This window comes from Tamandua tetradactyla, chromosome 4 (genome assembly GCF_023851605.1).
Source record: "Tamandua tetradactyla isolate mTamTet1 chromosome 4, mTamTet1.pri, whole genome shotgun sequence".
Classification (NCBI taxonomy): domain Eukaryota; kingdom Metazoa; phylum Chordata; class Mammalia; order Pilosa; family Myrmecophagidae; genus Tamandua; species Tamandua tetradactyla.
The window spans coordinates 122,783,743-122,927,921 of NC_135330.1; the positions used below are offsets into that span (position 1 = coordinate 122,783,743).

Below are 144,179 nucleotides of genomic sequence, written 5' to 3' on the forward strand. Positions count from 1 at the left end.
TACTGTTATTGACAGCATTAAATCAAAAATATATCTGACCTGTAAGAAGAATAATGCCAGTTAATAATATGCTCATAAAAGGAGAAATCATAAACAGCTGCAGTGAACATTTAGGTAGCATATAAGAATGGATGGATATTTTATTTTTTGAAACGTTGAAGTAATTTTTAAAGGAGTAGAAAACTATAATTGTAAAATATAAGCTAGGGATATCTTAGGTACCCATATTATATTATAAAAGACACTGATATGAATATTTATATTCCACTTAGTAGAACTGATACAAGTAGTTCTTAGAAACGTGGAAATATTTCAGCATAAAAACACTACTAGTGACTCTTAAATGTGCAACTTTTTGTACTATGTTTTATGAGATTTAATTTTGTCATTAGAAAAGAATGACAGGAAAAACTTTTCTAGATGAGCTGTCAAAAAAAAACCCTGTTTATATGTCTCTACATCTCTATTTCCTTTGACATAAAACAATTTCCCCTGATTTCTAAAAGGAGTGACACCACTGAAGGGCATGAAATCTGTTTAGCATCAAGCAGGTACAGAAATCAAACCAAGATTTCTTGTTAGCCCCTTTAATCCTGCTCAGTTCACTTACTGTGCTTGTGGTATTTTCCTAAACCAAATTGTCTAATTCCCCTACACAGATTTGTCTGTTGGTAGTATAAGAGATATTTGGGGGGAAATATATTGTGCACAAGCTGACACGTTCTGTGATGGAAATATGTGATTATCCCATATGAAAATGAATTTGATTGTCTAAATTTGTGGTACTATCTGGCATTTTAATTATTCTTTGCTAAGAAAGGGAAAATGGTATACTTTTCGTTTAACTCATAAACATTATTTACGCTAAATATACTTCAAACACTATTGAAATTCCATGGAGATTACAGAAGTATACAATTTGTTTCTGTACTGAAATAGTTTCATATTTTGTTGGACACCCAATGGTCTTTATAATAAAATGGGAATTTTATTATCTTATAGTTAGTCTTCCTGTACTAACATGACACAGATAAGTTTTCCTTAACTGGGGAAATTTCTAGAATTGCATTGTTTCATTAAATCAGGTAAGGTTGAGGAAATTTATATCATGCAGAAGCCTTACAAAGCCAAGATTATGATATTAATTAGACTGGATGAGCACAATAAACACAGTGAAGCAGGGATTACTAGAAAGACACAGTGAACAAAATGAGTGTGGATATGTGAATGTATGAGTGTGGATGTACTTATCAACTTTTGACGAGTAGATAATTTAGAGAGCCACATTAGAAAAAAAGAATAATCAGTCAAGTAAGGAAAGTATACTTACAAAGGCCCTCATAAGGAATAGGTACTATGCATCAACTGGACGATTATGACACTTTCTAACTGTAACGGAGACTATGGATTGATAGAGGAGGAAATACATTTGCATGGGAAGGGTAATGTCTTAAAATTAAGTGCAATTTTCCCGATATGATTAAGTGGATATTAGAGCTCTAATAAATTTTAAAATAGAAGAGTGACCCTTGGAAGGTGTCTGATGCTAAGCCAAGCAGCATGGAAAAAGAGATATTGCAGATAGGAGAACCAATTAAATAAACAACCTTTGCAGCAATTCAGCTTTAGTATGATTAAGGGCTAGAATAAATTGCTAATCTGAATAAAGGTCCCCAATAGATATCTTCTTCTATAATCCCTGGAACCTGTGACTGTTATCTTCTATTGGCTACAAAGTAAGTTATAGATACAATTGAGGATCTTGAGATAGGGAGAGTGTACTGGTTTATTAAATTATTACATTACTTATTATATTAGGTTAGCATTAGATTGTTATCTGTGTCCTAAATGCAGTTATGAGAATCATTCTAAGGAGCAGGTAGAGAGAGATATGACAGACAGAAAAGGAGAATGTCATGTGTATGCTCTAATCACAAGAAATTAGAGTGATGTTTCGCTAGCCACAGAATGTTGGCACCTCTAGAAACTATAAAACATGGGAAGCTGATTCACCCCTAAAGCCTCCAGAAGGAGCACTGCCTTTGGCCCAGTGAAACTCATTTCAGACTTCGGTCTCCATTTTTTGAGGTTTTAGTAATTTGTTATCAATTTGTTACCAAATTACCAAAGTAGCCTGAGGAAACTGAAACAAATAGGGTGATATTTAATTCCTTATTCAGAGTCAATATTCAGACTATCTTATAGCAAGCGCGGCGCTAAAGCAATATTGAAGCATTTGTAACCAGGTACTTTAAAATTAATCAGATATTTTAAAAGTGTAGCATAGAACCTTGCTTTGGAATGTGGGACAGATTATCCAACTTCTCTAAATATCAGTTTTCTCTCTTGTAAAATAGAAACATGCCTTCTTAGCTCATAAAATTATCATAAATATTATGTAAGAACATATGTAAAATGCTTTATAGAGTATAAACATTCCCCAAATGGTAATGTTACTGTTGTATTATGATTATTTATATAGATGTCTTCATCTCTAGATTTTTAACTTTGTCTAGACAAAGCTTTGCTATGTTTATCTTTTTATTCCATGAGCTTATCACCCTGCGGATGTACAATAAATTGAATTTGAATAGGTAGATGGATGGATGCATAAATGTCATTTGTTTTTTCAGAATTTGGCTACTAAACTAACGTCAGGTGAAAAAAAATATTTAATTCCACCTTCCCCATTTCGTTTTACTTTAAAGCATCATATTCTAATAGTGATGTATTTGAAAAGAGCTTTAATATTCTACTTACATTGCCCATTGGGAATTGTGAAATTAGTCCTTGAGGTTCACTTTGCTAACTTTAGGAATGACAAAAACCCAAGATGAGGAGGAATTATACCTAAGTAGAAGGTCTGATACCAAATTTAAATAGAACAATTTTGTTCATTTAGGAAATATAAGAAAAAATAGTAAATATGTGCAGCAAAATAATGTTGCCTTTAATACCATTTCAAATGACATTTTGCTGTATTCATAATTATTAGATTTGCTTTTCAAAAACAAGTCTTAGATGCTTAGAATATGAAGGACTGTTTGATATTCATTCTTTGTTGAGAAATCCATGCCTCAACTCCAATTCCCTATATTCTTTCATTAAGCATTGCTTGAACTTGATAAAATCTCCATCTACTATTAGATTTCTAATTGGAAAATGTTTTGCCAACACCATACAAAGCATGCTATCATGCAGTTAAAACTCCCTAATGACTGTCTTAAGAATATTCCCTCCATATAATACCACATGATACTGCAGGCTCCATGCATATGTGTGCTCCCATACTTGCTTGTTCAGATTACATCATTTTAGATTTTTTCAGATAATGTTATGAAGTTCAGCCTTGTTTTTTTTTCTATTCCTGTCCATGTAGTGGTATTTTTTCAACCGGTTCAAAAAGTTGTTAAGATAAATTGCAACAGTTTCTAGGTGTGTTAGAAGCAGCAACTAATATCTCACAGTGGCCAAAGGGAAGTAGATGAAGAAGATGGCATAACAATTATATTTAAACAATTCCAGAGGGTTATTTGGTAACGATCTTCATCATTACCATTTTTCTTTGCTTTATCCCCAGACCCAATTTTTCACATGCACTAGGATATTTTCCTACTTTGAAGGAACCAGCATGAATAAAAACGAATAACTGCAAACAGAATGTTTTATTTTTTCATTAGTTGCATTATACCCAAGTATCACACACTGAAATTATTTCTAAATTAGATTAGCCTTCCTAATGAAAGGATGATTATATTCAATTTTGTAATATATCTAAATCTATACAAAAGTTTACAGTCCATAAAAATGTAATGGTAAGTTATGAATTATATAAAAAGTAAAACAAAAATCTCTATAATAAAAATTCATTGCAGCTTTACTGAAAGTTTTTGGATTCTTGCCAAATGAAATTCAAACTATTCATTAATATTTGGTTATTATCAGAAGAAAAATAGTTAGCAACCTGATTGCCAGTTACCAACTGTTTGATTCATAAATCATCTGTTGCATTTGTTAGAGTGTTTATGACATATTTCTAGTAGAACAATTACATATGAAATCACTCCTCCCAATCAAAATGGACACTTTGGTAGCACCAAGATAAACTCTTTAATAGATAAACTCATTTTAAAATCCATTTGAGTCATCAGTTGCAATAAAAACTGAACTTATTTCAAAGGAATGTTGTCACAGCATCAGTATCTTTGAAACTATGCTTTGACTAGAACTGAATCTTTTTGAAGAATCAAAGCTCATTATCCAGTGGTAGGGTTCCAGATCTGTTAATATTACCTTTTGCTTTAAGCATCACTTTCATAATTACTGCTATTGTTGTTCATTAAATATTTCATTAATAGTTTTGATATTTGAAGAATTAATATATCTCCATAGAGTTATTTATAAGAATATGTATCTTTGGTATTATTTTCCTGTTGAACTCCATTCAATTGCATGCATTAAACTCTTTAATTAATAATAAGATAGGACAATCATCAACATCAAGTGTTTATTGAGCTACGATTACATGCAGAGTTCATAATCTAGAAGAGGAAAAGGAGTGTGGGCACTTGAATTCTTGATATTACTGTCTGGAAACCAGAAGATGAATCTGATGTGACTCTTAGCCATGCATCTTTATCCTCAAATCTACTTTGTCACTCAGTGTTTTATCGGTCTGACTCTGCTTGGATGTATTCATGGGGACACCAATGGCATGAGTCTGGACACCTCTATAGACAGACTATATATGTAGCCGGCAATCCTCAGCACAGCTCTTGTCTTGAACAGAAATGGCAATGGTGTGGGGTTGCTGATATTTGGGCACTGTGCAATCCCCTTACATCTCACTTTTCTCAATTCCCAAATTTTTACACATTTCCCTTGGCAGGTTCTTCTAGAGCAGGTTCTACCTTCTCCCTTATGCTCTTGCTTCTTCTGCATCATTTGGAACTTCCATGGCATTAGAAACAATTTCCCATTCTACTGCTCACAAAAATATCCCACTCCTTCTGGTTTATTTATACCATCACTTTCTCCTGCCTTTGTTTTCCTGCAGCCTTGTCAATGAGAACTTTGCTGTCTCTCACATTCACCTTACTGAGGGTCCCATAAGTGGTGTTCATTAACAACTATTTCAAGACCACTTCTCCACTTGCACCGAGAAAGGTCTCCTCCTTTGAGATTTTATGAAATTCTATTCCATCACTTCTATTATGTGTTGTCTTTGGTATTTTTTAGCTACCTAGGTCAATTCTGTAAATTCACTGAGAAGATAAGATCAAAAGGGATTACAGTTTTTCTTCCTAGCACTAAGAAGGTGATCACCCAAGGATATTTTAAAATCCATCTTGACTACTAATTTAAATACAAAAGTAAAAGTACCTGGGCTTCATTAAATCCAATTGTTTTTACCTATGTTCTAAAGCAACGAATAAACTCTGTATCTTTTCATCACAAATAAATATACCATTTAAAGCTACTAAGATCCATTATTCAGGCCTTTAATATAATTTCTTATTCTTTAATATTTAATTCCATCCTTCACTGTGACAACAACTGTTATTTGACCTCAAAGCCTTCATTCCCTTAAATTATTTTTTATCAGTATCTAATAACCTCTTCTTAATCTTATATAAGACGTAAATATCATGGACTCAATATTCAAACACATGATTAAGTTTAAATAAGCATTATTAAACACCATGGACTATTTATATTTTATTTTTACTCCACTAGACTTAATATATCACAATCTTTGACCTTCTCCAGAATTCAACATGTCAACATCTCATTCTACAAGTAGGTTAACAGACCCAGTGGGAGAAAATATGCATTACAATTTGGCACCACTAAAAATCTAAAGGCATTAATTAAGTTGTACCTTTACAATTTTTCTTTGAACCTTTGCCATTTTAATCCAGCATCTCTTCTCTTTCCTCTTAATTTCTATCTCATTTTCCCTATACTACTCAATTTCCATCCTTGTTCCCACTCTGAACACATGATTTTACTTCCAATTTGTCAAATAAGATAGATGCCATCAGACAGCGAATTGCTCAAACTTCTACCTACTCTGTTTTGTTTATTTACTTTTTTTATCATCACATTTCTACATCATTTTTGCTCCATTATTGGGAAAAAGAGAACAATCACTTATGTTCCTCCAAGTCATTCTTCTGCTTAGATAAAAATGCTATTCATTTTTAATTCCTTGTAAGACTTCCTTCATTTGTTCCTCTTTTCCTATATATTCAACAGCCCCCTCTTTCCTTGTCTCTCACCCTCATCTTTTAAATGATCTCCTATTCTTAACATGCATGCATATAAGTGCGTCTCTCACTAGCTAAAGCACTCCCAACTTCTCTTCAACGGAAAGTTTATGGTCACCACTCTTTCAAAGTCTTTTTACTCTACAATCTACTGGAAATTAGGGACAGAACTTCTCAATTCTCAATAAATCAGAAGGAATAAATGCACCAAAAATGCTTCAATCAACGTATGTTCCATAAAAAGGAAGACAATAATGCCTTAATATCCTTTTGTAGTTTAAATAGTCTCATGTTCCCTGTCTACTCATTAGGTGCACCATTGAACATGTACATAATCTTTACGTAGTATGAGGACATAGACAAACCATTATTATATTCCAAATAAGTAATGCTGAAAATTAGATCCAGCAGTGTCCAGAAGAAAAGCTACCACCTTGCCATGAGAAAGTTAAGTATATTAAGTTTTGAAGGCTGAAATATTAAGATAGAGGAGATGGTAGGAAAAGAGCATTTTAGCAATGAAAAAAGAAGAAGGAAGAACTTTAACATTCATGGAATGATGGGCTCTTTGAGGAAAATATTTTGTTGAGCAGTAAGTTTTTAAATATAAGGGCATTTGTGTTATACTAGGTACTGTAAGAAAAACAGAAACAAACATTTCATATATGGGGTTTAATAGGCAGAAATGTTTTAAAAAATTTAGAAGCATTAAAATAACAAAAATTTGATGGTGGATGCTAAAGGAGTATACAAAAAAGTACCAGATTTATGTTGTCAGGCAGAAGGCTACATGAGCCTTTGGGGTGAAGCACAGCAGAATGATTATAGTCATTAGGGACGATGACTCAGTACTTGAACCATTTAGCATGTGCTGTTGCTGTCTGAGCTACTGAAATCCAGTCATTTTGCCTCTGCTACTATTCCTATGGTCTTCAAAGACTGCTTGTCGCCACCTTTACTTTGTAGATGAGAATAAAGGAACTTTTCTCTCTCTCTCTCCAGACTTCTGATCTCCCACTAGAACCTCATATCAGTAGAAACCAATATGAATCATTCAAGCAATGGAGTCTGAAAAATACAGTTTACAGATTTTCAGCCCCAGCATGAGAAGGTTTAATAAAGAAGGACTTCTGTGGGGCTAAGTAGATAGATAAGTAAATAGCATAGGACATTATTATGAAAACTAATACAAACCAAATAAAAGAGTTAGCAATTGATTTGTAACTCCTGCAAAGATTTTTAGAATTTATTAATATTTTTCTCTGTTTTTCCAAATTTTAGAACATAATCATTTTTGCTGTAGGTGGTACTTCCTCTTGCGTAGGCTGCATTTATCACTTTTTCCTCAGTGGAATTATGATTGGCAATTGGTATTGTTTCATAGCAGGGCACCTTAAGTACTTTACACTTTAAGATACATGGCAAATACGACATCGAGGGTACAATATCTGCCTGAGATAAACAAATTTGTATAAAGCAATCCAATTTTACTGAAAATTTCTCCTGGTAAATCATATTGCTATGTGTGGGTGAATAACTTTACAACAGCATTAGAGATCATATTAAGAAAATAGTTCCTGGTACATTTCATTTAATGCCACATATGAGAAAATATTTATCTTGGCATCAATTGTTCTTGAACCAAATTTATTTTTATACTCTCTTTTCATGTCATTGACATGAAAGAATAGTCATAAAACTATCCTTAGTTTAATTTAGTCCTTATATTTTCTAAAACAGATTTATCAAATTACTGAAACTAAAACAGATATCTCTCCTCATTCTTCCATCTTTTAATTCACTATAAATATTTCTCCATTTTTTTATTCTTAATATTTAATAAGCCTTTATTTCATATTTTCATTAAATAGCAACAATATCAAAATACCAATTATTTCCAATAATATAATATAAATTAATTATATAATCTTTAATTTAAAAAACTGCTTGTTTTAATTTCCTGAATTTAATAGGCAAAAGAGTTAAATATATTTATATATGCACACGATGCCTAGCATATATATTCAGATTGTTTTTCAAGTAGAAATAATAGATTTACATGTATTAATCTAATCTCTAGTTTTTTATCATTAAGAGAAGACTTTTTTTCCCTGAAAACATTGGCTTATTTACATAAAACAATTAAAGAATGTGAGGAAACATCAAAAATAGCTTCAGTCATAACCTTTCCCTAGAGACACCTTGAGGCCCCAGGGTTCTCACTGACACATGTTATCTTGTTCATTTACTCTTGAATTCATGATTCCAAGAATTCTTCTGAGAGAAGTCCCAAAACCCAATGAGAAATATTTGTATTGCATGACATTTTAAAAATACCACTCAAGATATTAGAACTTTATTATTCAATATGTTTACCCTAGCCACATGTAGCAGTCTAATTAATCAAAATTAAATAAAATGCAAACTTCAGTTGCATAACTTAAATTTCCAGGGATCAATAGCCCACGTGGTTAATATTGACTCTATTGGACAGCACAAATTATATGAACAATTTCATCATTACAAAATTGGGCAGTGCTGGTCTAGAACAAAATAAATAAAAACATATTAGTTTTGCAATTATGATCTCTGGTATTCATTATATATTGTTTTCTAAATTTTAGTCAATAAATATAATATGGAGAATACTTAATATATCTGTTTGAAGATAAGCTTATCCTGGGTACAGAAAAGGGTAGAAATCAGGAGTTAATATCAACATCAAAATTTAGTGTAATAATCTTTTACCTTTTTAGTAAAACATCAGCACTGCCGCTTTTTGAGGTTATTCTGTTAAAAAGTGAAAGCCCATAGCTAACACCTATAAGAAGTATGAATTGGAATCCTGGTGGAAGAAATGTCATACAAGGGGCATTCACCTAACATTTACTTCCATAGTGTTTTGTTTTTTAAACATAACCTAGTCCCACTGAAACATAACCACCATTTTACCATATCGGCAGGGTAGATTAGAAGCAAAAAGTAGTCGAATTGAAGCATGTTAACTCTGACAAAAAGTTGAGCCTTATGTGAAGATCAAATATTCATTTGAAAGGTAATTCAAGACTCCAAATTATTTTGTTTCTCTAAAGCTTTATTATAACCAATAATATTCAAGGAGATTCTCTTATTTTCATAATTAATTTTGACTTTGTTTTTGCCTTTTATTCAGTTGCCTTTCACTATAATGAAGTGTCAATACTTAATCCATGACTCACTCACATACCTGGCAAACTCTTTCATGTGACTGCTTTTGCATCTAAAAGGGTTAAAGAGAACCTTAGGATTTTGATATTCTAAAGGAATTTTTCCTGAGATTTTCAATATTCAACAACTTGGTTATCACTCTTAAAAAGTAATCGTTTCAGTTCTGAAATATGGAAAAGGGTGGTGATATGTTCTCCATGTAATTATTTGGGGTGTGAAATCAATGCTCTACTAATTAAAACCAAAGCAATGCATGTGCTAACCCCATTCTCTCACTAATTATCTCATTTTAATCCAAGATCCTAAAAATATCAATCATATATCATAGACCCTAAAGGACATTTTTGAAAAATGGCAAAAGTAAAATCTATAAATTTGAAAGGCCTAAATTTCAGAAATATGAATTTCTTGTATACTCTTATCATATAAACCAATATAAAACCAGAATATAAACATTTGTCAATTGTACAGTGGGAAGAAGGCAGAATAAGAGACATAAAAGTTTACCCCAGCTCCAGGGAACAGCTAGAGAAAGGACGAAAGGGGACTGAGATGGCAATCCCAGGGTGTAAGTGACCTGAGAGGGTCTTCTGCACCACATAGGGAGGTCCTGGTTGCAAAAGCAGAGGAGCTGAGAAGCCCAGAACCAGAAACCACCTGTCTGGTGCAAACAGCCTAAAGCAGAAGCCCGGAGCCCTCAGGAGGGCAAAAATAGGGAGACAGGGACTAGAAAGTAGATCAAGTCATGTTCCTTGAACGGGCTACCCACCAGCACAGCCTTTCCACCTGCAACTTACCCCACACCCAACTCACCTGAACCCCATCACTTGCCCCCTTCCTTGTGCTCCAAGCACCCCCACCCTACTGATACCTTGTGCATGTACCTGCCACACACACCCACCCCAAGACTGCACATGCCTGCCCCAGCCCAACTCACCTCTACTGTGCAAGTGCAGTCTCTCCCCAACCGACCTTCCCTTCCTTGCCCCCTGCAGAAGGTCACCAGCTCATAAAGGCTATGGTGCATACCTCCGTACCCAGGCTACACTAGCTCCCACCCCATACAGTTGTGCAACTGCACCCTGCCTCCCCCATCTCTGCGTACATGTACATCAGTTTGCAGCACTCCCAGATCTGTGCATGTACAGGGCCACCAGTCACGAGCCCCAGCTCCAGGCAAGCATTGACTTGCACAGCTGGGCCACATCCACCCCCATCTCACATAGGCACAATGCCAACCCACTGCCCTGAGCTCTGCAAATGTATATAAAGGGCCCTGCACCCTAGACCAGCAGAAATTGAGGCCTTAATTGCTCACCAGGAGGAACTTGAGAAAGAACAGCAAACTAACCCCAAAGCAAATAGAAGAGAAGAAATAGCAAAGATTAAAGCAGAGTTAAATGAACAAAAGAACAACAGAAAGAACCAATAAAATCAAAAGTTGGCTCCTTTGAAAATCAATTAAATTGATGGGCTACTAGCAAGACTGACAAAGACAAAAAGAGAAAAGATGCAAATAAACAAAATCAGAAATGAGAAGGGGTGCATTACCACAGACCCTGAAGAAACAAAATAAATCATAAGCCAGTACTATGAACAACTATATGCCAACAAACTAGACAATTTAGATGAAATGGACAAATTCCTGGAAACACAAACAAACAAGCTATACTGACTCAGGAAATAGAAGATTTCAACAAACCCCAATCACAAATAAAGAGATTCAATCTGATATGAAAAATCTTCTTACAAAGAAAAGCCCAGGGCCAGATGGCTTCACAGGGAAATTTTGTCAAACATTCCAAAAAGAAATAGCACCAACTCTCCTCAAACTTTTCCAAAAAATAAATGGATGAAAAAGGAACATTACCTAATTCATTTTATGAAGCTGCTTTCATTCTAATATCAAAACCAGGTAAAGATGCTATAACAAAGGAAAATCACAGGCCAATCTCCTTAATGAACATAGATGCAAAAATTCTCAGCAAAACACTAACAAATCAAATCCAATAACACGTTAACAGAATTATACACCGTGACCACATGGGATTTAACCAGGAATGCCAGGATGGTTCAACACAAGAAAATCAATTAATGTAATATGGCACATTAACAAATTGAAAGAGAAAAACCTCATGATCATCTCGATTGATGCTGACAAAGCATTTCAAAATATTCAACATCATTTTCTGATAAAATCACTTCAAAAGATAGGAATCAAAGGTAACTACCTCAATATGATAAAGGGCATATATGAAAAACTGACAGCCATCATAATAATTAGAGAAAAACTGGAAGTTTTCTCCCTAAGATTGGGAATGAGATAAGGATGCCCTCTGTCACTACTATTATTCAACATTGTACTAGAAGTTCTAGCTAGAGCAATCAGCAGAAAAAAAGAAAAATAAAAGGCAGTCACATTGGAAAGAAAGAAGTAAAACTTTAATTATTTGCAGATAACATGGTACTATACTTAGAAAATCCTGAGATATCTACAGCAAAGTTATTTGAGCTAATAAACAAATTCAGCAAGGTGGCAAGATATAAAATTAATGTGCACAAATAAATATTCTATACACAAGCAATGACCTAACTGAGGAGTCAGTTAAGGAAAAAATTCCATTCAAAATAACAACTAAAAGAATCAAGTGCCTAGGAATACAACTAGGGATGCAAAATATTCGTACACAGAAAACTATATAACATTGCTAAAAGAAATCAATGAAGATCTAAATAGATGAAAAGACATCCCATGCTCTTGGATAAGAGGTTAAATATAATTAAGATGTCAATTCCATCCAAGTTGATCTGCAGACTCAACACAGTGCCAATCAAAATTCTGACAACCTACAGCAAAGAGTTGGAAAAGCCAGTTACCAAATTCATCTGGAAGGGAAAGGACCCTGAGTAGCTAAAAACATCCTAAACAAGAAGAGTGGAGTGCGAAGAGTAACACCACCTGACTGTAAAGCTTCTTATAAAGCCACAGTGGTCGAAACAACTAGTACTGGCACAAAGAAAGAAGTATCGATTAATGGAATTGAATTGAGAGTGCAGAAATAGACCACCAAATCTGTGATCAACTGATTTTTGACAGGGTCCCCAAATCCACTGAACCAGGATAAAATAGTCTTTTCAATAAATGGGCATAGGAGAACTGGATATCAATAGCCAAAAGAATGAAAGAGGACCCTAATCTTACATCCTATACAAAAATTAACTCAAAGTGGATCAAGCCTCTAAATATAAGAACTAGCACCATAAAGCTTCTAGAAAAAAATGTAAGGAAATATCTTCAAGATCTAATGATAGGAGGTAGCTTTCTAAACTTTACACCCAGAGCATAAACAACAAAAGAGAAACTAGATAAATGGGAACCTCCCAAAATACTTCTGCATCTCCAAAGACTTTGTCAAAAATGTGAAGAGGCAGCCAACTCAATGGGAGAAAATATTTGGAAATCACACATCAGACAAAAGATTGATATCCTGTATACACAAAGAAACCATACAACTCAACAACAACAACAAAAAACAACCCAATTATAAAATGGGCTAAAGATATGGATAAGCATTTTTCTGAAGAGCAAATACAGATGGCTCAAAAGCATGTGAAGAGCTGCTCATTTTCATTAGCTATAAGGGAAATGCAGATCAAGACTACAATAAGATACCACCTCATACCTATATGAATAGCTACTATTAAACAAGCGGGAAACTACAAATGTTGGAGAAGATGTGGAGAAATTAGGACACTTATGCACTGCTGGTATAATGGTGTAATGTATAACTGTATAATGGTACAGCTGCTATGGAGGACAGTTTGGCAGTTCCTTAGGAAACTATGACCCAACAGTAGCACTACTTGGTATATACACAGAAGAGCTAAAAGCAGTGACACAAACAGACATTTTCCCACTGATATTCATAGCAGCATTATTTATAATTGGTAAAAGATGGAAACAATCCAAATACCCATCAATAGATGAGTCAATTAACAACAAAATGTAGTATATACGTATGATGGAATATGATGCAGCATTAAGACAAAATGATGTCCTGAAGCACATGACGAGATGGATGAGACTTGAAGACATAATGCTGAGTGAAATAAGGCAGACACAAAAGGATAGATACTGTATGATGCCGCTTTTATGACCATGGTAAAGGTGAAATTAGAGGCCTATAATACAGAATATAAGGATCTTAGAGATGCATAGAAGCTAGAGATCGGTGGACAGTTAGGTAATGAGAGCAAATGTAGATAGAAGTTAAGGCAGTTCACTAGTATGTCTGTAAGTAATATTACCATATTGAAGATGAACATGATTGAAAGGGGTTGTACAGATCATTGACCCACTGATTAACACTAGAAATATAAATAGGTACTTGCAAGAACTGCTTCAAAGATATGATTCATGTACAAAGAGTGGTTAAGTCCAGGATACAGGATGAAACTGCTATTGAAAGCTATGGGCTATGTTTAACTAGAAAACATCAGCAGTACCACAGCAACTCCAGGGTTAAAACATAATGGGGGCGGGACAAGAGTTAAGGGCAAGTTTAGATCTCCTATTTGGTGAGAATGTGTTTGCTGGTTATCTTTCTCTTGGGAGCAATGAACTTATCTAAAATTGAGACTGCTGATGGACTGTGGACTTTTGGCATTATTATATACATTATTACCTAATGTGTACAGGTGGCTGAAGGATGGACTGGTTGAGAAGTAGATTGGTGAGTGATGGTGTATACTTATGATCAAATATTATGTGGCCACAAAAAGAAATGAAGTCCCAAGGCATGCATTGATGTGAACAAACCCGTGGGACATTTGGTGAGGCAAAATAAACCAGAAATTAAAGAACAATTATTGTTTGGTCTCATTTAGAAAATTTTTATAAAGAGCAGGGGCCTAGATTGTAAGCTCCTATAGCAGAGACATTTAGTATGGAGTCATAATTGTTATTTCTGGATTTTGAGAGGCTGTCTTATACATGTATAACTTGGTGTTTAGAGATGAGAATAAAGACAACCAGGTCAGGACTGAGGTAATTCAGAGCACAGGGGGGAAGAAGACATTTTCTATACTTTAGAACTGCACCTTCCTTTTGGTCCATTGAGACCAAAGGAAGAAAGATTTTTTTGTCTGAACCTAAATTTTCTATAGCACATACTCTAACTCAACCTGTCTGAACAGCTCATTTGAACAATCAAAATACAGGGAAGCCCATAATAAGAATGAGGGCCTTTAATCCTGTTCAGCTTAATGTATTGGCTGGATATATCCTAGAATATATTAAGCAGATAATCAAAAAGTGTTGGCAAAGTCTCTTGAAAGATGGGAGAAAAAATATGGGACTATTAAACTTTGCCATCAGGGAAAACCCTGATACTGTGTCAAACATCAGGGACACCCAAATCAACAAGTCAAGCCTTTGATCTTGAGGCTTGCTCTGGGGAAGCTTACGTATGTAACAGAGAAGCTTAGCCTACCTATAGATATGCCTAAGAACCACTTCCGGAGGACCTCTTCTGTTGCCCAGATGTGGCCTCACTCTCTCTAAGCCCAGTTCTGCACGTGAAATCATTGCCCTCCTCCCCTATGTGGGACATGACATCCAGGGGTGGAAATCTCCATGGCGACATGGAAGGTGACTCCCAGGGATGAGTTCAGCCCTGGCACCATGGGATCAACAATTCCATCTTGACCAAAAGGGGTGAAGAAGTTTAACTAATAAAGTATCAGTGGCAGAGAGTTCAAATAGAGTCAAGAGGCGACTCTGGAGGTCACTCTTAGGTAAGCTTCAGTTAGATATCTGCTACCTATCATAACTTGCCAACCCCCAACCAAAACCATTCTAGACAATTCTAAGGAACACCTAGGGCAGCATAACTTTCCAGAAACCTACAACCTCCAGATGGGTCCCTGTACAAGGAAAGTCCTGAAACCTAGAGGGCCCAGCCTCTCCAGAGCATCAGATAGTTCCAATTACCTACCACATATTATTGACAATCCCTTCCAACATGAAAAAGTTAGAATGGCCATAGACCAAATACCCCTACATAATGGGATAGAAAGATCAAAGGTGATGGTGGAGTTATACAGAGAAGATAGGATTTAACAAATTAATATGAATGCTGAATCATTAATTAATATTTCTTTTAGTCTCCAGTATCTTAGAGCAGCTAGTAATAAAAACTTAAACTCGTGGAATGGCAATCCACACCAAACCCTGAAATCTGTTCTACAATTAATTGTGGTGATGTGCTTTGAAATTTATTGCTTTTTTGAATATATGCTACTTTTCACAAAAAGGAAAAATAAATTCGATTGTGATGAGAAAAAATATTTATTCCTTCTAGCCTCCTGGAGCTCCTAGAAGGAATATCTAAGATGATGATGTGGTAGCTCATAGCAAATTCTGGGATCTGTCCTGTAACTGCTTGTTGAAGACTGCTTTATTTGAGACGTATTGCTTTTTTCTTTTTTTTGCTTTGATATGTGCTATAAAATGCAATAAAAAAGTTAAAAAAAGCAAAAACACTTATCAGAAGTTTGGCCACAGTTTTTTTATGCAAGTAAATTTCATGATTAGCAGCTACAGGAGCTCATACAGAGTGGACATGTAAGTAATGTATACTCAGGAAATTGAAAATTTGTCGGAGATATCTATATGAAAATGATAGTGTAGTTTCATTTCCATGCATAGAATTGAGGAATAGAATCTATTGGTGCATAGCTTATATTGGAGAAGACAGACCTGGGATAGTCGTTGGCTAGTCAGGGAATTAAAACAAAACAAAAAACCAAAAAAACTCTCAGTAGTCTACTATGAGTCCAGGTAAAACATGTATAATCATGAGTTCTAAATACCGTCATTACATACCAGAGGAGCCATCTAGAGGTAATGAAATCTCAAGATCACTGCCCTCGATCTGATGTATTAAACATTATGAGAAATAATGAAAAAAAAACAGAAGAAGGAGAAATTTGTTGCTTTTAGTTCAACATTCAATAGATTATATTAGACAGCATTCAAAGCTAGAGTCAGTGGGTCCACAATCTCTGCAGTTATAGAAGCCATAAATGAGAGAAAATGAGAGTGTTTGTGAACAAAATGTTTACTTCTACAAACATGGTAAAGTTTTGTAGTTTTTCAATCCAGAGGAAATAATAGACCTTTTAAATCCATCTCTGTTCTTGTGAGAATTAAGGAATTTTTACAGGTAGGGAAAGAATAATATTCGAATGAAAATGATGAATTCTCTATAATGCACCCTTCCAACTTGTCTGAATCTGATTCTATTAGAGATACTTTACAACTCTGTAAATTATACATAACTGACAGCAATGCAATTTTTTGTCTGTCGACGTGCACATTTTGTTCTGTTTACTAGAGATTCCATTGTTTTTCCTCCACTCTGTGGAAAACTATCAATTTCGACTCCATTTAAATATTAATTTTAATATTCCCAATCTATACATATGTCTGTGGTTTTGATTATCTTTTTAACATCTGCTTGATTTTTTCATGAGTTGAATGAAATCTTTAACACATGCTTAAAGATTTTCCTTTCTTCTGGAAATGATTTTCTCTTCTTCTGAAAATTATCATTTTACAGGTCACTCTTTCTGAATCCTTTTCTGCATGAAGTAGAAAGTAAATACTGATAACTCACTACCTCACAATGCCCATGATAAAAAGTGTTTTACTTTCCTTTGATGTCATAAACAAAGGAATAGGCAGAAAATTTCATATAATCTCTTCTTCCTACCCTTTCTCTATCTGCTGGCAGAAATCAACAACACACTCCTTCATAAAGTATAAATTATAAATTTCCTGTTTGTGCACACAGTGATGTCTTTCATGAAGAATTCAAATAAAAGAGATGAATAAAATTGAATGGTTCTTCTTTGCAGACACCATGTAATTTCTGGACACTATCATGGGTTCGAATTTGATGTGAAGATCCCTACTTCATTTATCAATGGTTTTATTGCTTAAACACCTGGAAAGGGTTTCTTTTTTCTTCTTCTTTCTTTTCCCCCACTCTTTGTTGCTTGATAAGCCTTTCCAAAATAGTGAGACCATCTCCTCCCAGGACCACAGACCAGGCGCCCTAATCACAGTCAATACATCGAACTGAACAATGAACAATCTCATCAAAATAGCAGATTGGTTGTGGAAGTCAAGTATATTTAAACTAATTTGCTACATTCATTATTAGGTACACAAATCAAGTGAAGCTAAATATAGAAAAAAATAAAATTTGTAAGGAATGGCTAGTGTTGTGAGTCTGAAAGGTTAAAATCAGGTAAAACAAGAAATGTGGGTATTAATTCCAATAAAATCCATTGTCTCTAAGTAAGAGATAATTTTAAAAAACCTGAGCTTTTCCTGTCTTTATTAGTCCACATGAGGAGAAAACATATCGCAAAGGACATGAGGGACCACTTTCTAGTGACGTTCCATGATGGCAGTAAGCTGATCCGACTACTAAACTCCCATTGATTTCAAAGGGACTCTCTGCTCAGATCAGCTCTGTAGAGATACAGCAAAATGAGAAATTCACTCACAGATCCTTAACATCAAATATGCTTGAATCATCTTTTCTAACACAGTGTAATATAGAATTCTCTCAGGTTTTTTTTTTTTTTTTTTTAAAGGAGAATTTTCTGTATGGTTCTCTTCAACATGAAGTTGTTTTTGCAAATATTCCCTCTGATCCATTTTCTTATAAATAATTAATTCCTTCTTTTAATAAAATGTTACTGAAATTGTATGTGGGAAATAGAACTCACCATCATATATTTTGAGAAAATAGTTTCATCAACTAAGAAAATAAATCATCGATTTAGTAGCCTAAGCGATATAATTTCCTGTTACTGTGCAGTGCAAAAAATCTATAGGGATACGTAGATGCAGTTTAGAAATTCTTCAGGTTTGTTTTCTGTTTTGTTTTTGTTTTTTCAACTGAATCTGTGTATAGTGACAGGGGTCTGACTGAAAATCTTCACCTACCAGATTACAAAAATATATGATAATTCAAATTTAGCCTCAAAGAATATAAAAACCACTGTGTATGCCCTTCATAAAAAAAAAAGTTTAATACTGACTTTCCATTCTGAGGTATGCTTAGCATCACTGCAGAATGCTTCCTTAAAGAAACTTAGCAACAAGTAAACACATATAGACAGAAATAAAGATAAAATTTCGATGTCTTCTGTGAGCGGTGTAGAACCCTCATGGACGGCAGCTTTTGAAATATGCCAAACCTGGTGCTTCACAGTTTCCTCAGCCATCATCATTATCACACACTATAGGCATTCTCATAAAATTTCCTGGTGTTTATTTATAGTTTTAAACTTCATTTCTGTCTCTATATGTTCATTGTTTATTCTGTTTGTAAATAGTTCTTGAGATCACTGTTCACAATAAGGATTCCCATTGCTTCGAGCCTGGAATATCAAAGACATGCTATCAACCACTTTTTATTCATCACATGATTAGTGGAATAAAACTTAATTGCCATGAACTCAAACTTAAGTCCTAGATGTATAATTGACAACCAAAAGAATTCAAAAACACAAAAACAAGGGGAATCAGTATCATATTCATATTTAAAAAGAATATCCATAAGGGTTAATTGACACACATTATATATACATATGTGTGTGTATATATATATACACACATATGTATGTATGTAAAATAAATTTATTACTTGTTAAACATTCTTGCAATCATATTTTTCATCTTGCCTATGAGAATCCTTTTTTTTTTCCAAGTTCAGTGTACCCCTCCAAAATAATAGTTTATATTTTAAAATATCAACAGGCTGTGTTTACCAAAATATATATATATATATATATATTCTTGCTCAGAAATGATGGGGCTATTTTTTGTCTTGATCTATCTTTTGAACAGAGAAATCGCATTGATTTTATGATAAGCTGCAAGGGGCACAGATCAAGATGAAACAAGCCTAGCACTACTGAGAGCTGCCGGGATGCAGACATGATTTCGTATATCACTGTGATCTCTTAAAAAAGAACAATAATACATAATATTTGGGAAATTAATAGTATGCATTTTCCTTTGTTTATGCACACAGTGATGTCTTTTATGAATCACTTTCATGCTTCTGAAATGTGTTTCATGATGACTTGCAATTTTTCTTTTCTAATGAAACTCACTCTACTGAACTCAGTTAAGAAAGCAACATGGAAAATAGAACAACAATGGTACTTGTTGTTTTATTAATTCAGTACATTATGTAAGATAGTTTTCAATTAGTTTAAAAGTGTATTTTATTCATTTGCTCAACAATCCATTCATTCAATGAACTTTTCTGTAAATATATAAGGTTCTGTTTATTAGACTAAACATTGAGAATATAAAGATTATTAAGACACAGTTTAATGGTTAGGGAAGTTCAAAACCAAAAGACCTTTAAGTAAATGATGAAACTATTCAATATCTGGGCCGTGAATTATGGTAGCTACTAGGATGTGTGGTCACTGACCACTTGAAAATGTCTAGTAAAACTTGAGAAACTGATATTTATTTTTTACTTAATTTTATCTAATGTAAAGTAAATAGTAACATATGGCTAGTGGTTACCATATAAGGGAGTGCAAATATATTTGATACCCTGCTAGAAGACTCTTCCTTGCTCTCTATTAATGACTCTCTAGATGGTAGGAGAAGAGTTCCTAGAGGGCAAGGTAACACAGTAAGGAGACCAGTTAGGTGGCTATTGGAATAATCTAGATGAGAGATGAAGATGGCATGTACCAGAGTGATAGCTATGAAAGTACTGGTAGGTTATAGAATTCTAGATATGTTTGGAAAGTTTGACAGGAATGATTTGCTTTTACTAATGAATTGGATGTGGCTTATGAAAGAAATGATTAAGAATTTTGGTTTTCCCAGTTTGTATGTCAGTTTTTCATTGGAAGTATCAATTTAGGTTTCTATTTATAATATATTTTTCCAAAAATATGTTTTGTTTAATTCAATTGAACCAATACTTTTTAAACATCTACTTTCTGTCAGAATAAAGTAAATGCCTCACCATATGTAAAGATGAACACAAATTGGTCAGGACTGCCAAGACATCTATTATCAATATTAAGTACTTACTTTTTTTGCTTTTCATTGTTTTAATTCACTTATGAACATAAGTTCAGTAGAATTAAGTTGCAAATTAGAGGTGTGTGAACATATCATAATGGTTCATCACTGAGGAAGGAAACAAAAGAAATTAATATGACATTTTATTTGCTTATGAAATTATTACAGATTTTCATATACATTCCAAATTTCTTTATATTCTGCTAAAATATTTAAATTTAGCTTTATATCATTGAAATAAAATAATCACCAAGCAAAAACAAAAGGATAAGAGCCTCATAGTTCATTTTTATTCACAATTTTAAAAATTTTTAAAATCATTCATTCTTAGATATATTAACATAAACAAGCATTTCTGAACTGCATCAACACCAAACTATTTAACATATTTTGGCTTTGTTTTTAACTCCTTTGCATTTTTTTTTTACTTTTCTAATTTCCTCAAAACACAAAATGTCTGTAAAATTTTAAGTAACAGAAAATTGCATCAAGTAATATTTACATTAGAAAATTAAATAAAATAAGTAGTCATTACAAATTAAATAAAACCACATCTGTGTGTGAATACACTCTCACTAAGCTATTTCAATCCAATATTCAAAAAAAACAGATAAACTGCTGCACTATATTACAGGTAATTTGTGAATAGCATTTAGCATAGTAATCACTGTTCTTATCATCATGCAAGAGTTACTTATTTCTTTTATGAGATTTTATCCATACCACTTTGACTTAGTATTTTTCTTTCAAATAATCATTTTTCAATGAATTCTCTATTAAATTTAAAGGCTGTTTTTTATGACCAAAACATGGGTTTTCTTCAAAATACAATATCTATAAAAATCTTTATCTATATATTTATCTATATACCTAGAAAATAAATATATAAATGCATAAATTAACAAACATGCTTTATATATCTATAAAATATCATCATGGCTCAGCCTCATGAATTTACATCTTTACTTTTTAAATGAGTATGCTACATTTTCATCTTAGATATATTTAACACAAAGTTTTTTGACTAACGAATAATTGTTCCATAGTGGTTATTATTTATTTACAAAAATTAAGTGCACTGGAACATCAAGGATAAAATTGCTTGTTCTACAGAATTTGAATGATAGTTGTTCTTGAATAAACTCAGAAATCTAGAAACTCAGAATAATATCTGTATCCATGGTACATCAGAGACCAGTCTATTAATTTGCTTAGGAATGTTATGAGGGTAGATCTCTAAAACCCTTGATTGAATGTATAAGCATATCACCTATTTTTTTTTGGGGGGGGGGGGCTTTATACCATGAGGGGAAAGATACTAGTGTATATATTGCATGAGGTTGCAGTAAGAGGATGAGTTAGGAAAAATCAGAAATGCGCACATACCCTTTGTGGATTAAAAAAGAGAATAGTAGACTAAATTATTTTTAAAGCATCTTGCATGAGAACAAAAATAATTTTGAAAATTTAATGCAATTTTCACAGAAATAATTAAAATTACATCTTTCTAAAATAATTTTTCAATAAAGAGTAATGAAGTATATCTCTATACTTTTCAGGATTTCATAAATATAATGTCCCAGTGGAAATTATTTATCTGATTTTATGTCTTTAGCAACAGATGGGATATTTCCCAATCATTATTGTATGTAGTGTTTTTATCTAGATGTCTTTCCTTTTCATATTTAAATGTGACTGTGCATGATGCTAATAGAAATCAGGAAATACAGATATTCAGTGTAGAACACTAGAACCATTGCTACTTCTCCAGTAATTATCCTATAGAGAAAGAATGTAGACACAGCCATTTACAACACATGTACCACATGGAAACCAGATACGGTTCATATATAATCTCACTTGCAGGTATTAAAATAAAATGAAAGTGTGAATTGGAAGAATGCAATTGACATAAAGTGTATCGATAAAGAAATGATGATGGCTTTAATTGGTTTTTCTCCAAATGTGGTCTACAGAACTTCTGATTTAGAGCCATTTGATGTGGTTGTTTAAAATATAGAATCAAAGTACCTAGCATGTCCACTAATTTATTATCTCTGAGCATGGGATCTGGCCACCTGCTTTTAAACAAAAATGCACCCCTGTTACATACAATAGCTCTTAAGGTGCACTAAACTTCACTATCTAGGAATTTAAAATATTTGTAAAATATATTTTGTAGAATTTTATAATACTTATTTTATAAACTTCCATGTTAATTTTGGTTTTATGATTTACACGAAAGATGGCATTTCATAAATGGGAATTGAGGGAGTCAATATGGATTTACGAAATATACTAGCTTTTACCAGAATACCATGGATCTGAAATACTTAAAATGCATCTTGTTTTGTTATGAAAGTACCTTGTAATTTTAGATAGCGTGTAATCATTACCTCTCTCCATTAAAGTTAAAGAACAGGAAAAAATGTGCTATTTACAACACCCAACCTGATTTCCTTGGATGAAACAGTTGAATCTGACAGTCTTTTGTAACTGAATACTATTCGTCCCTATCAGGAAAACAAAATTCAAATATGCCCTCTATAGAGATGAGTTATCAAATGTTTATTTAGAAGCTAAAACCTTTCTTCATCTAAATCATATTCAAAAGTCTATTGTAAAAAGCACATAAAAGGAGAACAACAATCTCCCTTCTCTCTGCAGCTGCCACTAAAATGTTTTGTGGGGCCCTCCATAGCCCTACACTTCTAAGTATATTTGAAACCCACCCTTCTAAGTATATAAGCAAAGTAAAATTCCTTTAGCATGTATGTAGTTAATGAAAATATATTATATAAGATATGTGTAGAAAATCATCATTATGCTGCTTATACTGCATTAAAGCGTAAAAATGGCTAGGCACGCGGACTTGAAAATATGTACACCTGGAGGCAATTCATGCTTCTGCTACTTATTTTCCTCAACTATTATATAATAACCATTGCTATTGTTAAGCTTCTCACAAACTTCAATCTGAAAATCACATTGATTTTGCCTCTCTAGAATAACACAACTAGATACTGTTATACATTTATTTGCACTTAATTACAGGTAACTTGATTGACCTTCAGCCTACAGAAAAATTGTCTTCCCATGGTGTAATTAGAATATAAAATCATCTAAAGCTCTAATTCTAAAAAAAAAAAAAAACAAACAAAATGGCAGATCTTCAATATCCTTATACACTTTTCTAAAAAAGTTTCAAATATATGTATATATGTATATATATTAACGTGCTACCTGTGTGTTAGTTCCTCTTTGAACTAAATTACTTTGGGAGTAACGAAAAGCGACCTGCCATGCCGTGACCCACCCTCTCCTAATCCTTTTGGTTACTCCCAAATAACTTAGTTCAAAGGGAAACGAAGACACAAGTAGCATATTAATCAATATATAGTGTACATTTTTTGAAACTTTTTTAGAAAAGTGTAAAATTCAAGTTCTAGCCATCAGAATTGAAAAGCTCTAAGTTACTGAATAAAAAACTAATAATCTTTCTTACTCTTAAAAAACATTTTGATAACAAAATTATGATTTAATTTTAAAGGTGTGTATACATAGTGTTATTATGAGTATATAATCATATAAGGATATCAAAAATAACTGATTTTATTTTTCTAATATATAAATGACTAAATATTTTTAGACTTCTACTTTCATAAGAAAAGTGAAAATATAATTGGACATAAAGCTTAGAAAATGTTCTAAAATACTCTCTCTAAGGAAGTAGTTACTATAGGAGGTGGTATCCTCAAATGATAGAAGGATTATTCAATAACCACAAGCATGACTTACATGAGAGCAAAAAAATGAAACAGGAATTATAAACTCAGTAAGAAGCCAGAAAACAGTGTAGACATATGCCACTCACTAATATAATGAACCGAAACTACATATACAAAAGCCTCCAAAAGAGAAAAGGATGTGATTCCCACTTGCCACTCTAATTCCAAAAAAATACAAAAACCATGATTAACAGCTACGAATAATCCCCCCAAATGAAGAGTGTTTAATAAAAAAACATTACTCACTGGACACTGAAACTTTAATTACATCCACAAACAAAAGATGATTTTATCACGGTGAGCTAAAAAAATAAATTGTTTTAATTTTTTCAGCGTCATAAATAATTACCTTAGATGACAGGGTGTATGGTAAATTTCTTCCAGGACACACTATGTAAAATGCTGAAAAAAGGAAATTATGGTATGAAAACTATATATTTATAAAGGAAAAACTGCATTAGACTTAAATTTTCCAGAAGTCTGACATTTTCATGCATTAAGACTAATTGATTTTCAAAGACTTGTTTAGAGAAAGGAGCCAAAATTGGTGACTTTTCCTTTCATCCACATAACAGTTAATATCCAGGAACTAATTTCTATTACATATAGTAGCATGATATTTTGTATATTTATTTAACAGACGCCAGAATATTTTCGTATATTGTGTTTTTCTACTTAAAAGGAATAAACAATAAATTTATGTCAATTGATGACGCTGAACGTTGAACATTGGGGAATTTCATTGCCCTCTGCTTATTCTATTCTCTAATTTATTTAACCATGGGAGGAAATTTTAAAAGATCAGAGGTTGAGTCAAAACACTAAACCCAAGAATCTGTGGTTTAATCCTCAGTGTCCCCATGACTCCTCTCCGTAATGACAATGTTTCCCCATTCATTCTTTATAGATTTTTTTTCTTTTAACTTTTCTTTAAATTCTTTTATTTTCTTGTTGCCTTTTTATTTAATATGACTGAAATAGCAAAGATAATATGGGGGCATGTCGTGTGTTCCATTTACCTAGTTTTCTCCAATGGTTACATTTCATATGAATAGAAAAGAATATCAAAACCAAGAAATGGACATTGGTTGAGTGTGTGTATACAGTTCTACGTATTTTATCACATGTGGATTTGTATAAGCATCACTGCAATCATAGTGCAGAACTATTTTATCACTACAAAAATCTCCCTCTTGTTACCACTTATACATCTGAGCAACCATTATAAGTCCCAGCAGCTACTAATATATTTTCCATCTTTATAAATCTGCCATTTTGAGACTGCTATATAAATGGAATCATACAATGTGTGACCTTTTTAGATTATCTTTTTGCACTCAGCGTAATATCTTTGAGAGCCATTCAAGTTGCAACATCTATCGCTATTAATAGTTCAGTTGTATTTATTGATCAGTAGTATTCTATGGAAAGTGTATGCTGAAGATTGTTTAACTGTTTTAGTTCCCTAGACTGCTAAAGCAAATATTGTGACATGGGCCAGGTTAAACAATGGGAATTTATTTGCTCACTGCTTGAGGCTAGGAAAATCAAGGTGATGTTTTCTTTCTGAAGACTAGTATCCTGGAATTGGTTGCTAGCAATCCGTGTTCCTTAGTTTGTCACATGGAAATGCCCATGGTGGTCTCTATTGACCTCTCTGTTCTCTTCCAGGATCCATTGAATTTCATCTTCTGGCTATTCCCCATGGCTTTTTCTCCACCCAAATTCCATCCTGCTCATAAGGGGCTTGAGTAATAGGATTAAGTCCCATCCTGATTGAGATGCTCCACACCTTAACTAAAGTAACCTCATCAGAAGGTCCTACTTACAATGGAAGCACAGTCACAGGAAGGAATTCCATTTATGAACGTGTTTTTTTTTTTTTTTTTCTGGGATACATAGAGTCTCAAACCACTACACTCCACCCTGGAACCTGAAAAGACATGTTCATTCTATAATTGCTTATTTCCAATAAGCTAACATTCTGAGATACTGGGGGTTTAGACATAAGCATATATTTTGGACGGACATAATTCAACCCACACCAAGCAGCTCATATGTTAGAGTACAGGTTTTTGTCTGGACAAATGTTTATGTTTCTCTGGGCCAGATATCCAGGAGTTTGCTTGTTAGCTGTATATAAGGATATGTTTTAGCATTATATTATTTTATTTTTCCATGAGCAATGTATGCCAGATCTACATTGTTGCCTGCTTTTGTCATCACTTAAAAAAAAATGTTTGGCTGTTCTGATAGCTGTGTAGTGACAGCTCATTGTGATCTCAATTTGCATTTCTCTAATGGCTAATGATGTTGAACAAAGAAAAAAAAATGAAAATATTCATGTGTGTAGTTATCATTTTTATATACCCTTCAGTCTCCCCATGTATTTTCTGTTTTCTAATTGAATTTCCTGTTTTCTACAGTTAAGTTTTGAAAGTCTCTATATTTCTAGATATTAGTCTTTACCCAGCTATGTACTTTGCAAATACTTTCTGTCTGTTGCTTGTATATTAGCCTTCTTAATATGCTATTTTTAGAAGAGTGAAAAATTATTTTGATGAAGCTCAATTTATTTTTTTCTTTTGTGATCATGCTTTTGGTGTCACATCTAAGAACTCTTCACCAAGTCCTAGTTCCCAGTGATTTTTTCCTATATTCTCTCCTAAAAGTTTTATATGTTTATGTTTTATGTTTATATAGGGTGTCTGGGTTAAGTCAATGTTCATTTCTTACTTTGGATATATAATTACTCTACCATCGTTTGTGCAAAGGCTTTCCGTTCATGACTGAATTGCTGTTGAACCTTTGTAAAATCATTTGGGTAATTGCACATTCCATTGATCAAAATATTTATCCTTTGTCAATGCTGTACAATCCTGATTACTATAGCTATATGATAAAATTTGACATCAAGAGAATTTTCCCAGTTTATTCATTATTTTAAAATATTGCTTTTGCTATTATATTTTCTTTGTCTTTCCTTCTACATTTTAAAATAATCTTTATTTCTACAAAATGCTCTGATGGAATTTGATAGGAATTTTGTTAAAAGTGTATATAAAATTGGGGAGACTTGGCATTCTTACTATGTTGAGATTTTCATTTCATGGACCCAGTATATGTCATCATTTATTTAGATCTTCCTAAATTTCTTTCATCAGTATTTTGTAGTTCACAGAATACAAATCCTGTACATGCTATTTAGATATACTCAAAATATTTCATTATTGGGTGATTGTAGATGGTATCACGTTTTTTATTTCAATTCCCTGTATTCATTGCCAGTACGCAGAAATGCTTTTTGTTTTTATTTGTTGGTGTTGTATTTTTTTTTCTTGTTGGTCTGTAACTTGTTGAACTCAATAGTTATAAAAGTTTTTATTTCTATAGATTCCTTGAATTTTTTCATGTAGTCTACATGTCACCTGCAAAAAGATCTGCTGGCTACAAATTCTCTTAGTTTCCTTCATCTGAGAATATCTGATTTCCCCTTTTTTCCTAAAGGATAAGTTAACTGAATATGCAATTCTGGCATGATAATTATTTTCCTTCTTCACTTGATTAATGTTTTATCATTTTTTCTGACCTTCATGTTTCTTATTAGAAATCCATGTCATTCAAACTTGTTTTCTTCTATAGCTAAAGTATCTCTTTTTCTGAATTCTTTCAAAACTTTTCTTTGTCTTCAATCTTAAGAAGGTAATTATGTTATGCCATGGTATGCATTGGGTTTGGATTTATCTTGCTTGCAATTTTCTTAGATCTTGAAACTTTGGTTTAAGTCTTTTACCAAATTTGGGAAAATTTTAGCCATTATTTCATTCTTTAAGAAGCACTGAAAGTTGAATCAGAGGGAAAAGAGGGTCTCCATCCCATATGATTTGTCAGATCTTTTTTTAAACAGAACCATATACAAAATGACCTATAACTTTCAAAATTATCTCTTTTATTTCTGTGTATTTCTGCAAATTAAATGTTTTTATAATGCAACTTTAATACTGTCACAAAAATCAGTCAAGAAAATAGTGCCACAAAAGGAATTTATAATATTCATAACTGAATACACAAAACAATTTTTAGTTGAGTTAATACACTTTATTTTTATTTTATTATTTTTTACATGGGCAGGCACTGGTGAGTTAATCTACTTTATAATATGGCATAATTATTTAAATAAAAATTTGTTATATATTACCCAGAATTTATAAATCTAAGGAAAAATATTTGCTTACACATTTTTTAATACATAGTTTGTAATAATTTACTAGTAATTTAAGTTAAAACTATATTTTAAATTACAGTTTATGGAGTAAATTCCCATGCTGGATATGTAAATGAAGTGTTTTTTTTTCTTGTGTTTATATCCAGAACACATTCAGTTATATTTAGTATGTGCATATATGATATATAAAATAATAGCACCATATTTACTTAAATAATAACTTTCCTTCTGAAGTGGTCTCCACTCTTACCAGTATCTTCAGTTTTTTTCAATCATGAATTTTTATTTCTGTTAGCATAAATTTATGTTGTGACATCCTTGTGAGGCTTTGAAGGTGTATGTAACCCAGAAAAGAACATGTTCATTTAATTCATTCCTGCAGGTATAGACATGTTAGGTGGGATATTTTGAATAGGTTATTTCAGTTGAGGTGGGTCTTAATTTTCTTACTGTAGTCCTTTATAAGAGGATAATATGCAGAAAAAATGCCCCAGAAAAGTTTAGAGTGAAGGACACACAGAAACTAAGAGAGCCAGAAAAGCTAGGAGAGAAACACGCAAACTTAGAGAGCAAGTCCTTGAAGCCAGAAGCTGGAAGCCACTGTGAGAGAAGGTTCAGCAGATGCAGGCATTTGCCTTCCCTTGTGACAGAGGAGTTTCAAATTGCCAGCAGCCTTCCTTTAGGGAGAAGGTATTGTCCTGCTGATACCTTAATTTGGACATTTTCCTATCCTTAGATCTGTAAACTTGTATGTAAATAAATCCACATTGTTCAAAGCCAGTCATTTTCTTTTATATTGCATTTTACCAGTTTTAGCAAACTAAAGTAGTCCTCTATCTTAAAGAAAAAGAAAATCCCCTGAAATAAACTTCTCTTTACTTCCACTCCCTATTTCTATATTCATCAGAGCAATAATTTTTGAAACCACAATCCATAGTTTCTTTCTTGACTCTTCACATTTAATTGTTTCATCAAACAGTATGATTATGTTTTGACTCTCACCACTCCACTGAATTGCATTTATCAGGTTGATTAAAAGCATCCCCGCTACTTCATACAATATTCATTTCCATTTTCTTACCATATTTAACCTCTCATTTGCCATGAAAGGATATGATAAAGTTACCCACATGCTCCTTAATGAAATAATTTTTTCTTGGCTTTCTTGATGCCAAACTTGCCTTGACCTCCCCTTATCCTTTTACTATCTACATTTAATATTATTTGCTAGCTCTTTGGTAATATTCTATTAGTTGGACGTCCAAGGACTTCCTTCTGGTTTCTTTATCTTCTCTATCTGAATGGCGAAATAAATCTTAAGTGAATCTTTGAGGGATGCAGAAAAGCTGATTCTAAAATTTAAATGGATGTAAAAAGGACAAGCACAGTCAAAATAATCTTGAAGCTCTATCGCTAAATTACCTGTAGTCACCATAATAGTGATTTTTGTTCATTTGCGATTTTATATTGTTTTGTTTTATTTTATTTTTGTAAAGAAAAGACAAAAATTGAGGCAGGCAGACTTGTTTGCTTTATAACTTTTGAAGGAGATCTTTCAGACATGCACATAGTTAGGGATGTACAGGATAAAACCTGAGCCTAATCATGTGAGAGAATACTGTGATAACTATTATTCTTATTCAGATCAGGTTTGAAATCCAAGGCCACTTATGACTAATCCATAGAAAAACTGGTGCTTAGAATCACTTGAATGATGATAAAAGAGAAGATAATAACACTTTATAATCAACACTGTGTAATCAACTACATCAATCCAGAAGAGAATCATCTCTGGTCCCAGGGAATATTCTAAAATAGAACAAAGTACATGAGAATAGAGTAATTGGTGACAATAACTCATTTTCAATTCCTACTTTGTCTTCTATAAAAATTACACATGCCATTTTCCTTTTTGTTGCTTCTTACTGTTTGTTTTGTTTGATTTTTAAAAATTTAACCTGGAGTTAAAGTTGCTCCATTCAAGCCATATACATGTGAGTGTATAATTTTTGTAGTTGTTCAGTATGGCATGTTTCCTTGAGAAATTATTTCAGCTGCTTCAAAACAATGTCTTCAAAATACCTGTAACACCATAGTATGCTATTTTTTAAACATAATTACATTGTAGTGTGTGTAATATCCAGAATCATTAAAATCATAAAACATAATTATTTGTCTTTGTCAAAGGTGTACCCCAGAAATAGTAGGCCCCAAATAATTTTGTAAAGGAGCTTACAAATTATATGCTTGCACAAGCTACTCAAGGTGCGCATTACTTCCAGAAGAGCTTAAATTAAGCTTATTTTTATTGGATTGTCCTCATGTTCATGAGCAAAACATGCAATGATAAATTTCCAACATCCCTTAGTATTAAAACTATAATACCCCCAAACTAAATAGTTTATGTATTCATCACTGTCAATAGAAAATAATGGATTTAAATGATTTTCCTGCCTCCTTACATTTATTTCAAACAATAGATAAACTGTAAATTTAATTGTTTATGACAGAGATTTCCAGTTTCAAGTTCAACATGTAAACAGCTGAAAGTCATCATTCCAGTTTTTATAAAAGAAAATATTGTACAATCTGCATATCAATGAATCAAATCAATCAATTTGCAAATCAATGAATTTTCTTGGATTCATCAGAACTGGATTTGCAAGGAAAAATGTCACTCCAAAATGTGGAAAACATTTAATCTGGAAAGCTACAGCCAAGATCTGCTTTCCTGCAAAAGAAGTTTCTAGAATGTACTGGAACATTTAAATAGTAATTTTGCTGAATTTCTGGAGGTTCAGTGTTTTAGTTTATTAAAGCTGCCAGAATGCAATATACCAGAAATGAAACAGCATTTAAAAAGGGGAATTTATTAAGTTGCAAGTTAACAGTTCTAAGGACATGAAAATGTCCAAATTAAGACATTTAAATTAAAGGTTGCCTTCACTCAAGAAAGGCTGATGCTGTCTGGAACACCTCTGTCAGCTGGGCAGGCACCTGGTAACATGTGCTAGCTTTCTCTCCCAGGTTCTTCAGTGGCTTCCTGGGGGCATTTTCTCTCATCTTCAGTTTCCTCTGGCTGTGTGGGCTCTAAAAATTTTTCCGAAGTGGTTCCTTCTTAAACGACTCTGGTAAGCAAACCCACCTTGAATGGGTGGAAACATATTTCCATGGAAGCAACCTAATCAAAAAGTACCACCGTAATTGTGTGGGTCACATCTCCATGGAAACAATAAAAAAGATCCCATCCAGCAATATAGAATGAGGATTAAAGAACATGGCTTTCCTGGGGTGCATAACAGTTTCAAGCAGACACCTTGAGTGGGCTATCTAGGCAGAGAGAAATTTCTGGAGGAGACATCACAGTTCTAGCTGGAACTCAGGCTTTCATGGGTTTTACCTAAAGGAACTCCAACAAGTTCTCACAGTGGATAGCAAATGAAGATCTCTCATAGATAAGGTGGGAAGATGGGAAGAACAGACGTTTTGAAATACACACAGCATGTTCCCCATAACAGAAGCCTATTTTCTAGGAAGAAAGACTTTACCAGAGATTTATCCAACCAGGGGAAGAGCATTTCTCAGACCATAGCATCTCCAGTTTCCTTGTCTCACCTAAATGTGGGGGAGAGGAAGGAGCTAAGAAATACTGAAGATGGTCACATCTCAGAGATGAATGTCTACTAAAAAAACAGATTCCATCAAAGATTATAGAATACTTCCTGTCCCTTACAATTTACCACCACACTAAGAGGCTACAGTGTAGTAGGAGTGGATTATAGATTAATGAGTGCAAGACAAAGACTATTCATCAGGAGTTCTTAAGGAAGGCCAAAGAAAAAGGGGAGACAAAACATCAGAACAGAATTTCACAGCCTTGGGAGCAATCATTAAGGGTAGTCCATCTCCTAGCCAGATTAATATAAGGCTTTATACAAAGACCTCTTTTCCTCTGTTTATATGTTCATATTGCTTATAACATCATTTCAAAACAATTTTACAATGCATGCTCAAAGGCAAACTAAGTAAAACCCAAAAAAAATTAGCAAAAATAAAATAGTTTGAAGTGGTTAGAAACAGACTCAGAAGTGACACAGATGGTGGAGTTATCTTACATGGAATTTAAAATAACTATAATTAATATGTTAGAGGCTCTGATGGAAAAGTAGATAACATATAAGAATCTATGGGTGATGTAAGCAGTAAGATGGAAACTCTATGAAAAAATCAAAAGAGTATGTGAGAAATTAAAAACAAAACACAACAGTGTAACCAGAAAGAGGAATGCCTTTGGTAGGTGCAGTGGTTTGAAGCTGTGTTTGCCCCAGAAAAACATGTTCTTAAATATAATCCATTCCTGTGATTTTAAACTTATTGTAGGTAGAATCTTTTGATGAGACTACTTCAGTTAAAGGGTTAACAACCTTATGCAGGATGGGTCTTAATCCTATTGCTGGTGTCCTTTGTAAAAGGAATGAATACAGAAAGAGATTAAGTAAGAGAAAGAAGGATTGGAAGAGAGGAAGGAAAGAGAGAGAAAGGGAGAGGGAGAGATAAAGAGTGAAAACCATGGGGGGAAAAGCTGAAATCAATAATCAATGAAACACAGAATGGGAGGATGCTTCTGTGTCCTCTGCCATGTACCAGAGGAGCCAAGAATTACTGGCAGCCAGTCTTCAGGAAGAAAGCATCACCTTGGTGATGCTTGATTTGGACATTTTCTCAGCCTGAAACTGTAAGCTAATAAATTTCCATTGTTTAAACCAACACATTTATTGGTGTTTAAACAGCCTAAGAAACTAAAATAGTGGGCTCAACAACTGGATATGGTCAAGGAAATAATTAGTGAGTTTGAAGACAGTTTAATAGAAAATTCCAAAACTGAAAGGCAAAGAGAAAAAAGAAAACAAAACACAACAGATCATTCAAGAAATGTGGAAAAATTTCAAAGGATACAACATACACATATATAGAATTGGAAGAGGTAAAAGCATGTTTCAGAAGAAATATTTGAGGTGGTAATGGCCAAGACTTTCCTAAAATTAATGCTAAACACCAAAACATAAGTTCAGGAAGCTCAGAAAATATTAAGTCTGAGAAATACCAAAAATTTTTCATACAAGAATATTATATTCAAACTGTAGAAAACCAAAGGCAAAGAGATTATCTTAAAGAAGACAAAGGGGAAAAATAGCAAAATACTTTACCTGTAGAGAAATGAGGATAGAAAATTCAGAAGACTTTTCATCAGAAACCACGTAAGCTAGAAGATATTGGAGTGAAATATTTACAGTGTTGACTGAGAAAACAGAACAAAACAAAACACCAACTTAGATTTCTATTTTTCATCAGAGACCAAGGAGGCCAGAAGGCAGTGGGATGATATTTTTACAGCATTGAAGCAAAACAAAAATAAACCTGTCAACCAAGAATTCTACATCTGGCAAAACTATCATTCAAAAATGAAAGAAAAATTAAGACATTTCTAGTTAAATAAATGCTGAGGGAGTTTGTTGCTAGTACACCTTCCTTACAAGAAGTGCTAAATGGAGTCATGCATCATGAAATGAAAGAGCAGAAGAGAGTAACTTAAAGCCATGTAAAGAAACAGCTCCACTAAAAGCAAGTACATAGGTAAATATAAAAGTCAATATTATTTGATTTTGGGTTTTTAACCCCTCCTTTTCTTTCCTACATTATTTAAAAGACAAAGGCATTAAAGAAATAATAATTCTATGTTAATGGCTACACAATGCATAAAGATGTAATTTGTGACAACAATACTGGGAAGGGGATAGTATGGAACTGTAGGGAGCAGAGTTCTTGGATAGTATGGAAGCTAAGTTGGTGTTCTAGTTTGCTATCTGCTGAAATGCAATATACCAGAAATGGAATGGCTTTTAAAAGGGGGAATTTAATAAGTTGCAAGTTTACAGTTCTAAGGCCACAAAAATGTCCCAATTAAAGCAAGTATATTAATATGTTCAAATTAAGGCACGAACAAGAGGTTACCTTCACTCAAGAAAGGCCAAGAAATTCAGAGCTTCTCTGTCAGTTGGAAAAGTACATGACAAACATGGTGGCATCTGCTAGCTTTCTCTCCAAGCTTCTTGTTTCATGAAGCGCTCCAAGGGCATATTTCTTGTTCATTTCCAAAAGTCTCTGACTGCCTGGGCTCTCTGCTTCTCATGCTTCTGTGGGGACTCTCTCATTTTTTCAGAATGCCTCCTCTTTTAAATGATTCCAGTAAACTAATAAAGACCCACCTGGAATGGGTGGAATCACATCTTCATGTAATCAAGGCTAATACCCACAACTGGGTGAGTCCCATATCTGTGGAGATAATCTAATCAAGTTTCCAGCCTATAGTATTGAATAAAGATTAAAAGAAATGGCTGTGTTAATCCATGAGGATTAAAGCATGGCTTTTCTAGTGTACAAAATTCTTTCAAACCGACTCATTCCACCCTCTGGACCCTAAAAAGCATGCTTTTCCCTTATGCAAAATGCATTTATTCCACCACAATATCAGAAATCCTTAAACCATTTCAGTAGAAACACAAATGCAATACAAGGTTAAAACCAGCATAGTCTCATCAAAGTCAGCTACAGTCATGGCCTGTTCTAAGGCAAATTATCCTTTGGCTCTGGGCCTGTAAAACTCAGAACAAATTTTCTGCTGCCAACATGCAAAGAAAGGACATCCCAGTTGTAGAATACAGATTCTTATTTCCATTGGGAGAAATTGGAAGAAAAACAGGGGTCATAAGGCCCAAGCAGTTTCAAAAACCTGCAGGACAAACTCCATTAGATTTTAAAGTCTGAGATTCATTTATCTTCAGGGCTTTAGAAAGCGGCAGTTTACACCCTTTCCAAGGACCTACACAGCAGCCTGCCTCTTTCTGAATGCAACCTTGGGGGACATTGGAGAGACCACCTTTTCTCATTTCCATCCTCTCCAAGCACTGGGTCAACACCAAGGCTTCCTGTCATCTCCAGAGCACATTCTCAACCCATCTATGTGGTAGCCAGGCTCTCCCCAACCCCCAAGGAACTCTCCACCCTCTCCAAGGCCTCAGGAATCACCACTCTTCCACTGCAATGAGGCGTATGGCACATCCTCTGCCTTCAGGGCAAACTCACTCTCTCCACATACTTAGGTGTGTCTAATCTCCTGGTCCGTGGTTTCTTGACTCTACACATTAGTTTCCATAGTTCTGCCTCTGAAGTTATTTTCCCCCAATGTGTCCCTTTCTTGTCCCTCTCAATCCAAACTGGCAGTGGTTCTGTTTACCCAGATCCTGCAACATTCTTGCTGACTTTCTATGTAGTAAGCTTGGATCATGCCAATCAGACATAAGGAGCTTCCATAAGTACTTCTTGGTTAACTCCATATCCAATTCTAGCTTTCTCTGAAATGGCTGACTGGTTCCACATTTGGCTAAGTCCTCAAGTGGGGCACTACTCTCTGGGGTCTCCCCTCTTGGAAGTCCAGAATTTTTCAGAACATTGGTTTCTGGTTTCTTTGTACCAAAGAGTTCAGTTCTGAGCTTATCTCTTTCCTGTTACATTTCACTAGAAGCTATGAGGAAAAACCAGGCTATGCTTTCCTTTGGAAATATCTTCTGCTAAATATCCAAGTTCACGACTTTTAAAATCTGCCTTCCAGCAAAGGCCACCAGTCAATTTTGCTAGATTATCTGCCATTTTAAAACAAGGAGTCCCTGCCTTCCAGTTTGCAATAACACATGCCTCATTTCTGACTAGAGCCTCATCAGAGGTATCTTTATAGAGTCCACATTTCCACTGACTGTCTCTTCAAAGCGTTCTAGGCCTTCTCTATCAAGGTCCTCAGAACTCCACTAGAATCATCCCTTTATCCATTTAAAGAGTTGTTCCAACATGTTTGGTATTTGCAAACTGCAGTAGCACCCCACTGCTTCAGTTCTAAAATCTATTTTAGTTTGTTACCTGCCAGAATGCAATAATACTGGAAATGGAATAGTTTTTAAAAAGGAGATTTAATAAGTTGTAAGTTTATATCTCTGAGGCCAAGAAAATGTCCCAATTAAAGCAAATCTATAAAAATGTCCAAATTAAAGCATAACACGAGATTCCCTTCACTCAAGAAAGATTGATGAAGTTCAGAGATTCCCTGTCAACTAGAAAAGCACGTGGAAACATGGTGATGTCTATGAGCTTTCTCCCCAGGCATTTTGTTTCATGACACTCTCCTGGAGATGTATTCCTTCATCATCTCCAAAGGTCTCTGACTGCCTGGACTCTATGCTTCTCATGGCTCTGTGGAGACTCTCACTTTTTCCAAAATGCTTCCTCTTTTAAAGGAATCCAGTAAACTAATCAAGACCCACTTAAAATGGGTGGAGTCACATCTTCAAATCTCTGTGGAGATAATCTGATCAAGTTTCCAAACTATAGTACTGAGTAGAGGTAAAAGAAATGGCTGCATATCCAAGGTGGATTAGGACATGGCTTTTCTAGGGTACATAATCCTTTCAAGTACAGTTGATATAAACTCACATTGAGTTATCTTAAATTCACACTGTTAATTAACATAGTGACTTCTAAGGAAATATCTAAAAATCTACATAAAAAGAAATGAGAAGGGAAGCAGAAAGATGTACCTTGCTATCACTAAACAAAAGACAATGATTAACTATACTCATTTCAGCTAAAGCAGACTTCAGTAAAAGGAAGATTATTGGAGAAAAGATCAGCACTGCATAAAGATTAAGGTGATGGGGCAAAATGGTAAGATGGTGTAGTGTGGAATTTAGTTTTCCTCCAGAACAGCTAGTTAGTAGCCAGGAACTGCATAGAACAATTCTAGAGAGACATCGGTGTCTGGACACACATCATAAACCAGCCTGAAATGATGGAATGGCTGAGATTCCACACAGAACTGTAAGTTTCCCAAGCTGCAGAGGCCAATGTGCCTCCCACATGGGAATGAAAGGCTGGTTCCCCAAGGGGAGAAGAAACAGGCTTCACTAGTAGGAAGGAGTTACCTCAATCAAACTCCAATTGCAGAGTTAATTAACAAATTCTGAATATTATAAACAGACCCTGAACACAGATAAACTTGGAGTAAGCACTAAGGAAACAAGAGTTTTTGCCCTGGCAGAGAGGGTAGGGCTGATGGGAAAATTGAGGTTTTTTGAGTTGGAAAGCACTAAATACTGGGAAAAGGGCTGGACCCCAAGGAAAGGGGGCACCCAGAATCTGGGGACACACAGAGCTATATAACAACTCAAGTTCAATAAGCAAATTGGCAAAGATGGGAAGCAGGGATCTGGCTCTGAAAAGGTTTTCACTTTTTTTTCTTTTTTTGCTTCTTAACACCTCATTAGATAGAACTGAAAGCACTCGTAGTCTCTAATACTGTTCCAGGCAAAGGCAGATTTAAGGTATATCTGAGAGGCAAAGCAACTAGTCAGGTGAAAGAGGTTAATTCCCTAAAGGGCATATCTTCCAAAGCAAAGGGAAATGAGGCAGCTCAGTTCATGCTCCAGGGGCTGGAAAATAGAAGCAATAAAAGCCCACCAATTACCTCAACCTCTGTCTCAACCACATCACTGTCAGGGAGAGGCTGCTGAAATTAAAGACACTTAATCACTTTATGCTGGTGACTAGCTGCAGGCAGGCAAGAACCACATGCTGGGAAAGAAAGAAAAAGCATAGTGTCTAGAGGCTTCATAAGAAAATCTGACAATCTGCTGGGTGTCACTCTTAGAGAAACTTGATATTGACCACACCCTTCTCCTGACCCGTGGGTCTGTTGTGGTTTGGGAATAACTGACTGTGGTCGATAATATCTGAGGAGACCCTCCTCAAAAACAAAAACAAAAAAACTCCATGTTAGGGCAAGAAGTAGAAAAACAAGGGCTGAAAAATTCTGGTCAGTTAAACAGAACCTATGCTAGAGGTCTAGAATTAGTTGAACTGAATGCCAAAGAACAGATAGAGAACAAGCCATCCAACAAGAAAACCCTAGGTAAAAGAGTGAGACAACCTCTAGAATAAACTAATTAATGAAATTAAATGACTAGATGCCAGAAAAACAATGAGTTCTACTAGGAAAATGGAACACATGGTCTATTCAAAGGGACAAACAAACACTTCAAATGAGATATAGGAGTTGAAACTACTAATTCAGGATACTAGAAACAACATGCAAAATCTCATCAAAATTAATCAATGCATTGAGGGAGGATATAAAGAGGACATTGAGTGAACTAAAGGAGAACTCAAAAAGTTTGAAATGAAAAATTGCAGAACTTACGGTATTGAAAGGCACAATAGAAGAGGTTAAAAAAAAACAATGGAAAAATAAAACGATAAATTTAAAGAGGCAGAAGAAAGGATTAGTGAACTAGAATATAGGCATCTGAAATCTGATGCACTACAGAAAATATAGGGTAAAAAATGGACAAATACAAGCAGGGTCATGGGGAATTGAATGACAGCAAGAGGTACGTGAATATATGTATTTTGGTTATCATAGAAGGAGAAAAGGACTAAAAAGGAGCAGAAGGACTATAGGAAGAAATAATCACTTAAAATTTGCCATCTCTTATGAAAGACACAAAATTATAGATATAAGAAGTGCAGCATACTCCAAACAAGAAAGATCTAAATAGATATACCCCACGAGACTAACTAATCATATTGTCAAATGTCAAACCCAAAGAGAACATTTTGAAAACAGCAAGAGAAAAGCACTGCATCACATACAAGGGAATTGCAGTAAGATTATGAGTGTACTTCTCAGCAGAAACCATAGAGGCAAAAGGTAGTGGTATGATGTATTTAAGATTCTGAAAGAGAAAAACTGTCAACCAAAAATTCCATACCCAGAAAAACTGTTCTTCATAAACTAGGGGGAAATGAAACTATTTTCATGCAGTCAATGAGAGAATTTGTGACTTAGAGACTGGCACTTTAAGACATACTAAAGGGAGCACTACAGACAGGTAGGAATAGACTGGAGAGAGAGTTTTTCAGAAGAGTGTAGAAATGAACACTATCAGCAAAGGTAAAAAGAGAAAAAAAATTACATATGGAATATAAACTCCAAAAGGTAAAATGGTAGAGGACATTACTGCCTTTATATTAATAACATTAAATGTTAATGGATTAAACTCTCCAATCAAAAGACATATACTGGCATAATGAATTAAAAACAGAAACCATCTATTTCTTGTCTACAGGAGATTCTAGATCCAAGGACAAAAATAAGTTGAAAGTGAAAGGTTGGGAAAATATACTGGAAAAGTTCAAGGGTACCCATGTTAATATCTGATAAATTAGACTTCAAATGTAAAATAATTAAAAGAGACAAAGAAGGAAACTATGTATTAATAAAAGGAACAATTCAAGAAGAAGACATAGCAATCATAAATATTCAGGCACTGAGTCAGAGTGCTCCAAAATAAATGAGGCAAACACTGACAACACTGAAGGGAGAAACTGCCATAAAAGTTGGAAACTTCAATTCCCTGCTCTCATCAATATGTACAATATATAGACAGAGGACCAACAGGGAAACAGAGATTTTGAATAATACAATAATAAATAATAAACTATTCTTAACAGACATTTACAGAACATTACACCTCAAAACAGCAGGGCACACATGTTTCTCAAGTACTTATGGATCATTCTCAAGGACAGACCATATACTGAGTCACAAAGTAGGTCTCAATAAAATTAAAAACACTGAAGTTATACAAAACATTTTCTCAGATCATAATGGACTGAAGTTGGAAATCAGTAACAGGCAGAGGGCCAGAACGTTCACAAATACATGGAGACTAAACAACAGTCTCTTAAACAACCAGTGGGTCAAGGATGAAATTGCAAGAGATATTAGTAAGTATCTCAAGGCAAATGAAAATGAAAACACAACATATCAAAATTTATGGAATGAAAAAAATAAAGTGCTGAGAGGAAAATTTATTGCCTTAAAAGCATAAATTTTAAAAAGAAAAAAGAGCAAAAATCAAGGAATTAACAGTTCACTTGGAAGAACTAGAAAAAAAACAGCAAACTAACCCCAAAGCAAACAAAAGGAAAGAAATAACAAAGATTAGAGCAGAAATGAATGAAATTGAGAATGAGAACACAATAGAGAAAGTAACAAAACCAGACATTGGTTCTTTCAATAAAATCTATGGACCCATAGCTAGTCTTGCAAAAAATGGATATCCAAACAAATAAATCAGAAATGGAAGAGAGACATAACCACTGACCTGGCAGAAATGAAGGAAGTAATGATAGGATACTATGAGCAACTGCATGCTAATAAACTAGACAACATAGATGAAAATGTCAACTTTCTCAAAAAGCATGAACAACAAACATTGACTCAAGAAGAAATAGATGACTTCAACAAACCAATCACAAGTAAAGAGATTGCATGTCGTTAAAAGGCTCCCCAAAAGAAAAGTCCAGGACCAGATGGAATGACCTATGAATTCCACCAAGCATTCAAGAAAGAATTACAACCAATCCTGCACAAAATGTTCAAAAAAATTGTAGATGAGGAAATGTTACTTAACTCATTCTGTGAAGTCAACAACACCCTGATAAAGCCAAAGATACTACAAGAAAATAAATTATAGACTAATCTCTTTATTGAATATGGATGCAAATATCTTCAGCAAATTACCTGCAAATTGAACCCAGCAGCACATTTTATGTGCTGGGGTTATTTTAATTATTTTAAAATAATTTAAAAAGTAATTATTTTTAAAAATAATTTTAAAATAAAATAATTAAATAATAATAAATCCCCATGACCAAGCAGGATATATTACAAGTATGCAAGGTTGGTTCAACACAAGAAAATCAATTAATGTAATACAACATATCAATAAATCAAAGTGGAGAAACTACATAATGATTTCATTTGATGCAGAAAATTCATCTGACAAAATTCAACACCCTTTCTTGATGAAAGCACATCAAAGGAAAAGAATAGAAGGGGACTTCTTCACCATGATAAAAGGAACATATGAAAGGAAAAAAAAAACACATCCAACATCATCCTCAAAGGAGAAAGACTGAAAGCTTCCCCTCTAAGATCAGCAACAAGACAAGGATGCCCATTGTCACCACTGGTATTCAACATTGTGCTGGAAATTCTATCCATAGCACTTAGATAAGACAAAGAAATAAAACACATTCAAATCAGAAAAGAAGAAATAAAACTCTTGTTGCTTGCAGATGACATGGTACTATATGTGAAAATCCTTAAAAATTTACAGCAAAGGTACTAGAGCTAATAAATGACGATAGCAAAGTAGTAGGGTACAAAATTAACACCCAAGAATTTGTAAGGTTTCTATACGCTAGTCATGAACAATCTGAAAAGGAAATCAAGAAAAAATTGCATTTATAAAGGTCACCAAAAGAATAAAATATTTAGGAATAAATTTAATGGGGAATACAGAAGACTGATACACAGAAAATTATAAGAAATTGTTGAAGGAAATCACAGGAGATATAAATAAATGGAAGGGCATACTGTGTTCATGGATTGGAAGACTAAATATAGTAAAGATGGCAATTTTACCCAAATTGATTTATAGATTCAATTAAAATCCCAACAACTTGCTTTGCAGAAATAGAAAAACCAAAACCTCATTTATATGGAAGGTCAGGTTGCCCCAAATAGCTAAAAATAACTTGTGAAAGAAAAATGATGTGGGAGATCTCATACTACTTGATTTTAAAGCATATTATGAAGCTGCAAGACTCAAAACAGCATGGTACTGGCATAAAGATATATATACTGAACAATGGAATCTAATTGAATATTGAAAATTAGACCCTCTCATCTATGAACAATTGATCTTTGATAAGGTGGACAAGCCAACCTACCTGGGACAGACCAGGTTTTCAATAAATGGTGTTTGGAGAACAGGGTATCCATATGCAAAAGAATGAAAGAGGGTCCATATCTCACATCCTATACAAAAATTAACTTAAAATGGATAAAAACCCTAAAAATTAGAGTTAAGACCATAAAACTTGTAGAAGAAAATGTAGGGAAATATACTACAAATTTTGTGATAGGAGGTGATTTCTTAGACCTTATACCCAAAGCACGATCACTGAAAAAAGAAACATATAAATGGGTTCTCTTCAAAATTAAACAATTTTGTTCATCACAGAAATTTGTCAGGAAAGTAAAAAGGCAGCCTGTGCAATGGGAGATAATATTTGGAAACCACATATCAGATAAGAGTTTAATATTCAGAATATATAAAAAGATTCTACAACTCAACAAGAAAAAGACAAAAACAGCCTAATTAACATATCAGATAAGAGTTTAATATTCAGAATATATAAAGAGATTCTACAACTCAACAAGAAAAAGACAAAAACAGCCTAATTAAAAAACAAGCAAAAGATATGAACAGAAACTTCTCAGAAGACGAAATACAAATGTCTAAAAGGCACATAAAAAGATGCTCAACTTCACTGAATCTTAGGGAAATGCAAATTGTATCACAATGAAATATCATCTCAAGACCTCTAAAATGGCCATTACCAGAAAAAAAGAAAAAAATGACAAGTCCTTAAGATGATGTGAGGAATGAAGCCACTTATCTTCTGTTGGTGACAGTGTAAAGTGGTACAACTGCTATGGAAGGCAGTTTGGTGATTCCTTAGTGTGCCAGTTTGAAAGGATTATATGCCCTAGAAAAGCCATGTTTTAATCGTGATCCATCTTGTGAAGGTAGCTGTTTCTTTTAACCCCTATTCAATACTGTAGGTTGGAAACTTGATTAAATTACCTCCAGGGAGATACAACACACCCAATTGTGGATATTAACCTTTGATTAGAGGGAGATGTGACTCCATCCATTCCAGGTGGGTCTTGATTAGTCTACTGAAATCTTTTAAAAGAGGAAACATTTTGGAGAGAGCAACAGAGCAACAGAGCAACAAGACTACCATAGCCACAAGAACCATGAAACCCCACACAGCCAGAGACCTTAGGAGATGAAGAAGGAATATGCCCCTGGGGTAGCTTCATGAATCAAGAAGCCTGGAGAGGAAGGAGATGTCACAATGTTAACCATGTGCCTTTCCAGTTAAGAGAGAGACTCTGAACTACATCAGCCTTTCTTGAATGAAGGTAATCTCTTGTTGGTGCTTAATTTGGACATTTTTATAGGCTTGCTTTAATTGGGACATTTTCACATTCTTAGAACTGTAAACTTGCAACTTAATAAATTCCTTTTTTTAAAAGCCATTCTGTTTCTGGTATATCACATTCCATCAGTTAGCAAAGTAGAAAACTCAGGAAGTGAAGCATAGAATTGCCACATAATTGAGCAATCCCATTAATAGGTATATTTTCAGAGAAACTGAAGGCAAGGATACAAATGGACATTTACACACCAATGTTTAGCAGCATTATTTATGATTGGTAAGAGATGGAAACAGCCCAAATGTCCATCAGTGGATGAGTGGCTAAAAATACTGTGGTATATACATATGATGGAATATCATGCAGCTGAAAGAAGGAATAAAATCATGAAACATGTAAAAATGTGGATGAACCTTAAGGACATTATCCTGAGTGAAATTAGCCAGAAACAAAAGGACAAAGACTGTATGATCTCACTAATATGAACTAATGAATTAATGGGTGAACTTTAAGAGTTAAAGTTAAGAAGACAGATTATCAGGACATAGAAAGAGGGTGGAAGTTTTGACATGTGTTGCTAAAGGAATACAGAATATGCAACAGGGCTGATTGTAAAAATTCAGGAATGGGTAGCACATAACTATCTGATGGTAGCACAATATAGAAGTACACTGAATGACACTGAATGTGAGCATGATTGAGGGAGAGGGGCTGGGGGCACTTATGACAAGGAAAGGTAGAGTATAAGGACTGAGAAGATATTACTTAGGAATGCTTAGAGTGAATAATGATGGTGATTAAATGTACAAATATAAGAATGTATTTGCCTGAGGGAGAACAAATGAATGTCAACAATGCAAGGTGTCGAAAATGTATGGTATGTAGAAAAAAGTACAATCAATGCAATCAAGGGTTCAAATTCAACAGTAATATTGTAATAGGTTTCCACTGAATATAACAAAGGCATATGCCAAAACTAAAGGTCAACAAGTGGTGGGGGGAGGTAGCATTGTGGCTCTACAGGAGGCTAGGGGTGGTGTTGTCATATGATCCTGCAGCCCCACTGGTAGGTATATACCTGGAGAAACTGAGAGCAGGACATGAATGAACATTTACATAGTGGTGTTTACGGTGGCAATGTTCATATTTCAAAGAAGGAATGAAGTTGTGAGCCATACAACCAGTTGAATGAACCTTAGGACAGTATATTTAATGAAATGGCAGAAACAAAAAAACAAATATTATCCTGCCTCACTCATATGGACTAACCATGCTATACAAACTCTGATAATTGAAGCTGAAAGTATGGATTATCAGGTTGGGGCATATTGTAAAGGGTCCTTGATTCCAAGTTCTTACAGCAGTCACATATATTCAGGAGTTGTATCTATTATTTTTAAATTCTGAGATACTTAGCCATATGTATACAACCTGGCTATTCCCTGAAACTTTGGATATTTATGTGAAATCTAAGACTCTGAATTAGAGCACTGAATCTATGAAGGTCAGCATTGTCCCATATGGCAACTTTAAAAAGCTGAAAAAGTGATCCTACTTTGACTAGAGATATGAATGAAGCCGATCTGTATAGGACCAATGCAAATCAGAATTCAGGAAAAAGGAGGTTATGGTTTGTATTTTAAAACTTCAACTTCTGTGTGAAACCAGAGAGATATTTAGTTGGTGTAAAATTTATATTTTGGATAGTTCATTATCCAATTTAAATAGTATAGTCAGGTTATTTGAACACCATAATAACATGGAAGCTTGAATAAAGTGTAAGACCTTGTTGGTTTGTACAGGTTAGTGTGATCCACTGGTGTAGCCCAGAGTCATTTGAGCAGAGAATAAAAATGTATTTGAAATGTCCCGTTGGGGCACTGGGGAGAAAGGAGGAAATACTAACTTCCCCACTGGGGAATTCCTGATATTCTCACAAGCAGTGGGGACAACCAAATCAATTGCCTGAGTTCTTGATCTTGGGGTCCACTTATCAAACCTATTGATGCAAAAGAGAAGCTAAGCCTACTTATAATTATGCCTAAGAGTCACCCCCAAAGAACCTCTTTCGTTGCTCAGATGTGGCCTTTCTCTTTCAGCCAGCTCAGCAGTTGAACACACTACCCTCCCCACTACATGAGAGATGACTCAATTATGGGATTGAGAAATCCTTCTTGACCAAAAGGTCAGTTCATTTATTTACCTTATTTCTTTTTAAGTTCTCTTAATGAAAATGGATTTAAATATTTGCTCTTACAGAGGAAAATAGTTTAATACTTAACAATGCACATAATCAAGTTTCTCTTATAAATGCAAGATTATTTCTGATATATTGTACACTTTACAAAAATATACCCCACATTTAGCATAAAATATTTCATATGACTCTTATTACTTTCCCAAGTCAAAGTGATCCTAACCATTTTATTCGGAAAATTCCTCTATAAGATTTTTTTCCCACTTCACTACCAGAAGTGAACTACAGTACTAGAAGATTAGAGGCTTCACCAAAGTGAATAGAAGCTAGAATCCAGAAATTTCCTTGTGATACTGAAGATGCTCCTCTCTCCTCTTGCCACTAGATCTCATAATGGTCTGATACATATGCCATACACCATACCCCAGCTTATGAAAAAACAGGGCTGAGTATCAAACTCAAAATAGCTTGAGTTACCAAAAGACTTTATAGTGAAAAAATTGATACAATATTGTATTTAATATTCCTTCTCTAAGTGTATATATACCTTCTCTGGTATAAGCACTTTACCAAAACTACATCAACTCTATGAAGTAGTCACTATCATTAAACATATCTTTCCAATGAAGCTATCTCAATACCTTTCCATTGCCCAAAGTGAAAAGTTCTCTTGATGAACATTAGATAACTTGAAGAAAAGAAATTATACACGTCTTGACTTTTTTTGTGAATATCTATAGTTTATTACACTTGCACACAAAACTTTCATTAGTGTTAATTCTAATATTAATTTGCTATGGAAATGGTGAATAACCTATTGAGGTAATAAATAACAGCATGTTATGTTGGCTGCTGAAGGCATCTGCACAGCTTTTTTTTTTTTTTTTTTGCTACATTAGTCTTTGTATAAGTCACACTTTTTCTTTGTTTATAAATGATCATGGTCATTTGATAAAGACTGGTAAAAAATTTGCTAAGAAATTTCAATAAGAGTGAGAATATAGCTTAAGATCCTAAGCCAAATGGCTCTAAAAACCCCTTGATTGAGCTCAGTGACAGTATATAATTTTGAGCTCCACATCATACTGATTAAGACTCTTATAAAGGGAGATAGTGAAGTTTGGAAATAATTTTTTAAACAGTTACATAATATAGCTATTTTTTCTAGTTTGTTAGCTGCTGGAATGCAATATACCAGAAACAGATGGCTTTTAAACAGAGGAATTCAATAAGTTGCTAGTTTTCAATTCTAAGGCTGTGAAATTGTCCAAATCAAAACAAGTCTGTAGAAATGTCCAATCTAAGGCATCCAGGGAAAGACACCTTGGTTCAAAAAGGTCACTGATGTTCACCATTTCTCTCTCAGCTGAGAGGGTCCATGGCAAATATGGCAGCATGTGCTAGCTTTCTCTCCAGGCCTCTTGCCTCAGGAAGCTCCCTGAGAGGCATTTTCCTTCTTAATCTCCAGAGGTTGCTGGGTGGTGGGTTCTCGTTCTCTTTTGCTTCTGTTGTGGTTCTGTGGTTCTCTCCTCATTCTCAAAAGGAACTCTCTTCAAAAATGTCCCCTCTTTTATAGGATTCCAGTAAACTAATCAAGACCCACATAGAATTGGTGGAGACACATCTCCATTTAATCAAATTTAATACCCACAATTGATTGAGTTACATCTGCATGGAGATAACCTAATCAGATTTCAAAATTGCAGTGCCAAATAGGGATTAGAAGAAACCATTATTCTCACAAGATTGATTAAAATATGGATTTTCAAGGGTACATAAATCCTTTCCAACTGGCAAACTATGAGATTCAAGAACTTACAGGAAAGAATAAAACATTAGAGACAGAAGGAACCAGAATGAATCCTTTTTCTGGTTCGAATTGAAGCAGGACAACTGTTTAACTTCTCCATTTTCCAATATCCTCAGCCTATAAACACTTGGATTGTTCCAGGGAATATTATTCATTCTTCTCTCCCCTCTCTGCCCCTTCACTATTCTCCCCACCCCACCTCTCTTCTCTTCTTTATTCTAATTCCCTAGGTGACCTCATTGAGTTTTAAGACTTTAAATATCACTTAAATGCCACCAACTCCCCAAATCCAGCTCAGATCTTGTCCATAAAGTTCAAACTCATATTTGTCTTTAATATTGACAAATTCACTTTTATTATTAATAGTCTTCTGAAATCTAACACATAGATGGATTTCTGGTTATCTTTTCCTCCCTTATTCTTTTGCAAACTTCCACCACTATGGTTTCTCAAGTACATAATTTGGGATATATCTTGAATCTTCCATTTTGCCCACAGTGCACCTTCAATCCACCTGCAATGTATCTAGCACTAATTTCTACATATATTCAGAATTCAGTCACTTTTCTCCACCTCATTTGTAAGTGCCATGATAATCTCTTGTTTTGATTATTCCAACAGCATCCTCAATGGACTCCCTAACCTTACCAGCCCTCCTTTCACAGTCTATTCTTTACAAAGGTGCTAGATCCACTCACTAAGTCATATGATGTCCCTCCTTTGTTAAAAGCTTTTTGATATCATCCCATCATACCCCATCTGACTCCTGCCACTGATCGCTTCTCTTATTCCTGACTCTCCAATTTACTGCCCTTGAGGTATGCTGACCTTCTTCCTGTTCTTTTACCATAATTTGCACTTATTCTTCCTTCTACCAGAGGTGACTTTCAAATACAAGTTTGGCTTGTTCCCATAAATTTTCCAGGTCTCTACTCACCATGCCAATCTTAATGGCCTCACTAACCATTTATATAAAATATCATTCACTGATATGTACTATAATATTTTCTATCTCCCTTGATCTTTCTTAATTTTCACCATAGAATTTATCCCCCTTTTATATAATATATACATTTATATATTTCTTATATACTTGTCTATTTATACCAAATTATATTATGATAAGGAAGAGTCTTTACTTGTTTATTTATATATCCTCAAGACCCATGAGAGCACTTGACATGTAGGAAGCAATCACTAAATATTTGTTGGATGAATGAATGCATTTTTTAAGAATTCTAAATCATACACTGTCAGTGAAGTTTAAATTATACTTTTGCTACATGATACATGATCAGCAAATATTAGTTTCTTGCTTTTAATCTCTTTTCAATTGTTTTATCTTCATATTTTATAAATAATGTTTATTGAATATCTATGTACAGCAGTAGTTAGTACAGTTGCAGATGTGTAAACATAGGATTTCAGGCAGTGTTGAATTATAGAGAAATTCTCTCTCTCACTGAATACTTTGAAAACTTCTTTCTGCTCTCACCTTTTCCCTTAGATTCGCTTTTTCTGTAAGGGCTGTGCAGTGGTAATAGAGATATTACTCTTTGATGGATGATTGAATTTGCCATGTTAAAAATAATTAAAAATTTTAGACAACTATTTTTACATATCTTTCCCTCTTTCAAACCCATTGGTCCTTTCTTGTATTTTTTTCCCCTCAAAAATTTCCTCTGGACATTGAAGATTAGGGGTTATTTAAACATGTCACATGTTCCTCAGTGTGGATTTCATAGCTAGCAGATTTCATCTCCAAGATATGTCCCATTTCAAACATTTATGAGAGGGAAAATAAGCCATTTTAAATACCTATGTGATGCTTATTCTTCTCCTTGTTATATGCAGTGGGTCCAGTCTTTTGAATCCATTTTTTTTTGTCCTATGATTCATTTTAGCTCTTTACAATGAGAAAATGTGCTCATTATTTTAAAGCCACCAACATGGGTTTATAATATTATTTGACAATGACAATTTATTCTGAGGTGAAAAGGGACAATACATTGGGTTTGGGTAAGAATACATAAATTCTATTATGTTCACTTGTATATAATCCTTAGTGATTTTGGAGGGTTCCATATTTATACACAATTTATAAAAATAATACCCATGTTTTGTCATGATCATTTTTACTAATATAATGTATAAGATGAATAAAATTTTGAAGACCGCCATTCTAAAAGCACTACCTAACTCAGTGCCTGATATACAGTAAACACTCAATAACTGTTTGTTGAATAGATTTGGAATCATATTTCATTATACTGTCTTTTTTTCTGTGCTCTAAACTTTTTATATATCTCTAACAAAGAACATATCTTAGCCTCTTCATTTATGCATTATTCCTTATTTGATTAGACAGATATTTTACATGAACCATCTATGGTAGGGGTTTAGAATGTTAAATTGAATGACATATGGCCCTTGCTTTTAAATAAATTCTATTTTAGTAGAAAGAAAAGAAAATGAGTAAATTATTACAACACAAAAGCATTACTTGCATAGACTTGCAAAAAAAGCACATGACACAAAGAGATATGGGATAAGAGTTTAAAGGCCTCTAAATGAAGCTAGGGGAAGAGAATTTTCCCCCCTTTAATGGAGTAGAGTTTATGCTCAGAAGTAGATTCAAGTTTTAAAGGTAACAAGAGAGTTATTAAATAAGACTGGGAAAAGAACAATTTCATACAGGGGAATCAGCACATGCATAAAAGAGGGCAAGGTTCATATTAAACGGGTTCAGAGTAATACTAAGTTATTTTGGCTGGGCTGTTTAATAAAAGTAGCAATAGTTATAATAACGACAGTTACTGCAATTTCCCAAATGCATTGATTCCTGGTGTTAGGCAACTCTAGTCAGCTTGCCAATTTCACTTGTTTGCTTTAAGAAATTTTCATTGTAAGCTGCAAGTATATTTATTATGGTCTTTTTTCCCCCTAAATTATTACCATTACTCTGAAGAATAAAGGCCCTCTCTGTCTCCTAATTCCTGAAAGAGAAATGAATTAAATATTAATTTATTTAAATTAAATTTAAGATTCAGAGCAAAAAAAAGTGATGTCAATTTTAGTTGATGACATTTTAAATGTTTAGGTTTGCAAAAATAGAGATTTCAGTATATGTAAATTGTGATCACTTTAGCATTGTTTGCAAAAAAATGAGTTTTGGCAAATTGTTTAAAAATTACTTAAATTATATCTTATGACACGTTTTCTTGGGTTGGCTGGATATTTTGGGGTGATGCTAGTCGACTGTGTGAGTAAGGCCTGTTCTACCTTCTCTACCTTTCCTTATGGTCTGGGTTTCCGAGGGCTGTCATAAAAAGTTACCACAAACTTGGTGGCTTAACCAACAGAAATGTAATTAGCTCAGGAAGGGAGGCTTGCAGGGAGAATCTGTTCTATGCCTCACTCTTCAACTTCTCGCGATTGCTGGCAGTTCTTGATGATCCTTGGCTTGTAGCTGCATCACTCCCACCTCTGCCTCTCGCATCACAAGGCTTTCTTCCTTCCCTAAGTCTGTGTCAACTCTTCTGGTGAGGACAGCAGCCATTGGATGAGGGCACACCCTCATCAGGTATGACCTCATCTTAACTAATCACATTTGTTAAGACCCTATTTCCAAATAACCTTATATTCCGAGGTTATGGGTAGAAATGAATTTTGGGAGATACTATCATAAGCACTGCACACACTATTTTCATTTCTGCATTCTATAACAAGAACAGTGTTCTTTCAAATAGAGCCTAGCCCGGTAGTATGCATTCATTCCATTTATAAACATTTCTTGAGCATCTAAAATGTGTCAGACACATTTTTTTATAGTGGTGAACAAAGTAAGCTGTATTTTGAAATATCAATTGTCGAATTAAACACCTGTAAGACTCCAAAAGAAGTATCTTTAATAAGGAATCTTCAGGTTCTGAGAAAAGTTCTAAAAGGAATATTTTAGGCCCATTCTTTCTTCCTTTTCCATTCCAATAATGTCAGGTAAGTTATTGACAGTCCCCTCTATCTATTAGGAATGATTAATTAAGTAACACTCTAAGTACTAGTCTAGTTGACTGCTGATGATATCATGGCGTAGATGATTTTTCATTAACATCTATCTGTATGGAGAAAAAATGTCATTTTATAGGCATAGACTCTATCTATTGAAGAAAAATAAAATTGGTACAATTCATAAAAATTTTCAAAATAGTAAATAAGGCAATAAAACTAGTTCTAATGACAGCAATTTATTTATGTGAATGAAAATAATGTACCTCTGCTCATCATAGTAAATGCAATGAACAAAGCTAAGTAAAATGTTAATTCTTATTTAATTAATAAGATTTTAAATAATATTTTAAAATATTAAAATAGCCCATGCTATGTACTATTGTTCTTTATACATTATCCATATCTCATGCACAAATTCCCTTCTTGGAATCCAATTTGACGATTATGCATACTGAAATTCTTTTCTCTCAGAAGTTAAAAATCTTGACTGTGAGATTACTATTTTAAAATATAAGGAAAACAATGAATCTGAAAATAAATTTAGAACTTTGTTTTTAAGATAATTGTGTCAGAATCCTAAAATATGTTATTTGGTTAGCAGTTAATGACTTTAGAAACATTAGCTTCATGATAAGGAAGGACTGAAGTTGCTGTTTCATTTGTGACCTGTTTTTGGTTAGTTCTGTAAACATGATTTAGGGGTTATTGTTATTATTTGATAAATTAAAAATTGCATTGCTTATTCTGGCAACAATTTTGTACCACAAATTCACTCCGTCCTTAGCAAAGATTATTGGTTCTTATAATTCTTACAACCATCAAACATTTCTTACAATTGGTTGTAAGAATTATAAGAACCAATAATCTTTGCTAAGATTATGTTAATTATATATGAAAATGTTTTCTCTTCTCTGTTTGCACTTATTATATATTTCCTTCCTATGGCTTTAGGCACCACCTCTGCAATTGGAAGCTTTTTCATGGGCGTTTCCAGGTCAAATTCCTCCTGCAGTTCTATTCCTCATTTCCACCTGGATATTTCCGCTTGAATGCTGACTGCACTTATACTTCCAACTCAAAAGAGCAAACTGATCATCTTAGTGGCAGATTGAGTTTTGCTTAAGTGTGCAAACTCAGAAGACAGGAAAATGTTTTGAGTTTGTACACTGGGATTACCAAAATCTGAATATGGAGCAGACTCTTCTCATAAGACTAAATGACTCCGTATGTAAAGCAGTTATAATGCTGCTCCCACAGAAAAGAATTCAATTATTTTAGGCAAAGATAATATATTGAAGTTGCTAAGAATTCAGGATCTAGCCTGGCAGTCTAAGTTAATTTCTTGTGCTCTACAAGCTTTGTGATAATGGGCAAATTACTTGAACAAAACCTGCCTGCTTTGTCATCGTTCAGATGAAAATAATACTAGTTTATGTCTCATAGGTTTTTGTGAAGATTAAAAGATTTATGTACATAAAGCATTTACTTATAAAACATACCTTCGCTATTATTCCAATACAAAGTCTACCTTTTGCTTGATTCTTGCTTTCAGTGGCAATCAATGGTCTAGTCATCCCTTTTTAATTACCAGCATTTGAAACAGATTTACTTTTATTTGCTTTTATTTCATCAACCACATCTGGTTGTCATGTCTAATATATAGTCCTCCTTTCCTTGTTTTTCTTCCTTCCTTTATTTTATTCCTCCTCTGCTCAATGCAGTTTATGTTATTACCTTTCTAATGAACATAGTTTCTTCATATCTTCACTACTACTACTCTGTGTCACACCTATCTGTAACTGTCAGAATTTCCTCCACAGAGCACACCATTTACACTTTTACTTGCTCATGCATTGAGAATAGTTCTCTAATGCCCCACTGACTCTCATGTAAAGTCCAAATATTGTATCCTGAAATTTAAGATGCTCCTTAATGTAGCCCCATTATCCACTCTTCTTCAAAGGTAAGGCATTCCTACAAAAGTACCTACCACTCTTTTAAGGATGCATTACTCATGCTTTTTATTTAAGCCTTAGAATAAATCTTTCCATTGTTTCCTATTCTTAATGCCTCAGCACAAATGGCATCTCCCTCCAGGAAACTTTCCATCATGTATCCATGTTTAAGATTTATATCCTTCCCTATTTTTCGTTTCAATTTCTTTATATCCTTTCCATATATATCAACTTATCTGTGCATATGTTCAATTTGCCTTAAGTACTGCATGTCCCAAAATGCTTCTCATACTATGTATGCCTAATAAATCCTCATTAATTCAACAAATAGATGAAATGAATAGATTCATTTAGGTTTATACCTTAAGAGTTTTCAGTTGAACGGTAAGTAAATTATTACAAATTTCAGCTCATATTTTCTGCAGGTTATCTGTACCTAGAGGCAATGACATTGCAAATATATTCAATTTAAAGTAGTTAAAACTGTAAAATCACCAATGGTAGATATGTAACTTTGCTAGCTTCCCTGAATATAACCTATCATTTTTATGTCAGGTTTTAGCAGTTTATAACAATCAATAGTTATGGAAATATGACTGTAAAATGTGACAACTTGCTGTGATTCAACACACTGTAACTGCACTTTCTTTTAGAAATGTGGACGTTACAATGTTACAATACTATAATCTTGTCATATAAAATTTCCAAGGTGAATGGCTCCTTATGCTGAAGGCACAAGGTATATGCAGGCTGTAGCATTTTTAACTCTGTTATACAAAAGATTCGTAAGTAGTCAGTCATTTGTCATAATCACTTTTTATTTGTCTTACTGGCTTCACCAGCATGCTGATTTGAATGAGCCTTTATACACACGTATCCATGTCATCATTTTTTATTTATTGTGGGTCCTTATTTAAATGAACCCGGCCATTTATCATAAGTACTGTAATCTGAATAGGGACTTAATGTCATATAGCAACTTAATATATGGTGTTACTGAAACAGAAGTTATAAAATAAGGAAAGAAATTGTATTTCTTTATTACGCTTCTGCCTAAATATGCATTTCCTTAAAATGTTTCTATAGGAATGTGATGTTTCCTTCAACCTATTTCTGCATAACTGGCAGCAGCATTGAACAAATACGGAAATCTATTTTTCAAATCAGTTACTCTGGTGTCTATATATGTATATTTGTAGGGAAATATGTGTTGATAGGTTTATTTCAAAAACCATTTATTTATCATCCCTGTCCTCAAGAAGTCCCTAATTGATGTCAAAATAGATATATACATTTAAATTTGGGAAGCAACTTTTGAGAAGGTTGCACTGCAGGTGGGGTGACAACAAGAAGAAAGTCTCATTTGAGTTGAATATTCCGTAGATATGGGAATTGAGATAAGGAAGCGTTCACAAAGGAGAAAATCCAATGCTGACTTGATATGCAAAACATGTCAATTGTCTTCCCAAGGTAAGCAAGGCACTATTTTATGGAGGATGAAGGATACAGATTTAGAAAACTCCTTACCATTGTTTATTGCCTCCCAGATTTTCATTGCATTTCTGGATTGGTGGAGGAAATTTTTTTTAATCTCATTGTACTACTCATTTGGACATAGCATCCTTCCTACTACTCTTATGCTTTTTAAAAGAAACTGAAGTGACAAGAAGACTTGCAGAAAATCCTTAAGTCTCTAAATCTCTCACTTCCCAAATCATGATACACACTGACCTCACCTAACTAGATTGCCAAGGCTCCTGGTATTTTTAGCATCCTTCCAAATAAATTGATCCAATGCAGCACCCCACTGAGCATTAAATTCTTTCAGCTGAGAAGTTTATCTTTGTTGTTGTTTAGTTTTTCAACAGAGAACTGCATTTCCCCAAAATCTAATGTATGAAAAGGAATAGTTACCACACATATTACCCTGTCCCCCAACACACAGCCCCTTTGCTTAAAAAATACACAAGGACAGGGGGTGTAAAGGTAGTTCAGTGGTAGAATTTTTCCCTGCCACACAGGAGACCTGGGTTCAGTTCCCAGTCCATGCACTTCCCCCAAAACAAACAAACAAAAAACAAATAAAGAAAAATTCAACAAACGGTGCTGCAATAATGGATGCTCACGTGGAAAAATAATGAAATGTACCCTGCCATACAGCATACAAAACAACATACAAGGACAAATAAAAATTAACTATATAATAAGAGTTAGGACCTGGAAAATTGCATAACCTGGAAAGTGCATTTTCATTGGGATTTGGGGAAGCTATGGCAATGATGTTTTAATTGTCCACCAAGTAAGAGTTAGAAAAAATTGAGCTTTGAAGAACTGGCAGAAAGGATTTTCACAAAAGTGCTCAAATTGGTCAGGTTGCCAATAAAAAGAGTAAAGCTGAGACTCAGCGTGAAGGAATTGAGAAAAATCCTAGAATGAGCTGAGACTCAGCAACAAGGGATTGAGAAAACCTTCTCAACCAAAAGGGGAAAGAGTGAAATGAGACAGTGTCAATGCCTGAGAGATTCCAAACAGAGTTGAGAGGTTATCCTGGAGGTTATTCTTACCCATTAGGTAGATATCACCTTGTTATTCAAGATGTAATGGAGAGGCTGGAGGGAACAGCCTGAAAATGTAGAGCTGTGTTCCAGTAGCTATGTTTCTTGAAGATGACTGAATAATGATATAGCTTTCACAATGTGACTGTGTGATTGTGAAAAAAAAAAAAGAGAGAGAGAGAGTCATAGTTTAAAAAAGAGAGAGAAAATATAGAATGAAGGCTATGAAAATGGAAATTTTACCTGTCTCAAATCATTAAAAAGCAGATGGGATTAAGCAGTGAGAGTCACAAAATAGACAAAGTGGTAAAATTAAGTAGAAAAATCTTTCAGGATAGGAAAAGGGAGCTACAGAGAAAAGTATGAACAAGAATTGCTTCCGTTCCTAATTTTGGTGTTACATGAAAGTTCATTAATTAAGGAATGGTACATAATACAGACGTATGGTAAGAGTTTTAGAGTCAGGTTAGCTATGGCTCTTCTACTTCATGTTTTGTACCTTTAAGCAAATTATTTAACAAAGTGTAACTCATGATTTAATTACCAATACAGCTTGGGTAATACTATTTCATTGGCCTAGTGTGAATATTGAAAGGAATCATGACTATTGAAGGAATTTCATGAAAGGAATCCATGAATATAACTATTGATGGAATGCCTGGTCCATAGTAAATATTCTGAAATGATTTAATTTAAACCTAGAAAACATACAGAGGGTAAAAAAACTACTATAATAAAAACAGAGAAGTAACATTGGTATCTCCTACCTGGCCATTTTATCTACTGTACATATATGTTGAAAACTAATTGCCTACCTTAAGGTAGAAATTTAGTAAAAGATACTGAAAAGAATATGGATCTGAAATTCCTTCTTTGATTCCCTTACAATTACTATTGGAGCCCTTTATAATCTTTATTGTCAACTCTACTATATGCAGTGACCTATTTGCCAGGGCCTGTTCCAGGAAGCTTGTGTTTAAGTCAAAAGTCAGTGTATGTTTCTTGAAGTCAATGTTTAATGCTAACATCAATACATAAGATATTACATTACTAATAGAGATAAAATTCAGCTATTTCACCTATTAATCAGATTTTGAGTTTTTCCTGAGAACACGTACTACTATCCATAATATAATTATGAGTAAAATGTGTATATTTTGGTTTTTTATCCAAGCAACTTTTCCCTCTAAATGTCATATGGAACAGTTCTCCTTCTGAGATTGAGGATCATTCTCACCAAATGCAAAAGATCATTTAGAAGCAAAATAATAGATGTTTGTTTATGAACGTATAATAAATATTGCACATAAACAGAAAAATACACCTATATACATCTGTGCATATAAATATATATGCAATAAGTTAGGTGCGTGGATTACACTTTGTATGTGAACATATACCTACACTCACATATATCACACACATAATATACCTGTTAAAATATGATATTTCTATAGTGATGCATATATTATACTTTTGGTAATATAAACAAATTCAAGTTTTAAAACATTCCTTTGCTCATTGTATATTCAGCAACATGATCTTCCATGCAGTAACCCAATTGCACCATCAATTTGCAAATTACAACTGTAATTAAATTACACACACTATGCTGAACACAGAGTGTAGTTAAGTAGTGCAAATCCAAATTTAGAAGAGGAAGCTGTTCTTGGATAATTTCAATTCAAATCTTCAGGGCAATGAAGGCAATCAGAGGAAAAAGAATTATTTTGCCATATTAGAAATGCAAACGCAAATAAACATCTATGGTTAGCAAAGGAACATACATTATCAGTGTCACTCGGTTTATTTTAAACCAAAAAACACTATAGTGCTATATCATTTAATATTATCATTAAATATAATATATTTATAATAATTCCTATTTTTCCCTCTTCTAAATTTCATTACCATAAGAAAAATTCCCAATTATATAAACCAATTGAAAAATATTACCTACTGTCTGAACTCAGTAAAACTGGTCATTTAGAACCATGGACTCTCCTGTTGGTCAAAGGTTCTTTGGCCCAGAAATTAAAAAAAAAAAAGAAATATTTAGGTTCCTTATGATCAAAGGTTTTTGATTATGATAACCTAAAGTGCTATTACAAACGATAAATGCGTCTCTAAATTCAAGATGGGTAATCAACTCTAAAAAGGAAAATAAATGAGTGAACCCAACATTGAAAGTTCAAATACTAAGAACAAGTTTTCAACATTCAGCAAAATTCAGTAAGTCCAGCACTTTTCCTCCATAATAACAGCTATTGTTATCATTTCAGTTTCCCCAATAAAAATTAAAAGCATGACATAATACTATTTTGCACAGAAACTGATATCGATATATACTCTGACTGGACCTAACAGTTCTTAGTATTTTCAGGGAAGACAGATGTCTCTGAGATAAGAGGCAGCACCCCCTTGAGACATTTAATTGACAGTGCCTCAAAGTAGGGACATAGAAAAGAATTACAACTGTTATAAAATTGTTCTCTGGTGTAGCTTATGTCAAGACACTAGAGCTATTCATTCTTTAAAGGAACTTGCAAAGATCACATGGTATTTTAGCCAGTGAAAATAAACAGCACTAAAATTTAAAAAAGATCAAACACCCTAGTAAAGGAGAGACTATATATTCAGAATATTTTTAATTAATTTTAAATTGGTAAGCATAATTGGCTAGGCAGATATAAACTTTAAATTTGCAAATTATTTCTAACATTTTCAAAATGGATGCAATAAGGATAAATTTCTTTATTTTTCCATATACTGAAATATATATATATATATATGTGCATGTATATATATATATATATATATATATATGGATAAAGTGGTAGTAATTATGTATATTATGGTAATAATATATTAATCCCATATATGTAATGCATGTATATGCAATCATTCAATCTTTAACAAAGCTCATTTTTCCTTTTATATGAAGTAATATAACATTTTTACTTTGTATATTAGCTGTAAATTCTTACAGAAACTCTAAATACTACAGAACAAAACACTGAAGTACGACCTGTTGCCTATCAGATTAATAACTGCCTTTTATTTATTTTTTAAATTTCTATACTAGATGCTGCAAGTTATGACACAAAACCTGATTACCATCCTGAACATTTCAATCATCCTTTGAAAAGGAAAAAAAAAATACCTAACAAGCCTGAATAATTTAGCAAATATAAGTATTATATAATTACATGTTAAAATATAGGGCAAAGAATATGGGAACTCAGACAAAAATTATTTTATATTCGAGTAGTCAAGAAAGTACCAATATTACAGTTCCTTAATTAATAATAGTGATTCTATCTGGAAATGAAAGTTATAAATAAAAACAAGCAAAGTGGTAGAGGAAGGAAACAAGGAATTAAGACAGGGAAGAATATGGGGTGCTTCTGCTATATTTTAATGAGCATATAAATTTATGATGGAAATTTAAAAGACTGAAGGGTATCTTGAAATATGAAGTCACTATGTTATGCTTCTGAAATATGTGGAGACCCGTTTCTCTGAAGATTTGGGTGAGATGGTATCCAGATCTCAAAATGGGGCCCTGTAATTGAATGTTTTCATGTAATCATGAATAGGTTAAAGGCTTCTCTCAGAATCTTTTGTGTCAACATGACCTCTGTCCCTAACATCTAAGCTGTATTTGAATCCTGTCTATTCTCATTAGAAATATTTTGCAAACAATCTCCTGACAGGTTTCACCCTTTTGAGGGGGACTTCCTTGAGTCTGTGAAAGGCTTCCTATCATGTGTGTTTATTTTTGTTGTCTTTCTGCTCACTCTAAGGCAGCAAGCTTTTTAGAATCAAAGTTGGCCACCAATTGGAGGCAGTACAGTTTAGTGTTGAGATGCTCAATCTCTACAATCAGATATATCTGTTAGCATCTTGGTCTGCCCCAACAATTGTGTGATAGTGCAGATTAATTAACTTCTGAGTGCTTTTAGTTTTCTTATCTACAGAATATGGATATTGCTGTTTATGGCATAAGACTGTTGTGAGGATTAAATGTGATAATGTGTGTAAAATAGTAAAAATACTCTCTGACATATAGAAAAGGCTTCTCATATTCTAGCCTTTATGAGATGGTGATGATGATGATGCTATTACTTATTTAACATTGCATTCCGAGGGCCTACCCAGGTGCTGAAAAATTTTCAATATATTTTTTCATGAAGCAAGGAATCACCTTTTCCTTTCCACATTATCTTCATTCATAAGAACATGAATCCTTAGCCTCTTTCTGTCTAAGATCTGCCATTCAAAGGGACTTGGCCTTCTCTAGTTAGATGACAACTGTATACTTCAGGGCTTCCATCTACAAAATAGAATTCATAATAATACCTATGTTCTAAGGGTTGAGGGTTAAGTGAGCTAATTCATGTAAATAATTTCGAATTTAGGATATGACATGAATCTGGCAAAGAGAAAGCACTTAATAAATGTTAAGTAACATTTTTCTCACCAATCTCAATACAGTTTTCTTAATTTCGACTGAATTTTTAATATACGTCCTAAATTCTTGTCCCATCAGTTTTCTTCTCTTCATAGCAGTTCCTGCTCCACACTTCTGTGGATAATCTTCAAGGAAACACAAACTTGCACTTGACGAAGTTGTGGAATTCGGTACTTGTGAAAATTGCTACAAAACTTGAGGAAGGAAATTAAGCAGCAGAATTTCTCACATGTCAAACTGACTCCATATAATTTTGATTTCATATCACTATTTGGAATTTGGGGGAGTTATCTGGACAATGATATATAAATAAATATTATATATAGCATAGTACAATTGTAAGCAATTGAAATGTCCATGTAGAAAAGTGGTTATGTCAGTGATAAATTATGATCCATCATCTTAATGAAAAATATGCACCTATTAAGAATGGTAATGTAAAAGGTCATTGAGAAAAATAAGCATACTGTGCTAAATGCAAAAAAGAAACACTATACTAAAATGATTGTGTTTTATTACGGTAATTTTGCCAAGAATTCATACGCATAAGTAAAATATTGAAATGGTATGCAAACAAAATAACATGATAGCTATGTTAGATTGAAGGAACTAATGATTTTCTAACATTCTGTTTCAAAATATTTTTCACATAGAAACCATGACTACTTTTCCCCCTTGATTGCTTAAAGGCTCAATACTAACTCCACATTATTGAATGAAAATTATCAAATTCCTGACCATGTCTGGCAAGGTCATGCCAGTGTGCCATAATCTGCATTCTAGTTTAATTCCTAATATTCTAGTTCATGTGAATATATTTTCCATTACATAGATTTTCTCATTGTTCCCCCAAATGTCATGTATAGAAAATTTTGCTGATGAAGGCAGTGAGTTATAAATTAACATAAAGATAATAATGTGGGATTCAAAACATGACATTTTTTAATGCCTCATTTTCCTCAGCTGTAAAGTAGGGATGAAAAAAGTATGTACATCATAGTATTGTTAGGATTCAAAGAGCTAATTTAAACCTAGCACTTAGAACTATGCCTGGCATCATATAAGTACCGTATGAAACAATTTAGGTTTCATTACAATAATAGCTAAGCTCATGGAGTATTACTCTGCTGAAAATCTTTTCTCTGTCTCTTTTTTAAAACACCATGTTTAATTTTTCTTTTATATGCTCAAGAATCCTGTAGATCAGTTACTATTATTTTACTTATTTATATAAAGAAGTCAAGACACTGTCAAGTTGAAAAATCTTTTTGTGATAATAGAGCCAGTAAAAATGCAACTGAGATGATTGACTTCACACTATTTGTATTTTGTCCTTATTTTTGTTGTTATTAAATTAATGATCAAAGGCAGCACATAATCAAGTTGTACTTCTGTTTCAATTTTTTTTTTCCTATTGTACCATCCTATATTATTTTGCAGCACTCCTGGTCAAGAATGTCACTACAATCTTGTTGGAAATTGTATTCATATTAAGATTTATGATTGTTAACTTGTAGATAATTTTCCCTTAATAAAATTATCATTAACTGTACTTTTCACAAAATTCTTTTGGGTGTCTGCTGAAGCTTTCAGTGTCTTGGACTAATATATGGACTTCTCTTCTATAAAAAAGATGAATTATGTCTCCAAAGATGGTTAAAAAGTGTATGGTGAATTCCTGTTATATTCCTTACACACCAAACATAAACATTCACAAATGCTCTATTTTCCCCTAATATTTTCTATTCTCTCTCTATGTATATATCACAAGTGAAAAATGTTTGCAGGCATAATGTTTGGTTTAGAACTCAGGTAGTTTTTCATAAGCTTCAATTCACTACTCTAGTTGCCTGGAATACCCAGGGGAGTTCATATACTTAATCAGAATGTTTGGATTAGAATATTTTTAACAATCACCTTTGTTATGATGAAGAGAGACTCTGAAAATCAAAGTACAAAAGAAGTTTCTTTTCAGCTAAGGTGCATACGAGCAGAACAGAACTAAAAGAAAGTTATTGTGCAAGGGCCTAGTTTCCGGAAGGCAGATTATAAAGGGAGGATGTGGAGGGAATGAAGAGGGGCAGGGACGACCCTAGATGCAAGGGGGACGTGAGCATGGCGGCTTTGGGTCATAGTCCATTAATTAGCAATCTCAAGGCTTATGGTTATCTGGTAAAGGTTAGCAGACTTGCTGGCATCAGTTTGATTCATTTTATTACAGCAAGGAAATTTTTATCAGCACTGCAAGGGATCCTTGGCATGTCAGCCTGTTTCAGTTGCTTTTTGTTACCTCTTTGTAGTTTCCTGAGTAAAAATGGGAGTTTTAAGCAAAATTAAGGTGATCAGTATAGCAATTTACCATTCCAGCTTCACACCTTCAGTTCCCAAATTCTCTACATTAATAAACTGATTGGCAGAAATATTTACAAAACTATTTGTTCTAAAAGTTGATAGACCTAATGTAAAAGTTCAAAGAAAAATAATCTAGAGAAAGATTACCATCGAGCTAGGTTCCACAAGATAGTGAAGAGTTATTCAGGGTCAGGATCATTGCTTCATACTAACAAAATTAATGGAGAAAACTAATGAATAATTCTAGAATAAATGTATACCATGATAGATTTGGAATCACAAACATATCCAGTAGTCTTCTACCTGACCAGCCCTCTCTATTCCTGTGAATAAGTTACATGGGGTACAAATCCTCATGAGCTGCATTAGTAGAGAGAATTTTGGCATGGGGGGGGTGGTTGTGGGATCTGCTAATTATTCAATTCAAAGCTATGATGTCTTCAGTCCCTGAAAGTCTGGTATATATATCTCTATCATAGGATTATACTTGGCAGGAAGACCAGATAGTATCTGTCTAAAAGCCATTCCTTCCACGGTGCTTGGATGGATAAAACCCTACTAATTTAATGTTTCTATGTAGACTCTGTCCTTGGATATTACATTAACTTAAATGATTTTGCACTATGTTCTTGATTTCAGTTGACAAATGTGTGTTCTTAAGGGTCAGTGCTCTAACACAGCATACACTCAAAAGACAATGAACTTGAATTCTACAGTCTACTTGAGTATTTTAAGAGGCTGATTTGGTGATTTGTGTCATTTTTCCTTTCTGTACTTTTATGATTTATTTCTAAAACAATCTGTGCCCGGGGATACTGTCATAAATTACACTCATTGTTTCTCTCACTTGCATGAGAAGACAGCAGAGGTATTGATCATTGCTCATTTGAAATGCGTTAGATATATAACCCTTTCCCAGTTATATATGCAGTGTGGGCTCAGTAAAGGCGGGTGGAAAGAACAACTGATCATCCTGTGAAAGAATAATTAGTGAAGCACAGGAAAGTCAAATGGGAGATCACAGAGACAGCCACATCCTGACTGCTGAGGATGCTTGGAGCTTTGAGAGTTTCTCTGTTCTACACAGTGGAAGGGAAAATATTAGTCAGGCCACCCAGTCAAACGCCACGGCCAAATTGAGCACTTTCACAAACTTGCTTACACTGACAGGATGTTCTAAAAGAGGGGATTACTAATGTTTGAAGCTAGATGAAATTTCTCCCCATTTTAACACCAGATAGCTTATCCTAGCCATTACAGAACTGCTCTACAAGTTTGTTTCATTTAAGCAGTTCAAAGTCAGTACACTGATTTGAGCAAAGGCATATTTCAGGTTACTGTCTGCTCAGAAGTCCTTTCAATACCATATGTTCATGTCTACCTTTACGGCTCAGAAAAGGAAGAATTACAAAATATATGGCTCAACAAAAGCTGTTGAAGAGTTACAGATTAAGGCCAAGCCATTCATAACTAGCTAGAAGAGAGAGAGAAAGAGAGAGACAGAGCTGGTCAGCTAGATCAATCATTAGATAGCCAATGAGATGTGCTTCCTATGTCTGATTGGCTAGAGAGTGTTCTTTCACTACCCTCTGTTAAATAATATTTTTTCACATTGATCCTTTATTCTTACAGTAATTTGAGAATGGTTCCTGTCAAATTTTTGGTTTGGAACTTGAGGCCTATGAACTGGCTAGCAAGTTGGCTTTCTATAAAAAGAAAATGATTATTAAATCAGTATAAAAATAAGGAACGATTACGGATAAAAAGGTACATGTAATTTTACTGATACATACTTTAGGGTTAATGAGGTTTCATATACCATGAAAATGCTTCTCTTATAGCATTTTATGCAACATTTCATTTCACTCTAGCATTCTTCCATTATGTTTCACAATCATTCCTATGGTTTTGTTTTATTGGGGCATTTGTCCACAATTTTGGACTTTCTTGCTTTTATGGAGTTTAAAAAAACAATAAATTGTTGGAAAAAGGTACATGGGATGTATCACCTAAGCCTTTACATTACTGAATTCATTATTCATGCTTTGACTATTAAAGAATTTTGAAAATTATTCTAGAGCTACGAAGCACTTCAAGCAAATGTTAATTGCTTCTTCTGTGCCACCTCCAGAACATTTTTTGATCCCTCACAAACCTTGATAATAAAGCATTATTATTTTGTGAGTACTTATTATTACTCAGCCACATTCAATACATTGTATCTTATATTTCTCATATTAACTTTACAAACTTGATATTGTTATAATCTTGTTACAGGGGAGGGAACTGAGAAACAAATCAATTTGCCTAAAACTACAGTTTGTAGAAAACAGTGCCAAGAATCAAATTCATGACTATCTGAGTCAAAAGCCATTATTCTCACTCCTAGAGTCTACTGCTTTCTGGTTTCTCAGTCTCAGTTGAATTTACGCAATTTTGAGTATTGGAAATGTCAACTGCAGAACAAAGTTCATGTAATAAAAAACTACTTTTTTACTGCTGACACATAACAGATTCTTATTAAATTCAATGTATGATGATTCCTTGTTCCTTGTGGTTTGTGTATATTCTACTCTCCGTTTCCCCCACCTTGTGCTGGAACTGGTTGTCTCTGTCAGCAAACCTATTTCAAGAAAAGGTATAGTGGACACATTAAGAAACATTCTTTGGAATAACATAGGAGTTGACCAGTGGCTTTAAAATGAGGCAAACTTTTGTCCCCTCAGGGAAAATTAAGCAATGTTTGAAGATACTTTTGTTGTCATAGCCAAAGTGGCTGTGTGTACTTCCATCTAGCAAATAGAGGCAGGGGTGCTGCTGAACATCCTGCATTTCACAGGACAGCCCCTCACTGCACAGAATTATCAGGTTCAAAATGCCAATTGTGCCAAGGTGGAGAAATATTGGTGGTTTCCAATATGGGGTTTTCTTCTCTAAGTTAGTTCATTACCCTGCTTCAAGATTTTCTGAGTCTTGTTTCAAAATCTTTAAAGGACAACACTCTGATATCTTCCGTGATCATAAAATAGGCATGACTATTGAATAGAGTAATGTGTATTAAACACTTAATACTCCCCCAGGCACAAAGTTGACAATAAATAAATAATTGCTATTGATATGGATCACTAATTCTTGTGCTAGTTTATATATGGCCTGGATTTAAAGTATTTTAATATCTCATTATATTTAAGGGTACATTAAATATTTTTGAAATTGCTGTCTTTGTTATTCCCCTATTAATATAAATAATCAATAATTGAATACATAGTAATATTTATTTTTTAGTATTAAAGCAATGTCTCATAATTTTAGGAAATTTAGGGAGATATAGAAGTTCCACCTGATGCTCTGACCCAATGATAACAATCCCCCAAATATGTTTATATTTCCATTTTTTTCTATGTAACTATATATATATATATATATATATATATATATATATATACATACATATATACAATAAATTACATATCTATCAATTCAACTCTTTATTAGATACAGAAATGTTTCTTACATTTTTAATCCATATTTTTTTGATAAAAATTAAACTTTTCACTCTGTTACTTCAAATTGAATTAAATTAAATTAAAATTGCTTCTTTCTTTAATACAGTCCCCATAAGACTTGAATATTTTCCCCTGAAGGAGAAATAACTTGAAATCCTAAGTTGAAAATTGTTTCCATATGTGTGCATGTATGGGTGTGTGTATACACACTCAGGTGTGCCCAGATAAATTGTGGATGCAGTTCCAGACAATTGCAATAAAGAAAATATCACAAAAGAGTCTCATGAATCTCTTATTTTCCAGTGTGTATAAAAGTTATGTTTACCCTATACTGTAGTCTACTAAGTACATAATAGCAATATATCTAAAAATGCAGTGTACATGTCTTAATTAAAAAAAAAATACCTTATTGCCAAAAAGGGCTAACCATCACCTGAGCCCTTAGCGAGTCATAATATTTTCGCTGGTATAAGGTCTTCTCTTGATTTTGATGGCTGCTGTCTAATCAAGATGGTGCTAAAGTTGGGGTGATGGTGGCAGTATCTTCAAATAAGACAACAATGAATACAGCTGCATTAATTCACACTTCCTTTCAGAAAAGATTTCTTTCTGTTGCATGGGATATTTTTTCCCCCGATGGAATGCTTTTTGATAGCATTATATCCACCATAGAACTTCTTTCAAAATTGGAGTCAATCCTCTTAAACCCTGCTGCTGCTTTATCAGTTAAGTTTATGTAATGATCTAAATCCTTTGTGGTCATTTCAACAATGCTCACTGCATCTTCACTAGGAATAGATTTCATCTCAAGAGACCACTTTCTTTGCTCCTCCCTAAGAAGCCATTCCTCACCCATTAAAGTTTTCTCATGAGATTGCAACAATTCAGTCACACGTTCAGGCTCCAACTCTAATTCTAGTCCTCTTGTGATTTCCACTGCATGTGCATTTATTTCCTCCACTGAAGTGTTGAATTTTTCAAAGAGCTAAAAACAACTCTTCCTAATTCCTGTTAATGTGGATATTGTGACCTCTATTCATGAAACATGAATGTTCTTCATGACATCTAGAATGGTGAATCCTTTCCAGAAGGTTTTCAGTTTACTTTGCCCATATCCATCAGAGGAATCACTATATTTGGCAGCTACCTATAGCCTTATGAAAGTATTTCTTAAATAATAAGCCTTGAACATCAAAATCACTCTATTATCCATTGGCTTCAGAACGGATGCTGTGTTAGAAGGCATGAAAATAAAATTCATCTCATTGTACATCTCCATCAGAGCTCTTGAGTGATTAACTGTACTTTAATGAGCAGTAATATTTTGAAAGGAATCTTTTTTTCCGAGCAGGAGGTCTCAATGGTGGGTTTGAAATATTCAGTAAACCATGTTATAAACAGATGTACTGTCATTAGGTTTTGCTGTTTCATTTATAAAGCCCAGACAGAGTAGATTTAGCATAATTCTTAAGGACCCTAGAATTTTTGGAATGGTAAATGAGTGTTGACTTCAACCTAAAGTCACCAGCTGCAGTAGCCCCCCAACAAGACAGTTAGCCTGTCCTTTGAAGCTGGGCATTGACTTTTCCTCTTTTGTTATGAAAATACTAGATGGCATCTTCTTCCAAAAGAAGGCCGTTTTGTCCACATTGAACAATCTGCTGTTTTTTTAACCACCTTAGCTAGATCTTTTGTCACTCACATCTGCTGTTGTTTGTCTCCATTGTATTTTTCACCTCCTGTGCCTTGTAGCATCTTAGCTAGATTTTCTGGATGATTTGCTGTAGCTTCTATATCAGGACATGCTGTTTCACCTTGCACTTTTATGTTATACAGTTGGCTTCTGTCCTTAAACCTCATAAGCCAGACTCTTTTAGCTCCAAACTTGTCTTCTGCAGCTTCCTCACCTCTCTCAACCATCACAGAATTGAAGAAAATTAGAGCCTTACTCTAATTTGGTGTTGAGGGAATGTGTAGCTGATTTGATTTCCTATCCAGACCACTAAAACCTTCTCCATATCAGCAGTTTGTTTCAGTTTCTAATCATTCATGTGTTCACGGCATAACAATTTAATTTCCATCAACAACATTTCCTTCACATTCACAACTTGACTGCTTGACACAAGAGGCCTTACTTTAGGCCTATCAGAACTTTCACATGCCTTCCTCACTAAGCTTAAACACTCCTACCTTTTTCATTTAAAGTGAGAGACATGCAACTCTTCCTTTCTCTTGATCACTTAGAGACCATTGTAAGGTTAATAATTCACATAATTTCAATATTGTTGGGTCTGAGAAAGTAGACAAGCCCAAGGAACAGGAGAGAAATAGGGACACAGCAGTTGGAACACACACAAGATTTATCAATTAAGTTTTTCATTTTATAGGGGTGGGGTTTGTGTGCAGTTACAGTAATGACATCAAAGATCACTGATCAGTGGGGTTCCAAGGTGGTGCCATAGGGAGTTGCAGGGTTTAGTCTGTTCTCCAAAGCAGCTAGTAAATAGCCAGGAACTGTCTGAAGCAATTATTTGGGGGCACTTCAGGGACCAGACACACAACATGCACCAGCCAGGAATAAGCGGTGAGATAAACTGCAGCAATGATATAAGTAAATCCTTCCACGCTATGGAGACTGGTGCCCTGCTCCCATCAGCACAGCAGGCTGACTTGGAGTCACACTCTCTTGGGAAACAGAAGCTTTCTCTCCTAGTAGCAAGAAAGAAGAATTTATCCAGGCACCAAAATGCAGATTAGTTTAATGAATTTGTTCTGCCTTATACAATTCTGAGTACAGGCACATTTACAACACAATCAAGAAAGAAACTTGGAGGTCTGTTTCAGCCCTGTTCCCAGCAGGAAAGAAACAGGACCTATGAGAAAAAAGGAGGCTCTGTACTTGCCTAAGCTTGGACAACTGGAGGGGGGCTGTGCCTAAAGAAAATGGAGCACAGAGAGCAGGTGCCAACTCTGGCTCTTGCTTGGTGAACCTGGGGTGCTCTGAAAATAGTTACTTATTTTTTAAAGCAGCCATTAAAGAAAACTGTTGGCAGTCTCCATTTCAATCCTGCCCCAAGTGAGCATGGAAGTGGAATTGATTGAGAGAAAAAGTAACTAATCAGGAGGTGGAGCTATTTCCCTGAAAGGCAGATTTTCACCAAGAAAAGGTGAGGGGAGGCAGGGCCTAGTGCAAGTGGCAGCTGTTATTCAGAGAATTTAGATCACAGGGGCTGGGATATCAGTAATGGTTTCAACCTACAAAGGGTGGAGCCACCCTTTGTCTAAAGCACCCTCTGGCCTTGGACAAAAATGGAGCTGCTTGAGAGTCACCATGCCTTCTCCAACCTGCAGGGAACAGGGGGCTGAGGAGTGTCTACTCCTTAAGAAAAGGTGGGGCCTGGCCCAGCACAGGCGGTGACTACTACTTAGAGAACTCAGACTCCAGGGCCTGGGGGAGCAGCAACAATTTCAAGTACCTTTCTTCTCAGCCCCCAAAGACTCACACTCTAAGCAAGGGTGGGAGGTCAGCTGAGAATTATAGGCACAGTTCCATCCTAAGCCTGTGGGGCCAAGAGACTGAAGAACACCGTCTGCTGAGCAGGACAGGAATGGCACAGTAAAAAGAGGCCACAAAAACAAATATCCTGCTGGTCTCATCCCCAGGGTAACTTGATACTGAACTACACTCTACCCCATAGGTCCTGGACCTCTTTGTCTGGGAAAAAATGTGACTAGGTAGATCTTCGTTGGAGGGACCCTCCTCCTAGAATCAGCCCTCCAGGTAAAAGTTGTTAGAGGTAATGAAAGGAACATTATAAGCACATAGAGACAAAAGAAAAAAAAAAAAAAAAAAAAAGAAAAAGAAAATAACAGACAAGCATTCCCTGAGGAGGAAGAGGGAAGAAAAAGCTTTTCCTAGGAGTGAAACAACTGCACAAAAAGGGCAATCTCAAAAATCATTCCATATACACTGGGAAAGAATCAGAAAAAATAAGTGTGGAAAAAATTCTGATCAGCTAAACAGAAGCTATGCTAAAGGCCTTGGATAAGTTGAACCAGATGGCAGAGGTCTAGGATAAGTTGAACCAAAGTTAGAGGACAAAAAATCTCCAGGATAAATAAATCAAGAAAACTAGATTCTAGAAATAAGCAAAATATCACAAGTCACACTAGAAAGCATGGAAATATGACTCTGTCAAAGGAGTAAACTAAAACTCTAGATGAGATACAAGAGTTGAAACAACTAATCAAGGATTTTTAAGCAAAGCTTCTAAATAAAGTCAACAAGTTGAAGGAAAATGTGGCAAAAGAGATGAAGGTTAACAAGAAGACACTGAGTGATCTTTAAGAAAGAATTTTAAAATTGCAAAAATATATGACAGAACTTATAAGAATTAAAGGCACAAGAGATGAAAAATACAATGGAGACATCCAAGAGCAGATTTAAGTGGCAGAAGAAAAATTAGTGAACTAGAGAACAGAACATCTGAAATTTTATAATAAAAGAACAGAAAGGGAAAACAATGGAAAAAATTGACCTGTGTGTCAGAGAACTGAATGAAGCATGAAGCTTACAAATACACATGTTATGGGTGTTCAAGAATGAGAAGAGAAAGCAAAAAGTATAAACAGAATAACTGAGGAAATAATCTTCAAAAATTTCCCAACTCTGATGAAATACATCAAATTACATACCCAAGAAGTGTAATGGACCTCAAAGAGATTAGACCCAGATAGACCTACTGTCAGAAAACTACTAATCAGATTGTCAAATGCCAAATAAAAAGAGAAAATTCTGAAAGCAGCAAGAAGAAAGCAATCCATTACCTATAAGGAAAGGTCAATAATCTAAGTGTGGATTTCCTGGCAGAAACTGTGGTGATGAGAAGGCCGTTGTATGAAAGATTTAAGATACTAAAAAAGAATAACTGTCTGCCAAGAATGCTATAGATGGCAACAATGTCCTTCAAAAATGAAGGATAGTTTATAACATTTAAGGATAAGCCAACATTGAGAGAGATAACAAACAAGAGACCTGCTTTACAAGAAAAACTGAAGGGAATTCTACAGGCTTATAGAAAGGAAAGGAGACAGAGATTTGGAGAGAGTGTAGAAATGAAGATTATCAGTAATGGTAAGGAAAGGGTAAGAAGAGAAAAAAACAAGACATGACATGCAAAATCCAAAAAACAAACGGTAGAAGAAAGTACAGCCTTTGCAGTAATAGTACACTAATGAATTAAATTCCAGAATCAAAAAACAAGGGTTGGAAGAATGAATACAAAAACAGGATCCATCTTTATGGTGTCTACAAGAGATTCATTTTAGACCCAAGGATAAACATAAGTTGAAAGTGAAAGGTTGGAAAAAGATATTCCATGCAAACAACAACCAGAAAATAACAGAGGTAGCTATAACAATATCAGACAAATTAGACTTTAAACGTAAAGCAATTTAAAAAGACAAAGCAGGACGCTATGTATCAATGAAAGTAACAATTCATCAGAAGAAATAATGATCATAAATATTTATGCACCAAATCAGAATGCCCCAAAATACATGAAGCAAACACTGGCAACACTGGGGGCAGAAATTGACACCTCTACAATATTGTTGAAGACTTCAATATATCACACTCATCAATTGACAGAACGCCTAGACAGAGGATCACTGAGAAAATGAAGATCTTGAGTAACATGATAAATGAACTAAACTTAACAGACATTTTCAGAACATTGCACCCATTAATAGCAGGACATACAGTCTTCTCAAGTTCCCAGGAATTATCTCCCAGGATAGACCACATGTTAGGTCACAAAACAGGTCTTAATAAATTTTGAGAAGATTGAAATTATATAAAATACTTTCTCAGACTATAGTAGAAAGTACCTGGAAAGCAATAATAAGTGAAGGGCTGGAAAATTCTGAAATTTATGGAGACTAAACAACACACTCTAAAACAACCAGTGGGTCAAGGAAGAAATTACAAGAGAAATCAGTAAATATCTTGAGGCAAATAGTAATGAGAATACAATATATTAAAACTTATGGGATGCAGTGAAGGCAGTTTTGAGGGGAGAAATTATTGCTCTAAGCACTTATATTCAAAATAAAAAAGAGAAAATTTGAGGATTTAACTGAACACCTGGAGGAACTAGAAAAACAAGCAAACTAACTCCAAAGAAAACAGAAGGAAGATTAGAACATAAATAAATGAAGTTGAGAACTTAAAAATAATAGAGAAAATCAACAAAACCAGAACTTGTTTTTGAGAAAATCAATAAAATCAATGGACCCTTAGCTAGGTGGGCAAAGAAAAAATCAGAGAGAATACAGATAAATAAAACCAGAAATGGGGGGGAGGGATACATTGCTACTGATGCAGAAATAAAAGAAATAAATAAAGAATACAATAAGCAACTGTATGCCAACAAACTGGATGAAACAGACAACTTCCTAGATAAGCATGAACAACCAACACTGGCTTATGAAGAACTAGAAGACCTCAATAAACCAATCACAAGAGATTTAATTAGTCATTGAAAAAATTCCAAGAAAGAAAAGTCCAGGACCAGATGGCTTCACATATGAATTCTACAAGCATTCCAGGTAAAATGAGTGATAATCCTGCTCAAGTTTTTCAAAAAAATTGAAGAGGAATGAAAATTACCCAATTCCTCTATGAATCCAACATCGCCCTAATACCATAGACAAACAAAGACATTGCAAGAAAAGAAAATTACAGACAAATCTCTCTAATGAATATGGACGCAAAATTCCTCAACAAAATACTTGCAGATCAAATTCAGTAGCACATTTAAACAACTATACACCATGATTAAGGGGATTTTATTCCAGATATGCAAGAATGATTCAACACAAGAAAATCAGTTAATGCGGCCATTGACTGATAGATTAAATAGCGTTAAGATGTCAATTCTACCCAAATTGATTTACAGATTCAATGCAATGTTAATTAAAAATCCCAACAACTTATTTTGCAGAAATAGAAAAACCCATAACCAAATTTCTTTGGGAGGGTGGGGTGCCCTGAATAGCTAAAATATCTTTAGAAATAAAAATGAAGTTGGAGCTCTCAGATTACCTGACTTTAAAGCATATTATTAAGCTACAGGGGTAAAAACAGTATGGCACTGGCATAAAGATAGATATAGTGATCAATGGACTCTAATTGAGTGATCAGAAATAAATGCGGTCATCAATGGACAATTGACCTTTGATAAGGTGGTTAAGCCAACCCGCCAAGGACAGAGCAGTCTCTTGAATAAATGGTGTTTTTTGTTGTTGTTGTTGTTGTTGTTGTTGTTTTTTATAGCTCAGATGCAACTTCATTCAGTGTTTTAACATAATTACATTACAGTTAGGTATTATTGTGCTGTCCATTTTTGAGTTTTTGTATCTAGTACTGTTGCACAGTCTGTATCCCTTCAGCTCCAATTACCCATTATCTTACCCTGTTTCTAACTCCTGCTGGACTCTGTTACCAATGACATAGTCCAAGTTTATTCTCGAATGTCAGTTCACATCAGTGGGACCATACAGTATTTGTCCTTTAGTTTTTGGCTGGACTCACTCAGCATAATGTTCTCTAGGTCCATCCATGTTATTACATGCTTCATAAGTTTATTCTGTCTTAAAGCTGCATAATATTCCATCGTATGTATATACCACAGTTTGTTTAGCCACTTGTCTGTTGATGGACATTTTGGCTGTTTCCATCTCTTTGCAATTGTAAATAATGCTGCTATAAACATTGGTGTGCAAATGTCCGTTTGTGTCTTTGCCCTTAAATCCTTTGAGTAGATACCTAGCAATGGTATTGCTGGGTCGTATGGCAATTCTATATTCAGTTTTTTGAGGAACCGCCAAACTGCCTTCCACAGTGGTTGCACCCTTTGACATTCCCACCAACAGTGGATAAATGTGCCTCTTTCTCCGCATCCTCTCTAGCACTTGTCATTTTCTGTTTTGTTGATAATGGCCATTCTGGTGGGTGTGAGATGATATCTCATTGTGGTTTTGATTTGCATTTCTCTAATGGCCAGGGACATTGAGCATCTCTTCGTGTGCCTTTTGGCCATTTGTATTTCCTCTTCTGAGAGGTGTCTGTTCAAGTCTTTTTCCCATTTTGTAATTGGGTTGGCTGTCTTTTTGTTGTTGAGTTGAACAATCTCTTTATAAATTCTGGATACTAGACCTTTATCTGATATGTCGTTTCCAAATATTGTCTGCCATTGTGTAGGCTGTCTTTCTACTTTCTTGATGAAGTTCTTTGATGCACAGAAGTGTTTAATTTTGAGGAGCTCCCATTTATTTCTTTCTTTCTTCAGTGCTCTTGCTTTAGGTTTAAGGTCCATAAAACCACCTCCAATTGTAAGTTTCATAAGATATCTCCCTACATTTTCCTCTAACCGTTTTATGGTCTTAGACCTAATGTTTAGATATTTGATCCATTTTTAGTTAACTTTTGTATAGGGTGTGAGATACGGGTCCATAAATGGTGTTTTGAGAACTGGATATCCTTATGTAAAAGAATGAAGGAGGATCCATATCTCACATCTTATACGAAAATTAACTCAAAATGGATCAAAGACCTAGACATTAGAGCTAAGACCACAAAACTTTTAGAATAAAATGTAGGGAAATATCCTATAAATATTGTGTCCTAGTTTGCTAGCTGCCAGAATGCAGTATACCAGAAACAGAATGGCTTTTAAAGAGGGAGTTGTTTGTTTACTGTTCTAAGGCCAAGATAACATCCCAATTAAAGTAAGTCTATAGAAATGCCCAATCAAAGACATCCAGACAAAGATACCTTGGTTCAAGAAGGCTGATGAAATTCAGGGTTTCTCTCTCAAGTGGAAGGGCACATGATGAACACAGTCGGAGTTCCTCTCTCATCTGGAAAAGCACATGGTGAACACAGTCAGGGTTCCTCTCTCATCTGGAAAGGCACATGGTGAATATGGCAAAATCTGCTAGCTTCTCCTGGCTTCCTGTTTCATGAAGCTCCCTGGGAAGCATTTTCTTTCTTCATCTCCAAAGATCACAGGCTGGTGGGCTCTGTTTCTCGTGGCTATGTCATTCTGCTCTGTTCTCTCTGAAACTCTCTTTTTCTCCAAAATGTTTTCTCTTTTATAGGGTTCCAGTAAACTAATCAAGACCCTCCCAAATGGGTGGAGACATGCCTCCACTTAATCCAGTTTAACAACTGCTCTTAATCAAATCACACCTCCAGGGAGATGATATAATTAATGTAAAATAAGGTCTATAGTTAACAACAGCACTGTAATATTCTTCATTAATTGTTACAAGAGCAATATACCAAAGCTAATTATAAATAAGGGGGGAATGTAAGGGAGTAATGTGGGAATTTTTCCTTCTTTCTTTTTGGAAGAAATGGGAATATTCTTATAAAGCATCTGGTCATGAATGCATAGCTATGTGATTTTATCAGGAGCCATTGATTTTACTATTAGAATGTCTTGTATGGTGTGTGCATAAGATTGTTTAAAATATGAACAGAAAACTACAGATGCTGGAGGAGATGTGGAGAAAGAATTGTGCAGTCCCTCTGGAGGGCAGAGTGTTGGTTACTCAGGAAGCCGAGTAGATTGCCATATTATCTAGCAAAGACGTTACTAAGTATGTACTTGGGAGAACTGAATACAGGGACTCAGGTGGACATGTGTTCAATGATGTATAGTGTGATATTATTCATGATTGCCAATGGATGAAGGCAGTCTAAGGATCCAATATCTGATGAGTGGAAGGACAAACTGTGGTGTATTCATATGATGGAATAGCGCTTGACTGTGGAAAGGAATGAAATCATGAGGCATGCCACAAGGTAAATGAACCTTGAAGATATTGTGTTGAAGTAAATAAGTGAGAAACAAAGCACAATATGGTATGGTCTCACTAATATGAAATAACTATAAACAAATTTTGAAACATAGGTTATCAGGAGGTAGAAAGAAGGCAGAGATTGTGCATTTGATGCTTAAGGAGTATAGAACATTCAATAAAGTTGATTATAAAGGTTTGGAAATGGATAGCACAATACTGCGTGATAGCAGCACAATATTGCAAGTTTAATTAACAAAACTGAGTATGATTATGGTTGAAAGAGGAAGGCTAGAGTCATGTATGTCAGCAGAAGGAAAGCTAGAGGATAAAAACTAGGACTGTATGACTTAGCAAAACATAGAATGGACAATATGGTGGTTAATTGTATAAATATAAGAAAACTAGAACAAATGTGTGTAACTACTACAAGGTGTTAATAATAGTGTGGTAGATGGGAAAAATACAATATTCCAGCCCAGCACAACCTGAGACCAAAGAACATGCTAGACACAAAATTACTGAAAGGCAGCCGGTTGGGAGTTGAAAATCTGCACTCTGACCAATCCAAGAGTTCAAAAGAGAGAGAGAGAGAGAGAGAGAGAGAGAGAGAGAGAGAGAGAGAGAGAGAGAGAGAGAGAGAGAGAGAGAGAGAGCGAGCCCAAGGAAAGGCTTATAAAGTTTAACAGTCCCATAAGATTAGGTTACAATGGCATTTCAGCAGACTCTCATGAGGTTTAGTTGTTAACGGAGGGGTGCAGTTTGCATTTTTTGACCTTTAACCAAGGCAATAGGCTGAGCCCTCCATCTTGGGGTTCACCCCTATTATGAAACTTATTCCTGCAAAGGATAGACTAAGTCTACTTAAAATCAGGGCTAAGAGTCAGGCCCATAGAACCTCTTTTGTTGCTCAGATGTGACCTCTGTCTCTAAGCCAACTTGGCAGGTGAACTCATTGCCTCCCCTCTATGTGGGACATAACTCCCATGGGTATAAATTTCCCTGGCAATGTGGGACAGAAACTCCAGGATGAGCTAGGACCTGGCATCAAGGGATTGAGAAAGCCTTCTTGACCAAAAGTGGGGCGAGAGAAATGAGACAAAATAAATTTTCATTAACTGAGATATTTCAAATAGAATCAAGAGTTTATCCTGGAGGTTATTCTTATGCATTATATAGATATCCTATTTTAGTTTATGGTGTATTGGAGTGGCTGGAGAAAAGTACCTGAAACTGTTGAGCTGTGTTCCAGTAGCCTTGATCCTAGAAGATTACTGTATAAAGTTATAATTTTTACAATGTGACTGTGTGATTGTGAAAACCTTGTGTTGCTCCTTTTATCCAGGGTTTGGACTGATCAGTAAAAAGAAACATGGATAAAACATGTTAAATAATAGGGGGGGACAAAGGGTAAAATAAATTGGGTAGATGGAAATAATAGTGGTCAATGAGAGGGAGGGGTAAGGGGTATGGGAAGCAATTTTTCTTTGTCCTTTTTCTTTCTTTCTCTGGAGTAATGCAAATGTTCTAAAAAATGATCATGGTGATGAATACACAGCTATATGATGATATTGTGAGCCACTGGTTACACATCATGCATGGAATATATGTGTGTGACAATTTGTCAATAAAAATATAGTTTTAAAAAATTATTTGAATTGTAGAATCTGAAATCATATTGATGAAATTTTGCCTTGTTATATTAAAATCTATTGCTCTCCCTAAAAAAAAAAAAATCACTGATCACATATCAACATAATAGATACAATAATAATGGAAAAGTTTCAAATTTTGTGATAATTACCAAAATGTGACACAGAGACACAAGTGAGCACAGGCTATTGGAAAAATGGTGCCAATATACTGGCTTAACACAGGGTCACCACAAAACTTCAACCTGTAAAAAAATGCAGTACCTGTGAAGCACAATAAAGCAGAGCACAGTCAAACATGATATGTTTGTATAGGCTGAGAATCCTGATAATTGTAAAAGTAAATTAGTAGATAATTTATTTTTCATGTTTTTGAATTTTCAAAGATTTTTAAGGATCAGTTTTTAACGCTACACACACCTCAAGGGGACAGAAAACAGACTGATCCTTCTTTTTCTTCTTTCCTACCTTCCTAACATCATTCTATAATCTGTATTGATTTCCTGAATTAGCTTAGATTTCTAATTGTACAAGTACACAAATTGCAGTAATTAATAGTTCCTACTCTTAAAGAATGCACAATCTAGTATGTTCTATGATAGACAAGGCCAATATATCACATAACCTGACAAAATAATCAATGTGAGATGTGATAAATTTCATAGTACTGATATATAGAAATTCTACGAAAGCACCAGAAAATAATTGATTGTGCATTTCACGATAGGGAACAGCTTCCAGAAGATTTGAAAGCCATGGAATCAATCCTAGAAGTGTTAATTTCTTGCTTCTCACTCTGTAAACTTAATAACTAATTTGCTAGGAATGAGTAATCTTACTGCTTTCTAAACATAAATCTGACTTGCTTGGAAACATGTTTTGGTTTGTTAATGAAAGATATACATATTATCAATAAGGTAGATACCATACAGAAAAAGCAAATGTTTCCCAAATGTATGGGCACTAACACAAAAAAAAATAATACTAGAAAAAGTATCCCTACACAACTCATTCCTGTTTTAGGTCTGCTATCTGATATGTTTCTCAACCAAGAGGGAGAAGAGACCAAAACTCAATCAAAGGAGCTTTATTGTGAGGCTATGCACAGGCAGACTGAAGCCTAAGATGGTGACAGCCCCAAGCAAGGAAAGGGATACAGGTTATATAGTGTGGTTGGCAAGAAGTCTAGCTTGAGTGGGGGTAGTTGGCAGGTTTTATTGGTTGATTTAGAAGTCAGGCTAAATGGGAGGTTATCACAAGCTGCAGCTGCCAGGGCTGTAACTGCCAGAGGACAGATGTTGGATAAGGGGAGCTATGGCAAGATTGTAGCTGCCAGAGGGTGGATGCAAGGACAATCGTGCAACTGCCACCTGAGCTGGGGAAATTTTGGTTTGCAAGGGCCTCCTGGAAGTTATGGGTGTGAGAAATTTCTTGGAATGTTTGCTAAGGATTGGTTACTTCATGGGGGGGGGCGGTTTAGACTAGTACTATTCAATAATGAAATTGGTGGGAATAAAAGGTTAATAATATTGAACACTTACATGATTAGGCAGAAATGATGCCTTCAGAAGAAAGTAGAATCAACTTATGAAAACATTTCATATCCACGTCTAACTTTAGAAACTGGGTAGAGGTGAATATGTGAAGGTCAATGCCAGGCTCCAAAGGCAGATCAGAGCCGGTTGGCTAGACTCTCAGGTAGATCATTTCAAAGAAAAGAAAATGAAAAAAAATCATTATTGCTGAAACTTTTTTTTTATATCTCTCCTAATATGTAGCAGGTGCTAGCTCTTATAGGTTCTAAAGTATGTTTTTTAACTCTGTATCACTTTCCAATGAAATCATCTAATTTGATTTCTTCTCAAGATTCTTTGACAAAGCTGGGGTTTATTATGAAAGACGTAAAGTAAAAACATTTATTATGTGACGTGTTTATTTTCCTGTTAAACCTGTTCAAATAAGCTAACTGAAACTGATGCCTACACAAGCAACCCCTGGGTACAATTACACCTTTTCTTTCTTCAAACCCACTATTTTCTTATTAGTTTTATGCATTTCTTTGTCTGTGTTCTCTTTTCAATTTTGTAATTGACTCATTTTTATAGAATAGTTTTACCTTCTCTCTCCCCTCTACCATGTATTTCCTATGTTAATCTCTGTTCATCCTTTCTGTTATTTCTTATAATTTTAAAATATTAACTTTTCAGTTTCTGTTTCATTCACATCTTTATTCATTCTGGCTTCCATATTTACCTTTTATTCATTCTTTAATATTTTCTTTATCTCTACTATCCCCTATTCTGTCTCTCAGTCCCAGTTTGCAATTCATTTTTTGCCTTCCCTAGTTTCCTTCACTTTACTCACTTCACTGTCCTCTATCTTTGACATTTTGTTTTGTCTTTGTTCTTACATTGTTTCATCGTCAGCATTCTTCTGTCTTCTTGTTATCCTCATCCATTGTTTATTGTTATCTACAGTGAAGAAGACAATATGAACTAGAAATATTTCCTTGCCTCATAAGCCGTGGTTTACTAATTTAAACCACTCTTCACCCCAGCAATTGTTATCTTCTATTTTGAGCAGAATGATCACAAGATTGTAAACTTTCCTAAAAGTAATAGTGGGACTCAGATAAAGTAGGTCACAATTTTATCCAGTGATCAGAAAGCATAAATACAAATAGATTATCTTCATTACTTGAAAATAAGCTTATGTCACAAGAATAGATAAGTGATAAAATTTTTCATGTTAACACTCATTAACATGTCGATCAGAACATGCAATTTGCAGCATAGATACAATAGTTTACTCATGCTGCTATAAAAAATTGCTACAAACCTGGTGGCTTAAAAGAATAAAAATGTATTCTTTCACAGGTCTAAAGGACAAAAGTCTGAAATTTAAGTGTCATCAGGGCCCCATCTTGTTAAAGGTTCTAGGAGAGAACCCATTTGTTGCCTTTTTCAACTTCTGATGGATGTCCACATTCCTTGGCTTGTGGCACCATCAGCTGAATTTCTGTCACCTCCATCTTTACATCTTGTCCTCTGTATGGATATTAAAACTTTCTCCCTCTCTGATATAAGAATATATGTGATTACAGTTAGGGAACACCCAACTAATCAAGGATAAGCTCTTCTCTCATGTTCCTTAACTTAGTAACGTATTGTGTCACATAAGGTAATATTCACAGGCTCTGGGGACTAGGAAATGAATATGTCTTTAAGGTGCCATTTTCTTCCAGCCCACCATAATGCATATGAAATAAATTTGGAATGACCTTATTAAAATCTACCCTATTTCCTGTGGCAGTAAGATTCTCTGTGAAAGCTTAAAATTCTTGTGATGACTATTTTTAATTTAAAATATTGCCTGAATATATTAAAACTTCATTTGTTTCCATGCCATTGTGATGTCAGATTTACAAAAACATATAAAAGACTATACGAAAGAAAAGACCAACTAGTGTTATAAAGATTTTTGGAGCAAGATCTTATTCAGTGGCACATGAGTGAGAGATTTTATGTAGGAAGGGACATAAAGTATGGAAGATAGCATGTTTGATACAAAGAATCAAGTCATTAGGAGTCTCTGTATTAAAATTTATACATGCCCAAAGTGGAAAATTTTATAATGATGACATGATATTTGAAAAGATTAATTGTAAACATATGAATTTGCCTTCTAAAAGGCATGGAGTGAGGGAAATGAAACAGAATAAAGTTTCAGTGTCTGAGAGATTTCAAATAGAGTCAAGAGGTCATTCTGGGAGTTATTTTTATACATGTATTAGTTAGGGTTCTCTAGAGAAACAGAATCAACAGGGAACACTTGCAAATATAAAATTTATGAAAGTGTCTCACGTGACCGTAGGAACGCAGAGTCCAAAATCCACAGGGCAGGCTGTGAAGCCGACGACTCCGATGCATGGCCTAGATGAACTCCACAGGAGAGGCTCACCAGCCAAAGCAGGAATGGAACCTGTCTCCTCTGAGTCCTCCTTAAAAGGCTTCCCATGATTGCATTTAGCATCACTAATTGCAGAAGACACTCCCCTTTGGCTGATTACAAATGGAATCAGCTGTGGATGTAGCTGATGTGATCATGACCTAATCCTATGAAATGCCCTCATTGCAACAGACAGGCCAGCACTTGCCCAATCAGATAAACAGGTACCACAACTTGGCCAAGTTGACACCTGTCCCTAACCATGACAATACATTATTTAAATATCCTTTTTTAGTTTGGAATAGCTAGAAAGAAATATCAGAAACTGCTGAATTATAATCCATTAGCCTTGGTTCTTGAAGATGACTGTATAGCTATACAGCTTTCACAGTGTGACACTGTGAAAACTTGTGACTGACACTTCCCTTATCCAGTGTATAGACAAAGGAGTAAGAAAATAAAGACAACAAATAAATAACGAGGGGAGAATAAGGGGTATGGGATGTTTGGAGTTTTCTTTTTGTTTTTCTTTTTATTCTTATTTTTATTTTTTATTTTTTTTGGAGCAATGAAAATATTCAAAAATTGATTGTGATGATGAATATGCAACTATATGATGATACTGTGAACCACTGATTTTACACTTTGGATGATTATATGATGTGAGAATTCATTTAAATAAAATTGCATAAGCAGTCATGGAATGGGTACATGGGTGGATCAGTTGTAAAATGCTTGCCTTCCATGTGGGACACCCGGGTTGATTCCTGGACCATGCACCTCCCCCCAAAAAAGAAAAAAGGCATGCAGTAAATTATTAATTATTAGTATTAGGAGGAAAAAAGAAAAATTTGAGAATGTTTGCTTAAAATCCAAACAGATATTATAGCCTCAAAAAAAAAGATCTTTCATTTTTATTTGTGTTTTTACAATGGGATTAAAGGGATTATTATATTAACTTTATTTGTATCCCATGAATAATAGTCATCTGAAAAAAAGAACATCATAGACAACACATAGCTTAAAGGTATTTGGCTTATTAGTGAAAAAATTCCAGATTATTATTTCTCATGAATATTTCAAAGCATTATGCAAAGTGGCACAATGTATAAAAGTAATTATTTTTCAAACCACTTGTGTTTTTTTTTAGGCTTTTTTTTAAAGCAAGAGTCAAGTTGTCATAATATATTGACAAAATTTTCTCCTATCTATTTATTTTGGAAACTTGGTCTTTGAATTATTATTTATAGTTTGTATTTTAGCAGGCATTTAAGCAGTACATGAACTGCTCAAAAAATGTAAATGCATTTTTTACATGTTTTCACATTGCTTTACTGGAAAAATTAAGATATTTTTCTAAGATAATAAATTTTATTATTATTTATCCATAGGGAAAATACTCATCAGGTTTTGAATAATACTTTGAGCTCCACAAAGAAAACAGATAACTAGACTGTTTAATAGTCTCATTTTAATCACTGAATCGCTATCTTTACCTCAGGTGTATAAGAAGTATCCACAGTCATTATTTTAAAACATTAGCTGTATTTTGATTCCTACTAGTTTGGGAAGAAATTTTATTTGAGTCATTCCTTATTCAATGCTCCTAGTGTGGCTGGGCAAGGTGGGAAGGCAAAGGCCAAAGGTGGCCGCCAAGATGCTAAAGCCCACAGGAAAACAAAAGCTGGGAGTAAGAGTTCCAAAGTCTCAGCCACCTAGGACAAGAATGGTGCTACTTAACCAAAAATAAGATGGCGGCCATGGCCAAGGTCCCTAAAGGGATGGATGCCTCGGGGCCTGGGGAGGAGCCAAAAACCAAGACAGCCGCAATTCCCAAGGGCAAATGTGACAATGGGTCCAATACAATATCTGCATGCCTGGAAAGCAAGATGGAGGCCCCCATAGGCCCAAGCAAGCCCGGGTTGCTTACCAAATCACTCTTGTCCAAGGGGCCCCGCAAGAAGGCAGCACCCAGGATCTAGAAGTCAGGGTGGAGAGAGACTGAGATTCTGCTTGAGTTTAATTCCCCTAAAAGACTATTTATTATTCTAACTGTAAAATATAGGTATATATGTAATTTTTTTTTTGGATGCTGTATGGTTGGGATCACATTTCATTCTTTTTCCATGATTATCCTGTTATTGCAGCACCATTCATGGAATTTTTGTTTGTTTGGTTTTTCTTTCTTTCTTTGCTTTGTTTGTTTTTGGGAAGTGCATGGGTAGGGAATTGAATCCAGGTCTCCCACATGACAGGTGAGAATACCTGAAATACCCTTGTGCTCCCATATGTATTTTTTTTGTATGCTGTATGGTAGGGGTCACATTTCATTCTTTTTCCATGTGTGTATCCTGTTATTGCAGCACTATTAGTTCAATTTTTAATTGTAAAATATTTATCAATAAAGACTCCTCCCCCCTTCAAAAAAATGTATCCTGCAATTAAGTAGGAATAACCTACGTAGCTAAAATTCAGTCCTGGACCTGAAAGACAGTCATTTCTTTCCTTCTTCCCCAGTCTCACCTGGACAATGCCTCTCCCAGCCCGAAGCAGTGCAAAGGCTGCAGTGTACATGTAGCCATAGCACTAGACAGAGACAGAATCTATTGTCATTTTCTTCAGTCTATGCTGGTTTGTTGCCAAAATAACATGTATGGTAACCCACAGCATGTCTTCAGTTTACTGATTCTGCTAACTCCATATTACTCTCTGGATAAGTGATTATTTAGTGAGGCTAAGAATCCCACTGCATGGATAGTAGTCCTTGTAGTTATAGCACGTGAAACTAGCAGCCACCATTCTCAGTATTACAGGTAAATGGTGCCTTTTTTTTACAGCATGCAAGGACCAGGACATTTCCTCCGCTCTCAGTCCCCAGGATGAAGTGTGGTTGTTGATGATGTTGTACGTTTGTTCTGTTTAACTTCAGTTAAAAGGATTTATCCTTTCACTTTTTTCCACTTCAGAGATTTTGACAATCTGATCCTTCACATCAGTACAATGCCCAATAGGTTTAGCTTGAAACCTTTTGCCCAGATCTCTTCTGAGGGAAAGGAGCATGAGGCTTTATCCTCTCACATGTCCTTTCATTTTGAAGGCACTAAGTATTAACATAAGCTTGGAAAAAGAATACTACATTTCTACTCGAATTTCTCCCCCAAAACATCTTTTCAAGATGGAACATCTCTGTAATATTTGCGAGGACATCTGGGAGCAAAAAATGAGATGAAATAGGGTGTTTTGGATCCCATTTGATTTATCTTCTATAATATTTGGTAATAATTCAAAGGTACTCATGTCAATGTAGATAAATGTAAAGAAATTAAACATATATTTTCATCCATCTTTATGATAGCATGATATTATCAAGGGAAAATCGTTTCTAAATATTGACAAAGAACAAATTTCTCAATATGGGGCTCTAAGAAATTTGTGGGCCTTGGTTTCAGCACACTAGGTGCCTACATTTAAGCATGATGTTAATATATTATTAATTATTTCCAGGAAACAGTGTTTGCACATCAGATATTTTCAACTATTAATCAGTCTGTCTGCTCAAAATACAGTAACCTGGAAAGTCAATTAATAGTTTATGTTTGTCTTTTGAGCATGTTAAAATCCTATGGATTTTACTGGCAACACTTTGTTCTTTACAAACATATTCATGGAATGTGACTGCACATGAGACACTTAGTAAGGAACTACAAGGGACATAAAAAGCATTTGTGGTGGCCCTTCTTAGGATTGCAGTGTAGGAGGGCACATAAGCACGCCTGAAATTATAATGCATGAAAGTTGGCAGCATGGATAGCGGTGCAATGAAGGCTCTTGAAGAGTTCAGCGAAGATAATAACTTCCAAATATTGTTTAGAACAATATTGAACATTCAATTTGGGTTTGGAAAAAGAAAATAATGGGAAAGAGGGGCATTTCAAATAGAGAGGACAATATGATGAAAAGTGTGTCCATGAAGGAATGTCAATTTAGCAGCACAGAGGATGCTAGTAGAAAGGAAGCTTGCATATATTACTAGAAAAATTTTATGAAAGCCCCTCAAAAAATGTTTTTCTTTGAAACATTAAACCTTGTTGTTTCACTCATTTTGCTATTTTCATGCATATATAGGTGAATGCAGGTCTATTTTTCTGGGAGTGAAAAATAGATGACAGATGGAAAATATGAACAACCCTCTCCCCAATAACTTTACTTAGGCAGAATCAAATGGTATAAATAAGAAAAGGGTACTCAGTCATCACCCAAAGAAAATACCCATCAGAGTATATTTCTATAAATCTGACAAGCCCATAGACCCAAATAAATTAAGGCTGTTTTTGAGAAGAATATTTTAGAGACCAAGAGTCTACATTAAAATGGGCAATAAGTTCAGAAGCCCCTGCAATTGTCCAGAAAAAAAGATAATATAGGACAGAATTAACATTGTGAGCAAAAAAATGCTAAGAAAAAAAGAGATTTGGGCTTGACAGTTGTGTAGAAAAATAAAAAAACAAGAAGACAAAAACACTAAACTTAGGCTTTGGTGGCTAATTTAATATGGATGCAAGAGGAGGGATTACAATTGACTCAGCGTTTATGAGTTAATAGCAGAATAATGGTGATATTACTAAAGAGTAATAATCACAAATACTAGCATGTTTTAAACACCCATGGTATTTTGATTTATCATGTAAATTAGTCAACCATAATTTGAGGCATAAATCATAAGCATCATAAAATGTGTTATGTTTCTCTCTTAAAAGTCAACCATTAACTGTTTTCTGAGTCTGTATGAATCTTGAGAAATGCTCTCTTGTCTTTCCATTTGAGCCCATGTCACCAGTTTGAGCTGGGAATATTTCGATCCTTCTGACCTTCTTTACTTTACAGCAGAAGCAACTCTTCTAAGAAGGTAGCATGGAATGGGCTGTAAACTTTCCCACTCCACTTGGGAGATTCTCACATTTTCAAAACAGATCTGAGAGATTGCTATGTTTGAGATTAGTACGTGGTAATGCACTTCAAAAAAATGCCTGTTTTCTTACTATTCCCTTAGGAGACTCTTTTTTCTCATATTCTTAGAAAGTGCTATATTTCCCAGCATTTAAGGCATGTAGCCATAAAGAGTTATCAAAAAATGTGTAAGAAAAATTTTGGCAAAAAATAAAATTTCAACATGTTTTTCAGCAGGATTTGAAAGTAATTTTTAAGGTAATTTTGTAGTGAAAAACATATTCTGTTGATGTAAATACAGTATAGTATATAATAGAATCCTGTGGTAGAGCATAAGTTTTATAGGAGCATTAATATTATACTAGCCCTAAAAAATAATTTAAGGTTACATAGCCAAAAATAATATGTGCATTTATATACTGGTAAATACTAGGCTACAAAACCCTGTATAAGCAAATACTGCAATATATTTGAGTAATGACGGTAACTAGAGAACAAGACATAATATACAATAAATTTGAATGAATTCCTATACAGTTCATGCAGACAAGGTAAATATGAATAAAAAATTCATACAAAAAAGCAGCAAGATACAATAAATTTTAATGAATTCCTATATAGTTGGCCTCAGTACATGTAGACAAATATTTCAATAAAAAGAGTTCCCATGCATAAAAATGATATATTTGAAGGGATTCTAATAGCAAGTCCATGCAACCAGTACAAACAAATATACTAAATACTGATTTACTACAAGCAATAGAAAGGCATTTAAATGAATGTTTAACATTTGCAGTTGTTAAAGAATATCATAACTTTAAGCAGTAAGATACTTTTAAAAGTATCCCCCAAATTTTAATCTTCATTTTTAATAAATTATTTCAACAAAGCCAAGTGACCATATCCTTAAGGCCTGAAAACGCAGATGCATGCCAGTCCTTTTAGTCAAAGAATGCTATAGCCAGAAGGATTACTCTGGCCACTCCTCGGAGGGGTCTCATAATGTGATCTGCAGACCCCTTTTTTTTGTTTTTGTTTTTGTTTTTTTAAGTTAATGGTCCAAGAATTGAACCTGGGTCTCCTGCATGGAAGGCAAGCATTCTACCACTGAACCACCATTCACCCTGAAGACCCCTTTTCATAAAACAATCCTTTCTCCCACTTTCTAACTCCCCTATCTTCCCCATCTTCCCCCCCAAAATGACCCTCCAGTTAGCATTCTGAGCTGGAAATTTGGAGGTGGTGGGTAAATCAGCAGAGCAATTTGCATTTGTCATAAGATACCATTTGATGGACATAATTTTTTTATTTTATCCTGAATAGGAGGGGATTTCATTTTTTATGATTGTAAATTAAATATTTGAACTGTCATTCATGATTTCACTTTTGAACATATTTTCTCACTCAGAGTTTTGAACTCTTCAAATGTCTGGTCAAATATGTAATAAACCTAATGCATGTAGATGGTGTTATACCATTTTTGTCTGCTACTTTGTGTGTAGTAGCAAACTCAGTATTTTGTAAGCTTGCAACTCTATTTTGTTGATTATTATGGTTACATACATGTGTCAGTTTGGCCAGGTGATGGTGCCCAATTGTCTGGTCAAGCAAGCACTAGCCTAACCATTACTACAAGGACATTTCATGGACTTAAATTTTCAGCACATTGATTGCATCTATGGTTGATTACATTTACGATTCACTAAGAGAAGTGCCTTCTTGAATGAGAAAGATTTAATCCAACCAGTTGAAAGCTTTTAAAGGAGAGGTGATGAATTCAGCAGTTAAAAGTGAGAACTTTCATCTCTACTTCAGCCAGGTGGCCTCTCTTGGAGAATTTATCAAAACACCTTCATTGGAGTTGCAGTTTGGGGCTTGCCCTATGGAATTTGGACTCATGCATCCCTGCAGTTGCATGAGACATTTTTATTAAAAATCATACTATTTTCAGATATCTTCTGTTGGTTCTGTTTCCCTAGAGAACCCTGACTAAAATACCTTTAGTACCAGGAGTGGTGGCTTGAGACACATGGTCTTAAAAATGGGTTTTTGTGATTGGCTTTCTACTCTGATTAGATTCAAAGACACTAAAAACTCTATTTCAAATAATCAAGATGGTGCTGAAAATCCATGGCATGAGTTGGTAATAGAGATATATAAAATATCACCACTTGACTCTGCTGATCATATGTTTATGTTTCAGTTTGCTAATACTGCTGGAATGCAATATACTGGGATGGATCTACTTTTACAAAGGGGATTCATTAGTTTACAAATTACAATTACAAAGCTGTGAAAATGTCCAAATTAAGGCACTGAAAAGAGGATATCTTCTTGGAGGAAAGGCAGCGTCTGGGTCACCTCTTTCAACTGAGAAGGCATGTGGCTAGTGTTTGAGGCACTTGCTCCTAGTTCATGGCTTCTGGCTTCTGATTCCAGTGGCTTTCTCTCTACACATCTGTGGGCCATGACTCAGCTTCTCTGGGGCAAACTCTGAATTTCATTTCTTAGTTTAGCTTCTCCAAACATCTGTTTGAATGTTGGCTCTCCAAGCAACTGAACTCTCTGCTTTATGTGTCAACTCTTTTAAGGACTCCAGTAAACAAATTAAGACCCACCTTGAATGGGGTCACACCTCCATCTAATGAAAAGGTTGCACCCAGAATTGAATGGGTCACATCTCCATGGAAAAAACCTAACAAATTCTACCCTACAATATGTCTGTCCCCACAAGTTTGGATTAGGATTAAAATAAATGAGATTTATTAGGTTAAAAATTTGCCATTCTAAGGTCATAAAAATGTCCAATCTAAGGCATCCACAAGAGGAAAACTTCACCAAAGAAAGGCTGATGGTACCAGGGTTCCTCTGTCACATGGGAAGGCACATGGTGACATCTGCTGGCTCTTCTCTTCTGGATTAGCTTTAAATTGGTTCTTTCAGCTCCTGTGAGTCTTTCTGGCTTCTTCTGAGATCTTTTCCTTTCTAAGCTCTCTCTCTTTATGAACTATCTTAAAGGACTCCAGTAAAGGATTAAGTACTGCCTTGAATTGAGTGGGTCACATCTCCTCGGAAGTAACCTAATCCAAAGTTCCCTCCTAACAGTAGGTCTGCCCCCAAAAGATTGGATTAAAAGGACATTACTTTTCTGGGGTACACAACAGTTTCAAACTAGCATATTTATATTCTAATGGAATAGGTTTGAGTTGCAAATAAGACTGTAGCCATTGTGTGGTTGCTGTTGTGGGGACACAGAGAACGGTGCTAAGGAGTAACCTAGGAAATCTAGTAGGGATGAGCAAGTTTAAGTTCATTCCATTGATTTGGATGAGTCCTTTCTCAAAACTTTCTTCATTTATGTAAAATTATTGCTTAAGAAAGAAGAAACTTGAACAGCAGTTGCTTCATCTCTAACACTATATTTTATTTTGCACAAGTATGTATTAATTCTTTTCCCTTTTGATACTTCTCTGTTTGCTGTACAATACATACCTCTTACTGGTTGCTTCATTTTCATTGCTCAAATTCTCAAGATTAGAAGAAATCCTAAGACTACACTTTATCTACAGCCTCCACCAGGTAAACTGAATGCCCTCTTCATTCTCTGTGATTGTCATTAATGGTACTCAGTATATACTTACTAACTAAATATAATAAACTCTTTTCATTTAAAAACTGCTTCCACACTGTACATTCTACCTGAGTCATGCTTGCTGTAACACAGTACACCTGTCAATAGTAACAACTATTATTTCCAGGCTGTGGAGTAAGTTGATACATGGTGTGTCATGGGAACAGTGGCTCAGGCACAATACAATCTTTCAGCAAATTATTGTTTTATGACTTATATAGTGAAAGAACCCAAAGAGCAAGGGGAGAGATTCCATAATGGCCAGTCTCCTAGGGAGGCCAACTGCTCGGGTCAGGGTTGGTGGATAGCAGCTCAACATGCACAGCTTACATTGGAGAAGAGAGAAGCCTGGACTATTCAAGGTCTGGGTATATACCAAGGGAGAGGGGACCCTGCTGCAGAGCAAAAAGCATGCATCAGGCATCCTTTGTGCAGAGTTCTCACCCTAGGGTTGCTTGTTGCTGTGTTTCTGTTCAAGGTAGAGTCAGGCTGGTCTATAGACCTAACATCCCTCCTAGACCACAAAATGTTAACTTATTGAAATATCTGCACAAAAACAAGCAAAAGAGGAAAGGAAGGGGGCTAAAAGAGGACTTGGGGATGTCCATTGAGTGTGTCGGTAACTTCCCCAACACAGACTTACAGGAGCAGCTCCATCAATTACTGGATCTACCAGAGTCCTGAATATGCAGGCATTTTAAAATATTATTTGCTACAAATTAAAAGAGAGCTAAATTTAGAAAAAAAAGTTAGTGCTCCAAATAAAGTGTCATATTCCACATTTTTGATTATTCGTTTCTATTCTTTTGTGGTAGATGTCAGTCATTACCAATTCATTATGGAAGTTTTATATTTTTATTAAGTGGTATATCGGATTTGCAAAATTTATCATCAAGCTGAAAGTGGAAGAATGGTTTTAGTTTGCTTAGGCTATGATTGTATCTTCCATATGAGGTAGAATGAGTTAAAATTTCAGTAAATTAATGAGTTTAATCAAAATTGATTTTAAAATAAAATATTTGAAAATAAAATAGTATATATGTTCATATACATATATGATATTTTGTATTTGTGTATGTGTGCAGGTATATTCTATATAATACTATATAAGCATAGGATGTGTGTGTAACTTCAATATAATCATAATGGTTTTGTAATGGTAGCAAATATATTTCATAAAGAAATGCAAATATCAATGTATTTTTGATCTTCAGCTCAGATTTGTACAGTCAAATAGTAATTTGAATATGCATCTGAATATCACTGGATATCAAAAAGCACCATTTTTATCAATAGTCTTTGTCTATAACTTAGACTATAATTCAATTTTTTCCTTTGTAGCTACTCAGAATTTATTTGGGGCAAGGTAGTTCAGAGAAAAGTAGGGATAAAATATTATCCAACCATATTTGTATTTTACTGTTGTTTGGATGACAGAAAGGTCATGAATTAATTAATTAATTAATTATAATTTTGATCAACTCACAGCAACATATTGACATCAATGCAAAGTGCCAACTCTTGGTGTCTTGATTTTCTAAATTTAATTAAATCCAATATACCAAAAATGGGCTGACTTTTACAATGGGGATTTATTAACTTAAAAGTTTGCAATTCTGAGGCCATGAAAATGCCCAAATCAAGGCATCATCAAACAGTATGTGGACTCTTCTGTCACATGGTGAGACACATACCAGACATTTTCTGATCCTTCTCTCCCAGGTTATTAATTCATTTTGAGTTAATTTTCTAATATGGAGTGAAATATAGGTAGAGGTTTATTTATTTACTTACTTATTGCCTAAAGATGTCCAATAGCTAGTGTGTCATTTGTTTAAAAGGCCATCTTTTGTCCCTTCAATTACTTATGTAACTTTGTCAAAAGTTAGTTGGCATAATTTTGAGTTCTCTTTTCTGTTTACCAGGTGATTTGGGGGTTTCTATTAAGTTCCATTGACCTACATGCTTATCACTCTGCCAATACCGCACATCCTTGATTACTATTGTTACATGATGAGAATTGAGATAAAGTAGGTATATTTTTTATTATTCACTTTAAATTTTAGTTTTGCATAAATAAAAATGATATTCTCCATTTACAATGAGCAAAGAAACCATTTCCAACCTCACCTTTCTTTTAAAATGTCTCCTTGAAGAAACAGTAAATCTGAATCCTTAATCTAAGCTTCGGAAAATATGTAGCTCTCTTTAGGGATTAAGCCCAGCCTCAAATTTTTACAATATAGAGCTAGGCTCCAAAGTCATGGGTCATGTGACCCATGGATAGTAAATACAGACCTCTGGAATTAACTCAGGGCTCTCCCATCACATGGAGACCGTCACAATGTGATGCTTTGATATTTCCAAGAGATAAGAGGAATTATTGTTCTGTCTTCTTCTTTTTCATATGCATTATGTGAAATTTTGTTATAACAACTTAATCACATTTGTGCTACTCCATTGCAAGTAATCTGTTGTTTCACATAGAATTATAAATTTATTTTTCTCCCATTTTTATATTGGAATGAGGGATTATTTTATTAGTAGGTTGGTATGGCAACCCAGGAGTCAGGACCCCCTTCCCTAGGAAAAAGTGTTCAGCCTTGAGCATATTGCAGCCTGAATGACCAGAGAATAGCATCAAAATATTAAAACTCCCCTCCCCTAATCACTGTTGTGAACCAACTCTTGCAGGATTCTATTATGTAACCAAATATTGTGAGATTCTGAACTTTTTGAGCCCCCTACCCCCCACCAACTTTGGCTCTCCTGGCCCTTTTGTTTTTTGGCATGGAGGCATGATCTTCATTTCCTAACCAGCCACCACTGGGTAGAATTTCTCCTGTCCATAAGTCCCTAATTAAATCTCATCACTAATTTTCTTTTTGGCATGTTCTTTTGTCTCAGGGTTGTGCTGGGCTGCAACATTTGGTGAGCGAGCAAGGAGCCCAAATTGCTGTCAGCTATAGAGAGCATGAGTCTATGGAAAAGAAACTGTGTGGGGATAATTCTGGGGTGGCCTGCTTCCTTGATATTGGGAGAGGTTGCCCACTTGTTTGACTGTGCTGCAGTCAGTTGGTCATTGTGTGTACAGCTAGCTACAGCCAAGTATCTCAGAAAGACAGAGTAATTAAAGACTTGAAACATACATTGAATGAGAGGCTACACCATGTAGATAAGAATTTAGGCCAGTATGTTATATAAGAGGGTGTAGACTGTCCAAGGGGCAAGTAAGGCATATTCTGACTTCCACTGACCCAAAGTCTTAGGATCTTGTAAAGTATTCATTTGATGAATAAAAGGAGAGAAAAGAAGAGGTTTGGGAAGCAGAAAATAAAGTAATGCCATCTTTGTATGCAGTGGATCTTAAGTTTGCTTCTATACTACAAGAAATTAGTATTCAATTACATCATTCATTTAGTATTATCTTTCATACGAGTGGTTAATCCTTTCCTGTACTCACCTGGTAAGGACAACAAAGGATTTTCATCATGCTCCCATGAGGCTATTTACATAGTGTGACCATATGCCATAGGTTTGTAGCAAAAGATTTGGCTAAGCAGAAATGTTTAGCTCCATTTCATTATATTGATTATGTCATGTCAACCAGTAGCTGTTTTCCAGAAGTAAAAGAAGCATCAGAATTATTGCTATTGAGAGGGTAATTGATCATGTTGGACTGCAATAATTTGGCTTCTCTGTCAAATTCTTGGATATTGCATGGTTGGGAAAGGTGAAATTTATTCCCTGTGTAGTAATTGATAAAGTGTAGTGTTTTCCTTGCCATATAAACCAAAACAACTAATGGCTTTCTTGGGATTGTTGGGGTATTGGAAACCTTTAGGTCCTCACTTAGCCCAAATGTTAAAACCTGCATATATTTTGATTAGGAAAAGCCTTTTCTGGGAATGGGATACCTCCTAGCAAGCTGCTTTTGAAAAAGCCAAATGAGCTATAGCACTGGCTCAGGCTTTTTGGGGTATGGGCTTAGATGTGCTTTGTGAATTAAATATGGCCAGTAATGATATTGTCTTTGGGTGAGACTTGCAGAAAAGGCAACAGGCAAAGCAAGTTCCCATCACCTTTTGGCATCTACTGTGATATAGCCCTTTATAAAAACACCGATGTGCCACTTATAATGCCTTACTGCAAGCTGAAGGACTAACTCAGTAACACCCTGTGAAATTAAGAACAGCCATCCCCATACAGGGGTGAATATGTGACACAGCCTCACCCTGGTAGTGCACAATTAAACACGTTAATGAAATGGAAAGCTTATTTGCTGCAATGCAGCATTTTTAACAACAGCCCCATAAGTGATATCCTGACTCCAGTTTTCTATGTGGCAAAACAGTGCTTGCCCCTCTCTGCTTATCCTCCCATGGTGGCTGTCTTTGACAGATGTGGCAGTATACCTGAGTGTGCTTGTGTACTGGTTTGAAATGAAGTATGTACCCTAAAAAAGTCATGTTTTAATCCTAATTCCATTTTGTGAAGGCAGCTGTTTCTTCTAATCCCTATTCAATACTATATGCTTGAAACTGTAATTAGGTCAACTCCCTGGAGATGTGATTTAATCAAGAGTGGTTATTAAGCTGGATTACATGATGACATGTCTCCACCCATTTAAGTGGGTCTTGATTAGTTTCTGAAATCCTATAAAAGAGGATACGTTTTGGAGAATGAGAGCGATTCAGAGAGAGCAGAGCAGAATGACATAGCCATGAGAAGCAGAATCCACCAACCAGTGACCTTTGGAGAGGAAAAAGGAAAATGCCTCCTGGGGAGTCATGAAACAGGAAGCCAGGAGAAGAAACTATCAGATGACTAGCTTCCATGTGCCCTTCCAGAAGAGAGAGGAACCCTAACCATGTTTACCATGTGTCTTTCCACATGAGAGAGGAACCCTGACTGTGTTCCTCATGTGCCCTTCCATTTGAGAGAGAAACTTCATCGGCCTTCTTGAACCAAGGTATCTTTCCCTGGGTGGCTTAGATGGAACATTTCTATAGACTTGTTTTAATTGGGACATTTTCTCAGCCTTAGAACTACACACTAGCAACTTATTAAATTCCCCTTTTTCAAAGCCATTCTGTTTCTGGTATATTGCATTCTGGCAGCTAACAAACTAGAATGCCCTGATATGATGATGGATAAGCATGCAGGCAGCCTGTCACCTAGATTGCAGTAGCTGTGCAACCTAGTATGAATACTAGATGGTGGAAAACTGGGACTATGCAAAGCAGCCAATGGCTGATTTAATGGCTATATGGATGGTCATTGTTGATGAACCAGGGAATGCATTAACTATTTTTGGTGATAACTGCATAGTGTACCAGGGACTGCCAGTATGGATGGCCACATGGAAGCAAGAGAAATGTGAACTACTGCTGGCCACCCCTTAGGGGAAAAGAAATGCAGGAAAATATCTGGACTACCTGGTCACAAGCAAAAGGTAACTTTGTTTCATGTCTCTGCAAAACAGAATATTTCCATAGCAATACGAAAGCAGATGCTTTAGCAATAATTTGTAGCCTAATACCAACATCACAAGGGGCTGCTGCATGGTTACATAGAAAGACAGGACACCAAAGGTATCAGACTCTGTTGATACTGGGCACCACAATTCCAGCGGCCCATCACCAGACAACAACTGAAAGAAGGCATGGATGCCTGCCCTCCTTGTTTATTGTGATGTCCAAGGATGCTTCCACACAAACTCAGTCATGTCAGCCATGAGCATATTCTGATGATCACCAAGTGGCAGGTAGATTATATTGGGCACCTTCCCTTATCCAAAAAGTGCAAAATATGATTTTACAGCCATAGATGCAGCCACTAGATGGTTGCTCACCTTCCCAGTAGGAAAAGCTAATCAAAGAGCTACAATACATAGCTTAGAAAACCTAAGTGGCATCTTCAGGATCCCCACACATGTGGACATTTATAAAGGGATGCCCTTCACTGAAAAACTATCCCCAGCTTAAGCTACTGAACATGATGTCTTGTGGGCATTTTTTTTTTTTTTTTGCCTTACAATCCCACAGTAGTGGGGTTAATTAAATGAACGAATGGGCTTTTGAAGAAGTAATTAAAAGATAAAAAGCAATCTCTACAGCAGTGGACACACTGGATTGTATCTAGCCCTGCCCAGCCTTGATTCATGACCCAGAGAAGCTGCTCCTGCTACTGTTGAATTGGTAATTGCGAGACCTGTGCAGGCACTGTGAATTCAGGTGAAAGGAACAGCAAAGCTATAGCCATGATAAGGTAATGAAAATAACCTGTGCTTGCATGAACCACAAGCATTAGAAATTAGGGAAAATAAGGTCAATTGGCCATGGTCCTGGCCAATGTATCTATGCTGGTTAGTCACCTAAGCCCATAGGGCCTTGGGTTCACCCAAAATTCAAGTATTAGACCATAATTTATACACAAAATGCCAAAAGCTGTATACCAGCTTGGACCCCACCCATATGTCAAATGACAGTATGTATGAGGCTGTGGACACTTATTATGCCCAGGCTAACTATGGATTTGACTCCAGAATGTTTGCTGTACTTGCAGGGGGAAAGGCGTGGTATCTAACCCCCCTCAAATGCCACTTCTCCAGGAACACTTTTGTCTACTGATAGAAATTTAGCCTCTATTCTATTAGATCAACAGCTTTGCCTATTATAGTTACCCATAAACATCTTTCCTTCTAGCCTTACTGCCATAGCAAATGCTTTTCTGCAGCAGGCCTCTGCTGTTGTTGAGTACCACCAGTCTGCCTTGGACTGTGACCCCTGTGAATCGGACTGCTTGGAATGCCCTACCATCCTGACAGAATTCAGTACCTTGGTAAATCTGGAAAGGAATCTTTCATTTAAATCACAGTTTTTATCAATTAGCAATAGAATGATTTAATTTCCTTTCTTGGCCAAGGTGACATCAGTTTGTGAAGTTGTTATCTATGTGTAGGGGACTCCTAATGTTTTATTGTCTCTTATTTGTGGAAGTGGAGTATGGACTCAGTGTCTGTCCTATGACCAATGCAAAGTGCTATGTGGGGTGCACTGTGGCAACCCATGGGTCAGGACCTTCTCCCTGAGGAAAGATGGTAGAGCCTTGAGCACATAGCACATAGCAACCTGCATGACATGAGGACATCATCAAAACATTAAACCCCTCTTCCCTTAATCTCTGTTAGCAACCAACTCTGAAGAAACTATTATAACCAATCTTCAGAGACTCAGAACTTTATAATTTCCCACCTCCAGCTCTCCCGCCCCTTTGTTTTTTGGCACAGAGTGGTGACCTTCCTTTTTCAACCAACCACCATTGAGTATAATGTTCTCCTGTTCCTATGTCCCTAATTTAAAATCATGGCTAATTTTCTGCTTGGCATGTTCTTTGGTCTTGGGGTTGTGCTGGGCTGGAACAATTGGTATCCCTCTCCCACAATTTTTCAGTACTAATGGTATTGTTTGGCAATTCATGTACTGAACAAGCCATCTGGAGGATTTGGGGGTCCTTCAACAGTGAAGTGAGAGACCTAGAATTGTGTAAAATTCTCCCTCTAACTCTCTACACTTTTTGGATTAATAACTACATGGATTGTGTAAAATAAATAAAACAGAGCTACTGTGGCTGATGGATTTAGAAGGTAGTTGGGAGGTCATTCTGGAGGTTGCTCTTATGGAAATTCTAATCACGTATCACAAATTTTTAAAGGACGCAAAGTTTCAGCAACAGTGTTCCTCAAAACCTTAAGGACATACGGACACCATAAACAAACATTTATAGCAATGACAATAGGGACTTCTGATGAAAGGGAAATTCTGCTGCTTTAGAAAAATATCCTTCCACTGATTTTATATATTTAAAGAAGGCAGGCAATATTCCAGCATGAAGTATTGGTATTAAACTAATGTCATCAGTGCTTGAATTTGCTTTAGAAAGTCAAATGAGAGGATGATTGTTGTCTCTCCCAGGCCAAAACCACTATACAGGAATCATCCTTAATTCAAAAGGTAACATAAAAATACCTTCTACTTTCCTTCTTTTAGTCACAGGTGAAATATTTCTTGCAAGTTTCAAACATTTATTATGAAATACAATTCTCTTCAATCTCTGCCTGAATCAAAGTAATTTTTTATTTAAGGTAATGACAATTTTATGGTGTTCGTGGTAGTAGATTTTTGTTGTTGTTGCTTGTTTTGTTTGCAAGACATAAATTTAAGTACAGGACTGGACAGATCAATGCTAAATAACCTATTGCTGGATAAATAATTGGGTATTTACAGAGTTTACGTATAATTAAAATTGATTTCAAAAATCCAGACAAATTATTTTATTTGACCACCATACTGAATTGAACAACAATTCTAGCTAGGAAAGTAAAATATTGTGAACAATTCAGTTTATTTAATTTTAATATTTAACGGATTCATGAGTAAATCTGTTTTCATATTGGTACATGATATATGCACTCAATATAATAGTTTCACCTATTTTTTATGTTCTTATCAAAGCAACATATCTGTGTTGGGTGAGAAAAACATATAACAGCATGTGTAAAATGTGCTTAATAAATTAAAAAGAAGTAATGTGTTCTGTGAGTTGTACTAGTTTGAAAGGATTTATGTACCCCAGAAAAGTCACGCTCTAATCCTAATACAATGTTAGGGAGGCAGCCATTTCTTTTAAACCTTATTCAGTAGTACATTGTAAACTTGATTAGATTATCTCCAAGGAGATGTAACTCACCCAATTATGGATATTAGCCTTGGGTTAGAGGAGATGTGTCTCCACCCATTCCAGGTGGGTCTTGACTATTTTACTGTAATCTTTTAAAAGAGAAAATATTTTGGAAACAGCCTCAGAATGATGAGATACAAAAGAGCACAAGAACAATGAGAGCCCACACAGCCAGAGACCTTTGGAGATGAAGAAGGAAAACATCCCTTGGGAGCTTCATAAAATAAGAAGCCTGGAGAGAAAGCTAGCAGACATCAACTTATGCCTTTCCACTTGAGAGAGAGGCCCTGAACTTCATTAGCCTTTCTTGAGTGAAGGTAACCTCTTGTTGGTGCCTTAATTGGGACATTTTTTTAGACTTGCTTTAATTTGGGCATTTCCATGACTTTAGAACTGTAAACTAGCAACTTATTAAAAGCCATTCCACTCTGGTATATTGCATTCCAGCAGCTAGGAAACTAGAGCATGTGTTACGGTAAAAATGATCATCAAAAATGATCAAATGTATCTTGTTTATTTTCTCCAAGTATCACAAATGAAAACATTTAAATAAAAGAGCCTAGATGCAATTATATTAGTTGATATAAGCTAAGAATTTTATTTATATTATTTAAATCAGAAATAAATTGATTATTCACCATATTGAAAACATATATATTTTACTCTTTGTATCCTTCTCATTCATAAGTCAAGGCTCCAGTGGTGTCCTGATTCATTTAAAATAAATTATAAATTTCTTATTAAGGCTTACAGCTCTAGATGATCTGGACCTTTCTCCCTCTGAAATACGTCTTCATACTGTTTCTTCCTATCTCATTAAGTTCCAGCGTTACTGACTTTCTCTCAGTTCTAGAACACTCCAAACTTCTTCCTGGAGTGTTTATTTCTCTGTTGGAATTCTTTGTACACTGACTTTCATATGAATGGTTTCTTCTTGAATTCATTTTTCGATTACATGTGATAATTTCAGAAAAATCGTCTCTGACCACCAGTCTTCACCACAAACCTAATCACTCTCCCTTCACATAGCATTGCTTCTTAGAATTGCAGGATATTTTGTTGTTTTATCATTTTATCATTTTTTAAATATATCATGCTATTTAAAAAAAATTGTCAGTCTCTAATTACATATCCCAAACTAGTTAAAATGGAAATCAATTTCTATAAAGAGAGGACATTAGGCTGACATTTTGTTTCTATGTCCTTAACAGCAAGAAATCTGCCTGGTATATAAGGGACACTCAAAAAATATTTGTTGAATAATGAATATATGACGTTGAAAAAGTCTACTGACAAAAACAAAGAGAAAAATACTTAGATAGCATCCTTTATCAAATGTCACTCAGATATTTATTTAAGACACTGAATTATAAATAATTATTAGTTGATGAATAGACTATGCAAGCTTTGAAAAAGCATAATGATTCTATGGCAGTATAGACAGATGTCATCTAATAAGCATCTCAATAAAATCGCTAGTTGAATAATAGTGGTCTATCAGTCTCTAATCCAGATTGTAAAATTAGCCTAATGCTATACAAGTTACCATATTAGGTCTTTTTGTGCATGAGATGAAAAAGTTTTTGTGCATATATGTCAATAGTTAATAAAAACACATTTAATATTTGGTAATGAAGAATGTTGCTGATTTTATCAAAGTTGTTAGAGAGAGTATTCATAAATTTGGATTGTATCCCTCCTCCCTTCAAATCTTTAAGTATAATGTTGACATGATCCTATATGCAAAAAAATCCTAAGAAAAACACACATGCACACAATGTTGTAGAACTCTTAAATGAGTTCTTCAACGTTACAGAATACAAGAGTAATGTACATAAATCAATCACATTTCTATGAAAGAAGGATGAAAAATGCAAACTGAAATTAAAAATTTCGCTCTTGAAACCATCAAAAATAATAAAACCTTAAAAATAAATTTAAAAATAAGTACAAAACTTTACAGTAAAACATCAAAATTTTACTGAGAAAGTTTTTTAAAATATTAAATAAGTGAGAGATATTTCGTGTTCATTAATTGGAAAAGAATATTATTTTTTCCTTCATTCATATGGTTCCCCTATTATTAGCATCCTGTATTAACATAGTACAGTTATTACAATTAATGAACCAATGTGAATATATTAGTTTGCATTAGGATTCACTTTTAAGTTATACATTTCTTAGTTTTGCTGAATGCCTAAGTGTCATGTGTTCACCATTATAGTATCATATCGAATAGTTTCACTGCTCTAAAAATTCCCTGTACTCTACCTCTTAATCCCTTTCTGCCTCTGAACTCCTGACAAACTCTAATATTTTTCTTGAATTTTTATTTTAGTAAAATACATACAACCTAAAATTTATCCCTTTAACCACATTCAGATATATAATTCACTGGTGTTAATTAGATTCAAAATGTTGTGCAATTCTTGCCATCATCATTACTGCAACTTTTCCATCATGCCCAGTAGAAATTCTGCACCATTTAAGCTCTAACTCCTTCTTCCCTAAACCTCCTCAGCCCCTGGCAAACTGTGTTCTGGTTTCTGACTCCATAAATTTGCTTCTTCTAATGGCTTTATAACAGTGAGGGCATACAGTATTTGCCCTTTTGTGTCTAACATATGTCATTCAACATGAGGTTCCCAAGGTTCATCCATGCCATTGCATGCATCAGAACCTTACTTCTTTCTTGGCTGCATAATATTCCACTGAATGTATATACCACTATAGCGTATCCATTTGTCTGTTGATTGATTCTTAGGCTGCTTCAATCTTTTGGTAATTGTGAATAATGTCACTTTTCTTTTAAGTCTCAGAATGCAAGTATCACATCCCTGCCTTCAATTATTTTGAGTATATATACAGAAGTGGGATTTCCAGGTCATATGGTAATTCTAAACTGTTTTCTACAGTGATTGCACCATATTGTATTTCCACTAACAGTGAACGAGCGTTTCTGTTCCTCCACATTCTCTCCAACACTTTTTTTTTAAGTAGTGGCCATTCTAGAGGGTGTAAAGTGGTATCTCATTATAGTTTTGATTTTCATTTCCCTAATGGTTAATGATGTTGAGTGTCTTTCCATTCACATGTTTTTGATTCCAATACAGTTGGTAATCCACACGAAATTGTTTCCTGTTAACAGATGCAATGTAATAATTTCTAACAATTCTTGGTACTTAATCAGATATTACCCGTCACCACTCTAAGGGCCGAGGTGATGAGAAATAGTGACTATTGTCTCGACTCACCTGACAGCTTTTTTTTTCTCTGGTCCCTACTTGAAACTGATAGTCTTAACACAGATGTTTAAATGAGACAAAGTAACACATTTAAATGGCCTAATATGTTAGGTCTCTCTCCTTTTCTCTGTGTTAAACTGTATGAGAAATAGTAGCTTGCATTTCACCTTGTAGATGATATTTTGACATACTCCAGATCATTGGATGTCCAAAAATTTTAGGCATCTGAATTTTTGAGACATGTATGTCTCTCCATCTGTTTCACATATGTCTTACTAATGTATAGAAAATATTGCTAGTTCTTGATCATTAAGTTCAATCAACATAATATCCTCAATGTGGTAGACAAATGTGTTGTTATAATGAGTAAGATGGTCCAGATCTCCATATTATGGCAGCGTGAAGGAGAGGAGATACAAGATTTGTAAAGATGATATTTTTGGTCTGAGTAAAGTAATTTTCTTCTTATAGCCTTTGCTAATTTTTATGGAAAATTGAATTAAAATAAAATTTTCTCCGGGTTTATAGCTGTATAATAGATGTCAGGTGTTATTTTCTTTCTCTAGCAAGGTATTATATATGGATTAGCAACTGCAAATGGAGTCTCTACCTGACTAAGTCTGTGATTAACCACTGTAATTCCTTAATATCCATCTAACTTCTGCACACACTTATCAGGAAAGTTGAATTGGGATGTGATCATGTTTATCCTTCTGCCTCTTTTACATCTTTGTTGGTTCTTTGCAATTCTTTGAGAAATTTGAGTTACTATCCTAGGAAGGAAGAGATATGCCAGAACCTCTATATGACATTTTCTATAATAATGAGACTTACTTAATGAGTCAGAATGCCAGTGAAGGAATTCTGCACGTTGTTTAGAATTTTTATTTTGATTATGCATGCAGGAACTTGAGAAAAATCAAAATGGACTCATGGATCAACAGAGCCCACTGAAAATTACATTGGTTCAAAGCTGTACTTATCTGATCACCATTCTATCATGAATTTTAACTAGGGGACTACAATGACATTTTAGTTCTTAAGAAATAAGCTCAATTCAGAGTCTTTGTCTAATAGTCTCTTAAATATCTGAGTATTTTCTTTTCCCCAATCCACATTCATTCTAGTAGGTGGTGGCTGGTCCCTTGGAATAAGCTTGGAAAGGAAAATTTACATATATTATTCTGGCAGAACTGTAGAGTCTTTCCTCCAGGTCACCTCTTCATGATTTTTCATAGAAGGTGCTTAGTCTAAGAACTAGCTCAGTTTAAAGACCATGTCTCTCTATTATATTTCAAGACATGTCTCCAATGACCAGATCTGTTATTTTTCTGCTATATAAATAAGTTTCAGTTTACTAGACTGTCCATGTATTTCATTGTTTATGATTCCGTGGTCATTTAGCCATTATCCGTGATCACTATATGCCCCAAATTCTGATAGCCTATTGTTTCTGCTTCCCCGTAAGTAAATGCACTTCTATAAATGGCTGTTAGTTATTATTATTTGACCCCTATCATCTGGGAATCCAACTCCCACTATTGACTTAAGGGAACCCATCTAAATTGTGGCCTCTTCCCCTGTCAGAGCTCAGTGATCACTAAGCTTTTCAACCATGCAGGGGCTTCTACTAATCAATCTATGAATTTATGTATTACAGAAGTGAGGACTCTCTGGGTCTCCAACAGGATATGAGTTACAGGTCTCATGTGTTTGAACAACTTAAATAGTTCTATCCCCCTGAGATTTTAGATGCTTTCTTCTCTGCTATGCCAGAGAAAATTCAACATCTCAATATCATTAAATATACAGCCACTTGCAGCTGTACAAGCTAACTCATTAAATCCAGAGTCAATAAATTCCATCTCCACCATTGTTATATTCTGTATTTCTTATTCTAACACAATTAGAATTTATTACTATGCATTGTATTCTGGTTCCTAGACATGGAAATTAACAAACTATTCCATTTTTTTGCAATTTGTACCTGTCCCCTTGGAACATTCTGATATCTGAACGTATTTATATATCTAGTGGTAGAGAAAGAGAAAAGATCATCCCTTTCACAGTTGAGCTTATTGTATATTCTTAAAACAGGGAAGCCTGGTTCTCTCAGACATGGTAGAGTAGTATGTGTTACTGGCAGAAAGTCAGAGAGTCTCAGAGATTCAGAATCCTTAGTCTTATTTCAATTCACTGTATGTCTCAATTTGAAGTCCTATGATCTCTCTCCTCAATTCCTGTCTTAAGATTTGCATGAAAGACTTGAAAAGGGTGTCACTTCAAATTAAGTTGTCATTCTGCAACCCAAGCAATTAGAATTTCAGTCTGATTTTAAGAAATATTGGCCCTAATGTTATCAGATTAAAAAGGGGGGTTATTTCAGAGCTACCATATATACTCTCTTATTCTCTGATAATGACTTGAGTGAGTTTGTAAAACCTGTTTTTGTTTTTCTGTAAACACTTCAGTGCCCTCAAAAGAAAGTTACTGATAGGATAATATTTGAGTCTTCTTTACTCCTATAACATTGAAGTATAGCTGCTTGGTGTCTCAAGGCACTTGGTTTCAGGAATGATTTCATCATAATCAAACAGATATTTCAATTAATTATTAAAACACTTGTATTAGTTATCTACTGACAATACCAAATAGCCCAAATCTTAGTGATTTAAGCACAAAAATAAATATTTATTATCTCTCATAGTTTCCATTGAACACGATTTTGGGAGTGGCTTGATTCTCAGGCTCCATTGGTGTCTCACTGCATCGCAATCATGAGGTGGATAGAGGCACAGTCATCTGAAGGTTTGACTGGGGCTGATAAGGTCCACCCCCAAGGGGGCTCACACATATGACTGGAAAGTTGATGCTGACTTTTGGAAAGCAGCTCAGTTTTTCTCCACATGGGTCAATTTGTAAGGATGTTTGAGCATCCTCAAGGAATGGCAGTTGTCTTCCCACCAGAGAGCAATTCAAGATTCAAAGCAGAATTACAATTTCTTTTATGACTTAGCCTCCTAAGAAACACTGCTGCTTCCATCATGTTCTATTGGTGAGAGGGCCAAACGTGGTTCACTGTGGGAGGTGATCACATAAAGGTATGGAAAACAGGAGGTGTGGATTATTGAGGGTTCTCTTGAAGGCTAGCATGCCATGAGTTATTCATATCCTATTTTCCACTGTCAAAGAGTTCAGCACATAAAGGACTGGCATAGGTGCTTGTATGAATATTGAACATAAATTGATGTGTCAGACATAAATGAACAACACTTTTAAATTAAGCAAGTTATAATTTCCCTCTGATAATCTATAGAAATATTAGTTTTTTTTTCCTTTATGACTTGTAAAAATGGAAGCAACTTACATAGGATATTAAGTTCTAAATTAGGAAATGAGATCACCATTTCAGCATTTTATGCACACACAGCTATACATAGCTGGAATGCCTATCAATCTTTAGCTTCTTGCATGTAAGAAATATAGCTCTATTTTCAATAATTTAATTTACGATTCCTAGAATCTCTCGACATGGCAGAAAATCTAATTTCACTGAAGAATTTTGACACCTTTCTATGTGTTCTGCCTTATGTCACCATGTGGTTACTAAAGACAGGTCCATTGTGCCTCTCTACATGGCAGCTTCAGATCTGAGAATCACTGAAGCTTCCCTTGCATTGTCAGGATAGGAGAATCTGTGGATTGGCTTGATAGAGGCAGTCTACAATCATTGGTCACTTGCATTTGGCCTTGTTCCTTGAGGTGTTTCCTGAATCCTGCCTTTCATCCTTTCTGCTCTAGAACCCCTTTGACCTCCTTAATCCAAATGAACTTCGTTTTTGGGTGAAGTCCTGATTTTCATCCTGTATCTTCAAGACACTCCATGTTTTCCTAAAACACTTTATTTGCTTTCACGTTCTCTGCAAACTTCTGATATATTTCAGTACATTTTGTTTTGCAAAAGAAGTCAGAAATAGAAAAAAAAAGGTGCCTTTTGCTTTCTCTTCTGCTACACCTGTCTTCTGAATATTGCAATATTGTTTTCACCCTTTCTCAATGTGTGACCTTGGGCAGAAAACTTAACCTCTTCATGTTCATTTTTTCCACACTCAATGGGAATAATAATGTTTCTACCTCATAAGATTTGCAAATAGATTATGTAAATCAATGTAAAATTATAGGCCAGTTGCTAGCATAGAGTAAGCACCATAGAGTATTATTATTGTTGCTGCTATTGGTATTTGTCTTAGTTTCTTACAGCTAATGTAGTGAAGTGCCACAAACTGGGTGGCTTGAAACTACAGGAATTTGTTGTCTCATGATTCTGGAGGTTAGAAGCCTAAAAGCTGTAGGAGGTAGTCTTCCCTTAACCCTGACTAGCTTTTGGTATTGTGCAGCGACCTTCAATCTCTGCCATGCTCATTACATGGCATCTTCTCTCTCTGTCTGTGTACAGTTCTACCTTTCTTATAAGGACACTGGGCATATTAGATTAAGCCCCACCCTAAACCAGTTTGGCCTCAGTTTATTATAACATTTTCAAAGACTAAAATTCCAAATAAGATCACAATCACAGTACCAGCAGTTAGGAGTTGAACATTTTTTGCTTGGAACACAATTCAACCTATAACCTTATTATGATAATAAAATTATTACTGTTAGTTTAATAACTTTAATGAATGGGATCAAGTAAACATATTGAGTACAAATTACACAAACTCAAAATTTAATGTATTTAATATATAGCCACATATTAATACTGCTAATATTTATAGAGAAAAATAGAGTTGAACAATTATGTAGTGAATCGACAAATATAGAAAAACAGTCAAGACAATTTATACCAAATGAAGCTCTGTAACTGAACAATACACAAAATTATCTTGGTTCTCTTAATTTATTTTCTCAATTTAGTTCTTACCCAAAATAATCATTGTGCTGGTTCAATATTTTGATTTAAGAATAAAAAGCATTACCAGGATTTAGTAATGATAGTTGTCTTTACAATGCTTCAGAATGTAATTTATTCCCAATGAACACTAAGCACAATGCCATGTTATGTCTAAATCTATCTTCGCATGAAACCATTTTTGGTTATTAGATTTTGGATTAGGTAGAGTACTTCATTTATGCCACCCATGCATGTAATCATTCATTGATTTAATATGCATTATGATAAAGCCATCAAGGGAAATAGAGGGTTGATATTATAATGTGAAATTTCACAAAAGATGAATGGTAAGGAATTAAACATAAATGTTTCTGTTTTCCCACAGGAACTTGAGTCAAACAGGAAATACTCTATAAGCAGAGTCAAATACTCTATATTATTAAAGTTTTTTTTTGACATATATTTTTTAATTTAAAATGCTCAGTCGTGAGAGTGAAACAAACCATTTCAGAACACTAAAGCACTTAAGAGTGATTTTCAAGGATGTAGTTTTGATATATTGTATAATTGGATTATTGAATATAAAGCTTTTACACAATGACAATGGAGTTTGCAAATTCATAGAGTTTTGCATTTGCACCCCCTTGCCCCCTCCCACACACTCCTTCAAAATAACAGAATAATTGGAAAAGTGAAGTAAGAAAAAGCTTTCTTCTTCCTACATCAAATTTGACAGTAAATAATACTCAGCCTGATACTTTTTATTTTGGGTAATGGTCTTGGGAACTTTTACTATTTCTGTGTTGGAGGGTTCAGAGGTGAAATATTGCATGAGCAACTAAAAAGACATTTTAATGAAACAAAGCTAGGAGGAAAATAAGCAGAAGACGGTTTGAAACTCAAAGATGAAAATAAATTTGGGGGGAGAAGGGAATACTAGTAGAGTTTTTACAGAGCTCCAAGTACAATTCACAGTCATAAGCATTTATAATGTGAAATAAAATAGAGATTAGAAGATAAGAACCTCTTTTTTATGAGACAATTGAATCCAATAAGGTTGAGATTTACCTTAAAATCACTGAGTTTATGAGTGGCAAAAAAAAGAACTTGAGCCTGGATCTTCTTATTCTACAACCAATAGACTCTTCACTCTTAAAGGCCAGAGAATATTTGGTTGAAGATTGAGAAGTATTCCAAATTATTGCATTGTATTTGCCATGAAAAATCAACTTCATTGTAGCTAAGCGTGAACCACAGGGGGAATCAAAATAAGAATCTTGTGTCATTGACAGGATTAGAAAATAAGAAGCATATTGATTTAAGATTCAGCAGATAGATGCATTGATGTCACTTTTTCTTCCCCTTCAGGATTCAGTAGTGTTACCAATATCTGAGAATAAACTACTGTTCATAAAGACATAAAACTGGGCAAGATATATTAACCATTAATATATAATATACATATACTGAGTATAGCTAATATAAAATACTTTGTATTTGATTAAACTCTCTAATAAAATGTATCTTGTTAATGTAGTCTCAAATAATTCTTTTGCTTCTCTTATAAATGTTTAAGAAGAATGCCTTTTAATTACTAAATTAGTGACACCTGGCCTTGATGACTCCATAAACAAATGTACATATTTGTGCATTTCCCAATAGCCTGGTGGAGAAAGGCTGATCATTTGTAGACTATCATATTAAAATAAGTATCTTCAATATGGGTCTTTCTCAGTCTGAGATCTGAATAATCATCAGGCTGATCAACTCCGGAAACAATTATTAAATGCACTCACTCACACAATAAAAATTTCCCCAAAACATACTCTAAAGAAAGGATTAAGTTATTCAGTGGTACTATGAGGAGAGTATGCTTATGTAAGAATAATACAACACAATACAACCCCTCAACCCCGCACATCTACCACAAATCTACCCAAAATTTAGACACTATCCCCTTTGTGCTTAATTCTTATAAATCAACCTTATTAAAATAAAATCAAGCCACAGATAAATTAAGGACAGTTTCAGCATAATTGACCTTCTCTGGAATCACTGTGGCATTCTATTATGTTTCCAATCTTTGAGGCTTTATGATATTTGGCATGTGCTGATTCCTACAGTAAGAGTGGACACTAATAAACTTAGAATGGGCAGAGAGAAAAAGAGATCTTCACTCTCTAAACTTATGCTGTATTCTTTAAAAATAAAATAGCCTTAATGACATTAAGCACATCACATAAATGCACTATTTCAATCATCAAAAATGTTAAGAAGTGGATATCTTATTTTCATAAGAATATAGAGTATCAGAGGTTGTTTCTCAATACTGCTCAGATAAAACAGTGTCTTTTTTTTTTTTTAACCTCAAATCCTCTCCATTCTTGACATTTCCCTTTCCAGAAATCGGTAGGATAGCATCTTCCATCATTTCACATTCCCACGAGTACCCTAACAACTTCAGATGATCTGTTCTAGACAATAATAAATAGAAAAGAAAAGCTGTTCTCAGGTTTTCTTTCTTGTCTTTTGGGGGGCGTGGGTGGTGCATGATTCGGGAATCGAACTCGGGTCTCTGAATGAAAAGATGAAACGTGGACATGCTAACCACTGAACTACCCGTGTACCCCTGTTCTCTGATGTTTAAAAATGGTTCTATAAGGCATAATGGATTATAAAATAATCTGTCCTAGGGAGAGTTATGAAAGATTAGAAAATGAGCAAGAGACACATGTCTACACGATATGCTAGAGTATTTAGAATTCATAATATTTGATAATGATGTTTTACATTGAGTAGTAGTTTTAACAAGAACTAGAGAAGCAGATATCCTCTGATATCTTCATTTCTTTTGTAGTTTAATGCATTTTGAAGCTGTCTTTGGGAAAATAAAACATCCAGAGTTTGAAGTTTTACCTTCTTAACCCACTATCTTTGGCATCTGTCTCCTCTAAAGTAGATTAAAACTACCTTGCCAGCTGCATCGTGTCAATTATCAGGGAAATTCTACCTTTGCTTGCACGCATGGCTCTTCTATTAATACCAGCAAGGACTGAAGTAGTACATAGCCAAAGGGATCCTTAAACCATTTATATCTCAATGTGGTTATCAAAAGCCAATCATTACTTAGAATAGAGGAATGTGTCAGGAAAGTAAAGATTATGTTCCATGCAGCATGTATTAAACAGTGAAATATGCAGGAAGTGTGTTTTATTAAAAGTAAGGCATCATGAATTGTAATTTCTGGATTACTGATGTATCATTGTGCCAATAATTACAAATATTTTTTGTAGTTATTAAGGTATGTGTATAAATCAGCTAATCCCTAATCTTAACTATTTTGCATTCAAACATTTTTTAGTGATGTAGAGTATAGAAGAGTATGACTTCTAATCACTATACACCAGAAAACCTAAATTTATCAGAAAAATAATAGAAAACTGTTATTATAAAATTTAGTTCTTTTTAATAATTTAAAATATAATTACCATATACAAAAATCATGCTGTAGACAATGCAAATAGTGGGAGTTCCTCTTTTCCAGAAATAATAAAGTCTATGTCTATAACTACAAAAACTGGAGGAGACTTCTGGGGGTACAGGGAAGTAATTCATTTATTCTGTAATATTTAGTGAGTTTCTATGATACACCAAAGAGTGGTAGAAGAGATGATGGAAGCAAGCTTGATTCCTTAATAATGTTATTAGATATCCAAATTGTGGATATCCACAAGCCCTTCTATAACATTTTTTTTTTTCAAATTCTTAGGGTCATAGTTATCTCACAGTGCCTGCTTCGGTTTACAGTGTTGCTTATAGGGAGAAAAGAATTACTCGCACAAATCATGCAAAACACTTTTAGTGATTAGGAAGAATAAATTTCATACATTTTAAATGCTCAATAGATTAATGATCTTAGAAGTCCCTTTTATTTCTAACTGTAATAAACTCAAATTATAGATTTAAGAATTAAGTTTATGGAGCATGCATAATCTTATTGCACAACAGATACTATATTGGTTAAATACTTCATGAAATTTTCCTTTATTATTCCAGTAGAATACCAGTTTTGTTTGCCTTGAAATGTGAATAAGTTTTGGAATAAATCATAATTGATCTAAGTCAATTTTTACTAGTGATTGATCCAGAATTGGATCAAGGGCCTTTGCATCTTTCTCTCCTTTTCTGCTTTTGAGGCAGTTGTGTCGGCACATGACATATGCAGCTAAAACCTATATTCTAAAATTGAAGCATCAGCCTCAGAACTGGAGCCAACATACTGGAGAAGTTTGGAGCAAGTCTGCACCTTTGAGTAAGTAAAGCAAATCCTGGTCTGCCTGGCTCCAGATGTCGTAACACATATATTCCTTATGGTTTAGACCATGGATAGCCTCATTATGCATGGTGACAAGGAATTACGTTAAAGTTTCTTTTTTTTCCAAATAAAAAAAGGTTTTCAAAAGACTTGAAACTTCTTTTTAGAGAGGTTTTACTTTTTTTGGAAAACCAAAACATTCACTTAAATTAATTCAGAGGAAGCATCTAAGAGAAAATATTTATCCAGTTATGTTTTTCGTTGTCACAAAGAAGAAGGAGGAGAATTATGTAAGATAGTTCCTAAAATGAAAATAGTTTTCCAAATATTTTGTGAATTAAGCAAATTACTATCAACCATAAGTGAGATTATGAATATGCACTTATTAAATAAATTCCTTTTCTTTTTTTAGTAAAGTCTACAAATTTTTTTCCACTTCCCCAAATTAAAAGCTTTTTCTTTTCAGATTTACATAAATCACTGGTTTTCACATTTTTTTCTAGGATTCCTTTGCACTCTTAAAAATTATTGAGGACCTCAAATAGATTGGTTTATATGAGTTACATTTGTTGATATTTACCAAATTAGGTATGAAAAATAAGAACTGCTAACTATGTTTTAAGAAATTTAAAATAATGACAATAAACATATTAACCTTAAGTAATGTATTTGATGATATAATAGTTTCAAAAAAAGAAGTTATTAAAGAGAGTTGTTTTATATTTTAAAAAATTATTTAATATCTGATTTAATAGAGGAAAGCATGCACCTCATTATCTGTTTCTGCAATCATTCTGTCGAGTTACATTGCATTGTTATATGAAATAACCAACATTCACCTAAATATGTATTTGGAAATATGTATTTTCAGTTAATTGTGGATATTGTTCTTTGATACTATGACAAAACTCACTAAGTGGTGACTTCTTTAAAGTCAGGCCCAAAGTGGAATCTAAAATCATATCTGAACTTGTTTTATTGTTATATTCAAGTCCTTTGGTCTATCTTAACTTTTGAATGGACATTTTGCCCATGCCTGAATGTGCAACATTTTAGAAACTATTGGCTCACTTACTAATACATAACTTCTTGATTTTAACACATTCCACTATATATATTTTAAGATAGCATTAATTAATATCAAACCTTAACTCACAAAAATCATCATCTATCTGGAAACTATCAAGCTCACTGTTGCACATATAATTTTTCCAAAATTTTAATTTTTACTTTAAAGTTTGAATTTTATAGTTAGCTGAAAAAAAATACTGTCAGGTGTTTTTCTTGCAATGAAAATAGTATTATGCCCTGGATCTTCTGAGATTGTTCTTGGGTCCTCCAGAGATCCACAGACCTCCTTATAAAAATAGTGATAGATACTGCATTTATTCTATTGCTTAATAAATAACCTATTTATAGTAGCCATTTTCAATATTAATTAATATAAATTACAGAATAGAAATGTCCCTTAATAGCATTCATTAAAGGATAAGGAAACTCTTTTAAGAATGAGAGAAAGAAGTTGTGTTTCACAGTATATTATTCTTTGTTTCTTGACCAGGCAAAATTGATTGTGTTTTTAGAACAAAAGTTGTTTCATGGTTAAACTTCCAATTTACCTGAGATTTCTCATAGCAAACAGCAGATTTCAAATTTCAATTTCACTTCTATTACATAGGCGCAATTGTGTGTCTGTATCCTGAAAAGCAACAATTTTTTCATTTATTCCTTATTTCCTTTCTCCTATGAAACCAAAACAATATAAAATTTATAATGGGAGGTCAGTATAAATAAGACATACTTTTGTACAGAACTAAAATTAGCTTACATAATTCCAGTATTACTTTGCTGCAAAGCAAGCCACAACATATGTTCCATATATTGATATGCTAAATATAGGTATTTTTAAAGTCTTCTGTGTTGCTTCCTGGGAGCTGAGAATTCTAACACGAACAGTGTATTCTTTCATATAATTGAAAATGATAACTTATAAAATGAATTTGATAGTCCATTATGGAAACCAAGTCTGTAAGTCATATTATTTTATTAGCTATCAAAGGAAAATATTTTGAAGGATATGGTTTAAATTTCCAATTCTAATCAATGTAGTACATGGGTCCTAAACTATGTATAGGTATATAGTTATAAGACATATCATAGATTTGTTTTAAAAAGAAGATGATTCTGAAAAATGATTTTGAAAATTATTTGCAAGTACAATTATTGCATTTATTCTATCTACAAGAGTACAAATTAAAGCAGAATTTTATTTTAAATATTCATAAGTGGTACATATCTAAGTGATATTGAGAAATAGAACAGATGACAGGCTGATTTCATACAACTATGCAATTAAAATAATTTGTTCCAGCTGTTTTCATAGGATAGAAGCCCCTTAAACTTAATTTTTTTACAATTTCAATGAGATATATGATTAATTGATGCCAAATTTACTTACTGACATATGAAAATAATATGAAGATAACAAAAAGCATTTCACATAGATCATAAAAAGCAACAATAGTTAACTAGGCATATGCTAAATTGTAGGGACAATTAGTAAAAAATGAAAAAACCCTAGTAGTCCAGTATTTTCTTTTAATTGCTTTTCTTTCAATCTAGGTGTTTCTTTATCTTGCCGAGCAACCTCTGTTTGTTCTATTTCCATAGAAGAGCAAATCTGGAAATCAGTAACAATGAATTACAATAAATTATTATCAATATTCAGGTTAAAGTATCATATTTTAATTTTTACTTCAAAACCTCCAATTATTTGATACCTGTCGTATTTATGTAATTTGACCTACTCACTACTATTGTTTCTTTCTACTTTTTTTTCTGCATTAATGGCCTCAAATTAGTAGAAAAAAATTATTCTTTATCTAAACTCTTCCATTTGAAGGCTAAATTAAATGGAAATTTTCTCTCAAACATACGAATAAGTTATCTATTTTTTACCATTTTAATGGGAAAATGAGGAGTTAGATATGAGGAAAATGGACTGTTCATGGTCAGTAAGTTTGTATGTATTTGTCTATATTTATTTTTATTTTTTTGTATTCATTGAATCTTTAATGAACACCTATTTTACGCAGATCCTTGGAAGACACTTGATGGTGAATAATAGAGTGGAACCCAGAATTCAGAATAATTACAGGCTACTGGAGAAGTGAGTTTTTACCAAATATTCACATAAATTCACATAATGTAAAGTTCATCTATGTTATGTACTTTTTGGATAATACATCATCATATTGGAACATGTAACAGAATTAGCATATTAGGAAGTTCAATCATGTTCACCTTAGGAAGATGCAATTGAACTGATATCTGAAATTTGAGGACAAGTTTAATAACTAATAAAATGTTATGTAAAAGTAGTAGAAAACAGTACTGCATTCAGATGAAACAGCATAGGTAAAATCACTGTGGCATATGGAAACTAAGAGATAGCAATGTGACTGGAGTGGAGAGGTGAAATGTGATAGCTGCTGCAAGAGGCGGCGGTAGAAGAGACAAGAAAAATGCATAGAAGTTAGTAATTAGTTAGTAATGGGAGTATACAGTAGAAAGACTGTTCCATTATGACTCCTAAGTTTCTAACATTTTTAAACAATTAGGTGAATTCACAGAGACAGAGAATGTTGGAAGAGAATTCGAGTTTATTTTTGGAAGCGGGGAGACAAAAAGGAGGGAAAGGGAATGAAAACTTCAGCAATTTCAAGTTTGAGTTATTCTTTGAGAATCTACAAAGAAAATGAAGGTGACTGATGACTATAAGAATCTGGAATCCAGTGGAGTGATCTTGGCTTAATATGCAAATTTGAGAGTCATCCTTATAGCAGTTAAAATAGAAACTTTGAAGTTCACATATTTTCCCACTAAAAGAGTAAACTGTGAGGGTCTTAGGATCCTTGGGGAATTCCAATGGATTGGGTCCTGAAAGGAAACAGAGGTGCTAGTGGGACCAGGAAGAGCCCCAGGAGAGAATTGTGGTAAATGTTTCAAAAAGGAAGGGTTCAAAAGTGAGTATGTCACAAGATTAATTAACAGGGAGTGGAAAATATCCACTGGCATTAGACATAAACTAGTCAACTAAAATATTAATGTGATGGTTTTCCAAGGAGTGGTAGAGTGAAAACCATTTCAGGGTCATGGATGAATGAATCCAAAGTGACAAAACAGAGAACAACCCTATAAAGATGAATGAAATTACAGTTTAAAAAAAAGAGTTTGGGGCACTCCCACCACCATCTAGCCCTCCTCTTCCCCCTTCTCCGCCGGCACTCCTGCTGCCATCTAGCCCTCCTCTTCCTCTTTCTCCACCAGCGGCGCTCCCGCCGCCATCTTGTCCTTCTCTTTCCCCTTCTGCTCCGGCAGCTCCATCCGTCATCTTATCCTTCCCTTTCTCCTCCTACTCCAGTGGCTCTCCACCACCACCGTGCCCTCTTCCGCCTTCACCGGCTCCTCTGCCACCGTCCTCGACAGCCTTGCCATCCTCACCTTTTCTCCTCCAGAACAGCTACTAGGGGAGTAGAAACAATACAGAACAGCTCCAGGAGCCACGACAGGGATCAAAAAGACAGCGTACCTCATCCTGGAATGGCTGACTGGCTGGGAGAACCCACTCCGGTGAGATCGCCGAGGGGCGCGGGCTGTCCCGGGCGGGGCGGCAAGCCACCGGAGTCCCTCCCCTCCTCCTTCCCGGGCCAGCTGGCAGAATTGGGCAGGTGGTCCCCTCAAGCCGCTGCGGCTGGCACCCCCACCACGCGCAGCCCCCCGGACCAACTGAGAGAATTGGATCAGAAATACCCAGGCTGCGGAGAACGGTGACTGGGGGGTCCCTTCCAAACACGTGACTCCCGGTCCTTCTTGGAACGGTGCACTCTCCCGGGCCGGGGCGGCTGGCGACCTCCCGCCATGCTTGTGCCCTGGGCCGACTAGAAAATTCGGACGGGCACTCTACCAGGCTGCAGCGGCCGGCGACCCTCCCCATGTTCGGCCCCCGGGCCAGCTGGCACTCTTCCAAGCCGCTTCGGCTGGTAAACCCATCCCCCACGGCGAGAGTTTTCCAAAGTTAAAGGACCCACAGCACCTTTTACTGGTGGGACCCGCAGACAAACGTGTGCCACGAGCGCCACCTACTGGGCAGGATAAGAAAAACAGAACCCAGAGATTTCACAGAAAAATCTTCCAAACTTTTGGATCCAATACCCAGGGAAATCTGTCTAAATGCACAGACGCCAACAGAAGATAACGGTTCACGCTCAAATAATTGAAAATATGGCCCAGTCAAAGGAACAAACCAATAGTTCAAATGAGATACAGGAGCTGAGACAACTAATGCTGAATATACGAACAGAAATGGAAAACCTCTTCAAAAACGAAATCGATAAATTGAGGGAGGACATGAAGAAGACATGGACTGAACAGAAAGAAGAAATAGAAAAACTGAAAAAACAAATCACAGAACTTATGGAAGTGAAGGACAAAGTAGAAAAGATGGAAAAAACAATGGATACCTACAATGATAGATTTAAAGAGACAGAAGATAGAATTAATGATTTGGAGGATGGAACATCTGAATTCCAAAAAGAAAGAGAAACTATCCGGAAAAGAATGGAAAAATTCGAACAGGGTATCAGGGAACTCAAGGACAATATGAAGCACACAAATATACATGTTGTGGGTGTCCCAGAAGGAGAAGAGAAGGGAAAAGGAGGAGAAAAACTAATGGAAGAAATTATCACTGAAAATTTCCCAACTCTTATGAAAGACCTAAAATTACAGATCCAAGAAGTGCAGCACACCCCAAAGAGAATAGACCCAAATAGGAATTCTCCAAGACACTTACTAGTTAGAATGTCAGAGGTCAAAGAGAAAGAGAGGATCTTGAAAGCAGCGAGAGAAAAACAATCCATCACATACAAGGGAAACCCAATAAGACTAGGTGTAGATTTCTCAGCAGAAACCATGGAAGCTAGAAGACAGTGGGATGATATATTTAAATTACTAAAAGAGAAAAACTGCCAACCAAGACTCCTATATCCAGCAAAATTGTCCTTCAAAAATGAGGGAGAAATTAAAACATTCTCAGACAAAAAGTCACTGAGAGAATTTGTGACCAAGAGACCAACTCTGCAAGAAATACTAAAGGGAGCACTAGAGTCAGATACAAAAAGACAGAAGAGAGAGGTATGGAGAAGAGTGTAGAAAGAAGGAAAGTCAGATATGATATATATAATACAAAAGGCAAAATGATAGAGGAAAATATTATCCAAACAGTAATAACAATAAATGTCAATGGACTGAATTCCCCCAAAAAAGGCATAGACTGACAGAATGGATTATAAACCAGGATCCTTCTATATGCTGTCTACAGGAAACACATCTTAGACCCAAAGATAAACATAGGTTGAAAGTGAAAGGTTGGGAAAAGATATTTCATGCAAATAAAACCAGAAAAGAGCAGGATTGGCTATACTAATATCCAACAAATTAGACTTCAAATGTGAAACAGTTAAAAGAGACAAAGAAGGACACTATATACTAATAAAAGGAACAATTAAACAAGAAGACATAGCAATCATAAATATTTACGCACCAAACCAGAATGCCCCAAAATATGTGAGGAATACACTGCAAACACTGAAAAGGGAAATAGACACATATACCATGATAGTTGGAGACTTCAATTCACCACTCAAATCAATGGACAGAACATATAGACAGAGGATCAATAAAAAAATAGAGAATCTGAATATTACTATAAATGAGCTACACTTAACAGACATTTATAGGCCATTACATCCCACAACAGCAGGATACACCTTTTTCTCAAGTGCTCATGGATCGTTCTCAAAGATAGACCATATGCTGGGTCACAAAGCAAGTCTTAACAAATTTAAAAAGATTGAAATCATACACAACACTTTCTTGGATCATAAAGGAATGAAGTTGGAAATCAATAATAGACGGGGTGCCAGAAAATTCACAAATACGTGGAGGCTCAACAACACACTCTTAAACATGAGTGGGTCAAAGAAGAAATTGCAAGAGAAATTAGTAAATACCTCGAGGCGAATGAAAATGAAAACATAACATATCAAAACCTATGGGACGCAGCAAAGGCAGTGCTAAGAGGGAAATTTATTGCCCTAAATGCCTATATCAGAAAAGAAGAAAAGGCAAAAATGCAGAAATTAACTGTCCACTTGGAAGAACTGGAGAAAGAACAGCAAACTAATCCCAAAGCAAGCAAAAGGAAAGAAATAACAAAGATTAGAGCAGAAATAAATGAAATTGAAAACATGAAAACAATAGAGAAAATCAAGAAGACCAGAAGTTGGTTCTATGAGAAAATCAATAAGATTGATGGGCCCTTAGCAAGATTGACAAAAAGAAGAAGAGAGAGGATGCAAATAAATAAGATCAGCAATGGAAGAGGAGACACAACCAGTGACCTCACAGAAATAAGGTAGTTAATAACAGGATACTATGAACAACTTTACACTAATAAATACAACAATTTAGATGAAATGGACGGGTTCCTGGAAAGACATGAACAACCAACTTTGACTCAAGAAGAAATAGATGACCTCAGCAAACCAATCATATGTAAAGAAATTGAATCAGTCATTCAAAAGCTTCCTAAAAAGAAAAGTCCAGGACCAGATGGCTTCACATGTGAATTCTACCAAACATTCCAGAAAGAATTAGTACCAACTCTCCTCAAACTCTTCAAAAAAATTGAAGTGGAGGGAAAACTACCTAATTCATTCTATGAAGCCAACATCACCCTCATACCCAAACCAGGCAAAGATATTACAAAAAAAGAAAACTACAGACCAATCTCTCTAATGAAGATAGATGTAAAAATCTTCAATAAAATTCTAGCAAATCATATCCAACAACACATTAAAAGAATTATACATCATGACCAAGTAGGATTCATCCCAGGTATGCAAGGATGGTTCAACATAAGAAAATCAATTAATGTATTACACCATATCAACAAGTCAAAGCAGAAAAACCACATGATCATCTCAATTGATGCAGAGAAGGCATTTGACAAGATTCAACATCCTTTCCTGTTGAAAACACTTCAAAAGATAGGAATACAAGGGAACTTCCTTAAAATGGTAGAGGGAATATATGAAAAACCCACAGCTAATATCATCCTCAATGGGGAAAAATTGAAAACTTTCCCCCTAATATCAGGAACAAGACAAAGATATTCACTATCACCACTATTATTCCACATTGTGTTGGAGGTTCTAGCCAGAGCAATTAGACAAGAAAAAGAAATACAAGACATCAAAATTGGAAAGGAAGAAGTAAAACTATCACTGTTTGCAGACGATATGATACTATACGTGGAAAACCCGGAAAAATCCACAACAAAACTACTAGAGCTAATAAATGAGTACAGCAAAGCAGCAGGTTACAAGAACAACATTCAAAAATCTGTAGCATTTCTATATACTAGTAATGAACAAGCTGAGGGGGAAATCAAGAAACGAATCCCATTTACAATTGCAACTAAAAGAATAAAATACCTAGGAATAAATTTAACTAAAGAGACAAAAAACATATATAAAGAAAACTACAAAAAACTGTTAAAAAAATCACAGAAGACCTAAATAGATGGAAGGGCATACCGTGTTCATGGATTGGAAGACTAAATATAGTTAAGATGTCAATCCTACCTAAATTGATTTACAGATTCGATGCAATACCAATCAAAATACCAACAACTTATTTTTCAGAAATAGAAAAACCAATAAGCAAATTTATCTGGAAGGACAGGGTGCCCCGAATTGCTAAAAACATCTTGAGGAAAAAAAACGAAGCTGGACTTCTCACGCTGCCTGACTTTAAGGCATATTATGAAGCCACAGTGGTCAAAACAGCATGGTATTGGCATAAAAATATATATATCGACCAATGGAATTGAATAGAGTGCTCAGATATAGACCCTCTCATCTATGGACATTTGATCGTTGATAAGGCAGTCAAGCCAACTCACCTGGGACAGAGCAGTCTCTTCAATAAATGGTGCCTAGAGAACTGGATATCCATATGCAAAAGAATGAAAGAAGATCCATATCTCACACCTTATACAAAAGTTAACTTAAAATGGATCAAAGATCTAAACATTAGGTCTAAGACCATAGAACAGTTAGAGGAAAATGTAGGGAGATATCTTATGAATCTTACAAGTGGAGGCGGTTTTATGGACCTTAAACTTAAAGCAAGAGCACTGAAGAAGGAAATAAATAAATGGGAGCTCCTCAAAATTAAACACTTTTGTGCATCAAAGAACTTCATTAAGAAAGTAGAAAGACAGCCTACACAATGGGAGACAATATTTGGAAATGACATATCAGATAAAGGTCTAGTATCCAGAATTTATAAAGAGATTGTTCAACTCAACAACAAAAAGACAGCCAACCCAATTACAAAATGGGAAAAAGACTTGAACAGACACCTACCGGAAGGGGAAGTACAAATGGCCAAAAGGCACATGAAGAGATACTCAATGTCCCTGGCCATTAGAGAAACGCAAATCAAAACCACAATGAGATATCATCTCACACCCACCAGAATGGCCATTATCAACAAAACAGAAAATGACAAGTGCTGGAGAGGAAGCGGAGAAAGAGGCACACTTATCCACTCTTGGTGGGAATGTCAAATGGTGCAACCACTGTGGAAGGCAGTTTGGCGGTTCCTCAAAAAGCTAAATATAGAATTGCCATATGACCCAGCAATACCATTGCTGGGTATCTACTCAAAGCACTTAAGGGCAAAGAAACAAACGGACATTTGCACACCAATGTTTATAGCAGCATTATTTACAATTGCAAAGAGATGGAAACAGCCAAAATGTCCATCAACAGACGAGTGGCTAAACAAACTGTGGTATATACATACGATGGAATATTATGCAGCTTTAAGACAGGATAAACTTATGAAGCATGTAATAACATGGATGGACCTAGAGAACATTATGCTGAGTGAGTCTAGCCAAAAACTAAAGGACAAATACTGTATGGTCCCACTGATGTGAACCGACATTCGAGAATAAACTTCGAATATGTCATTGGTAACAGAGTCCAGCAGGAGTTAGAAACAGGGTAAGATAATGGGTAACTGGAACTGAAGGGATACAGACTGTGCAACAGGACTAGATACAAAAACTCAAAAATGGACAGCACAATAATACCTAATTGTAAAGTAATCATGTTTAAACACTGAATAAAGCTGCATCTGAGCTATAGGTTTTTTTTTGTTTTTTTTTGTTTTTTTTTTACTATTATTATTACTTTTATTTTTTTCTCTATATTAACATTCTATATCTTTTTCTGTTTTGTTGCTAGTTCTTCTAAATCGATGCAAATGTACTAAGAAATGATGATCATGCATCTATGTGATGATGTTAAGAATTACTGATTGCATATGTAGAATGGTATGATTTCTAAATGTTGGGTTAATTTCTTTTTTCCGTTAATTAATAAAAAAATAATAATAAATAAATAAATAAATAAATAAATAAAATATATAACTGAAAAAAAAAAGGGTTTGAAACCAAGAAAGCATAATAGGGATCACATTTTTCAAGTAGGCCAGCTTTACTTTCCAATATTAAATTAAAATAATAATAGTTTTCCGTGATTAAACATTTAACATATGTTGAATATGACATGTGGGAAATTCAGAAAGAGAAACTTTTTGAAGATGGAATATCAAATCAAAATTTTTAACTTGTAAAATTTTGTTAGAAGTCATATTTATTTTTCTATGAATATAATATATGTTTAATTACTAATTTTAGCAACCCACATTAAACAAAATCAATGCAGCATCATTAATACTATTCCTGAGATAATCTTCAATATAATTAACACATCCTGCAGGAAGAATTACTTCTGGAAAAAGCTCCAGTATGCAGAATGGATAAATATTAGGTTAAGAAAATGACGCTTTACTGTAACTCAGAACATCCAGCTAGAATTTGCTTAAAGTTTTGATTTTAAGTCATATATCTAATATTCATATAATATAGAATTTTAGATGTTCCAAAAACAGTTGCATGCACATTTAGATGTATGAATATGCATGTGTATACATGTGCCCAAAAGTTTTAGAATGGCTTTTAGATTTATTATCTTATATTACCTCTTTATTTGTGAAGTACATTGTATGTATTGCTAGGTTGTTTCTTTTATCATTTGTGGAAAAGTTTTATTTTTTATAAATCCCTTGATATCAACTATAGTATAGTTTCCTACTTATATGGAATGTCACTTAATTGGTACTTAGATTTATCACAGTCTTCCATTAAAATAAAAATTGGGAATTAATTTGGATCAGGAAAAATTAGCCATAGGTTCTGCACAATAAAATATACTAAAGGAAAATAACAAAGATTAGAGATGAAATAAATGCAATAGAAAACAAACAAAAGCAATAGAGAAAATTAACAAAACCAAAAATCGGTTCTTTGTAGAGATCAATAAAATTGACAATCCATTAACTCAACCAACAAAGACTCAGTATTGGCTCAAGTTTTTAACTAGTAATTATTGAGATCTTCTACTGCTTCTTGATTCATTGTAGGTGTTTTGTGCACTTCTAAGAATTTGTTCATTTGACATAAGCTATCTAATTTATTGGTGTACAGTTCATTCATAGTATCCTTGTGCTGGTTTGAAAGGAAATATGCCCCCTAAGAAAAGCCATATTTTAGTATAAATATCATTCCATAAAGGTAGAATAATCTCTATTCAATACTGTATGTTTGAAATTGTAATCAGATCATCTCCCTGGATGATGTGATTTAGTCAAGAGTGGTTGTTAAACTGAATTAAGGGATGACATGTCTCCACCCATTTGGGTATGTCTTGATTAGTTTCTGAAGTCCTATAAAAGAAGACATATTTTGTTGAATGAGAGATTCAGAGAGCAGAGAATGCTGTAGCACCATGAAGCAGAGAGTCCACCAGTCAGTGACCTTTGGAGATGAAGAAGGGAAATGCCTCTTGGGGAACTTCATGAAACCAGAAGCCAGGAGAGAAAACTAGCAGATGACGATACCATGTTTGCCATGTGCCCTTCCAGCTGAGAGAGAAGCCCTGACTATGTTTGCCACATGCATTCCGCTTGAGAAAGAAACCCTGAACTTCATCGGCCTTCTTGAACCAAGGTATCTTTCCTTGGATGCCTTAGATTGGACATTTCTATAGACTTGTTTTAATTGGGACATTTTCTCGGCCTTAGAACTGTAAACCAGCAACTCATTAAATTCTCCCTTTTAAAGGCCATTCCTTTTCTGGTAAATTGCATTCTGGCAGCTAGCAAACTAGAACAATCCTCTTCAGATCCTTTTATTTCAGTGGGGTCATTACCAATCCTTTTCATTTTTTAATTTCTGTTATTATCCTTTCAATTTTATTCTTTGTTGGTCGAATTAACAGTGTGTTATTTTATTGACCCCCTACCTCAGATCTTAAACAAAACCAACTCAAAACAGACCCAAGGCATAAACATAAGAGCTAAAACTCTGAACTTTATAGTAGAAACTGTGGGGAAGCCTCTTCAGGACTTGTGATAGGCACTATTTCCTTAGACTTTATACCAAAACAGAAGCAATGAAAGAACAGTAAAAAAGTGGACCACATCAAAATTAAAAGCATTTATGCCTCAAAGAACTTTATCATGAAAATAAATGACAAAAACATAATGGAAGAAAATATTTGGAACCCTTGTATCTGATTTTCTTAACATACAGAATATATAAACAGATCTTTCAACTTAACAACAAAAAGACAAACAACCCAATTTAAAAATGGGCAAAAGCCTTGAATAGACATCTCTCCAAAGAAAATACACAAATGGCCAGAAAGCAGATGGAAAGATGTTCCAATCATTAGCTATGAAGGAAATTCCACAATGAGATATATTTCACACTCATTAGAATGGCTGCTACTTAAGAAAAGAAGGAAAATAACGGGTGATAATGATGAAGAGAGGATGTGGAGAAATAGAAACGCTCATTCTTTGCTTGTGACAATGTAAAATGATGCAGTCACTGTAGAAGACAATTTGGTGGTTCCCCAGAAGGCTAAGTATAGAACTACCATATGACACAGCAATTTTACTACTAAGTGTATGCCAGGACTTCCCCAGAGAACAGAGGAAAAGAAGGGGTGCCACAAAGGATTAAGAAACAAGACACAAGAAGTTAATTAAGTGGGGTCAAGGGACTCAAGCTTATCAGGAGCAAGACTCCAGAATAAACTGACATTCATGTACTTATTGTGCTCTTACACAAGAACTGCTTTAGGGAGTATAATCAAAGCAAGAGATTTTTTGAATATCTGTCATGCTTGCAAAACAACAAAGTTTGGTTCACAGTTCCTGTCCCAAGAACTGTTTATTACTTATCAGAAGGTTTTCTATTTAGGTCTCTTTGGGCTCTTTAGTCAGAACCCTTGAGAGCAGAATAAACATTAACTAGCCTGCCTGAAACTGTACAGGCAGTGCAGTCCCACACTAAGGACAGATTAAACAAGATGCAGCCCAGGTCAGACCTCATTCTACAGATACCAGGGGGGCCTTGTCTCCCCGGGTACTTTGCCAACAGTCAGAGGTCTGCTTCATGTAAAGTCTGACCTGGGCACCAACCAGTGTATACCTCAAAAATTGAAAACACATACTTAAACAGATATTTGAACACTAATTTTCACAGTGGCTGTGGCAACCCAGGGGTCAAGATCCCTCCCTTAGGGAAAAAATGAATCTTTGAACATTTACTGGCTTCACGACCAGAGAACAGACAATAAAGGTTGTCAAAGCATTAACATTCTCCTAATCACTGTTTGTAACCAGCTGTCACAAGACTCTATTGTAACCAAATCTTGTGAGACTTTTGAACTTCATAAGCTACTCCCTTCCCATTGTTGCACAGATCACTGACTTCTATTTCCCGACTGGCTGCCCCTGAGAAGAATCTTCTCCTGTTAGTAAGTCCTTTTTAAAAGACATGGGTAAATGCCTAGCATGTTCTTTGGTCTTGGGGCTGTGCTGAGTTGGAAAATTTGGTGAGCCTGCCGGGAGACCAAAGAGCTGCTGGTAATAAAAAGCGGTGGTACTGGGAAAGGAGATACCCTGGGGGCATCCCAGATTGGCCTGCAATGTAGGTAAATGAAGGGAAGTGTGGTTATTCTCCTTGATAAATGGGGACCACCAAGGGAGTATTGAGATGGCTAAGGCCCCCTGGCTGGAGTAATCACCCTCATATTACAGGCCACAGAAAAATTAAGATTTCATAAGAAAAAGGAAAGCCACCAAGATGCCACAGCTGTAGCCTGACTGCTCTTGGAGCACACACACACACACACATATACATATTCTGTATATGAATACATACTCTGTATATGCATACATACTCTGTATACGTATGTATAAATACACCTGCATACTCTGGCTGCCAGGCAAGAATCCAATTCATTGTTAAGTTGGCTTGTAACTCAATATAGAGAAACTTGGCCCAATGTGGGAAACGTACCACATACTTGTTCCCACTGGAATATGTTACATAAATTTCAAGATTACTGAGGGGACTAGGAATGAAGCATATTTCAATTTTTTTGGACCAGATTAAAAAAAAAACACAACAGACATAAAGGATGCTATTCTGCTTAGTGTCCCCAATCAGTGGTATGGAACTCTTGTATCAACTCTTAACCCAATAGAAGGGAAACCCATTTCAAGAATCACTCAAATTGTGGCTGAATTAATAGAGTCAGAATGCATAGGGTACAGAGAAGCTGAAGTCAGAGCTACAGGTCAAGCTCCAAGAGGGCATGACAGCCCAAAGCATGTACCATGCAAGCAGATAAAAGCCATTGGGTTGGATCTTGCTAATGTCTATTTTGTATTTCTTTAATACCTTCAGCCATTCTGTATCCACCCTCATGTGGGAAAAACAACAGTGAATGATTATCAGGCTACTGCAAGAGTATCTTCATAGTTCTACTATCTGTCGTGGTTTGGTAGTCCAAGATTTAAAAATATGGAAACCTCTGGCAAAGGTCACTACTTTTCATTATTTTATGTTAACCAGTAACTCTCTTACAGAATTGGAAACCATCATTAAAACCATAGTGGTTCACTGCAAGAGCTAAGTATGTACATTAAGTTGGGAAAATTACAAGGGCCTGGATGCTCTATCATGTTCTTTGGTATTGTTTGGTTGGGTAAGACGAAAACTATTCCCTCTACTGTTGTTGATAAAGTGAAAAATTACCCCACTCCACATACTCCTGAATAGCTGATGGCTTTCCTTGGTCTGTTAAGTTATTGGAGACCATGTAATACCCCATTTAGCACAGATTCTAAAACATTTGTATGCCTTAGTTAGAAAAAGAACAACAAAAGGATGACATGCTCCACAACAGGCTGCATTTTAAAAAGCCAACCAGGCTATCTCACTGGTTCACGCTTTATGGAGGTTGGACCCAGATGCGCTTTGCAAATTAGATGTGGCCAGTGCTGATATTGGCGTGGGGAGCTTGGTGCTTGTAGCAAAGGCAACAGGAAAAGCAAGTTCCCATCATCTTCTGGTCTGAGTTATGATGTAGCTTCAGAAAAACAACTGTGTACTTCCTATAATGTGTGTTTCAAGTTGAAGGACTAACTCAGAGATGCCCTGTGAAATTAAGAATAGCAATCCCCACACAGGAGTGGATACATGACACTGCCAACAAGTCTCACTCTAGCAGTGTCTAATTAATCACATTAGTGAAAAGGAAAGTATATCTACTGTAGCACAGGATTTTCAACAACAACCCCTTAAGGGTGAATTGCACAGTACCTTGAGACCGACTTCGTATGTTCAGGGATAACATTTTCCCGCCATTGACAGATGTGGCAGTATACCTGAGTCTGCCTGGCATACTGATGTTTCAGCACACAGGCAACCTGCCACCTGGATGGCAGTAGCCATGCCATCTAGCTTGGACAATCAAAGGTGGGACTCTGGAACTGTGCAAATCAGCCAATGGGCTGAATTAAGGGCTATATGGATGTTCATTGTTCATGCATTAACTATTTGTGCTGACAGTTGGGCAGTGTACTGGGGCTTGACAGTGAGGATGGCCACGTGGAAACAAGAGCCATGGACTGTTGTTGGTCACCCCTTAAGGGAAAAAATGTGGGAAAACATTTGTACTGTGTGTTACAAGTGAAAGGTAACAATATCTTATGTCGTTGCCCATAAAGCTGAGTCTTTACCTGACAGTATTAAAGCAAATGCTTTAGCAAAAATTTGTAGCCTAAAGACAACATCACACAAAGCTGCTGAATGGTTGCAAAGAAATACAGAACATCAAGATTACCAGACTTGGTGGAGATTGGCACAGCCATTCCAGCTTCACATCACCAGACAATAAATGAAAAACTCATGGGTGCCTACTCCTCCTGTTCACTGCATTGTCCAAGGGTGCTTCTACATAAACTCAGCCACCTCAGCTGTGAGCAGATGCAGTAACCAGGAGGAAGGTAGACTATATTAAGCCTCTTCCTGTATCCAAAGGTGTAAAATATGCCTTTACAGTCATGGATATGGCCACTGGACTGTTGATAGCCTTGCCAGTAGGAAAAGCTAACCAAAGAGCTAACCAAATAGCTCAGAAAAGCTAAGCACATACTCTGGGTCATCACTCATGTGGACAGTGATAGAAGGACCTCCTTTACTGGACCATTGACCTCAGTCTGAGCTACTAAACATGACATCTTCTGGGCATTTCATTTGCCTAACAACCTCACAGCAATGGGATTAATTAAATTAATTGTATCTGGTCTTCACCAGCCTTGATTCATGGCCCAAGCAGTTGTTCCCATCCTTGCTGAACCGGTGACAGTGGGGCCCATGCAGGTTCTATGAATTCATGTAAAAAGACCAGCAAAGCTACAACCACAACCAAATAATGGAAATTACTTACTCTTGGCTGCCACACAAGCATTAGAAACAGGATAAAATAAGGGGAGCTGGCTGTGGTCTTGGCCGATTCCATTGCACAGATTGGGAATACTAAATTCATGGGGTATGGAAGTTGGCCAAAATTTAAGTTCAAATGTTGTAAATGTAGCCAACATGGGATACCCCATACTTCATATTACAGTATGTATGACTCTGGACACTTATTACACCCAGGCTAACTGTGGATTTGATTCCAGACAGCTCCTTCCAATTTCAGGGGAAAAGGTTATCTAAATTCCCTTCATGTTACTCTTCCTCCAGAATGCTTTTGCCTCCAAATTGAAATTCATCTTTTATTCTGTTAGGTCAAAAAGATTTGTTCCAATAGTTTCCCTTAAGCATCTTTCCTTTTGCTATTAGCATCATAGGAAACATCTTTCTGAAATAGGCTTCTGCAGTCACTTATGTGTTCAGTAAATCTCAATGCTGAATGTGCACTGAACTGCCATTGTCAGTGCCACCAGCCTGCATTGGACTATGACCCCTGCAAATTTGATTGCTTGGAATACCCTACCAGCCTGGAAGAATTCAGCACAGCAAATCTGCAATAGAGTCTTCAATTAAGACTGAAATCATAGGTTTTATCAATTATCAGTTCAATGGTTTAATTTCTTTTCTTGGCCATGCTGGCAACACTTTTTAGAGGTGTTATCTCTGTGTGAGGGATCCCCAATGTTCTGTTGTCTCATACTATTGTTGTGGAATATTGATGCAGTATCTATCCTTTGGTCAGTGCAAACTGTTGCACTGGGGTGGATTGTGGCCACCCAGGGGTCAGGACACCCTCACTAAGGGAAAAAAAGTGAAGCTTGCATGGCCAAAGCGCAGACATTAACAGTCATCAAAGCATTAAATTCCCTTTCCCTAATCACTGCTGGCAACCAACTCTTGCAAGATTCTGCTGTAACCAATTCTCATGAGACTGCTGAAACTCCACTGTAACCAAATCTTGTGAGACTATTGAACTTTATATGCTGCTTCCTTCCTCTTGTTTGCATGGATCACTGACTTCCTTTTCCCAACTGGCCACCATGGGAAGAATCTTCTCCTGTTAATAAGTCTCTAAAACTCATAGATAACTCTCTGCCTCATGTGTTCTTTGTCTTGGTGCTGTGCTGGATTGGAATCATGGCATAATTCACAATTGCCAAAATATGGAAGCAATCAACATCCCATCAACCCATAGGTTGATTTGGTAAACGAAATGTGGTATATATATGTCATGAAATATTATTCAGCCCTAGAAAGAAATGAAGTACTGGTACATTGACAACATATATGAACCTTGAAGACATCATGTTGAGTGAAATAAACCAGAAACAAAAGGACAAATATTATAAGATATGGAATAATCATATGTGAAATAATTAGAGTAAGGAAATTCATAGGATCAGACTCTAGATTAAAGGTTACTACAGGACAGAGTGGGGATTAGGAATGGGAAGTTGGGGATTTTAATATAGTGAATGATGGAAGTGTTTCGGTGATGGATGGTGGTGATCACGGCACAGCATTGTGAGAGTGATTAACAGTGAAATATATGTCCGAATGTGATTAGAGGGAGGAATGTTGGATTGTATATACAGTAACAGAATACAAATTCTTTTTAAATCCATGGAAGTGCATGATGAAAACAATGAGCCCTCAGAAGCATGGAATATAGTTAATATAGAATTTTTAAAATGTGCTACCATCAAATTTAATAAATGTTTCACACTAATGGCATGTGTTAATAGGGTAGCATAGGAGAACCCTATATTTTATGTCAGATTGTTTTGTAAACCCACAAATTTTCTGATAAGGGAAAAATAGACTAAATGAATATATTGTACTTGATGATGCTATAAAGAATTGAAGGTTGACATAGTAAGTCTGCATATGCAACAAAGAGAATGGGGTTAGATTACCTGTCACCCCTGAAGAGTGGTGCATGCTACTGGGACAAACTAATTTGTATTGGCTGCCCCTTAGGCCACATGCTAGCTTTTCAGTTTAGTTGATTGAAGTGTACTATTTTTAATTACAAAGAATTTTAACAACATAACAGAATACAAAGCCTAGAGATTGCAAAAACCGAAGTTATGGTTTATCTAGGAAAGTATGCAGTATTAGGAAAATTCAGTTGAACAATATGAGTGTGTTGGTCCATGCTGGGCAAGTGGCCACAATACATACTAGCAAAAAGGCTAGGAGGACAGTTGTTGCTTCCTAGCAGATAGTCGAGTATCTGTCACCAATCTGGTTTTCAAGGAAAATTCAAGTTCTTGGATATGAGGAAATTTTCAAGATATATGAGAAACTCAATCTTTATATCACAAAAATTGTTAACAACAAACATTGGCCCAGGTCTGTAAGACAGGTATGTAATACCATAACTGGAATAAAAATGACTCAAATCTTATGAAATTAACAAACACAAGTATGGATTATCAAAATTAACCAAAAATATTTATTTTCAAAGAAAATAAAATACAACTTCTCAGTAGTTTAACATGGCTTGTTCGGTAGTCTTACTATCCCAGAGGGGCTTGACAAAGGGTCTTTCCTAAGCACTTAAGGAGTCTATAAAAAAAAATTGTGATTGCACAGACTGAGGGACTGGATGTCCTGACTCATATTTCTGAGGTTAAAACCTGCTTGACATTTTAAAACTTTTGGTTCTTGTGCAAACCTTAGAATAATGGATGATTCCTATTATACTGGATGGTGAAGATTAATGAAATGGTGTCTTGGAAACAGAAGGTCAGTGAATATCTTTTACAACTCTTCACATTCTTCATCTCTTCCACCTGCAAAAATACTTGATACTGAACTTTAGTTTATTGCATCACACTCAGAGAAGTCACAACAAGCAAAAACAGGTACAGATTAACTAAAGAGATTTAAAAAAAATATTCTAGTCCTTCCATTACTATGATAAAATAAACTATAAGTCCTGATTTAATATCTGTAAGACTTGTAATAAAGAAGGCTAATCTACTACTTTCCTATGGCTAAAGGCATCTTGGATACTTCCTAAAAGAGAAAAAGAAAGCAAGCTCTTTGAAGTACATAATTTGATAATGGGTTGTCATCTGGAAACAGCAGTTCTCTTCATAATCTAGAAAAATTTTCAATGAAGACCAACATTCATCAAAGGCTAGAAAGATCTGGAATTGAATATTTCCCTGACTCTGGGTCCATTAGTCTCCAGTAAAATAGTTTCCATCAAGTACTGCCCCTTTAAAGGATAATAGAACACTCTGAACTTCTTTTGAAATGGTAAAATTTCTCCTCTTTCAGAAATAGATGGGGTTTTTTTTCTGAGATCTTCACTCTGAAAACTTGGTGATGCTCCTTCAGCAAAACTCAGGAAAGTGGGGGAGCCTCCAAAAGTGTGGGACCCAAAAGTTTTCATCTCTTTAACTAGCCCTCACTAAGTTTTCAGCAATTAGTCAATTATCTTTTAAGTGGTTCTACCAGACTCTAGGTTTGGCTTTTGTTCCTGGTAACTCTGATAATCTTGCATTTGCTTGTCTCTCCAATCTTGGGAGCAGAATTCTGTCTTGTCAAAATTTCTGATGGATCTGAGAGTTGTTGGTTTTCAGTTAGTTTAGCCTTTTAAAAAAATTGTTTTCTGGATTGGAATGATAACTACCAAGCTCTTTATAGTTCATAGTGGAAACAATGTCTTTGTTTCCAGTTTTAAAACAATATTCTACTTATTGGGCAGGTAAGATTTTGTTAATACCAATAAATACCAAGTCATTTCTTCATCAAGAAAAAACATTTAGCTACTTGCTCTGCATTGAAAATGGAATAATCTTCAAGATGATTCTTCCTGATTATTGTCATAAAATTTCCTTCAAATCTTGAGGATGAAATTTGAAATTGAGGCCTTGAGGGTGAGTGTAAAAATCTGAACTAATAGTATAACACTTGATTCTCATTTGCTGTTGGTAAACATAGAAGTCTCATTCATGTCTTCCATTCCTCCGTGTCTACCAGGCTTCCAGATCAGAGCTAGGAGTTAGGTTTGGACACATTTTTGCAAAATGATAATGTACTATATTTCTATATTGCTACTATAACAAATTATCACAGATTTAGTGCCTTAAAACTAATCAAATTTATCACACAGTTTGGAAGTCAAATGTCGAAAATGTGTTACACTGGGCTAAAATCAAGGTTAACAACTGAGCTACATTCCTTCTGGAGACTCTAGGGAATATTCAGTTTCTTTGCCTTTTCCAGCTTTTAGAGGCTGCCTGAATTTCTTGGCTTGTGGGCACCTTTCTCTATTTTCAAAGCCAGCTGATTAGCACCTTCAAATGTCTGATTCTGTTTGCACCTCAGAACAGAACATGCTCCAGTGATAGAATGTCTTTGGGGATGGTGGTGTGGATTATTCACAGTATTCATTCTCCATTAAAAATATACACAATTTTTTCAGTCTTATTAAATAAAATGAAAGGTGGAAAGAAGCTTATGAGTCTCAGCACCTATTTAATAAAGCCTCATTAAAAAATTCTTACTATCACTTTCTCTTTTAACACCTGAATTCTTTCTTTGTATGAGTTTCTTATTACCCCATTGGCATCTCCTTAGCTATTTCTTATAGCACTTTACAGCTGTCTATATATACCAATGTTTTAGCCAATTTCATATCAAAATGTGTATTAATTACTTAAGATTGAGAAGAAAAGACTTTCAAAAATGAAAATAAGCAACTCAGTAGACACTATATTTCTCTTCTCATCATATACATGTTCTTATTTACATTCATTTTTCTTTCACACTTTGACAGGAGATATATGCTGATTATCCATGTTACAACAGCAGGTGTTTGGGGTCATTACTTTTGGAATGAAATTGAAATTTTTCAAATGCAAGATTAATGGACTTGCTTACTTAATAGAATTTGGGTTGTATCATGGAGCATCAAGTATCATAACTGCACCATCTGTTGCAATTTGATGTTATTTATTAGCAAAAATTATGTAGTATAAATTTTGGGTGGAATCTAACATTTAATAAGTGAGCATAAATGAAACAAGGTTTTTAGGAAGAGAAAGTAAATTAATTTGTGGACACAAAGTAGATCTAGTTTCTTTAGTTAGTTCAGTTCATACAGATTGTGTGTCCTAAATGCAATTATTTATCACAGTCAGTCTATTAATCTTTGATAAAAATATGATATCAGTAGTCTGGTAATTTTCATGGGCTTAAAAAATACTTTTGTAATATTATCTATCATATTTCCATTGTGTATGACAAATATGCCCTTTGAAGTTGACATTCAAAATAATGTGTTATGCTTAATGATTATTTTCTTGTAACATTATGTCTTAGTTTGTCTCCATGGGTTCAGGGAAACAAAGTTTGGTTTTTATCATATACCTTATTTAATAACCAAGTTCACTTGCATTCAATGACAAGTAATCAAAATGTATAGAGCTAACTAGAGTATACACAAGAAAGTGAAGGGAATATTGATGAAATATCCAGAAATGTATGTATATATATATATATATACATAAAATGCACCAAATAAAATGCATGTTTCACCCACTGGAGGGAATAAGAGCCAGGCTTTTAGAAATTTTGATGAAGGCGTTCTTGCTGTATCTGTATATTTTCACTGCTCATAATTTCAACAAATTCTTTTTTGCTGACCCATATCACTATTCTCTGCTTTTTTGCTAGCCTCAAATTTCTTAGAATTTCTGCTGTAAAACTTACATCCTCACATAGTTGCTTTCTACACCAAGGCAGTAAATATAAAAAAATATTTTAAAAAGTTTATGTTTTTCATTTATTTATTAGTTATAGTGGGAAAATGAAAGGAGGAAAAATAAAGTATGCTATTAGTCGTAAACTTTTCTTGGATTACCAAAACTCTTAAGTTTCTGCATATGCAGGTCTTTCTTTAACGCAGGGAAATGCTGTAGTCATGCATCCTTTAATATTATTTCATTCCAATTCTTCTGATCTGTGCATCAGAAAATGCAGCTGGATCTGTAAATTGATTTTCATTTGTCTTCCATGTCTGTCATTTTCTCCTCCAACAAATTCATTCTTACATCATTTTATTTGGGCTCTCAGTGAACTTCATTTGTATACCATTGAGCAGATCACCTAAATATTAACTTTGTTGGAACATAATCTAAAGAAGTTTAGAGAATTTTTGTATGTTGTTGTTCAGTGATTTCTGACAAGCACCAAAAGGATGTATGGTCAATGCTAAGAATTTTGTTGACTAAATGAATACATACACGATTGAATGGCCTACAAATTGAAGTTCCCTTTTTTATATAATTAACTGTATTACTTTTTTTTAATAGTGTTTTTGTATGTTTGCTGTTTGGTGGGGTTACGTTTCATTATTTACCATGTGAGTACCCCATTATTGCAGCACCATTTGGTGAATTTTTGTTTATTTGTTTGTTTGTTTTTGGGAAGTGCATAGATCAGGGTTTCCTGCATGACTGGTGAGAATTCTACCACTGAACTACACTTGTACCCCCCATTGGATTACTTAAAAAAAAATCATATTTGTTTCTCTTGGTTCTCTGCATCTTTTTAGTAAGTGCCATTTTTCTTTACATCTTCATGAATATGATAAGTGATTTAATGAATATTTTTCCATTTATTTTTTTGAATTATTCCCTTTTTATTTCTATGCGGGGTGCATTTGTTTTTCAATTATATACCTTTAAGCATAAAGATTGAGTATTGTCTGTAAAGTGAAAGATGATGTTTTTATTGAAGATTTTTTCAACTTCAAAATCAAGGGATCTTTTAGGAAATATTTTCCTACTTATTTGGATGGAGACCGAATTTGTCTAAATCTTTAAATTTCAAATTCTGTAAACACTTCTAGTAGAGTTTAAACGTATGGTAATCTATAAAACATCAATTAAAGCTGAAAAATATATGAGAATAAGCCCCAACTGCAAATGTATCGAATTCAATTTGTTTATGAAATTGTGAAATAAATTTGATGTATTTTGGTTTGTTTGCTTGAAATTTATTCAAGCCAGAAATGGATATTTGGTTTAAGAAGTACTGGTTTGTATTTACTAAGAATAAGGTTTTTATTAATTTCAAATGATAGTTCAACCGTGTATTTGGAGCAAAGCAATATTCACTAGACACTATTATATGTATTTACTATATATATAATATATAATTAATTCATTAGAAAAGGATCAGAGGAATTCAGGGATCTGGTTGGGGTACTTTTCTGTATTATAGTGCTAAAGATCTTATTCATGTACCATAGAAACAATGCAAGCTATTCCATAGGCCACAGGGAAATTATCTCTTCTTATTCTTTATATTTAGCCCCAAAAACTATAGGAAAGGAAATAATGGAATATCTCAAAAATAAGTAACTAGTTCTAAGATAATTAAGTGAAACATGTAGATATGGTCATTGCTTATGGTTCATTTTTAGAATGTTTATAATGATTGAATATTCACATGTTGACAGCCAATGTTCTGTCTTATGAGATAGTCATTTAGACAGCTGAGAATATGTACATGCAAAATTTCCTGAGTCCAGAATAAAATCCAAGACAAAAAAAGCAACTCAACATTTGAGATATGTACCTTAATTTGATTGTAAATATAGCTAGATATTAGATATATCAATGACATCTTGAAATGATACCTTCATAGGGGAGTCTAGCAGCTGTATGACGTGGTATGGATTAATAGTTATAAGCAAATTCAAAGCTTTGAATTTTAGTTGAATGTAAGAAAACATTTTTATCAACAGTAACCTTGAACTAATTTCCCCTAACAAACCAATAGAATAGTTATTAATGAGTCAATGATGATAACTGCTTGAAGCAATTGAATTAATTACTTGATACTGAATGCAATGTTTATCATTGAATTGATGGCATTTCTGTTAATAAAATATAAATTTGCTTTTAAAATCTGAGGTGGCAATTTGTGCACACAGATATATCCTGGACTATTGTAAAGAAGTAATAAAAGAGAAAAATAAACAATTATGAAAAATCAAAGAAATACATATTAAATTTATTTTGATAGTAGTTCAGAAATTGGTTGTTAACATTAGCCAGTAATCATTTGTTAAAATGGCATTGTCTGCATTTTGTATGATTTTCATGCAAAAAAAATCACTTTTCATGTTTATTCCTATGACAATCAAGCACATGCATAGATTGATGAAACCAACCCCACAAACAGGATACAGAACAATTGTACAGCTAGAGACAATTGCCTCATCCTTTTTCTTTCCTACAAATTGCCATCCACTTCTCTTATATCAACTGAGGAATAGCAAACTCAACTGTAAAGCGTTTGGGGTCTTAGTATTGCAAGTTTGGCAGCACAGGTTCAGGTAACAACTCAAACTGTGCCCTGTCTTAAAGCTGAGGTTTTTAAAGAAAAAGAAAAAGATTACGCAAATTGTTTGTAAAGATTTGTGATTGGTGGATATTTAAGGCTTTCCAAATGTCCTTCAAATTAGACAGTTTACTGATTTCTTTATTTTGTAATTATTTTATGGCATCCATATGTCTTTAGAAACGCTGTTGCTTTTAGTTTGCATTCCCTAGCAGTTTGTAATATCTGGCTGAGATATGCATAAGAGTAATTTTCTGAATTCTTGCTTCTTTAAATCTTTAAATCTCTTAGCCATAGTAGCTCCAATTTGTTTATCTCTTTTCTCACTTAACACTTGGCAGCCACGGATGTATTCTCCATCCTACAGTTTTGCCTTTTCTTGAAGTGATCAAAAGAATTGGAAAGGATTTAATGCTTTGACTTCTTTTAATTAGCATTATAAATTTGAGTTACAATTAGGTTGATATGTATGATATGATATCCTTTTTATTGCTGAATTGTGTTCCAATATTTAGATGTTCCACACAGTGTTCATCTATTCCCCCACTAAAAGACATTTAAGTAGTCTTCAGAGTTTGGCAAATATGAACAATACTGCTGTAGATATTTGTGCACAGGATTTTATTGTGAAGATAAGACTTAATTTCTCCAGGGTCAATACTTAGAAGTGTCACTGCTGGTCATATGCTAAGTGTAGATTGAACTTTGTAAGAACTACCCAGTCATTTCCAGAGTTTGCTGCATCATTTGGCATTGTCTCCAGTGATGGGGGGGTGCGGGCAGATTAAGTAGCTATGAGTCCTCAGCAGGACTTAGCATTTTCATGTTTATTTACTTTTTAATTTATTGTCACTCTAATATATATGGATAGTGGTAATTCATTGTAGTTTTATATGCTAATTTACATACATAAATCTGTGTGGTGTCTGTTCATATACCTTCTCCATTAATTATTGGTTAATTCATTTTCTTATTCTTGTGTTATGTTTTAAAATTGTTATAATTTTCACACCATAAAATTCACCATCTTAAGTTGTACATTTCGGTGGTTTATGGTGTATTCACAAGAGTGTGCAAGCATCACCACTCTCTCATTTCAGAATATTTTCATGGCCACAAAAAGAAATTCTGTACCCTTTTGCTACCACACCCTAGTTCCTCATTCCACCAACTCTAGGCAACAACTAATAATTTCGAACTCTTTGTACATTTTTCCATTCTGGATATTTTATGGAAATTGAAAAACAATATATGGTATTTTGTGTGTGAGCTTCTTTGACTTATGTATTCAAGTTACTTGCATTTGGTTGCACTTCCATTTTGAGCACTGTTTCATTCATTTTATGGTCAAATGATATTCCATTGCATATACATACCACATTTTGCTTATCCCTCCATTCATTTAGGCTATTTCTGCTTTTTGGCTATTTGTTCACCATGTTTTCAAGGTTTTTCTGCATTGTAGCATGCATCAGAATTTTGTGCATTCATTCATTGATGGACGCTTGAGCTGCTTCCATTCTTTGGCTATTTTGAATAATGTTGCTGTGAACATTGGTGCACAAATATTTGCCCAAGCTTCGGCAAATTTTTTTTTCAATTCTTTTGGGTATGTTCCTAGATAAATTACTGGTTCATATGGTATTTCTATTTTAAATTTCTGAGGAACCATCAAACTGCTTTCCACATGGGTACACCATTTAACAGTCCCACTGAAAATGCACAGAGCCTCCAATCTGTCTGCACTCCACCATTCATTTTCTGCTTTATTTAAACAATACCCACCCTTGTATGAAGTTGTATCTCATTGTGATTGACTAATGATGAGTAGTTTTTCATTTGCTTATTGAATTTTCAGACATCTTCTTTGGAGATATGTCTATTCAAGTCCTTTGATTATTTTCTTCATTTGGGTGTTGGTTTTTGTAGAGTTACATGGATTATTTATAAACACTATATATTAGACCTTATCAAATATATTATTTGAAAATACATTTTGCATTTCACATTTTCACTTTCTTTATAACGTCCTTTGATGTAGAAAAGTTTTTAATTGTTATAAAGTCCATATTATCTTTTAAAATATTTTGTTCCTCACACTTTCTGCACCATATTTAAGTTTCCATTTCAATGCTCAAAGTGATCAATATTTACCCTTAGATTCCTTCTAAGATTTTTATGGTTTTAGCTCACATATTTAGGTCATTTATCCAATTTTAGAAATTTTTTTAAATACTATGAGCTATGGGTCCTAATTGATACTTTTTCATGTTAATATCTAATTCTTCATTTAATATACTTGGCACCTAGGTCAAACATCCATTGACCATGAATGTGTGGGTTCACTCTTGAACTCTCAATTATGTTCCAATGGTATGTAAGTCTATTCTTATTTTAGTGCCACACTGTTTTAATATTGTAGCTTTATAGTCAGTTTTGAAATTGAGAACGGTAACTCCTCCAACTTTTTTGTTCTTTCTAAGGCTGTTTGCTTATATGGGCCACTCATGATTCTGTATGAGTTTGGGGATTGGCTTTCCATGTATACAAAACATTGCCACTGGAATTTTGATAGGGTTTGTGTTGAATCTGTAGATCTCTTTGGGTACTACTGACTGACATCTTAAAAATATCATCTTCCAAAGCAGGAACATGGGAGGTCTCTCAATTTATTTAGGTATTTAATTTCTTTTAGCAGTGTTTTGTTGTTTCAGTTTACAAGTCTTTTATGTCCCTAGTTAACTTTAGTCCTCAATATTTTATTCCTGTAGGTGCTATTCTAAATAGAATTATTTTCTTAATTTCTATTTGAGATTGCTTATTGCAGGTATATGGAAATACAATTGATTTTGATGTATTAATTATTTGTATGGCAACTTTGATGAATTATTTTATTAGCTCTATTAGTGTTGCCATGGATTCTTTGGGATTTTTCATATAAAGCATCATGTCTTCTGCAAACAGAAACTTACTTCTTCCTTTCCTATTAGAGAGCCATTTATTTCCTTTTCTTGTCAATTGCTTTGGCTAGAACTTTCAGTACAGTGTTGAATATTAGTGGTGAAAATAAGCATTCTGTCCTGTTCCTGACCTTAGAGGGAATATGTCAATCTTTTGCCATTGAGAATAATGTTAATTGTGAGTTTTTCATTAATGTCCTTTGCCATATGGAGGAAATACCTTTATTCCTAGTCCTTTGGGTGGTTTCAACATGCCAGTTTGCTGAATTTTGTTAAGTGCTTTTTTTGTGTCAGATGAGATGATCATGCATTTTTTCCTTCATTCTATTAATATGGTTTATTACATAGATTGATATGTAATATCAATGCATCACAGGGTATACTTCTTTTTTGTGCTGTTGAATTCAGTTTTTTTGGTATTTTGTTGAGGATTTTACATCTGTATTTATAAGGGCAATTGGTAAGTTCCTTTTCTGTTACATCTTTATCAGACATTGAATTTAGGCTGATACTGGCCTAATAGAATTAATTGTGGTTTAGTGATTTAATTTCTGTCCTTGTTTTCAGTCTATTAAGATTTTCTATTTTTGCTTGAGTCAATTTAGATCATTTGTATATTTCTAGGTACATGTCTGTGCTGGTTTGAAAGGATTAGATACTCTAGAGAAGCCATGTTTTAATCCTGATTCCTTCTCATGGAGGCAGCCTTTTTTTTTAATCCGAATTCAGTATTATAGGTTGGACACTCGATTAGATGATCTCCACAGAAATGTGACTCACCCAATTGTGGGTATTAACTTGAATTAGAGGGAGATGTGACTCCACTCATTCCAGGTGGGTCTTGATTAGTTTACTGGCATCCTTTAGAAGAGGAAGCGTATTGGAAAAAGTTACAGAATGGCAAGATAACCATGAGAGCTACCAAACCCCATGCAGCCAGAGATCTTTGGAGATGAAAAAGGAAAACATTCAGAAAGAGCTTCATGAAACAAGAAGCCTGGAGAGAAAGCTAGCAGATATTGCCATGTTCACCATGCACCTTTCCAGTTCAAAGAGAAACCCTGAACTTACTGGCCTTTCTTGAGTGAAGGTAACCTTTTGCTGGTGCCTTAATTTGGATATTTTTATAGACTTGCTTTAATTGGGACATTTCCAGAGCCTTGGAACTGTAAACTTCCAACTAATAAGTTCCCGCTATTCCACTTCTGGTATTTTGCATTCTGGCAGCTAGCAAACTAGAACATTGTACATTTCATTTGGTTATTTAATTCATTGGTGTGCAATTGTTCATAATATTCTCCTATATATATTTTTTTATTTCTGTCCAAACTTTCATTTCTAATTTTAATTACCTGTGTCTTCTGCTTTTTATTAGCAGTCTGGCTAGAGGTTTGTTAATTTTATTGACATTTGCAAAGAACCACTTTAGTTTTCTTACTTCTCTCAATCATTTTCTTAGACTACATTTCCTTTTCTTTTCTCTAATGTTATTCTTTCAATTTTTTTTGTTAACTTTGGGTTTGGTTTGTTCTTCTTTTCTAGTTCTCCAAATGTAATGTAAGATTATTGATTTGAAGGTCTTTTTTCCTTATTTTTAATGTGGGAATTTTTAATTTTTTTTTTTTGGCAACAGTTTGAAGATGATACGCCTAGGCATGTTTCTCATTAAATATATGCTGTTTGGATTCACTAATATTCTTGGATAGGTAAATTAGCATCTAGCATAAAATTTGTACAATTTTAGACATTATTTATTCAAAATCATATTTTCAATATAAAATTTCATTTTATAAGTTTTATCTTTTCTAATAAAATCTCTACTTCCATTTGTTTCAAGAATATTTGCCCTTTATAGAATTTTATCACTTCTTTAAAGCCTTTGTCTAATAATTCCAATACTGAACATCTCTTGGTTGGTGTTGATGTGTTTTTCTATTCTGAGTTATTTAGGATTTTCTGGTTCTTCATGGATTATTTAATTTTTGGATTGAATTTTTTTTCTTAATAGTCAGTCATTCCAATGATAATTACACAGGAAGTCCTGACCTGCCTTCTGCAAGTTGTTTCCAATATCAGTTTAATTTTCACAATCTTTAAGTGTTATGTTGATCTGTCCTACATGTTAACCACACAGGGTTTATTTTGGGTACTGGTCAGTTCTCAAAGCCTTATTTATATAAATTCCAATGAGTTCCACAAATAACCAGCTTCAGTGCAAGTTCAGAATTTGATACACCAAGATAAGGCATCCTTTTCTCTATTACTCCCCTTTTAATTATCTTTCTCTACTTTCTGTCTTCCAGGAACCCACTTTTCTCACGTTCTGTTTAGAAAGCTGAAACTTTATCCTCCCCACTTGTCTTACACTTCCTCTATCAGTGTACCCCTTGGAAAATTAGCTGGAGAAGGGGGCATGCAAGATAAATTACAGTTTTTCCATTCTTTTTTTTTTTCTCATGTGCAGGCACCCGGAAACAAACCTGGGGCTCCGGCATGGTAGGCAAGAATTCTGTTGCTGAGCCACAATCAAACCACTCCAGTTTTTCTATCTTAATTGAAGCTAACACCAGTAACCTTATATATATGTGTATACATACATATACAAAAGGATATGTGTGTGTGTGTGTATGTTTCTTGCGTCAACCGTCCCCTCTTTTGAGGGCTGTACAGATTTTTATGAAACAACCTTTTGGTCCAATTATAATTCTGGATAAGAAATTTGAAGTTGAGTTCATTTTTGCAAAGTTAGATGTACATTTATGCATATTTACAGAAATGGGAAATGAAGTCTTGAGTAGAAAAATTGGCCCTTTATTTAAAATTTTCAACACAATAGACTATATCTGGAAAATGTAGAAAAAAATGTTGATATTTATCTCAAAGAATGTCCCAGTGTTTCACAAGTCTGCTAATCACATGATGACACCATCAATAGCATTTCATTGCTGTTCTGTCTAGGGCTTTATGAATAGAAATTTTTTGTTGGACCACATTAAATAAATTGATAGTGTTAGCATGTGGGATCTGTGGAATAACTTTGATGTCAATAACATTAATTTTTTTCTTTAAACTTATTTTATATATTGCATTATTTTCCCTTTTTAGCATAAATTCACCTATTTTAAAGCTGATATTTTAATTGAATGTCATGGAAATTATATATGTGTGTAGATAAGTGTTTATTTTTATTTCATTTTAGTCTTCTACTTAAACTACTTTGTATAGCTTGTTTCAGGATGTATGTGTAGTTTAACTAGTCTTAGATTTTCATTTATAGTTTTTCAGATTGTATCACGTGTTATTTGAACAACATACAAACTCTTCTTGACACTGCATTTTGAGGGAACAAACGTGTGCTTGTGTGTTTGTGTATACAGACATACATATATATAATTATATATATTTATTTAGAAACAGCTAATATCAATTTCATTTTATTCCACTAATTGCATCTTATCAAATAGTCTCTATGTCAAGATAGACTAGAAATATGAATTCTATTTCACTATAAAGAGTAAAACATTCAGAGCCTAAGTGTTTTCATTTGTCAGGCAACAAAGCAATAAGTGGATAAAATGATGTGGTTCCCTGATTTGATCAGTTAATCAATTTATCACTATTTCCTAGGCTCCACATGCATCCTTAATATGTAGAAAAACATGGCAATGTACCTCAGAAGACAATGAAGATAATTGCCATTCAATGCCTCTGTCCCCAGGAGACCTTAGTATGATCAAAATAAAAGACCAGTGAACAAGAGGATATGCTTTAGGAAATGTTACCATGGTCAGAAAATTTTTTCCCAACTTTACATGAATGAAAGCTTTCTAGAAAGAGCAACAATTCAGCAGCACCACTTTAAACAATGGAAACTACTACTATGACAAATAAATAACGAACTCTGCT

General features: G+C 34.8%; 1 long non-coding RNA gene across 2 annotated transcripts; it reads right to left on the reverse strand.

The window, feature by feature from the left end:
* Positions 1-18,567: 18,567 nt before the first annotated feature.
* LOC143679328 (uncharacterized) lies at positions 18,568-100,294 on the reverse strand. 2 transcript variants are annotated; one of them, XR_013173657.1, is made up of 7 exons: positions 100,206-100,294; positions 80,597-80,657; positions 79,728-79,877; positions 75,504-75,589; positions 24,751-24,803; positions 20,623-20,721; positions 18,568-18,935 (listed from the first exon to the last, which is right to left on the reverse strand). It is a non-coding gene; the product is annotated as an uncharacterized LOC143679328 (long non-coding RNA). The 2 variants fall into 2 exon arrangements; XR_013173658.1 differs by lacking the exon at positions 75,504-75,589.
* Between the last annotated feature and the right edge of the window lie 43,885 nt (positions 100,295-144,179).